The following is a 121896-nucleotide window of genomic DNA, read 5'->3' as shown; positions in this document are numbered from 1 at the left end:
TCATGGTGGGTTTAGCAGTCTGGGGCCCCATTGTCAGGGCTGGTTTTAGGGTAATCGTCCAGGACCAGCACCACAGTGGACCTTCTTGGCAAAGCTGGTGGATGTCAGGGCCAGGCATAGCTTCAGGGCGCCTAGAACCAACTGGGCCCACACCTTAGTTTCTGCTGTGAGCCCATTGTATCTAACGTCGGCCCTGCCCGTTGTCATGACACCTGCCCGATGCAAGATGACATCACTAACACGATGACTTACATGAGGCCCCCAAGCTGTGTTGGTGCATCATGTTAAGCTGTGTCCCATCTGCGGGGACCCAGTCAGTGCAAAAAGGTTTGGCAAAGGCTAGACATGACTCTCCCCTTTGCTGCCTTCTCCATCCTGATTAGTTTTTCACACACGACACACATTCTTTTTGTACACTTATATTTTCTCTTTCTTAAAGAGGCCCAAACTTGGATGAATAGTCTGGAGTCAGGGACCTTTGGTAATACAGGGCACAACGGCATGGAGACTCATACTAACCTGAAACCAGAAGGAAAAGAATAATAAAAAAAAAAACACCCAAAGCATTCTTTTTCCAAAAATCAAACACAATATCATCTTTATTTTCCACATTCAAGATTTACAAAAAAAAAAAAAAGACACATTGAATTCACAGATGTACAAAAAGCCACAGAGAAAAATAGTGCTCTGAAGATCAAGCCACAGATTGGAAAAAAGGGAGAGTGACAGAGAGCTGAGATGGGCAAGAGGAAGGGTGAATCACAGAAGGCCATAAAGAGGAAGAGGAAAATGGAGGAGGGAGAGAAAGAGTTGGGAGCAAGAGAGAGAGAGAGAGAGTGCTAGCTGTGAGCAATATTTCCATTTACAAAGTCACTGTGCAAACACAGATGGTCTGGGAACTCCCACATGTGGTTCCCCCTCCCCCGACCTTTCCCTGTCATGTCTGTGAAAAAGTGGGGGAGTCAGTCGGGTGCGCAACTGTCTAAATGCTAAGGCTGGAGCGTGGCCCTTCAGTGGGAAAAATGGAACAAGTTCCCCAGACATGCACAGCGCTGGAGGATGAAGGAGGAACTGGAAATCATGTCACGCCACTGCCACATTGCTTGCTGCCGTCTGTCCTGGGTGATGAGAAACAGTTCTTCTTCGTTTCTGTGCCACCTTATTCCTACCCATATCGCATCCTTTTGGGCTTGTGCTCTGCTTTGAAATATTTTTTTCCCATTAAATCTACTCCTGGTTTTGCCTACACCCTTTGCTAAGGGGGGGTGTCCACCAGCCGGTTCTGGCTTAGGAAACACGGGTGTGCTTGCAAGACCTCCCTGCCTTTCTTTCGGAAGCCGCGTGCAGCATTTTGTTTTGGATGTATGCGCAAGCATTTTGACTTTATGCCACGTGCTTGCAGCGGTTGTCATCGGATGCGGTGTCCCCAGGTCACAGACTATTGTTATTGTGGTGAATCGGTTCGAATATCAAAGTATTAACAGGTACCAGGATATTCTCGTGGGAGAAGAGGAGCAGAATAAAGTGGCACAAAATAGTTTCCACGCTCTTTTTAAAGAGGTTGCTGCGTACATAGGTCAGCCCAACAGTGAAACCCATCCACCCCCTCCCACCACCACCACCACCACCACCACCACTTCTGGGTGGGGAGAGGGGGAATATATATCCCCCAAAGAAGGGAAGGCCGGGGGGGAAAGCAGGCTTGGGAGAGGGTAGAGGTTTTGCTAGGATGATCTCAGGCTTTCTAGCTGGTTTCCAATGCTAAGCTCCTTGTGTTGGCATCTGGACAGGGGCCTAGCCATACCAGATGTCACAATGGGCAAATGGGAAGGCAGGGAAACAAGGGAAACAAAGGACTTAACCCTACAATTGCCACAATGATACACGCAACATGAAAATGGGATGGGGGTGGGAGAAGAAAAGGAGGATTTGCTGGCATAGTATGGGACTAGAGGAGAGGATCTGCAAAGATCCAGTAGTCCGGATATGCAATCCAAGGAAAGAGCTTCCTACCCCCATCAGTAAATGACTTGTATATGTCAGCTGAAAGAAGGGAATTCAGCAATTGCTTCTAAGTCTCTGAAATGGGATTGAGGTACAATCACATCCCTCTTATGAGGTCACAAAAGGTACAGATGAAGGCATCCAATTGTCTGATCCTTTCATCAGAACCTACAGGGAAACAAAGTTATGTTGACTTTTCCAGATGGGATGCGATCAGCTTGTGACTGCCCATTATTTGGATGTCATAGCACTATGTTTTTCAGACATGATCACATTATCTGCATGTGATATGATCTCATCAAGTGAACGTGATAATGGCAGATTGGTAGGATATGGTCATGTTATCAGAAGGTGAAAACACCTGCAGGATGCACATTAGCAGACTATGATAACAGATTACCGGGATATACTATATTATCCTAAGAATCCTCCCAGGAAAAAAAAAATGTCATGCTGTCAGCACGGCGACATGTCAAGAGGGAAAAAGGGATGCATTGTCAGGTGGCATAACATAGTGGCTGCTGGGGTGTAGTAACTATCTTGAGGGAAGATAACCTTTGTTATTTTTAGTTTCCCTTTGTTTCTGTCGGGGGAGGAGACAGAAGAAGCAGATTTTAAACTTCATCTTTAGCAGCTGAAAGCAGAAGCATTGGCCTCGTTACCTTTACTGCTCTTTGATTTTCCACAGGGAATGCCATCAGTATGTTACTGAGCCAGACAAACACAAAATCTGGCCAAAAAAAAAGGATACTTAAGTTTCCCAGAGATGAAAGAACCTCTCTGTAAAGTCACTCCTAGCTCTTGGCAGACATGTCACAGAACAGCTCAACCCTTCTACATTGCCCCTGAGATTTCATGACAGAAAATATATATGAACTCTGATTTCTTTCTAGAGAAAACTGAAAACAGCATTTATATTCCTAATCTCTGAAAAAATATGTTATTTTTCTATGCTGACAACTGAATTTTCAATCTGGACCTAAGAAAATAGGTTTTATTTGAAGCAAACAGCACAAGGATCTTTTGTTGTACCTAAATCAGGGGTTCTCTCCCCAGTCCTCGGGACACACCCGGCCAGGCAGAGTTGCAGGATATCCACAAAGATGAATATGCATGAAATAAATCTGCGTGCAGGGGATGCAGGGATTGCAAATGTATTTCCTGCATATTCATTATGGATATCCTGAAAACCTGACTGGCTGGGGGGATTGAGAACCCCTGCCCTGAATCGGTTTTCTGCCTGTGTGTTAAAGCTGGAGGGAGCACAGAAGCTGAATAAACGGCCAAAAACCATTTTAAAAGCCACACAAGTCACAGAGGGAGCGTGATTGCATACCTTGCTCTTATTGAAGTGTTAATTTGCTAGAGGCTGTGTATTATAAGATGGGAGTCTGAGCTTTTGTTACTGGTTGTGTTCTAAGCCTCCTCACCCACCCCAGTTCCTGCTTTTCTTATGAATTATTATTATTTATTTGATATACCACCAGCTACTGAAGCATCCCAGCGGTTAACAACTCAGAAACCCACATAAATAGCTTGTTGGTGGCACAGAGGCCCGGATTCCTGCAGGCTTTAACCAATTAAATAAAACATTTTGGGAAGGACGTATGAATCCCTCTCCCAAGAGGCTCTGCATACACCATGTAGCACTATATAAATAAAAATATTAATTACCACAGTGGGCCATTATATGTGAAGCTAGAGTTCCTTTTCTGTCTAATTTAATTCTGATGTCACTTCCTGTGAATAGTGGCCTATAAAAGAAAACCCCTGCATAGGGCATTGGTATATCAGATTGTACATCTGAGCGAAGACATCGGCCAAAGTTAAAGCAGCAGTCCTAGGAAAATTGTTCTTTTGTTTAAGATAATTAAATTGACGATTAAAAAGAAGAAAATCATGAAGATGCCCCCTTTTTATTCTGCTTAGCCATTCCCACCAATGACAGCTGCTTATCCTTATCATGTATCCCATGCATGTAGGCTTGACAGCTGCCTCTGTTCCTATCTTCCCCCAGTCTTGATTTTACATAATGCCTGCATGGAGTTGCAGTTCTGCTCTTTTTATTTATTTATTTTATTAAGGAAAATCAGAACTATATCTCCATGCATGCCCCATGGGCAAAGCCAGGACTGAATCAGCCTATTGGGGATAAAAACAGAGTCAGCTAGTAAACCTGCATGCCGGCATCAATCACATCTGACATAAGGATACAGAACAGAGAACTCAAGAGTTGCTCAAGGGAAGAAGAGCTTAAAAAGATCCAGGGATATGGCTTTGATAAGATGTGCAAATATTTTACTCCACAAGGGTATATAGTTATAAGAAATTAATGAATAGGTTAGGACCAAAAAAAAAAAAGGGGGGAACGTAATCAAAAAGGACTAAAAGAGAGCATCAAGGAACAGATGATGTGATACCTTCAGGAACCTAGTTAGTACTGCTGCTTTAAGACAGAGTTGAGGTTTTAATATAACCAGAAAATTATGACTAATTTTGCAGCAACAGCAGCCAGTTCATTTATCCTTGAGGATTTGCAAAAGTCACCCAAGTTAAGAAATAAATATCTCCTTTTTGGGCATAATATTCCAACCTCAGTGACTTGTGGGGAATCCAATAGGACAACAGCTGGTTGCCAAGGAAGAGAAGTAATGAATCTGCATCTCTTCACCGCTGCCCATGAAACATCACTCTTTCGGTACTGCACTTGTCTGTGGTGCGAATGCAGTGCCGCCTCAATATATAAACTCTCAGTGGCAAACCAATCAATGTGTGTGCATGCCACAGTAAATTAATGATTGACAAATTCCCCTGTAGCACACGCTCCTATCTGGATAAAAGGACACTGTCAAGTCTAGTTTGAAAGAAAATGTGAGTAACATACACATATATATATATAATATAACAGTTATTTGAAGTGACAGAAGTGCTGGCTCGCTGTGGCCTTCACCACAGTAATGTCTTTAAATGACAGCTGCTACTGTGGCGTTAGGGCAGGGGTCAAACTCTAGACCACAAACAGATTTGGATTATGGGCTATTCATAGTGAACATTTATGAAATTTATCTTTCTGTGCTTTCTGTGGCTCTAGTTTTTGGTCAATTGATATAGTTTTGCTGAAAATCAGACCTGCTTGCGACCCCCTCAAACAATGCCCCCATTACATTCTGCCACCCAAAATACTGTTATGGACAATTTGCCTGGAGGAAGACCAGAGGGGAAAGCAGTAAAAAGCATCAAGGACAGCTTCACCAGGTGATAAATATCAAGTTGTGATGAAAAATACCCCATTTGTTTTCTCGTAAACTGGACTCGGCAGTGGTCCTTTTACATTGTTGTCCAAAGTGGTTACTTAGCTGCATAACACGAAGCAAACAAAAGCTAAAGTGATACATCAGTCACAGCTTCGTTGCAAGGTCTGGAAGGCGAGTGGGTCTAAATGGGGGCAAGAAGGTCCCTGCTGCGACCCTGTCATGTAGCTGACCGCTCCCTTTCGCTCACGGCTTTGACCGCTCCTCGCAGCTCTTGAATGGCCGCTTGCTGGCTCCCCCGAAGACCTCCACCTGCTTGTCGTCCCACTGGATCATGTTGCCGGACAGGGTGTTGGTGCAGTTGGCGATGCCGAGGATTTCGGCAGGCGTCAGGATGCGATCCCACATGTTCAGCTGAGCGATTTCGCCTACGAAGGCCTGGGTGGCATCAAATCGGCCGCCTACTACGTCCTGTGCATTAGTGAGACAGAGGTGAGGGAGAAGAAAGATAGACAACAAAAGAAATGGAGGGGTGAGGAGGGAAAGGTTTGGGATCGAGTTAATGTTGATTTATGTGACAGAAACTTTACTGTACCTAATTATAAAGAACTCTGACTCAGTGTCCCAGCAAGGCATTAGGAGGGGCACAGCGCTGCTGGATCTTACAGATCTACTTTTAAGCCAAAGGCTTGTCTACTTGTACATAAAAAAGGCCCCATGATACTTTTCATGAGAGTTTCAAGAGAGAGATTCATTCTAGTGACACAGTTAAATGCCAGTCCCAGATGTTCAATCTGGTACCTGCTAATATCCCATCCACAGAAACAACCTAGTTCGGTTTAGAAGATTCCTTTTGTAGGTCAAATTTCAGCGGGGTGGCGAGCAGGAAGTTACCCGGGTAAGTCCGCCACTGAATATACTTCCCATACATTACCCATGGTAATCTTAGGATTGCATTTTGTCCAACCACTTTACCTGGGTGCGTCAGGTAGAGTTCAGTATTAGTGCCACCCGGTTAAACTTAAACCCCACTACAGAACACCCTCCACCTGTCTTCCTTTTCTTTTAACCAGCAAAATGTTACCTGGGTTAAAGATCACACCACGTGGGTGGGTAAAATGCTGTCAGGGGCAGAGTGGTAAATTTGATTCTTGAAGCTCCCTGGACAACTCCTTTGGATATCAGCTTCTGTGCGGCCCACCTGATAAAAGCACTGCGCAAATGGGGCTTTTGGTGTTGCGTCCATTGGTCCTAGACGGCTTTGCCCCATTTGCCTCACCTTATTCACGGCTCCTCCCGCTTACCTGGGCAAGATGGCTATCGCCATGTCTACAAGCCGACCTCTGTGGTGCCCCCGGAATGGCTATGGTGCAGCCTCCCGCCATTGCTCCTCCCAGGTACCTACTAGGGTGCGTGCGCGCAACCCACATCTTTGTACCACCCTTGGCGCGAACCTCGAGGGCATTCCCTCATGATGACGTCACGCCATCCGGGTATATTACCTTCACTAATTTGCTAGCTCGTTGAGTTAGCAAGGACTCGAATCTGTTTTTGTCTACGCTACTCTGCCGCTTCTGTGCTGCCGCAGGAAGCTCTCTCTCTCTTTCTGCCCTTCGGGGTACATGCTAACCTGGGTACCCGCTCCTCAGGGGCCCTCTGCTTTATTTCAGGTGCTCGCTCCTCGAGGGCCTGCTCTCCCTGCCTCGGTGCCTGTACCTTCTACAACAGATCTGGTGGAATTGCATATCAACAGCAAACACCTAGTGAGTACTCTTAACTCTCAGTCTATCTCATCCACAGTATCTCCTCGCTGGGAGACCTGCTGCGGAACCTCCTGACGTCATCAAGGAGAGAAGGGCTCCCTCTGCCGGGGTCCCTGAGACTGCAACTACGAGACTGCCTCACTACTGGCACCTCTGGTGGTTCTCTTCAAGCTGTTTAATAAAAGAACTCTTGTAGTTGTGTAGTATGAGTCTAGCCCAGTGCTGTGGCTCCTCACGGGGCTCCTCCCCGTGGGCGTGGTCACCTCCACAGCACCCAAGGATCCACCAAACACACATAACCACAACATTTGGTTTATGCAGTTCATCTTTTTCCTCTTGTCAGCATCCAACCGAGGGTCCCTGTTCCTGGCAGCACTGACTCTGCTTGTTGCCAGCTACCGCTGCAGCAGCAGAGTGATTTCAGGGGTTTTGGAACTGAAATTCTGAAAACCTCGATTTTCACAGAAATTAAATGGGGGGGTGGGGGGGGGGTGGAGGGATATCGGAGGAGCAGGTTTATCTTGAACATCTGGTAAAGCAAGTTTGATTACCGTAAATGGTGTTTTCCACCGATAGCAGGATGAATTAGCCATACTATATGGGGTGAGATTTGTGTCCGCCTGGTGCCACCCTGATGACATCACCCATACACCATGGCTAATTCAGCCTGCTTATGAACGATGGAAAACCACTCTTCTGCTGCAGCTGCTGGTGGCACTTGTATCGGGCAGAGAAGAGGAAAAAAAGAACCCCACAGAATGAGAAACCCTACAAATGAACCACTGCTAACAACAGCAGCTATTTGCAGTGGTGGGATGGGAGCAATGGTATTTACACCACAGGGGCGGATAATAAAACTGACTTCCTGTATAGTGCCTTCATTTCACCCAGCACCAAACAAGTCCGACGATTTGTAGAGTGTACATTTCGAGCCCTGGGATGTTGAAGGGTACCTTTTTAGTAGCATTCCTAACTGCAGTCTTCCATGGGTACTCTTAAGCACACCGAGAACAACCCGATTTCCAAACACAAGACACCCGCATAAATCGGGTTTGAATAGAGAGTCATTTTGTGAATTCAAACCAAGTCGGAACTTAAGCATGGAAAGGGTAATTTCATAGGCCCAGTTTGGGGAGAGTATTGGGGGGGGGGTGTCAGCCCCCCAAACACTCTGGGTGCTATTGCTGAATTGCCCCCTCCCTTACCGGTATGACTTTCTTAGCCTTTTCCTCCGCAAGCTAAGCAGACAAACTATATCTGTGGCTAATTTTTCAAAGGGACGTTTGTGGGCCCTTTTGCAGTTGAGCTTTTGAAAATGCACCTCTAAGAGGCCTCTGCACTGAAGTGTAGAATGCACATTAATACTGTTTAACACCTGCTAAAAGCAGCACGTCAGGCACCAACTGTCTAGCATGCACGCTAAAGTGGGGTCAGACGACAGCAGGCATGCACTCAAATTAGTGTGTTACAGTTACCTGCATGATAGGGGCAAAGGAGCACTTGAGGCCTTCCCGTGCCATTTTAGATATGGAGTTAGCCCCTGATCACAGGGGGTCCTGTGGTCTTCTACAGCAGTGGTCCCCAACCCTGTCCTGGGGGCCCACCAGCCAGTCGGGTTTTCAGGATATCCACAATGAATATGCATGAGAGAAAATTTGCATGTCATGGAGGCAGTGCATGCAAATTTTCTCTCATGCATATTCATTGTGGATATCCTGAAAACCTGACTGGCTGGTGGGCCCCCAGGACAGGGTTGGGGACCACTGTTCTACAGTAGACCACAGGGCATTCGAGTGAGGGCACCAGCTGGGACTCGAAAGGGGATGGGACCTGTATTTTTGTATACAAAAGGGGGGGGTGACCTAGCTTCCAGACCTTTTTTTTTTTCACATTTTGAAAGTTTGGCTATGTCAGGGGGGTTGGGATGGAGTGGGGGTCTCAATAAGCCCCCCCCTCCCACTGATTTTACGACTCTGGGGAGGGGTGCACCAGGGGCTACACCAGCCCCTTTAAGGCCTCAGCCCAAGAACACTGGGATGCTGATGTTTCTGGGAAAAGTTAGCTATGCCACTTGAGGTGTAGCTAAATTTCCATCAAAGAATGCAGCTTTTGAGGCAAGGCACATCATTTGATTTGATTTGCATTTATATTTATGCACATCACCTCATTTTAATACCCACCAGCTTTCTTAAGGGAAGACAACTTGCAGTATATGAGATATAATACCTCGTGGCAGACACTGTTCACTGCATGCTAAAGCTCTAATGCAGCTTCATCATTGAGCCCTCCCCTTACTTTGTACCTGAGGTAATGGAGAATGAAGTGACTGGCTCAAGGTCACAAGGAACATCAGTGGGAGAAGCAGGATTTGAACCATGGCTTTCTTGGCTCTTAGCCTGCTGCTCTAACCACTGGGCCACTTCACCTCGTCTATGTTAACCACCTGATGTGGCCCATTCCTTCCCTTATGGGAGTAGGGAAGTGCGAGATCCTATAGAAGGGATTTGTATTGTTGTCTATATGATGTAAATTGCTCGCCTGCCTGTAGAATAAGGCAGTATATATGAGTGTGAATATAGTAGTATAGTATTAATGCACACATTATATTTTTACCACATGCATGCTAAAATCCTTTAGCTTTAAGTATTAGCGCTCTCCTAAATGACTTTTTGAAGGACCCACAATGAGTGGTTATGTTATGTTATGCATAGGGGACCTGAAATGGAATCTCAAACACACAGTTCTCTGCTCTGACATCTGCATTGCACTACCAGACTTTATACAGAGCTGGGAAATCAGTCTTCCTTCTGTGGGAGGGTCAACCCCAGGGACATCCTCTGGCTTCAGGTATTAGGGAGGGGTTATGTGGCACCATTTCTTTGGGATTTATTGCTCATTCTCTGTAAAGATGAAATATTTAGAGGGGGTTTTACCTGCTCCTGGCCCAGTATGATTACGCCGCTTGATTTGATGGGGTGCCATGCGGAGAGGTTTTCACTGGAGCCCCGCTTCTCGCCATCCTGGAAAGCCGCCCAGATTCCATCACGTGTGGTCCAGGAGATGCAGATGTGATGCCACTGACCATCCTTGAGGCTCAGTGGGAGCTGGGTGATCTAAAACGACCCGCAGACAACAACCCACATAAGGCCAGGAAGATTTGAACGAACAAGGATCATTCTCTGGAAAGCCCCAGCTTACATCGCTCTGTCAAAGGGGTTCTGGGATTTTTAGACCCTCTGAGGAAATAGTGCTACAAGTCCTAACTCACTTCCCAAAATATTTGGGGAACTTTCAGTAGTTCCTGCTTTTATTATTTAAGACAAAGGAATGCATATCCTAGAATGTTCTGGGAAGGGCTTCCTGCCCACTAAAATCTAGATTAAAGCAATTGTACCTCACCTGCTTTGATTGGTGAATTATTTGAAACCAGTGGCATAGCCAGAACTGATGTTCTGGCAGGTAGGCAGTCAGCATGCAGGTGTTAGTTATACTCTTATTGACATTCTCTGTTTCTCACGCAATGCCCCGCATCCCCAGGATGAGAGAGAGAGATACTGATGGGGCACTGAGAGAGAAAGAGACTGCTGAGAATGGGCTCATCCCCCATGCCACATCCTGGCCTCAGCAGTATCACTCCTTCTACCTCTTTGTCTTCGGCATTCCCTCTCATCCCTACCCCCCCCCCCCCCCCCCCCCCCCCCCGTCCCGAGCAGTCTCTCTCTCATCCTCCACACCCCACCCTGTCCCCAGTAGTCTCTGTCTCTCTTTCAACCACAGGTGCCAGCTCTGTGAGTGGAGTGAGCCCTTGAGCACCCCCCAATATCAAGCAAACTCCTTCACAGTGTGCAGGGAGAGGTCATTTTTACTGAGTTTAGCAACCCCCGATCTTTTAAAAAAGTTGGCTCCTATGCTTTAGACCACCCACTGCCCTACCTTGTCCCCAACAGTTTCTTTCTCAAACCCCTCTTCCAGCTGTCCTCTTGTCTTAATAACTAATCATACTCTCAAGTCTTCCCAGAGATGTTGCTAGGTACTTGAAGGACTCAGGGCTCCATCCCATAAGGCTCTGCCAAAATTTCGATAACAGAACCTGTCATGATTCCCCTCTCTTCTCCCACCACCCCTAAGAATGCTCCTATCATAACACATCATATTTTTAAATATAAAGCTCGTAAATGGAATATTCAAATTCTGGGTGTCACTGCAGTAACCACAACACATATTCCCTCCCCTGCCAGGCACTCTGTGATGTGACACGACACAAAACCCTGCAAAATTGTCACTCAGGACCTACCGTACATCCATAATCAAACCACATCATGCCATACCAAACCTACCAGACCATTTCGGGTATTGAGGGGCAGTGGCCACCTTTATTTAAAGCAAAAATTGGACTGGTACATCCCTGCACACATACATGACACTCTAGTAAAGCGTAATCCCTTCCTTTAACGATGTACAAAGTGCATGGATGAGGGCAAGAGGTTCTCTCATAGTGGCTCCTTCACTATGGGACAGGCTCCCTTCCGAGAGCAGGCAATAATTGAATCACTTGGCTCTTTGAAAGAAGACAAAGGTCTGGCTGGCTCTTGAGCCCACAATCTCTTAAGATGAGGAAAGGGAAGACAGGTCAGGCTCTGATGGTGTTTTCTGTAACCTGGATGTTTAGCTGGTTATTGGTGAAGTGGGGTTGGCTGTATGAAGCTATCAAGGTGTGGCAGGGGGGGTTTGAGTGGGTGAATAATTTATCGCTGAGTTGGAAAACTATTTTGTTTGCTATGTCTGATGTTTATTGTGACCATTTATTATGTCATAAATTGTCATTTTTATTGCTGTGAGCACTGCTTTGGGTAGTCTTTTAAAGACCAGGAAAATGGTCTAAAAGAATTGTAAATAAATTAATAACAGCACTAACTCACAGAACTCGCACAAGAAGGACTCTGCTTAAGAAACAGTAGCACAGTAAATATTGCAGCAGTCCCTAGAACACCAATATACCTCCTATTCAGAAAACAGAACAAGCTGGACTGGTACAGATCCCTACACAGAATCTACAAACTAGCAGACTCCCTCATCTTGGCATGCAGGCAGGGCCAGTGGAAGCACTAGGTGGCCGCCTAGAGCACCACAGGTTTGGAGACAATCACCTAGTGCTGTCTTCAGGCAGCAGAGCAAAACTCCTGACTCTGATTCTTCCTGGTGGCAAGACTATGGCAACTGGACCTCCAAAGCTCCATTTTAAACCTTCCATTCCATACCCTCCTAGTTTAACACACCCCTATTCATACCATACACCTAATTGCCAAGTCCCTGTTGTCTCCCCAATCCCAGAATCTCTGTTCTTTACCTCAAGCCCTATCTAATCTTCAGCTTCTCACTCTCACTCTGAGCCACACCTCATCACCGAGTCCTCATTAATCCCTCACTCCCTGGGTCCCCGTTCTCCCTCTAACCCCCACCCTGTTCCCAATCCTTTCTCAAGCTGCATCTAATCTCCGAGTCCCCACTCTCCCACCCAATTCACCACTGCACCCTGAGTCACCACTGCCCCCCACCCCCCACCCCCAGCACCTTCCTACTCTCCCAGGAATCTCCATTTCCTCCTTGCCCAATCCCTAAGCTTCCACTTCTCCCCAATTCCTGAATCCCTATTGTCCACCCGGGTCCCCACTTCCTTCCTAATCCCTGAGATCTCACACCCCTTGATATCCCGCTTCCACTTCTCCCCAGTCCCCCACTGACCCCCTCTCCCCCTTCCCCCACCCCCCTCCATGCCTCAGCATTCCCTGCATCTGAAGCAGCAGCTCCTCCGGCCACCGGTGCTCTGCCTCTCCCTCCTGCACGGTTCAACCATCATCCATTTGAACGGTGGGGGGTGGGGGTGGGAGGCTCTATCTGTGAAACCTTGTACAGTTCAAACAGGAGGTTATTGAACAATGTGGGGTTAGGGGGGGAAGGAGAGAGCTGTGCCAGCAGTTAAAGCAGCTACCGCTTTAGATGTCGGGACTACCAGCACATGGATGGGGGAAGGGAGAGCTTAGCAAGAACAGGGCTCGGTTCGTATCGACACTCCTTCTTCCGGCTCCTTGGCAGCCCAACGCTGCACCCAGCATCCGCTGCCTCTTATTCTTCAGCCTACGCAGCGGGTGGGCCTGACTCCAGCCAAGCCCCACTCATGGCTGATGCCGCTGTTTGAAACCATTTATGCTGGGGAAGGGGGGAAGCTGAAAGTATACTAACGGTGATCTTTCCCGAGAGGAATTTCTAAATCTCTGTCAACATACCCTTCTCAAGTTTAGGATGAGGCGACCGCATAGCCAGTGTTCAGGCTGTGTTAATTCATTCAGGCAATTTTTTGGTGAACCTGATCATTTTAATTGCATTTTTATAACTATTCTCCAACATAAAACATTAATTTGCTGTGTTTGCTTGGGATATATACATATATATATATATATAGTATGCTTTCCATATGTGCTTTTCTCCTCTCCGCCGCCTCGCCCTACCCCACTCTACTCCACCCCACCCCTCCGCATGAGTTTCCTCTTTTTTCCCCACCCCACCTCCTCCTTCACCTTATCGTTAATCAGCAGCTCCATGGGGTTATGGCCCCACTCCAGCAGCACAATCTCATTTGGCTGACCGGTGACTGAGTAAGAGAAAGGGGTCCCGACGCCGTTTGAGGCCTTGGATTTCAGCCACAAGCACATGGTGAAAGCATAAAGCTGGGGCAGCGTCTTCTTCATCCGGGCATACATATAGTTTGTGCGCACAGGGAACGTGACCTTGTAACCATCGGGAAGCGCATATGGTGGAACACCTACAAAGAGAGACACACATACTGCCTGTTATTAAGTGCTTATCAACTAGATTGCCTCAGAGCTAGAGTCCTACAGTTAGCTATCTGCACTGTAACTTGACCATGCTACCCAGGCTCCAAATTTGGCCAACATTTGTGTCAAAGGTTTGTGACATGGCACAGTTTTGCTGTCTAAAATGTGAAACCATTCACTGCAGAAATTCAGGCAGCCATCTTGATATTTTCATAGAACTTTTTGTTTTAACATGATGACCCAGACGTGCCAATTGGAAGGTTTCTCCCCTTATTTGTTTTATGTGAAAGAATGCTCTGTACATCCAGTCCTGGGTGCTCAAACCAAGTTATGACTTTATTTGAAATGCAGACATAGAATATGAAGCTAGTCTGTAAAAAAAAAATTAAAAAAAATTAGTTAATAGAAAAACCCAATATAGCAGCCTGGAAGAGGCAAGGCTTTCATTAGGCAAACAAATATTTAAAGATGCAAATTGCTAGGTTACTTCTAAACTTGGCCTGAGGAAGAGATCTTAGTAGATCTCAAAACCTTGCATCTTTGAGCATTTGTTTGCCTAATAAAGACAGTCAGGAGACGTTTCAGTAGCAGGCCTAATTGCAAAGTTACAAGCATATTCACAAGCAGAGGGAAGACACCCTGATTTTCAACACAAGAGTACTTGCACAGTTTTTGTTTGGATTCCCAAGCTCTTCCGTGACTAAATGTACATGCACAACTTTACTTGTTTCAACAGAATGGCGTTAAGTCCTGCACATTGACAACAAGCCAGTTATGTGCATGCTTTTTGGAGAATAAAGTTAGGAGTGTAGATTCATAACATGCTCCCAGGATGCCCTCTTGTTCATGTGGTCAAATGTATGCACATTCTGAGCGTAAGTGTTGTTTTCAGAGGCTGAAAATCCATGGAAGTGCATTCAGCCAATGTACACAACCAGCTCCTTATTTTACACACATAGGTTACAACTGAGCTTTTGAAAATTCACTCCATTATCTGTCCCAAATAGCTAATATTATTACGTTCTGATTGCTGCTTTGGTATTGTGTGCTTTCATTCTTGTCTTTTTTTCGGTTGAAATTTTGTATTTTTTGAAAAGTGTATTAACCTATAGCACTGAAATACCTGCTTTCAAAGGCAGGGGGAAACTCTTAGTATGAGGCCCTCTCACCCTATCCCACACCCACCCGCCCTAGTTCCTGCTTTTCTTACAGCCCTAGACTTAACCAATAAACAAAATCAGCACATACATAAGGCACCAAGGGAAGGGGGTACCACAGAGTGTTGAAAATTTGCAATTTTTCTGTTGCCCCCTCCAGTTATAAGCAAATAATTTGCTAATATTTCTTACTGCTATTTAATGTTCAATAAATACAATTTAAAAAAAAGATTACATTTAATATAATTGTGGGGTCTGGCCTGGAAGAAAACTAAGTTTTTAATCTCTTATTTCACCTTCAGCAATTATTGAGACTTAATGTGTTATCGGTTAAGTGATGGAAGGGCCGAGGGAGCTGTGCTTAGGGAATCAGTTGGTCTTGATTCGGCCCTGTTTTCTTATATAGATTGTTTGTGGATCAGAGGCTTAATTCTTGCAGCTTTAGTGAGTTAGATAAGTATTCTCTTAACCTACCTTTTGGTACTGCTTTAAATCTGGGCTCTACTGGATAATATCAACATTAAACCGGTTTACCAGTTTTTAAGATTAGAAAAAGAATCATTACTTTATAATTGTGGTAGCAGTTTGACTAAAACCCTGTTTTTCTAGGGATGTTTTTTTCTACTGTATGTAGTTTCTTACCTCAGTTGATAGTTCAGTGTTCATAGGGATTCAGCCAGCTAAGTAAGAACTTACATTGCTACAGAAAGCTTTTTAAAACTGACCGGGCTTGCCAGTAAATTTAGTGAGCTAAATATCACCAGATGGTCAAATTGTACTTCTGAACGGGGACTGATCCTTTCTTGACAGGGCAGTGAATAAATGACTAATAAGTGCCGGTAGGCTCTAGCAACCTCTGGCAGTGTTGTGAATGCTTGGCAGGAGGAGATAAACCTTAAGCCCCTTCCCGGATCTGCTTGGAGAATCGGGGGAGAGGAGTGGAGGAGGAGGAGGTTCTTTTGGGCTTCTGGGTGGGTGGGGGAATAGATGTTCCAGTGGCCTGTCGGCCCCAGTCAGATTGTTTTTAAATGGGGGGAAATGGAGTTGTCAACCCTGCAGGTTACATGGGCATTGGGCGGGTGAGGTGTGTGTGTGGGGGGGTTTCTGTGGGGCTGCCAGTTCTTTCTGCATGGGGCAAAAGAGGAGTTATCTGGCTCTTGCTTAACTGGTTAAGCTTAGCTGGTTAAGTTCAGGCAGTCGTGTCCGAGTGGTCTAAATCTAGCCAGCTAAGTTTTAGTCAGCTATATAAAGTGAATTTTCAGCTGAAAACTGAGCCAGTTAGGTTCAGCTGAAAATATCATTAAAGATCATTGGATAAAATTAGCCGTTTATCTTGGCCACTTAACAGCTGTTTGAATATTGACCACAGAGTAATTAAAGAATTGCTGATTCCTCCTATTTAGTCCCACTACCTGTTTTCTTCCATAAACTCTTAGGAGGCAGAGACTTTTGCTCACCTACAGGCCATTTCTGTAAGAAGTGCGGGAGAACTGGCGTTCTATGTTGAACGCCCGCTCTCCCAACTCGCACCCAGCCACCTCTCCTGGGCACGCGATCCCGTATTTAAATGAGGGGTCGTGCTAAAAGGAGGCACTAGGGACGATTACACCCCCCCTAGCACTTCCTTGGCCCAGGAGAGGTGGCTCTGTCAGCGGGTTCAGGAAACCAATGCTCAATTTAGGAGCGTCGGTTTTCCGAACCCACTGACAGCCATCAGTTAGGAAAACAGACACCATTAAAATTGGGCATCCATTCTCCTAACCGGACCGGCTGGCACATTTTTAAAAATATATTTAAAAAAAAAGTTTTAAAAACATTTTTGGTTCCTCTGACTTAATATTGCTAGGACATTAAGTTGGAGGGTGTACAGAAAAGCAGTAATTTCTGCTTTTCTGTACACTTTTTCGGGCAGCTCATAAATGGCAGGCGTTAATTTCTGAGCATAAAATGTGCAGATTGGCTGCACGTTTTACTTTCGGCATCCTGTGTGACTAACTACTAGCCTCATCAACATGTATTTGCATGTGATGAGCGCTATTAGTTTCCAGGGGGTGTGGCCACGTGTATTATAAGGCGTAACAGATGTGTGTCGAAAACACACGGCCTACCGCATGTTAAACAGTGCACACGGCCCAGAACGCTTTACAGAATTGGCCCATTAAAGTGGCTCACTCAGATCCTGCCTAAAAACCCACTCTTACTAGCAACTACTCCCTACAATTTCCGATCTTCTCCCCACCCCTGGCCAGCAGGAGCAGCCGTGCCTATACCATGTTCACACCCTTCCTTACCTTTCCCATCTTTGGCATGCTTCCCCTCTCTCGCCACCGGCATTCATCCCTTTCAGCATTTACTCCACAAATTATTTTGGCCTGACAGGGGCTCCCAGTGATTCCCTCCTCCCCTCTCAGCTCCAGTGGACACAGCCCAGAAGAGAAGAGCCCTGTACTCCCAGCAACAGGATGGGAGTGGGAGGGGCTGGAGCAGGGAGCAGAGGCTCTTCTCTTCCCTGCCTTTCACTGCTGCCCCTGCGGGCTCCCTGCTCCTGGTCTCCCCTCCTTTCCAGTGCTGCCCTGCGGCTGTGGGAACTGGAGCAGGAAGCCGGAGATTCAGGACCACTGTCTAGTACAGGGAAGTAGGAGGGGCTTGGAGGGAAGGATCCTGCTGGAATTGCCAACACTATAGCACGGGATGAACTTTCCCAGTGCACTTGGAGACTTGTACGATTTTAGCACTCTAAAGGCAACAGCGAGCTAGTTTAGCTATTTTAAAACACTTTAGTGATAAATATGGTGACTCTTTCATTGTTCTAAAATTTCCATTGGATCCCTGTCTGGAAGCAGGAAAGTGTATGTGCGTATTTCTTCTTTACCGCTGTATCCATTCATGCTGATCAATCATATGTGGGAAGGGCCAAGAGTTAGCAGGGCTGTGTGTGGGACCCTGGCAGCTAATGGGAAAAAACTGTGAACGGTGAATCGGAAAGCAACCTTAGTTTCAGGAAGGGAGGAGGTGAGTCAGGTGCGCCCGCTGCTGCAAGAGAGGTGGGATGGGCAGTTATCGTTTTGCAAAGACAAGCAGCAGCAGTGTCCAAGTGGTGCGTGCAACCAGCCTGAGCTCAATAGATCAGCCGCGAGCAGTCAGTGAGTGCCCAGGAGAGCAGGGATGGGAGGGAAGGTGACTGCTGCAGGCTGGGAGCCAGTGCAAGACTTTTATGCCATGCTTGTGCAGTGCCTGCTGGGGAAAGGTATGTGTGGAAGCACTCGCTGATTGAGTACAACATGAGCAAAGCACAACAGCAGAAGAGAATTCGTGTGTTTGTGTGAGAGTAACTGTGTGTCTGAGAGTGCGTGTGTGTGTGTGAGAGTAACTGTGTGTCTGAGAGTGTGTGTGTGTGTGCGCGCGCGCGCATGAGTCTGTGACTGAGAGAGAGCAAGAGTATGTATGTGAGTGAGTGTGCGACACCCCCTGCCAGTCTACATCAATCTTAGGGCAACCAGAACGCAAATGTTCTCAGCTATGCAGGTGCCATTGCATAGTAACCTAGTTCTAGGTATTTTTTACCCACTCTGGAAACTTTTCACAGTGAGTCTACTGACTTTCTTCACCAGTATGCTGCGGTATACCACACTGGCTGAGAACCCTGCCTTAGACACAAATCCTGATAGTCTCAGCCATCAAACCCAATGTTACAATGGGCATCTTATGTTCTACCCCTGAGCCAATCAAAAGTGGGTATGTATGTTGAAAAAAGTGGGTATGTATGTTCCCAGGGAACTGCAAGTTGTCAGTGATAATCCTGGGCACTGTTAAAAAAAATTATATGCGGGTATTCCAAATAGCAAATACCAGACACAGCTGGTATTCATGGAAAATCTCAGCACAGTTATGAATCTCAGGTAGGTCCTGTCTTCATTCATCCTGAGCCAAGCTGGATCAGTATTCTCATTACACCTATTTCTTCACTGTGTATTATAAATAGTGCTTCTAATTTTAATTTTTAACCAGTAAACACCAATAAAACTCCCCTGATGCAATAAAAATATATAGATTTTATTGCATCAACACTGGAAAAACACTCTCTCACCCCTCCCCTTTCCTTTTGTCAATACTCCACTCCAATTTTGTAGCTTTTCCATGCTGACTCCTCAGCTGCACAAATATATATATTTAATTCAGCTGGAAAATGTACCAAGCAATAGTGCCTGTTCTGTAAAAACACTGAAAACAATGATTTTTTTTGTATACTCAAAGAACCCTTAATTATATTTCTGTATACTCCAGGGGATACTTGTAGAACTGTCCGCATTGGTGCAAAGTCTGGGGGTACATCTGATGTTTTGGGCAGGAAGTTTTTGGTTTTTTTTTCTGAGAAAAATATGCACATTCTTTTGAAAATTAAAACTACACACGTAAATTCAAGCCCCTCCCCCCTGCTCCCCCCTTGGGAACGCCTCTTCTCACTGTGGATAAAGTTATACAGGTGGTGGCACTACATGTATACATTTTTTCACACGTGGTGGGGGGTGGGGAAGGGCAATTATCGGAAAGCCCATGGAAATGGCTTTGAAAAATGACCCCCCGTTTGTATTGTGTTTTATGTTTTTATCAATGCTATGCACTTCAAGCATGGAAGAAGTGGACTGAAATGTTAAGTACATAAATGATGCCATGTTATCTTGCTCGTCTGCCTGCTTATAAAATATGCTGCAGTCCAGGGCTAGTGGAAGAAAATTGCATTAGTGTTTATTGTAGGTTTGGTCTTAACAAGGCTGTGACAGTTATTCTTACTTCCATTTCATCTTACAGTAAGTTCTTTCATTCCTATTTTCAATAAATATTTTGTAAGTTAAGAAGCAAGCCTGCCTTTCTCGATGAAGCTAAATCAGAGTTTAGCTGTCTGTACAGTATAGCTGTGTCGTGTCTCAAACGGCAACAACAGAATAAGCACCAGAAATAAACAATATAGCAACATTAAGGAAATGGATCCCTCTACATCCTTGTCCGCACTGATCCATAAATCAAGGAGTCAAAGCATAAAGATCACGAGGGAAGAAAAACTGAGTATCAATACGTGGGGCCAGTTTTCAAACTGTCTGTATTGGGGTAAAGCCAGCGCGTACATTTTATTCACAGCACCAGCTGTCAAAGCAAAAGTAGGCGTTTTTTTTTCACTTTGAAACTTGCCACAGGTATAAGGGATGTGCAGTCCTGTCCTCCTGCTTTATGGGCAGGTAGATTTTTTTGCTTGAAAAATACATGGCCTTCAAAAGGACCCTTTCATTACAATGCAAATGCATTTAACCCACAAAGTTAGAGAAAATGTAAAAAAAAACAAACCAAATTTAGAGCCACCAAGACTTAGATACATTTTTAAACCATCCAGGCACCCTATAGGCACCTTTTAAAAAATTAAAGCCAGCACTTATCTCTATTTCAGGGCTCATTATGAACAGAAGTCTCTGTATTAACTGCTTATATTTAAATGTCCCTTCCTGCCCATCTAAAGAGAGCTGCATGATTTTAGCTCTCCCCTTCATATTAGCAGATAAGTACACCCATATCCATAATTGTCCACACCTCCATCACCCAGTCCTCCTGAAACAGGGGAATTGATACCTTTCATTGTGCTAGCAGAGCTCGTCTTCTACCCCACTCTGCCCTCCCAACTAGCAGTAGTTTATGAATTATGAAATCAAAGTCATGTGAGCATTCTGACCCTCCACTATCAGAGTCGAGTCCAAATTAAGTGTTCATCTATCTCCTGGATTCTGCACACCAGTGATCACCTGGCTCTTTCCCACAGTTACTTTCAAAAAGCTTTTATCATGTCACAAGAGTGAAGGGTATGTGCTAAGATACCCCTCTCTCCATAATTCCTCCAGCACAGACTGTCCTGTGCTGGGCAAATGACGTTAAGTGTAACAGGAGCAAAGTATGATCTGTACGGCATTCTGTACTGCTGTGTGGTAACTAGGAGCAGCCACAGTGTGGGAAACAGCCAGGCAGACAGAGGGAGGCAGACTCTGGCTGTTTCCCAAAACAAACTTTATTTACAAAACAGAAAAAGGCAGAACAAAAGGCTGCTTACCTTAGCAGATCTTATAACAATTCATAGTCCTTAAACACAAGGGAGGTCAATATTCAAAGTTGGCCATTTAAGTAACTTAGTCATATATAACTTATTTGGCTAAATTACAAGGTACGTTCAGCGGCACGGCTAAGCTGCTGAATGTACGTATATATATCTGCACTTAGCCGTATAAGTTATAACCGGCCAAGTTTAGACCTGCTCTATGGTTTGTCTAACTTAAAGACCAAATATCAGTAGTTAGCCGCATAACTTGTATGGCTAACTCGCTCCGCCCCGATCTGCCCACTACATGCCCACAAGTTATGTGGCTAACTTTCTAGCTGTATAAGTGATGTGCGTGGCTGCATATTCAGCGGTTGCCACTTAACTGCATAAGCTATACTTATGTGGCTAAATAGCCCTGAATGCACTTTTAATATTGACCTCAAGTAGTTTGCTTGTATGATGGCTTCCTGCCTTCTTCCTTGGGCCTCCCTAACCCTTCTGGGCCCTGACTCCTTATCCCTTGGTTAAGGCACTGCCCTGGGACTATAATCCCTTGCTAAACTGGTTCTTATGGAAGGCTGGGCCAGATAGCTGTGGCCAGTTTTTTAAAAATATTCTGGGGGAGTTTCCTATATACTCCCTCACATGTTGTTTGCATATGTTGACTGAAGTTAAGCAGGTCCAAATTCCCTTAAAATGTCTCCTTCAGTCTTCTTTTGATATCCTTATCCCCTTTATCAAACCATTTTGGTCTAGACTCCTGCCAAATAGTTGTTTATGTATGACTTAACTACTACTTGCGACTTGACAAGCTTAAAAACAACCATCCTGAATGCTGTTAGGGACCTTGACAGCTGCGGTTGAATATCCTGTAACAGAGAGAAGGCACACATAGCTGTAGAAAGGTGAACTGTTGGAAACCTTGCCAATTAAAGTTTCTTGAAATTGGACCCAAGTGAACATGACCTTATAAATAGCTGACTGCATGTAAGCAGGGAAGAGAAATCCGTGCTCCTTCATACCTCCCCCATAGTTAGCTCTAAACATGCCAAAACAGAAGTAGCGAGGGTGGGGGGGGGGGGAATGCCTTACCTCCCATTTTCTCATAAAATCCCTCCACTTCTGAATATCTGTCCCAGAACCAGTAAGTCTTTCCTTTATCATCTAATTTCCCCATGTGAGAGCACTCTTCCCATTGACCCAAATGTTATTCAGTGCTACCATTGTGCTAAAATACTGAAAATGAAAGTCTTGAAGCCCTGCTCCTTCCCAGTTCCTCGCCTGCTGTAATAGCTTGAGACTGACTCCTGCTCTTTTAGATTTTCATATAAAATCTGATATAGTGTTATTAAATGAGGCAAAAAAAAAAAAAGCCAGGTACAATTATAGATAACACTAAAAATAAGTGTAGAGAATTGGCCCCAGCCAACTGACAGATAGGCTCCTCAACCTTCTAGAGCCTTCCCCAAAGACAGATAATAAGAACATAAGAACATGCCAAACTGGGTCAGGTCAAGGGTCCATCAAGCCCAGCATCCTGTTTCCAACAGTGGCCAATCCAGGCCATAAGAACCTGGCAAGTACCCAAACACCAAGAAGATCCCATGCTACTGATGCCAGTAATAGCAGTGGCTATTCCCTAAGTCAAATTGATTAATAGCAGTTAATGGACTTCTCCTCCAAGAACTTATCCAAACCTTTTTTGAACCCAGATACACTAACTGCACTAACCACATCCTCTGGCAACAAATTCCAGAGCTTAATTGTGCTTTGAGTGAAAAAGAACTTTCTCAGATTAGTTTTAAATGTGCCATATGCTAACCCCATGGAGTGCCCCCTAGTCCTTCTAGGACTGAGATTTTATGACAGAGATTATACAGCCTCTCAAAACTAGGCGAGAGAACAACAACCTGATACCATTGACGCTGTTAGGTGGGAAGCTTCTGCAGTTATAGTCCACTCAGGAATGCTTTCAATAATGGTTTATTATATCACAAATTTGTTGTAACGCAGTCAGGACCTGACTGATTAATTGCAGGCATATAATAACAGGACTTAAGCTTCAATAGCATCAGTTACAGTTTGGGGCAAGCTTAACTCCAGTTCATTTCTCAGTACAGGTCAGTTCACACAGTAATCCTGCTCTCTGACAAACACTTAAATCAAAGGACTTATCACAGAACAGAGTTAATACTTTAGCAGGACCTTGCAAAAAAAAAACAGAGATATCAGAAATAATTGATCTGCTTTCAGGATCCCACCTTCTCTCTTGGCTTCTGCGTCTCCCAAATGCCAGGATGCCTTTCTGGCATCTCAGTTTGCCTTTTGAGTTCCCTTGAGAGCCAGTCTGGATCCTCATGGGCAGGACCATGTACCAAGCTATTAATATTCTGAGCCTGTGTTCATCTGAGCCATTCTGTGGTTCCAGATTCAGAACACCAGCCCAGAACTGAGCTGTCCTAAGTTCAAGACTGGTTGAGGCATCTTTTATCTGACAGACACCCTTGAATTTGTATTGTGAGTCTATTTCAATGGACGGTGCTTCCGTAAACTAGCCTTTACTGGACCCTCCATGCATACGGCGCTGATTTTAGACTCACTGGGATTTATTTTACATCTAGATAGATTCCCATAATCATCTGGTTTATGAGGAAGAGAGGAACAAATGAAATGTTGTTTTTTTTTAAAGTAGAGAACATAATGTTCTACTGACAGTTGGACATTTGGGAGTGGGTGAGGAGGAAGCCATATGAAACCACACAGATCCGGGAGGATGCCTCCACTTGGCTTTTTTTCGTGCTATGAATAGTTTCATAACAATGCACCTGCTCAAATGTCTAATTACTTAGAATTTCTACTTTAGGCCAGGGAGAAGCAGTGTAAGAAAGTGCAGCACCAGGCAAGTAGGAAGACAAGGGGTAACCTGCTCATGGTCACTCAAGAAGGCCTTGTGGTAAGTCGAGAGCAGGAGGCATTGAAATTTGTTTTTTTTTTACAGAAATATACGTTTTCCCCTATGGGATATTATGCTGTGCACAGAAAACAATGGGAGTTGTTACATACCGAATAGGTGCTTATGTTATGACCAAAAGAAAAAAAACAGAAGCAACCAGTGTTGCCAAATCCTCTTCAGCCAGTGTAAACGTCAGCCTGTTTCCAATGTCTGCGGTTCTCATTGGGTCTGTGGAGGGCACGTTCAACCACCATCAAGCTGTGGGAGCACAGAGAGCCTGGGAAAGCCTGCTCTTAGCATGCCCCCTGCTTTCCCCCCCCCCCCCCCCCAACATCATCTACGACAAAACTCAGGCCTCAAAAATATTTTGTCACAAGTCAAACCCACAGCGTTCTAATGTGTTCTATATTTGGCAAACCCACTTCTCTCCAGCTGGTAATACTAGTGGGAGTCAGATCTGTGCCCTTGTTCTGAGGAGTGATCCAGTGCCTTCGGCATCCTCCTGTTCCCGTCTCTTGAGTCCTATTCCATTTCGGCACCTTCTGGCTCTCTCCTCCCCCCCTCTCCCCCCGAATTGCTCACCTTTCTCCAGTTCAGTAATGCGATTCTGGAGGACATTCAGGTCCTTCTCCATGCTCTGATGCTGTTTGCTGCTGTCACTGGAAGTGGACGATCGTTCCTTCTCCAGCTCCAGAAGTTTGGTTAGCAGCTCACCCTCCAGCTCCTCCATTTTGGAATGCAGTGAGTCCCGAGCCACATGTGCAGTGGAAGAAGTGGAGGAGGCATTGTGAAGCCGCTGCTGGATTTCTTGCTGCATTTAGGGTAGGCCACAGGAGAAAAGGAGAGATGTAGATACATGAAAGGAAAAATATATATGTTAGAACTGTGAAAGTGACTATGCACGAATACACACACACACACACACACACACGAACACGAGTATTTGATGTTGCAATGGACTGATTGCCAGATCAGATTTCCAGGTCTCAGTTTAACTATGAATATTACTTTTAAGAAGGTTTTACTGAAACTGGGATCAACTTTAAAATCCCCAACAAGCAAAAGTCATCAGCAAAAAGAGCATAAGTTTAAAAATATTACATGAAACTTCTAAGATTCTTATGTCTGAATGTAACTATGCCAGTAAGAGCTTCAGAGCCTTACTAAAAAAATAAAGATGCAATCGCTTGTTTTTTTTAGCCCTCTCTTCTCAGCATCTTACTGTAGCCACCCAGGTGATTCTGATTGCTTTTCTGTGCCAGCCTGTGCTTGCTGGGTGACATGGGAGCAGGACTGGCAGACTCCTAGAGCGCCAGCTTCGGGGACGGGTGAGTGCCAAAGTCACAGCAAAGCAATTGGTCCTGGCAGCCACACAGACTCAGAGAGCCATCAGGGCTTTTAATCACTTTGTCTTCTCATCTTTCGTGTGCACAAAGATACAGTCACACCAAGTACCCACTTTTCACCTTGGCTTTATTTTTGTGTTCAGGGTTTTACGTTTTTATTTAAAGTGGTTTGACTACTTTGGGGCCAATTTTCAAAGGGGCGGATTTTAAAAGCCTTGCTCGCCAGTGCGCCTATGTTCCATAGGCCTACCGGCGCGTGCAGAGCCAAGGGACTCGCGTAAGTCCCGGGGTTTTTCGAGGGGGGCGTGTCGGGGGCGTGTTGGATCTGCACGGTGTTTCGGGGGCGGGCCTGGGGGCGTGGTTTCAGCCCGGGGCGGTCCGGGGGCATGGCCGCGCCCTCCGGAACCGCCCCCAGGTCGCGTCTCGGCACGCTAGCGGCCCGCTGGCACGCGGGGATTTACTTCTTCCTCCGGGAGGCGTAAATCCCCCGACAAAGGTAGGGGGGGGTCTAGATAGGGCCGGGGGGTGGGTTAGATAGAGGAAGGGAGGGGAAGGTGAGGGGAGGGCGAAAACGAGTTCCCTCCGAGGCCGCTCCGATTTCGGAGCGGCCTCGGAGGGAACGGTGGCAGGCTGCGCGGCTCGGCGCGCGCCGGCTACACGACATCGGCAGCCTTGCGCGCGCCGATCCTGGATTTTAGCTGATACACGCGGCTACGCGCGTATCTACTAAATCAAGCGTACTTTTGTTTGCGCCTGGTGCGCCAACAAAAGTACACGAAGGCGCACTTTCTTAAAATCTACCCCAAAGAGTTTATGCTCCTACCCTTTTGTATTTTGGCTCCCAAATTGACCCTTTTGAAAATTTACTAGGGCTGAGTGCCTAAATTGAGGTTTCTGGTTTCATTAGGCCCCCTAAATTTAGAGGGCTACAGAGGCAGAGTTAGGGCAGGTAAACAAAGGGGCCGATGCAATACAGTGCAATTAGCCCAGCGCACTGTATAACCCTCAGTTGGACGCGGGTTGTATAGGCACTAACTAATCCCCTTATGCAATAAGGGGATTAGCGCCTCTACAATGCACGTCTAACATGGAGTGAAACTAACAGCGCTCATCACATGCAAATGCATGTGAATGAGCCTATTAGCTATTCACTCCCAATGCAAAAAATAAAAAAGTGCATCTAGGACGCACATTTTAGCGAGCAGAAATTAATGCCTGCCTGGAGCAGGCGTTAATTGCTGAGTGCTACTAAAACTAGTACAGAAAAGCAGAAAAAACGGCTTTTCTGTACTGCCTCCTACTTAATATCGTTGGGATATTAAGTAGGAGGAACAACTCTTTAAAAAAATTATTAAAAAAAAAAAGTTTACAAAAAGTGCTGGCAGTGGGATGCAGGAAGCGGATAAATTCAACATCCATTCTCTGAACCTGACTACCGGCACCAGAAGGAGTGTATAAATGAATATTAAAGTGTCGGGCACTTAATATTAATTTATTCACTCCTTCACTTATTGCCCATTGGTCCTCTTCATAGCGCAAGCCCTAATTTAAATATTGCATTGCGCTCCCAGGAGAGGTGCCTGGGGAGCGTGTTAGGAAAGTGGGCGCTGAACACACAGCGCCCGCTTTCAGCGCAACTTTTTTGCATCGGCCCCAAAGTTAGGGGTTTAGCACTGATTTTCAGAACTATGTACCTAATTTAGGTGCCTAAATCTTGTAAAATGAATAGCAGGCATAAATTTAGGGGCTTAATTTTAAGCTCCTGAATTTATATGAATTTTCAGCTGAAAATTTAGGAGCCTAAGTTCAGCTGAAAATTGGCACCTAATTTAGGAGCCTAAAATGAGGAGCTCAGCTTTTGTTGAATATTGGCCCCTTTATATCTATATTTCTGATGGGACCTGAGCTTTCAGTTTTGCTGCCAGGATTTAACTTGTGGTGCAAGGAACAGGAGGGGAGGGGCTGGAGTTGGAGCAAACAGAATAGAGAAGACTACTCTGTTCCCTAATCCTGCTCCTACATTCCTATATCTTTATTAAAATGTATTAATTTCCTTAGCCTCTCTTTCCCTGGGGTGGGAGGGCATGGGGTGAGGCTGGAGTGGGCAGCAGAGCAAAAAAAGAATTCAGTTTTTGTCTGTAGATTTCTACTTCTTATTGGTGGTCCCTTGATATCTATTTGGTGAGGATTTGTCTGTGTTCTGCACTTGTGACTGAAATGAAGTATTCTGCTACCAGGTAGTTTCAGTATAGGGATTTGTAACAGTCCGATTTTGTTCTGGTTACACAATAGAAGGTATGCTACGGAGTATGTTTTTGTTTGTGGGATTATTTTCTTACCTCACAGAGTACCTGGTAATGAAATAAAATAGTCCCTGCCTTCAATTAAATTACATCTATTTAACCCCTCATTCTCTCCAACCATTTATTTGTCTTATCTGTCTGTCTTGACTAGATTGCAAGTTTCTTTAGGCAATGACTGCCTCCTATATGTATCTGACCAGCACTGTGCATATACCTTCTAACACTGTATAAATATTTAATAGTAGTAGTAATAGTAGGATTGGTGTTCCAGGACCTGGTGTAATACTTACATTATTGCCTTTTCATATAGGGTTATTACTGTTTGAATTCTGGGAGTTAGTGTTGCTTTGGTATGGCAGCTTTGCTATATAAGTTTCTCGAGACTTTTTTTTTGCATTGCCTTGTGTTACTTCACAAAATGCCTGGTAATGGAGGGAGTTTATATCACTGTTACTGAGGTGACACAGAATTTGAATTTGTTTTGTTTGGTGAGTAATATGTGGAAATATCTGAGTTCATGCCAGCCAACAATTTCAAATATTACCTTCAGCCAATGCAGAATGGATTTCTTTTCATTTATAAATATATGTATTTCTTGATTTTATTTTCAGTCTACCCCTAAAAATCATAGATTACACATTCACTGTGACATTTCTGAAACATATTTCTATTATATATGTAGATACACATATGTGATACAATTTACTATCAATCAGATCACAATTTAAAGGAGAGAGCCATGAAAAGGTGAGGAGCTCACCACACAAGGGGAAAAGATAAATATATATATAATTATAAGGGAAAAATCATTATACCAGTGAACAATACAAAGAGCTTTGACTGTATTGAAACAATACCTGCGGGAACTTGTAAACATCCCGGGGCATGTAAGGAAAGCCGCCTTCCTACTTTCAGGAAGAGGAGATGGTAAACAAGGAAAGATCAAGGATAGAGACTGTATCTTGCATCTTTTTTTTTTCCAGAAGTGTCAAACTTTATTTCGTGGGCTAAAGCTATTGATATTTCTTGGCTTATGTAAGGCCACTCAGGATGGCAGGAAAAATTTTCTTGGGATGCATTAGAGGCTGTTTCTCTTGGCATCAAAGCCTATAGCTTCTTTTTTCTCGTAGATAAGCAGCATGAATTAGCCATGTTGTGTGGGATGTCCTCCGTGCCACTAGGTGGCAAAGTTCTCAAAGCTGAAAACTTAGCTTTAACAGTGAGGCGCGCCTGCTTACATGATCCCATGCCGCCTCAAGCCTCCTCGGTCTGTATTTTTCCGCACGACTGAATGCGCGGAGCTCTCTATTTTTCCTCACATTAAAAAAAATAAATAAATAAAATAAAAAAAAATATATATCTATATAATAATAATATAACTAAAACAGAAAAGAAGAAAAAACAAGAAAAAAGAAGACAAACAGAACAGTTGCTTCAGACACAGCACTAGCTGCCCTCAGGAGAAGTGAATAAACCTTCTCTGGGCAACCCCCCCCCAGGAGCCGTCATATCAAGCCCCCTCGGTGGACCTCCAGGTTACTCCGGGCCAGCGCCGAGCGGGGCTAAAGTGGTGGCGCGACGTCTGCACTCTGTGACCCTACTGACGCAAGGACATGTCGAAGCGCCGAATATTCTGCAGCACTGAGGCACTGAAGCACCGGGTTCACTCACTGATGCAGCCGCAGGCGCTCAGAGGCACTAATGCGTCCGCCGACGCAGATCTCCCAGGCGCCGGGGCATCGGCGTCTGCACCGGCGTGCCGTTGAATCGACGCATGTACCGAGATGTGTGTGTGCGCCGGTGCGCCGAGCCATCGGCGCATCAATGTGCTGGGTGCACTGGGGCATCAACGTGTGCACCACCGCTCCGAAGTCGGAGCAGGTGCCCAAACACACTATCACATGAGCATGGTCATTACAAATAAATAAATAAATAAAAATGAAGCAGGTGTGCCAAGGCATCAATGCGTGCACGGTGGTGCTGGGGGCTGCGAAGCAGGCACAGGCCCCACGAAGCACTGACTCCTGTGTGTGTGTGTGGGAGGGGCACCACACTACCAAAATGGGCACAGGAGCCCCCAAGATACAACGCATGCTGGAAGCGCCAGGACACCAACGCCTCTACCAGCGATCTCAGACATGAGCACATTCGAAGGCTTACCGGTGCGCCCGCAGCGGAACCTACAGGTCCGCAAACAATAGGACGCGTCCACGGACATGCTGGCGTGCCACCGCATACACCGCCTACCCAGATAATCGACGACGTATCGCAGAGCAACTGCCCACCGTCAACCGGTCAGCCCTACATTTCGAAGCCAGCGTGCGAGTGCTGTCGGGCGACCGAGTGGCTCCCAGACATAATTGGAGCATCATAAATGATGGCTATGCACCACCCATGCATACTGGGTCTGGGCGTAAGCGCATGCGGATCCTTCTTCAGGTGAAAAAAAAAAAGAGGGGAAGGTCTTTCCTCTTCTTTGGACACTGGCGGTGTTCAAAACTCATGGACTCTTCTATGATGACGTATATGTCCTGCGAGACACATCCTGAACCGGAATATTACACGGCAACTTTCAGCTGGCGCCATTGCACCCAAGGGGCACTACAGCTCAACCACGAACTACATTCAGCAGACAAATCCCTCAAGATCCAGAGCTCTTGCTTGTACAGCACCAACTTCACTTACCACCTGACGGGACTTGGTCACCCTGCAGTTGCCATTGGACAACCTTCTCTGGCCACCAGGCTCCCCTCCGCCATCTTCCCATATAGGAATCTTCTCCGGGCACTCCTGGCCACACAGCTACTTTTTTCCACGGGATGTATTTCTCACACCCTGCTCCACTGCGGTGTGACCAATTTTTCCCTTGGGGGATCCGTCTCATTACCTTCCAGGAAGTAAAAGGACACAGCCTCGACATAGGTGTTGCGACCGTCGCTGCCTGACGTCTCCACTCCGCCCACCCTACCTCTTTTGCGACTCCCTCTTTGGTTGATGGAAGTTTGGCTGCCGCGGTGTCATCTTGCCAACCTCCTCCGGCGTTCCCGGACTGGCTAGACGCTGCCTTCTGCCATGTTCTCCTGAAGCCTAAGGGCGCATGCGTGGCGCAGCCCCGACTCAAGTACCAGCTGTGGCGCGAACCTCAGGGGCGTCCCCCTGAGATGACGTCATCCTCACCGGATACTTAAAGTCTTCGTTTTTGCTAGCTATTCGAGTTAGCAAGGGCTTTCTCCAGGTATCGCTGTGGATGGGATTCACTCTCTGCATACCTTGCTACTCTGCCTCCTCGGACTTTACCAGAGATACCCGCTCCTCAGGGGCCTCGCTCTCTCTCTTGCTTTTCAGGTCGCAGTCTGGAACCGGTACTCGCTCCTTGAGGGCCCACGTTCCCTACCTGCTACCGAATACTATTTCTGCCAGGAAGTCACCGCTGCCTACAACACCAGTGAGTTACCATCTGTCTCTCAGAGCTTTCCCTGGAACCAGGTACTCACTCCTCGAGGGCCTACTTCATTCCAGTCTCTGGGCTGCTTCAAGAGACTATTGTGAGAGTGTTACCATCAAGGTTCTGTTCCTGAACTCTGCATACTCTGCCTACTCACTATATTCAGTTTCTTTACAGCTCAGCCATCCTGGGATCGCTTTTCCAGTGCCTGAGGGACTACAGCCCAGCCGGGCACTTCCAGCTCACTACTGCCACCTCTGGTGGTTCACTATACGGTTTAATAAAAGATCTAGTGTGTGCCTGTCTCCCAACTCTGAGCCTGACCGGTGGCCCCTCTCAGGATCTTCCCCCGGCAGCGTGGTCATCTGCCACCGGCCCAAGGATCCACCCACAATTATCACAAATAATAACAATAGGATCTCGTACAGTCCATGTTCCGCACACCAGTCTTTGGAATCCTAAAGTATTCCCGACATCTGGGTGCTACCGACTATAAGAACCAAGCCGACAGCGTCAGGCTTCCTATCAAGTAGACTTTAAAAAAAAAAAAAAGGATGTGGTCAAGAACGTACAAAATCTGACCTTCATCCAGTGCCCCACGCACGGAACATGCACATCCCGGCTCTTTTGATGGAAGGGCACTCTAACACATAATACTGCATATGACAATGGAGAACCACACATTTGTGGGGTACAATTTTCCATGCAGGTTTCCAGTCTCTGAAGCCCTCGATAATGCATACTACATGCCATAGCCGAAATGTCACGATACCTTCTGCAATTTTTATGAAGATTTAGATATTCCAGAGATATCTACCGCCAATACCATCACTGCTAGTCACTGTCCTTCCGTACGGACCAGCAAAGCTATACTATGGTGAACCATTTTTCTTTCTGACATTATTATGGGTGACAAGCTGGCGGAATGAATCAGGATTCTGAGTACAGTCACACCTAGCGATAAAACGATGAACCCAGGTTTCAATTCCTACCCGTAAATTACCAAAAGCAAATTGCCTCTCCCTATCAAATTTTACATTCGTGAACGCCCTTCTCACCTATAGAAACGAAAGATAAAGTCAGGGCTCTGTTTATGGAGGGTTCACCAAAATCATATTGCCGAACGATTTGGTTTTTACTGACCCTCTGGTGTCGACTTCAACCTTCCATTCGCAGGGGAAGTGGTAGCGTTCTGAAACCTCTGCCACCCTCCACGTGCCATCAAGTTTTCTAGAACCCCCTATTCCCACTTTAGTGGGAAGCAGGCTCACTCAGATCTTTCATCTTGACATAATATGGAGGTACATTCTCAACTTCTTTTTTGCCGCACTACAAACTTCAGCTACAGGAGAGCAATCATCTCCTCCCACAGTATTGTGCCCTCAACCTCCACTGCAACTACTCCTCATGACATGGAGTACGGTCGCCTATGTCAAACCAGAACCTTCGTTCTCTCATTGATACCAATGAGGAACAATTCCTCGGCACAAGTTTTTTTTGGTCGCCAAGAATTCTGCGGGGGTACTTCCACACCCTTTTTCGTCGACATATCTATATCTATCTATATCTATCTATATATTTTTTTTTCCTCCCTGGGCAACTATCGTCGGATAGCCACTGCCCCACCCATACTGGAACCAATCTGCCCATACACTTCTTCTTCTTCTTGCCTGACCCACTCTTCTCGTGTACGCAGACTCCCATCTGCGACACACTCACAGGCCTTGCAGTTTATCGCAACCCATTTTTCGACCATTCAGTCAAGAAGCCTCCTTCTTCGGCCCGAACACAGGCCCTGGCAAAGCGTCTTGATCACACTACAAGCGACCATAATGAATATCAATCCGAGTCCTTCACTGTTTACAGGACATCCTCGATCTGTCTTGCCCCGCATGGGAGTCTATTTGTACCATTCACACTGGACCCAATAGAGTTAGCTCTTCATCTTCCCTCTGCTGCTGGCTCCCTTTCTTCCAGAAGTTACAGGGACTCAAAGTCATAGCGAGACACATAGGTGTTACCCGGGGGCTTACCCCATCCCACATGATACGCCACCCCATTGGCAACAATCCCCTATTTCACCCACTTACAGCTTCACAAGTGGAACCCACTTATAGTGGGCACCACACGTCACACACCTGGAGCTTCGAGTCCCGATGCACTCTTCAGACATTCGGGTGAACCCTTCATGGACTCCTCCTTGTGCTTCACTACACAAGATCTGTCAAGTTCCGGATTCCCTGCAAAGCTCCAGCGGGAATCCTTGAACGACTGGGAAATGGACCCATCTCCCTATGTTCCTATTTTCTACCTGAGGTTAATAACTCTAGACAATCCACTTTACTTCCATACCCTCAACTGGGTACTCTCAGATGCCGTAAAAAGAAAAAGAAAAAACCAAAGAAAGGGAAAAATGCACTGGGAGTTCTTCCCATCTCGATCTCTTCGTCTCTGAACAGCACAATATACTCGACCCTTTGCTGATGCTCCCAACCGTCTGTCCTCTCTCACAGGTCAAGTCGTTTTAGACTGAGAGAATGTCACTCTCAATATCAGCCTCCCAGAACTATCCAGACCTACATCGTACATTGTGCAAACCTAATTTTGACGCTCTAACATCAAACCAAACACCAATCTCTCTGAAAAACATACATCACCTTCTCGCCCAAGCGCTAGTTGATATACCGCTTCACGTATTGAAAGGGCATGACTCAGATCTTAGATCCATGATTCACCCGAAGGTTGGAGTCCTTCTGCTTTCGTGGCAGGACACTGCCATATAAAAAACCCCCCCCCCCCCACATGGCACCTTCCGTGTTTTTTGCTATCAGCACAGATCCACCAGACCATCTCTAGTCTTCCACCACCTCCTTTACCAAAGCCCTTTGACCAACTTCGGCTCAGGCATACCTCAGCGTCATGGCCCTCTGCCATTTCCCCTCCAAATTGTTTCTGATTTTGTTCCCGCTCGACTCCAGTTTCAAGTTGGGGATCTTGTGTTTTTTCCAGTTCTGACCCGAAAGTCTATAATTCCATAGACATAAACGATTCCATAGCACATTCACGTTCCTACCAGGGGGAACACTGCATATTTCTCACCCCAGGTTCCCTTGCTGGAAGGCTGCCTTTTTTCAATCACCTCCACCCCTGCCAGGCACACCGGCAATCTGCAACCCATCTTGGGCTAATCAACCCGTCCTATTTCATCATGACAAGGTGGCGCTCCGTGCGCATCCTACCTTCCGCACACAGATGCTTGTCAGCTACTACATCAACCAATCCATAGACTCCTGAGTTTTTACCCAAAACCTCAAGCCTACCATGATGAGTTCACCCTACGTACACTAATTTATGACCAAACATTCGTTTTTTTCACATTCGTTTTTTTCACAGCTCTGCGTCTCATTTAGCCCGAACGCCCAAGGCTGCCTATCTTCAATGATGCGCTCTTCACGTGGCTCTTCACTTGCTTCTTCACTTCTGACAACAGAATTCAGAAACCCTATTTATGGCCTAGTTCGTACACCACTTCCACACTGTACTAGCTTCACTGGGCCATACCCTTGAATAACCTACCCTAGTGTTTGCAACACAAACCCAGGGTCCTCACTATTATGTTAGCGTTCCGCTACTGCTGCGAGCAGACTATGAATGTCATACACAGAACAAACACAGTTCTTGAGTAGCACATATCTGAACCACTATAACAATACCCTCGTGAAACTGTCCGCCTATGGTATAAGCCTTGAGCGCATTTTTTCCTGGTTACATCAGGGATGTGGGCTACTTGCGCTCAATGCATTAGCTGGGGACTCCCATACTGCATGGCTAATTCATGCTGCTTATCTACAAGAAAAGAGCAAGTTTGCTCACCGTAAATGGTGTTTTCCGTAGATAGCAGATGAATTAGCCATGCTGACCCTCCCGCCTCCCTGGACAGTTTTTCACTTAGCATCTTATTTTGCTTTGATACAGACTGAGGAGACCTGAGGCGGCACGGGATCATGTAAGCAGGTGCGCCTCATTGTTAAAGCTAAGTTTTCAGCTTTGAGAGCTCCGCCACCTAGTGGCATGGAGGACATCCCATACAGCATGGCTAATTCATCTGCTATCTATGGAAAACACCGTTTACTGTGAGCAAACTTGCTCTTCTTGTAACATGCAATATATTTCCTTTGAGCCATTGCAGTTATACTTCTTTTTAGATTCCAGGAGACAGAGTAGGTTATCCCCTATTACTGTCAGCAGGTAAATGGTAATCATAGAATGAGGTGTTTAATATACTGTGCCAATAACATGGTTGTCATAGTTAACATTTCCTATTAATCTTGAAAAAATAGTTATGAGAGTTGCTCAGTGTTATGGGATTATTTTGCTTGAATCTGACTATTGATGAACTCAGAGTCACACAGAGACTGAATGTACATAAGAATCTAGAAAACCAATTCTGGGCCTGGCCAACACAGAACCAGTTAACTTAATTTACACATGTGCAGGCACACAGAACTGTTCCAGACATTTGATCCCCCACCTAATTACTATTTGCATATCCCCCACCGCTTGCACAATTACTTTCTGTTTGCACATCCCCCAAATAATTGTTGTAGAGTTTAATAGGCCTATTTGCTAACCTCTAGAGCAGAAGGGAGGCATCTCTTACATATGCAGATGCTGTTGATTAGGATTGTGCTCCTGAATAAAGGTCTGATGTGCTTAACTGTGGCAGGAAGACCCTCCCCCCTATTTCTAGAAATTTGCTTATTCCTACTTTATGCATTTGCTAGTGTTAGGATCTCTCTTAAACAGTATAAAAGCAGGCAAAACTGAAAATGATTAGAACATCAACACAGACCCCAGAGATGGCAGCACCAACAGATCTCTTGAGCCCTTGTTGCTAGGAATGTAAGCTCTGAATCTTTATATATATGTATAATTGAGTCATTGTTATTGTCTGATCTCAATCATTTAGTGTTATTTGTAACATTTAATGTTATATGTACCATTTAGTGTTACCATTATTACTTTTTCCTGGCACCAAGATGTTTTAGTATTATTAAGGTAAGCCTTGTCAGACAATGATATAAAAAGTGAGTGATCGGTCTGGCCTGAAACACTCAGTGAGAGTGAGAAAATGGCTACTGTTATTCTGGTTTGTGGAAAGCATGGCTAATGGCCAAGTGAGTGAACAGCTAATTAGAGTATGTAGTCACCATCTTAGGAAACTGTGCAAGATAGAGACATAAAACGAACAGAATTTGATAGCAGAAATGCACATGTATTATATGAAACTAAGCAATCTGTCTGTACCTGTAACTTATCTCTAGCACATTGTGCTGGCTTCTCACCAATCAGCCATTCTTGGAAGACCTCGATTACAAACAGAGGTCATTTTTCTGGCTTGATTTCAACTGCCGAGCCTTTATTTTGAAGGGAGACAATTTTTTCTTCATTTCTTTTCTTTTTTTTTCTTTTTTAAAAAGGGATAGTTGCATTGCTTTCTTGTTTGCTGGATATTACAGCTTAGATTTAGAGAGGAAATGTAGAAGGGGAAGGGCTCCCTTCCAACTCCCACTCACCCTTAAATTCCATTCTAACTTTATAGGCTAACTCACTAATTAGGGGGTTGGACTATAACAAATAATTTGACAATGGTTGGCACAGAAACACAAGTAAATACTTTAAATTGATTTAGTTATTTGTGAAAAAAAAAAACAGGTAAGTAATAGGAATACCTTAGTAAATCCTTCAGGTAATTATTTTTAATTGGTCTGATCTTTAGTAACTAAGACAACAGGATTCTTTATAGAATATATTCTTAATAGATACAAAAATACATTTTATAAACTAAAAGAGGGTTTTGGAAAATAGTATATCATTGATCTAATAGTGACATTATGCAAGTAAGTGCAAAATGAACCCTAACCAAAAATAAAAGAAATAGTAGGTCTATTAAAGATCATAAGTAAACAGATTAAGATCATAGAATAGGATAAATTATTAGTCTTTAGTTGGAGAAAGTACTCGCTATGACTTTGAGTCCCTGTAACTTCTGGAAGAAAGGGAGCCAGCAGCAGAGGGAAGATGAAGAGCTAACTCTATTGGGTCCAGTGTGAATGGTACAAGTAGACTCCCATGAGACAAAGTCATGGTCCTAGAGACAGACATGGAAGAAGCTGACTTGGATGTAGTGGCTTTCATGGAGATATGGTACATAGAAAACCATTTTTGGGATATAATTATACAAGGCTACAATTTATTGAGGAAGGACCAGATATGAATGATGTGAGGAGGCTTGGCACTATGTATAAAAAATATTAAAGCAATGGAATTGCAGGACCTTTGAAGTAGGGAGGAAGCACTATGGTTTAATCTGGAAAGAGGGAATGGAACATCTATTTATATTGGTGTAATATACAGACCTCCATCATAGACAGAAGAAATGGATAGAGATTCAATGGAGGATGTTCACAAAATTACTATGGGGTGGAGGGGGGGGGGGGGGTGCTATTGCTAGGAGATTTCAATATGCCAGATTTCCCTAGAAGGGATTGTTCAATCTCTGCCCACTGTTTCCGTTCTCCTGGATGTGCCACCGCTTTCAACTGAGCAGCCACACAGAACTTTAAAATGATCGGAACCCCAAATCCCCCCTCCTTTCTAGTTTGATATAAGATAGTTTCGGCCATTCTCGGCAATCTCCATTTCCAAATCAAACTGAATATCTTTTTTGAAATCCTTTGAATACTTCATCCGCAACAATGCAAGGTATCGTTTGGAATAAATAGCAGAGCTTAGGTAATGTATTCATTTTTACTGCTGCTATTCTCTCTAATCAGGACAGTGAATGTCTGTCCATACCAAAGATTGCAATAATGGTGAAGTAATTAAAGTGAAAAAGATCTTAAAAATCTTCACCTACATTTAACCCTAAATATCTCAGTTTCTTCTTTGCCTATTTAAAGGGGGGACTGGTTCTTCAGTACCAGTACCTCCTGCTTGGAGAGAAATAGTCCAAGGATCTTTGATTTGTCCATATTTACTTTGAATCCTGCCACATTCCCAAATGTCTCCACCTCTTCCATAAAATACTTTTTTTTAGATATGTTAGTGATAGAAGGAAATGCAAACGTGGCATTGTGAGACTCAGGTGAAGGGAAGAAATAATCAGAGGCTAAGGAAAAAACAAAATTGCTTAACAAATATTTCTGTTCAATGTGGAAGGTCTAGGAGCAGGACCACATAAAATTAAAACATATAAGATTGGAAGTGGTCTGGGTCTGATCCCCAGACCTTACTCTAGTCACATGGCTAGGCCCAGGGCCAGTGGAAGCACCAGGCAAACTAGGCCTGGGCTTAGGGTGCCGAGTACTAGGGGGCGCTGTGAGCAGTGGTATCCCGAGGGGAGCCAATGCCCCCGGGCGCAGGGAGGCTCATGCGGCCGCCAGTGGACCTCATCCCACTGGCGGATGAGCAGCGACACATAGCAGGCAGATCGGCAGGGCCGTGGTGGAGCTCAGGTCACCACAGCCCGAAGAAAAAGGTCGCGTTCAAGCCTGCAGGTGCTCCTTCTCCTTCCTGCCTGCGCGGCCCCGGAAGAAAATGTTTCTGGAGCCACGCGGGCAGGAAGGAGGAGGAGCATCAGCTGCATGCAGAGGAGCAGCGCTTATGGGCCGCAGCTGCCAGAGAAGAGGAGGAGGCCTGGTAGCAACCCGTGAAGAGGAGGCCCAGAGGTGAGAGAGAGGCTGAGGGCCTATAGAGTGTGTATGTGTGCATGTATGAGATGAATTGAGAGATTGTGTGTGAGAGAGACAGCATGTGACAGGGAGAGCCTGTGCTTGAGCAAGATAGCATGTGGGAGTGAGAGAGCCTGTGTGTGAGACTCAGACAGCATGTGCCAGTGAGAGACTATGTGTATGAATGATTGTATGAGAGAGAGCATGTGACAGGGAGAGCCTGTGCTTGAGCAAGACAGCATGTGGGAGTGAGAGAGAGCCTGGGTGTGTGAGTCAGACAGCATGTGCCAGTGAGAGACTGTGTGTATGAATGATTGTATGAGAGAGAAAAAAGAAAATATAAAAGGAATTGGCAAAAAAATAAGAAAGGGAAGGTGGGAAAAAAAGCCTGTGACCAACCAATTAGAAAACTAAGATCAGACAGCAAAGTAAAAAAAAAATAAATTACTTTTTAGTGATTGGCACATGTAATCTTTGGGAATTTGCAAGAGTAGCACTTTCTCTATGTGGATCTCACAATGCACGAGATCAGCATGAAGGAAGTGGAAGCCCACAGGGCCTGCACAGAGGAGGCAGCAGAATGGACTTAAGTGCCAGCAACAGCAATCGGAGCCTCCCCAATAGCCATGCAACAGCAGTAACAGTGGCAGCAGAGGAATGAGAGAGGTTCCAAGGTTACTGGCAAAAGAAAGAGAGGGGAGTCTGCCTTTAGTGTATGCATGTGTATGAATGGGACTCTGCCTGGGGGTGTGTGTGTGTGAATGCATGGGTGCCTGCCTGGGGGTCTGTGTGGGAGAGAATGAATGTGTGCATGCCTGGGGGATGGGGAGGGAGTGGTGTGAAAATGAATGGGAGCCTGCCTGGGGGGTCAGTGTGTGTGTGTGTGTGTGGGTGAGTGACTGGGAGCTTGCCTGGATGTGTGTGTTTGTGTGTATGTGAGAGAGCCAGTGAGTGTGAGAGCATGAGTGTGTATGAGAAAATCCAGGGGAGTAAGAGTTTGTGTGTGTGTGTGGGGGGGGGGGGTGTGGAGGGGGAGAGAGTATCTTACAGCCTGAGAGTGTGTCAGTGTCTGTGAAAGCGAGAGGTTATGGTGGATTAAGAGCATGAATGTGTATGTATGTGACAGTGTATGTGTGAGAGAGAATGGACATGTGAGTATGTGTGAGAGAGAGAGGATAACCTCCTAATCCTCGACAATATCAGGGTGACTGGAAATCAAGAGCTCCCACGTATGGGCAGCAGGGGCTTTTTAAAATCCTTATTAGTTTTAATTATTGGATGTTATTTGATATATGTGCTGTTTTGAAATATTGGTGTTTGGGAAATTGTAAAAAATGTATATGATTTTAATTAATAGAAATTCTATTTATCAATAGTTTTAAAATATTCTTTTATTATGGTATTACTATTATAACTGATGCTTTATGTTTCTTGATTTTATTTGTTTTATGAGGAATGGTGGCTCTGTTTTTCCATTGTTAATACACAGAGTCTGGCTTCTTGGAATTTCCATTTCAGTTGTTGTCTAATTTGTACTCCTTTATTTTGTATTCTGTATTTGGTGAGAGTCTGTCTCTGCTCTATGTGTGTGACCACGATGAGAGATTCTGCTAGCATGTAGTGTCTGTATAGGGATCTATAGCAATTGGGATTGTTTTGTTTCCTCAGTAGGTGGTGTATTGGTATAATAGGACCCAGTGTAATATTTACCCTTGCTTTTTCACAGGTAGGGTTATTGTTGTTTGAGTCCTTGGTGTTATTACTGTTATGTTATGATGGGATTGCAGTATAGACTTTGAGTGTCTTTTTTGCAGGGTTTTGTGTTAGTTCACAATGTGTCTGGCAGTGGAAGGTGTTTGTGCTGCTGTTACTGTGAAATGACACCAGAATTTGAAAATATCTTTTAGTATGATGAGCTGTAAGGGAAGCATCTAAGCTCCATTGTTTGGGGGAATTTCAGTGGATGCACAGAGTTAGAGAACTGGAGGTGCAGGATTTATATTGACGTTCTGTCCCTTCCTATATATTCCAGACTTCACTCTCATAGCCACATAGAATTAGTTGAATGAGGCTATCAAATAATTTTATAGTAGTTTTACTAGAAGGGTGAAACTGGCCAGCTTTTTTAAATTACGCAGAAGACCCTTTGGACTTTTTTATTAACACTTTTTTTTTGTAACCAATTTTAAAGCAGGATCCATGCTATAGAGGTGGGTGTGATAAGGAAATGTCATTCTGGCTCCCCGCCCCCCCCCCAAAAATTCTTCTGTTTACAGATGCCACTGATTTTCTGTGACCTTAAGCATTAGTACAAGAAGGATTAAGGGGGGGATGCTGGAAAGGCTCACAAATGCATTAACCCCCGGGCGCCGGAGACCCTTCCTATGCCACTGGGTGCGAACCATATGGGGCCGCAAGCGGCGGCAAAGAGGAGTGGAGGTTTGGCGGGCCGCGAGCAGTGCCCAACCTGCTCGTGACCCAGAAAACCACACAGTTGGTGGGCGTGATCGAGAACGATGTAGGAGTCGGGGCCGAGACTGGGGGGGGGGGGGCACAAGGGAGAAGGCTCGCCTAGGGCGCCTAATCCCCTTGCATCAGCCCTGGCTAGGCCAAAGTCAGGATGGCACTTCTTTTGGAAAATGGTGCCAACCTGGCCAGGTGCAAGGGTGCACCCAGCCCCAACGCGGGATCCATTTTAAGGTTTGGTAGGCTGCAGAGGGGAGTTCGGGGGTGGGGGAAGGGTGGCTGAAAGGGGTTAAGGGCCTGGGCAAAATTTGTATTATATTGACTGGGGGGGGGGGTATAGGAAGGGGGGATGGGCATGGTGAAGATTTTTATTAGATGGTGGGGGGTGGAAGGCCGCATGAGTTCATTTTTTTTCATTTTTAAACTTTGGGGGTGTTGCAGATGTGGAACTTTAGGCCGAGGTGGAGTTGGCACAACCTGCGGGGAGGAGCCCTGCAGGTCCCCACTGTCGGCAGATGGAGCTGACTGAAGTAGAGGCCCAACTGGACCTTCACCAATACCAATCTATGTTCCCCTTAGGTTGAGCCCTCTGGTGCTGGGGCCGGCTGGACTTAGGCGCAGGCCTCTGTGGAGGTGAAGATCCATCAAGTAGAAGATGTCGCAGGCCAGGATGAAGAAGAAGGCGGAGTCAGAGTCAAGTAGCAGTCAGGGAAGGTGGCAGGCAACAGGGTCAGAGGCAGGTGGAGTTCACTCAGTGTCGGGGGTCAGACAGTGGTCGGGGCAGGCAGAGTTCTATCTGAAATTGTAATCAGGCAGTGGTCAGTGGCAGGTGGAGATCAAGCAGCGTCTAGATCCAATCCATGGTCAAGTCATAAATCCAATACGAAGTCAAAGTCAGAAGTCCGATCCAAGATCAAAGCCAGAGGTCCAATCCAAGGAGACAAGTAATGAAGAGGAGGATGGAGAAGGACAAGGGGCCAGAGGGCAGGGCAGTATGCTGAAGACAGATGCGGAAGAGACTGACCACGAAGAGAAGAACTCAGCACGAACCAAACTACCAAGGGAACTTGGAACTGGACACAGGAACTCAGGAACACAGTGCAGGAGACAGGACCCAGGAACACGCAGAGGCAAAGAACTCCGAAAGCGTCAACCTATTGCCAAGGCGCTGGAGAGGTGTTCAGGCAGGTCTAATATACAGGAGGGCCTGTGATGACATTGGAGGCACCGTGGAGGATTTCCTGCCGTGGGCCCTTTAAATCCTGTCAAGTTAGGAACGCGCGGTCCTAAAGAGCTCCTCTTCGGATTCAGCGGCAGCGCTGGTGTGGGCCTGGCCGTGCTGTGGTTCCCAGGCATGGTCCGGATCTGGCCCGGAGACTCCGGAATTCTAAAAGAATTACCGGGTCTCTGGGCCAATACCAGAAATCTCCAGGTGCTGCAGCAAAACCAATCTGCTTGGACCCGGAAAGAAGAAAGAAACATCATTGGTCCTGCGCGGCTGAAAAAGGAGGAACTGGACAGCGATTTCTACCATCTCCGGACCTTTTTAACTCTTAACTTCGCTTCCTCTGACACCACCTGCTCCTGCACAGCCTGTTTCCTGTATCCAGCCACTTGCCCGCCCCTTCCTGTTTGCCTTGGCCAATCAACATTGCGATTTCCTGCCCATGCATCAAATGAGGAGTAAGAAACAGGCAGCGTCCACTTCCACAGCACAGGAGGAGAAGGAAGAGGCTGCTGCTGCTCCAGGAGCCCAAGTTAGAGTCTGCTGTTGCTAGTGTGATTTGAAAGAGGAGGAGAGAGAATGAATGAGCATGTCTGTGAGAGTGAGTGAGTGTGTATTTGTGTAGGAAGAAGAGATCTGAGAGTATGTAGGTGAGTAGAAGAGAGCTGAATGCAAACGAGCATGGGTGTGAAAGTAAATGGGCATGTGTGTATGGAAGAAGGAGGGATGTGAGTGTGTGTGTGTTGGTGGGAGAATGGCAGAAGTAAAGGTGTAAATGGACATATGTGTATGTTGTGGGGGACTTCATTATCAAAATCTCAAGGGGGGGGGGGGTGGAGGGGAGGAAGAAGGCCTATGGCCCAAGCTCTGAATCTTTTAGATGCCTCTGATGCATCACACATGGTAATTTGACATCCTCTAAGGTCTGTGCTTTGAATAACAAGTTTCTGTTTTTGTTTCTTGTCCTTTTTTTTTCATATGGGATTACAATTTAATTAAAACCAAAGAAAGCCAAATATCCTTTGGAGTTGCTTCTTTCACTTGCAAACCAATCGGACATTCAAATCTTTCCAGATTCATAGCCCGGGCACCGGACAGATCTCACTCTTGGCCTTCAGCCTCAGTCTTCGGGATGGAGCGCCTTTGGCATCTGTGTCTGTATCAGCAGCATTTTACCAACCAAAACCTTCCCTCAGGGTTTTGAAAGCAGGCAGGCCCTCTGCTTCTTGTATCTTTTCTCCTTTACCTGCCAAAGGCTGTTTCTTATACTCTATTCATAAAAAAAACAAAAAAAACAAAACCCTCAGCACACAGTATCTGAGAAAATGTGCCAGAGGAGCTTCAGATTTCCCTCTTCCCCTCCCCCCTCCCACTTCCCAGAACTCTGCCCCAGGGACCCATTAGAATAAATGATTGACCTCGCAGTCAGTATGAATGATCATTTGCGCTTCCCTCCCCTCCCCTGGTCAGCATTCACTTTCTTGTCAGTTTACTCTCTGCTGTGCCAGACACCCTGCTTAAACCTTTAACCCCTTTAGGGTCAGATCCCCCTAGCGCAGGGCTGTCCATTCATCCTTTCCATTCAGATGCACAATTGCACATACACCCTTTGCCCGACTAGAAAAGATCAGCTGTCGAGCAACGCCTGCGTTTTCCTCCTGGGTGGCGTAAGCCAGACCCGAGTTCTCATTCCCGCTGTTTCCCTCTCCCAGCAGTGGCTTGCGGGAAAGGGGAGGGGCTTTGCGAGCAAACGTGGACACAGCACGAGGACTCGCGCGAGGCGCTCTGCGAATGCCATTTCGGCTCAAGGACTCCGGACGAGGAAACGCGCTAATGTCGCGTATAATTCACAGGGCTCTTCAGCCTGAAGCAGGCATGCTCTCAAGAGGCTTGCAAGCATTTTATTGCCAGCCTGTGATCAAAGCTGAATAGGAAGGCTTCCGAAAGGAACGATTCTTCCACCTGTAGCATAACAGACCCTATGCTGCCAGTGCCACGGGGAGACTTTGGATTCTGTATTATGACCTGTAAAGTTAATTAATGCCATTTTCTTTAAACCTGGTGTTTAAAACCGAGAACAGAGTACAGCCATCTCCGCAGTTTCTTCTAGCTAGCTGTGAGCCAGACGCACTAAACGATTTTTCCCATGGTGAATCTATGTCAAAATCGCATAGCATTTCTGGCCCAGTAAGTGCAACCTCACTCGGATCTGGTCCGTGTCTCTGATGATAATAATCAGGCCACTAAATCTAAGGCAATTAGAGGCGCTCCCTGGATCATACAAGGTTGCCACAGAGGATGGACAAACGCCAAAGGTACACTTTGCCAACATTTTTTACATATGCCTTGAGGTACCTCAGTAGAACCAGCTTTAGTATTATTTATTATTACATTCAGGTAATGCATGAATCTGATGACAAAGAAATACTAAAGAAATCAGGACAGAGCCTTTGCTCAGGGATATTAAAGGGTCTGAGAAATATTTTGATTAAGAAGTAATGTGGAACAAAGTCAGCATGGCTTTACCCAAGGCAAGTCTTGCCTCACAAATCTGCTTCACTTTTTTGAAGGAGTTAATAAACATGTAGATAAAGGTGAACCGGTAGATGTAGTGTATTTGGATTTTCAGAAGGCATTTGACAAAGTTCCTCATGAGAGGCTTCTAGGAAAAGTAAAAACTAATGGGATAGGTGGCGATGTCCTTTCGTGGATTACAAACTGGCTAAAAGACAGGAAACAGAGAGTAGGATTACATGGACAATTTTCTCAGTGGAAGGGAGTGGGCAGTGGGATCTGTATAGTGACCCGTACTTTTCAATATATTTATAAATGATCTGGAAAGAAATAAGACAAGTAAGGTAATCAAATTTACAGATGATACAACATTATTCAGTCGTTAAATCACAAGCAGATTGTGATAAATTGCAGGATGACCTTGTGACATTGGAAAATTAGGCATCAAAATGGCAGATGAAATTTAATGTGGATAAGTGTAAGGTGATGTATATAGGGAAAAATAACCCATGTTAGGTTCCATTTTAGGAGCTACCACCCAAGAAAGAGATCTAGGCGTCATAGTGGATAACACATTGAAATCGTCGGTTCAGTGTGCTGCGGCAGTCAAAAAAGCAAACAGAATGTTGGGAATTATTAGAAAGGGAATGGTGAATAAAACGGAAAATGTCATAATGCCTCCGTATCGCTCCATGGTGAGACCGCACATTGAATACTGTGTACAATTCTGGTTGCCGCATTTCAAAAAAGATATAGTTACGATGGAGAAGGTACAGAGAAAGGCAACCAAAATGATAAAGGGGATGGAACAGCTCCCCTATGAGGAAAGACTAAAGAGGTTAGGACTTTTCAGCTTGGAGAAGAGACGGCTGAGGGGGGATATGATAGAGGTCTTTAAAATCATGAGAGGTCTAGAACGGGTAAATGTGAATTGGTTATTTACTCTTTCGGATAATAGAAAGACTAGGGGGCACTCCATGAAGTTAGCATGGGGCACATTTAAAACTAATCGGAGAAAGTTCTTTTTCACTCAATGCACAATTAAACTCTGGAATTTGTTGCCAGGGGATGTGGTTAGTGCAGTTAGTGTAGCTGGGTTTAAAAAAGGATTGGATAAGTTCTTGGAGGAGAAGTCCATTACCTGCTATTAATTAAGTTGACTTAGAAAATAGCCACTGCTATTACTAGCAACGGTAACATGGAATAGACTTAGTTTTTGGGAACTTGCCAGGTTCTTATGGTCTGGATTGGCCACTGTTGGAGACAGGATGCTGGGCTTGCTGGACCCTTGGTCTGACCCAGTATGGCATATTCTTATGCTCTTATGTGTCAAATACTTACCAGTATTCTTTGACCAAGGACTACCTATTACTAAGTGCTCATCAAGAAGGACTGACAAAGCTCCAAGGAGAGTTATTGAACAACGCTAAATTATGCAAGTAAAAACCTGCCATGCAGTAAGGTTATGTCTAGTTGTTCCTGTTAACTAAACAGCCATTACCACATAGATGAAAAGTTATTATAAAGCTTTCAACTGCAAATTTATAACTTGAAAAGAGGAATAGGAGGGTGCAGCTCATCTGCATAATTCTCCCAGTTGTCTTGTTGGTCAGTTCCAGAAGTCACTGCTTTGGGCTCTTTGAGCAGCTGGCTGGAACTGGGGGATGTTATAGCTCATCTGTATGCTTCTCCCAGTTGCCTCAGTGGTTGACTCTGGAAATCACCTTAACCAACTTTGGGCCTGAGTTTCTCCAACCCTGTGCTTCTCAAGAAGCTGGTTAGGTAATAAAAAAGTTGTACACATTTGCATTCTGTCATGGTTTTGCCTGCTGTGCAGCCTCACTGTGTCCTGAATCTACCTGCTGTTGTCATGCCTCCCCACCAGCAAAAGCTTCTAGTGAGCTCTGCTTTCAGCTATTTGAGCCACCTCCTTCCTAACCACCTGACTCAACAGTTCCTGCACTACTTAAGCCAGTCTGTCCAGTCCATCAATGCCTCTTCATCGAGTTACCTTGGCTTTCTGTCCTGGCCACCTTGTTCTTTCATTCTTGTCTTGCTTTGTGGCCTACCCAGGCCTCCTGTCTTGCCTTGCAGCCTACCCAGGCTTTCTGCTTTGCCCAGTGGCCTCTCTTGGCTTCCTGCTTCACTCTGTGCTCTTCCAAGCCTCCTTGTGTTAGTCTACGGCTTCCCAGATCTCCTTGCCTCACACTGTGTCCTCCAAGGCTTCCTTGCCTTGCTCTCTGGCTCCCTGAGCCTCTCTGCCATACCTTATGGCCTCCGGGCCTGCTAGGTTCTCTTACCCAGCCTTGTGCCGTTTTGGGCTTCTCTGTTCATTGTTGCCTGTTCTATCTAGCCCAGCCCTGTCCTTGTCTAGCCCAATCTTGTCCAGTATTTGTTCTGTCATGCACTGCCCTGTCCAGTCCTTCTTCTGTCTTGTGCCGTTCTGTCCAATGCCTTGTTTTATCTTGCGCCGCTCTGTCCAGTTCCTTGTCTGTTTCCCATATCTTGCCCTTGGCCCTGATTCAGCTGGAGAAGTCCATTACCTGCTATTAATTAAGTTGACTTAGAAAATAGCCACTGCTATTACTGGCAACAATAGCATGGAATAGACTTAGTTTTGGGGTACTTGGCAGGTTCTTATGGCCTGGATTAGCCACTGTTGGAAACAGGATGTTGGGCTTGATGGACCCTTGGTCTGACCCAGTATGGCATGTTCTTATGTTCTTATGGTACACTATATCCAGTTCCCAGTCTGAGCCTGTATCCAGTCCTCAGCCTGAACCTATATCCAGTACCCAGTTAGAGCCGGTATTCAACCTTGTCTGTCTCCAGCGCCTTCCATGCTCTCAGTATCACCTTAGCTTCCAGCCTTGCCTGTATCAAGCTCCTGCCGGTCCAGCCTCGTTCAGCCTTATCCAGCCTGTCCAGCCTGATATACCTTCAACCATGTTGTTCTGCCGAAGAAGCCAAGCCCCCTCAACCTGAGGGGAGGGGGCTGGCTAGGCAGAACATAAATCCTAGTCCAGCCCTGCAATCCTGTTACCACGCCTGTGGGGATGTATCCTGACTCTAGCCTGGCACCCCATGACACATGCTTCTCCCAACTTCCTTGGTGGTCAGCTCTGTAAGTCAGTACAACTTACCTTGGGTCTGAGCTGCTCCTGCTCTGTGCGCCTTGGCTAAATACTGGGGAGATAGTAGTCAGTCTGCATACTTCTAGCTGCCTTAGTGGTTAACTCTGGAAGTCACCACAACACACCTTGCTCCTACTCCATGTTCCTTGAGCAGCTGGCCAGGAACTGAGGGGGTTGCATCCCATCTGCATATTCTCCCAGCTGCCTTGGTTTTTGACTTTGGAAATCACAACAATCCACTTGGGCTTAAACTGCTTCCATTCTGCATTCCTCAAACAGTTGGTGAAATACTGGGAAGATTGCAGGCCTTTCCTTATTTCCTGTGGCTCCACTTTATTTTCTCCTCCTAATGCTAATCATCCTCAGTCTTATTCCCTGCTGCAAACCACTACTAACACCAAGTCCACCTTCCCTGTTCCCTACATTCTTTATCTTACCTGCCATTGTCATCTGCATTGTCCACTGCTCTTGAATTTCAAAGGTTTTTCTTCCTCTCATCCAGCCATCTCCACTTATACTTGTCACTGTTGTCACATCTCTACCTCTCTTCTATGTATTCTCTCACTCCTTCTTCTACTCTGAGCTGGGGTTATCAAACCCAATCCTGGCCTTCCAAGGCAACTCTCACCCCATTGGTGCATATCAAACTGCTACTCCTCTAGCCATCACTATTCCACTTCTTCCTTCTTCTTCTCTTCCTTTATCATGCTTCCTGTGTAATGCCTACTCTATGCCCAAGAAGTTTGCCTATATTTATGACCTCTCTCATATTCTTAATCTCCTTGCCTTGATTGAATCCTGGCTTTTCCCTGAGGCATGGACAGACTGACCATTGGTGCAATAGGGCAGAGCCTGAGGGCCCACAGCACTCTCCCTTAGCCTCAGATAAGTGAATAGGGGCCAATGAGGGCCCAATTAATCTTATTACCCTGGGGCCCATATCACTGTTAGTTTGCCTCTGCCCTGAGGACTCTGCTTCAGTTGCTGCTCTCTGTCATGGTGGTTATCTTTTTTCCCATACACCTCACACAGTAGGCCACAATGGTGGTGTTGGACCACTGCTTTACCTCTCCTGTAGATTTCAACCCCTTCTTCCATCTCAGTCCCACTCTTTGTCTTCCTTTGAGGCCCACTCCATCTACCTATTCACCCCACTACCTCTCTGAGTAGATGTCATTTATTGACCCCCAGGTAAAATTCCCCTCGTTCTTTCTCACTGACTTTGATTCCTGGCTTTTCTTCTTTCTTAACCCATCTTCTCCTTCCCTTATCCTTGGTAACTTTAACCTCCATGTTGATGACCCCTTCCAACTCTTATGCCTCAAAATTCCTTTCCTTAATCTCCTCATTTGATCTCCAACTCTTCTCTACCACCCCTACTCACAGGTATAGCCACTGGCTTGACCTAGCCCTTTCCTCCAACTGCTGTCTCTCAGACTTCTCTACCTCATTTCTTCCTGTCTCAGACTATCATCTAATAACTTTTCACACTAAAACCGCCCTCCCCCACAGCCTCAACCAGTCACCCACCACCAACATCTTTAGGAATCTCCAAGCTGTCGACCCGTTACTGTTTCATCTCTCCATTCCTCCACTGCATTGTCAAGTACTTTCTTCTTAAAACATTATATTCTTCTGTGAATTAGACACTTGTAGGGACCTTTTGGATCACTCGTTTTCTAAAATTACCTTTAGTTTTAGCACTTTGCAGATCATCCCTTTCTGATCTCTGTCACACATGCAAAACACACAGACCCTCACCAGATACACAAAAAAGAGACCACAAAGTATAAATAAAAATACGCAGCCAAATATTGAACCGGAGAACGCTACAAGCCAGATTCTGTATGCAGTACAATAATGGAAAAATAGAATTGCCATTCCTCATAAAACAAATAATAAAATCATTCTCATACATGATCCCTCTCTCACACACATACACATGCAATCATACATGCTCTGTCTCTCACACACACGCACTCTCTTTCATACATGCTCTCACTTTCTCATACACATACTCTCTTGCTCTTTTACACATACTCTCTCACACACAACTCACATGCTGTATTTCATACATGGTCTCACTGTCTCACCCCACCTACACTCTCACTTTCTCTCACATGTCCTTTCTCTTACATCCTCTATTACTTACACACACATTCTCTGACTCATGTCGGGTCTCTCCCTCTCTTCTTTGACTGTTGACAGAAGCCCTGAGGGCCTGTTCCATTCTTCAGCTGCTAGTGGGATAGGCTACACTAGGGATTACCTTAGAGGGATGGGGGCCCGGGGGAATCAGCCGGAATGAGGCCCCTACCCATGATTGAAGGACAAGAAGGGTTCTCTTCCTCAAGATTGAGATTCTACTCTGCACTTCCTCAAAAGACACCATGACACCCTTTACCCTTCTCCCAAGACACCTTCTGCAGCCTCCCCCCCCCCATGATCCCCTCAAGTAATTTCTCCACAGTCTATGCCCCTCCAAAATACCCCATGAAGTCCTTTCCCCTTCCAACCAAGATTCTATCAACAAGCACTCTCCCCTCCTCCCAAGCACCAAGAGCCCCAGAAACTACATGCTTCCTCCTCTCTCCCTATCCCTCCCAGACACCTTGTTGATGGTGACAGTCATCAGTTCCCGTCTACCACTGATTCCTCTGCACATGCGGGAAGGTACAAATAAATGGCACCACCTCTTCCTCTGTGCCGGCAGATGCCGCTGATGACGCTTCCCTCTGATGTAAAGCAGATGCTGCTTGGGGCTATTGGATTTCTTCCTGCAGCGCAAGGAGGTGTTTGCTGGGGGAACCGCCAAAGCGTCATCAGAGCTGAAGCTACAGCACGATAGAAAGAGGTTCAGGAAAGAATTAAAAACGTGGCTCTTCTGTTAGGCATATGAGAGTGACAGCTAAAAAAGGAAGCTGGAATCCATGTATTCTGTTCTTATTTGTTATTTTTAACTTGTTTATTTTTACTTTCAGCTTATCTTGTTTTAGGAGTAATATTAAAATTTTAACATTGTTTGTATTAAGTTAATTTTAAAAATATGATACGAGATTTTAGCAATTTTTATGTAATAATTTATGCTTACTTTCTGTAATCCGTAGCGATGGAATTTTACTGTGCAACGGTATAAAAAAAAACTGTACAAATAAATAAATAAATAAATAAAGCGTGGATTACGCCGCAGTCGTCCCAGTTTGCCATACCTCCACATCAGTGTTCCCGCTTAAGGATTAAGTTGCCGTGTGAAAAAACTTTTGCTTATGGGCAAAATTTTAGATTTCATTACCCTGTGAGCCCTACTTTCTTTGAAGCAATTTTATGCTCACAGCAATCCAGTTTGTGTGCGTGCTGCACGCACACAAACTTTCTCACATGTACACACACACACTAACACTTGCATATTCACTCTCATACTCTCTCATGCATACATGCTCATTCTTACTAACACACACACACACACACACACACACACACCTCTCATTCATTCCCCAGACTCTCATGCACATGCACACTCACGCAGTTCTCCTCATCTTCCACACACACTTATCTCAGTAACTGCAACCCCTTCACTGCCAAACATTTTGAGAACACAAACCCTTGCAAAACAAAAACAAAAAAGACACCTAGAACTTTGCCATGCTGTACCATACCAGCATTATCTCAGGATTCAAACAGCATCAGCCTTATCTATGACAGCAATGCAAATGTTATACCATGCCCTCGAACTTGTTCTGTTAAACACCTACTGATGTTAACAGAACAAGCTGTACTGCTACAAAGCCCTACAGAAAAACCACAGAAATACTGCTCCTCAGTTACACACGCAGAACACAGACAGACTCTTACCTAATACAGAATAATGGATTGCAAATTAGAAACAGAAACATACAGACAAAAATAAAACAGAAAGCCCGAAAGAACAAAATACAAATATGCAATGCACATTTCCAAAGATAACATATGCCAAGCACTAAAAAATAATATATATATTTGCCTTTGCTGTCTGATCTTATTTTTCTAATTTGTTGGTCCCAGTCTTCTTTCTCCACATTCCCTTTCTTGGTCTTTTCCCCAGTTCCTTTTTTTTTCTTTCTGTTTCTTCTCACTCCAACTATCTTAAGAACATAAGAACATAAGAAAATGCCATACTGGGTCAGACCAAGGGTCCATCAAGCCCAGCATCCTGTTTCCAACAGTGGCCAATCCAGGCCATAAGAACCTGGCAAGTACCCAAAAACTAAGTCTATTCCATGTAACCATTGCTAATGGCAGTGGCTATTCTCTAAGTGAACTTAATAGCAGGTAATGGACTTCTCCTCCAAGAACTTATCCAATCCTTTTTTAAACACAGCTATACTAACTGCACGAACCACATTCTCTGGCAACAAATTCCAGAGTTTAATTGTGCGTTGAGTAAAAAAGAACTTTCTCCGATTAGTTTTAAATGTGCCCCATGCTAACTTCATGGAGTGTCCCCTAGTCTTTCTACTATCCGAAAGAGTAAATAACCGATTCACATCTACCCGTTCTAGACCTCTCATGATTTTAAACACCTCTATCATATCCCCCCTCAGTCGTCTCTTCTCCAAGCTGAAAAGTCCTAACCTCTTTAGTCTTTCCTCATAGGGGAGTTGTTCCATTCCCCTTATCATTTTGGTAGCCCTTCTCTGTACCTTCTCCATCGCAATTATATCTTTTTTGAGATGCGGCGACCAGAATTGTACACAGTATTCAAGGTGCGGTCTCACCATGGAGCGATACAGAGGCATTATGACATTTTCCGTTTTATTCATCATTCCTTTTCTAATAATTCCCAACATTCTGTTTGCTTTTTTGACAGCCGCAGCACACTGAACTGACGATTTCAATGTGTTATCCACTATGACACCTAGATCTCTTTCTTGGGTTGTAGCACCTAATATGGAACCCAACATCGTGTAATTATAGCATGGGTTATTTTTCCCTATATGCATCACCTTGCACTTATCCACATTAAATTTCATCTGCCATTTGGATGCCCAATTTTCCAGCCTCACAAGGTCTTCCTGCAATTTATCACAATCTGCTTGTGATTTAACTACACTGAACAATTTTGTGTCATCTGCAAATTTGATTATCTCACTTGTCGTATTTCTTTCCAGATCATTTATAAATATATTGAACAGTAAGGGTCCCAATACAGATCCCTGAGGCACTCCACTGTCTACTCCCTTCCACTGAGAAAATTGCCCATTTAATCCTACTCTCTGTTTCCTGTCTTTTAGCCAGTTTGCAATCCACGAAAGGACATCGCCACCTATCCCATGACTTTTTACTTTTCCTAGAAGCCTCTCATGAGGAACTTTGTCAAACGCCTTCTGAAAATCCAAGTATACTATATCTACCGGTTCACCTTTATCCACATGTTTATTAACTCCTTCAAAAAAGTGAAGCAGATTTGTGAGGCAAGACTTGCCCTGGGTAAAGCCATGCTGACTTTGTTCCATTAAACCATGTCTTTCTATATGTTCTGTGATTTTGATGTTTAGAACACTTTCCACTATTTTTCCTGGCACTGGAGTCAGGCTAACCGGTCTGTAGTTTCCCGGATCGCCCCTGGAGCCCTTTTTAAATATTGGGGTTACATTTGCTATCCTCCAGTCTTCAGGTACAATGGATGATTTTAATGATAAGTTACAAATTTTTACTAATAGGTCTGAAATTTCATTTTTTAGTTCCTTCAGAACTCTGGGGTGTATACCATCCGGTCCAGGTGATTTACTACTCTTCAGTTTGTCAATCAGGCCTACCACATCTTCTAGGTTCACCGTGATTTGATTCAGTCCATCTGAATCATTACATATGAAAACCTTCTCCATTTCGGGTACCTCCCCAACATCCTCTTCAGTAAACACCGAAGCAAAGAAATCATTTAATCTTTCCGCGATGGCCTTATCTTCTCTAAGTGCCCCTTTAACCCCTCGATCATCTAACGGTCCAACTGACTCCCTCACAGGCTTTCTGCTTCGGATATATTTAAAAAAGTTTTTACTGTGAGTTTTTGCCTCTACAGCCAACTTCTTTTCAAATTCTCTCTTAGCCTGTCTTATCAATGTCTTACATTTAACTTGCCAATGTTTATGCTTTATCCTATTTTCTTCTGTTGGATCCTTCTTCCAATTTTTGAATGAAGATCTTTTGGCTAAAATAGCTTCTTTCACCTCCCCTTTTAACCATGCCGGTAATCGTTTTGCCTTCTTTCCACCTTTCTTAATGTGTGGAATACATCTGGACTGTGCTTCTAGAATGGTATTTTTTAACAATGACCACGCCTCTTGGACATTTTTTACTTTTGTAGCTGCTCCTTTCAGTTTTTTTCTAACAATTTTTCTCATTTTATCAAAGTTTCCCTTTTGAAAGTTTAGCACGAGAGCCTTGGATTTGCACACTGTTCCTTTTCCAGTCATTAAATCAAATTTGATCATATTATGATCACTATTGCCAAGCGGCCCCACCACCGTTACCTCTCTCACCAAGTCCTGTGCTCCACTGAGAATTAGATCTAAAATTGCTCCCTCTCTCGTCGGTTCCTGAACCAATTGCTCCATAAAGCTATCATTTATTCCATCCAGGAACGTTATCTCTCTAGCGTGACCCGATGATACATTTACCCAGTCTATATTGGGGTAATTGAAGTCTCCCATTATTACTGCACTACCAATTTGGTTAGCTTCCCTAATTTCTCTTAGCATTTCACTGTCCATCTCACCATCTTGACCAGGTGGACGGTAGTATACCCCTATCACTGTAGTCTTCCCTGATACACAAGGGATTTCTACCCATAAAGATTCAATTTTGTATTTAGTCTCATGCAGGATGTTTATCCTGTTGGACTCTATGCCATCCCGGACATAAAGCGCCACACCTCCTCCCGAGTGCTCCTCTCTGTCATTGCGATAGAATTTGTACCCCGGTATAGCACTGTCCCATTGGTTATCCTCTTTCCACCATGTCTCTGAGATGCCAATTAAGTCTATGTCATCATTTACTGCTATACATTCTAATTCTCCCATCTTACTTCTTAGACTTCTGGCATTAGCATACAAACATTTCAAAGTTTGTTTTTTGTTTGTATTTTTATTCTGCTTTTTAATTGATAGGGATAAGTTAGAATTTTTTAGCTCAGGTGAGTTTTTAGTTACAGGCACTTGGACTACTTTTCTAATTATTGGAACCTCACTGTTGGGATGCCCTAATTCTAATGCATCATTAGTATCCTTTAAAGATACATCTCTCCGAACCATGCGCTGCTGAGCGACTGTCGGCTTTCCCCTTTGTTCTAGTTTAAAAGCTGCTCTATCTCCTTTTTAAAGGTTAGCGCCAGCAGTCTGGTTCCACCCTGGTTAAGGTGGAGCCCATCCCTTCGGAAGAGACTCCCCCTTCCCCAAAAGGTTCCCCAGTTCCTAACAAAACTGAATCCCTCTTCCTTGCACCATCGTCTCATCCACGCATTGAGACTCCGGAGCTCTGCCTGCCTCTGGTGACCTGCGCGTGGAACAGGGAGCATTTCAGAGAATGCTACCCTGGAGGTTCTGGATTTAATCTTTCTACCTAAGAGCCTAAATTTGGCTTCCAGAACCTCCCTCCCACATTTTCCTATGTCGTTGGTGCCCACGTGTACCACGACAGCCGGCTCCTCCCCAGCACTGTCTAAAATCCTATCTAGGTGACGCGTGAGGTCCGCCACCTTCGCACCAGGTAGGCATGTTACCAGGCGATCCTCACGCCCACCCTTCCCTTCCTTCCTCAAAGACACTCAGGCGATCCTCACGCCCACCCTTCCCTTCCTTCCTCAAATACACCCTCAGGCTGTCATTCACACATGCTGTTTCTCTCTCACATGCTGTTTCACACACAGATCTCAATTTCACATGCTGTCTCTCTCTTATACATGCACACTGGCTCTCTTTCACATCCTTCTCACCCATACACCATTCACTTTCACATGTTGTCTTTCTCTCTCTCTCTCACACACATACACACACACACACACACACACACACACACACACACATGCTGTCTCACACACAGAGGCTCTCACATGCTGTCTCTCTGTCTCTTACGACATATAGACTCTCTCCTACACACATTCCTTCAACTCACTCTCACACACACACACACACACACACACACACACACACTCTACAGGGACTCAACCTCTGGGCCTCCTTTTTGCGGGTTGCTGAAGGATGGGCTCCATGGTGGCCCTGATTTTCTCAGGCCACCGCGAGATGGGATCACAGCGGCCCTGCTACCAGGCTTCCTCTTCTCGGGCTGCTGCAAGATGTTTCCATGGAAACCTTGTCACAAACGCTGCTCTTCTGCACACAGGCGGATGCCCATGCAGATCCGGCAACGTTTCCTTCCGGGGCCATGCGGGCAGGAAGGAGAAGAAACACCGGGAGGTTTGAGGGTGTTTTTTCTCCTTCCTGCCCGCATGCCCCCAGAAGGTTTGAGGGCCTTTTGTTTTCTTCAGGCCTTGGCGGAATGAGCTCCGACACGCCTCCGCTGATCTTCCTGTGCGGAGGGGATAAAAGCTTAGAGGGAACAGTGCTCCACATCCCTCCCACCCGCCAAGGATGATCCTGGTCTCCGGCAGTTTCTTCTTTTTTGGCCCCCGGGGGTTCTTTGCTTTTTGGCCACTGCCATAGAGTTCTGTCGGTGCGGGTGGGGCCTGCCAATGACACCCCGCTCCTAGCTGTCACCCGGGGTGCACCACCTCCCTTGCCCCCTCCTTAGTACGCCATTGCCGCAAGGTCAATCTGATTGGTCAGCAATACTATATGAAACCTGGCTGGGCAAATGCAGGGGGTGTGTTTATCCTTTATTTTTGGAGTGAGAGGAACAAAATATCAGGATCCCCAAATTCAGGCCCCACGGCTCATTCAACCAAGAGAAGGGACTCTGCCCTTGTCAGCCTCCTCATGCAGCTGGGAGGGATTGTTCTGGGAAGAGAAAAGGCGTTTTGGGGGAATATTGTCTTTAGCAAAGAGTTTTGGTTTGGGGTTTTTTTTCCAGATCTGTGCTTGCCCAGGAGGGAAGTCACCCCTGCTTGTGGGAGGGTAGGAAACGGTGCTGCTTGTCCCTTTGGCAAAGGTACAAGAAAGTGGCAGTTGCCTGAGAAGGAAGGAGATTTTTTGAGAGATTCTGTTCCAGATTTTGGGAGGAATCTTTTAACCACCATTCCTGTCCACCAGAGGAAGGAGAGGTGTTTTTTTGGACTTTGATTACCTTGTATTTGGGGTTTTCTGTCACCAGAAGCTTGGTTTGTGGAGCGTTAACATCAACGAAAGATAAGAGATCCCTGCCCTTCTAAGAGCCAGCTCCTGAACCTCCAGCGTGGGACTCTTAGGGTTTCCAATGAAAAAAAGCCACTGACTCAGTTGACAACACTGAGATAAGGCACTTTGGATTGTTTGTTTTGTATAAAGATTTTCTAAAGCTTAAATTTTTTGCATATTGGACTTTAAAGTATCCTTGCTTACAGTAAAAAAAAAATGTTTAACACCCAATTCAAGTACAACTTGTTTCTTTTGAGTCAAAGAAGCCCTCAGGCAGGACATCTAAAAAGAGTACAAGGGAGATGGTGTCTTCAGGAAGAGTGAGAAACTGTGTCTGGGTCTTCATTCCTGTGAGCCTAGGATCCTGGAGGTGAATCCTTCTGCCTGCCAGACAAATCCTAGCAGCCCGATGTCCTGTTGTGAATTGTGGACTGTGTCTGAGAGTGGAAAATGAGATCTTGGGGAGAGAGTGGCCCTGGGGACAAGCGTGTGCCCCTGCTTTCTGGGAGGTCCCTGAAGACAGGGTTAGACATTTTTTGTCCTTTCCCTTCTCCATCCTGTTAGGCACACCAAACCCCATCCTTGGCTCGCCTTTAGAATTCGCTTCCTATGTTCCTGAGCCTGCTCTGCAGAACGTCTCTGGCTAAAATTCCATGCCTATGCCGACTTCATACATTTCAGAATCATGCTGACCTCCTTCCAGTCTGCTATTGAACTTGCCAAGTAAGACTACTACTTTCATCTGGAACACATTACCTGAAACCCTTAAAGCAGAAACTTCTAGGGATGTGCATTCGTTTTGAATGTATGCACAATCTGCAACAGTAAGTCCCTATTTGTTGCATTCGTGGGTTCGTGAAACGCATGGCGAACCCACATGAATGCAACATATCATTACCAAATTTACCCCCACCCTCCTGACCCCTCCAAGACTTGCCAAAAGTCCCTGGTGGTCCAGCGGGGGTCCGGGAACGATCTCCTGCACTTGGGACGTCGGCTGCCAGTATTCAAAATGGTACCGATAGCCTTTGACCTTACTATGTCACAGGGGCTACCAGTGCCATTGGTCAGCCCCTGTCACATGGTAGGCGCAATGGATGGCCCACGATGGCGCCAGCCATCCATGACATAGTAAGGGCAAAGGGCCGTCAGTGCCATTTTGATTACTGGCAGCCGATGGCCCAAGTGCAGGAGATCGTTCCCGGACCACCACTGGACCACCAGGGACTTTTGGCAAGTCTTGGGGGGTTCAGGAGGGTGGGGGGGGGGTAGTAGTTAATTAAATTTAAAGGGTTGGGATGGGATTTTTTTTTTGTTTTTCCAACTTTAATGGAAAACAAATACCGAATGCAACTAATGGATGGATCGGGTTTCCCCCTATGAAAATGGATGCAATGGATTTGGGTCCCGGCGCAATGAATACCGAATAGCAACGTATCTTTTTCTTCTGCACATCCCTAGAAACTTCTTTAAGGACATTTCGCAAAGCATCAAAAACCCATTTGTTTTCTTTGGCCTTTACTGACATAATTGAATTATTTGTTTTGGATTATGCTTATTTATATGTTCATTTATATTTAAGAGGACAGAATGATGTAGGTTTGGAGAATCCATTTTTTAAAAAATGTATTGGAGGCTAGCATATTATGGTGTCTAGGTGATAAAGAGAGTAAATTTATATGCTGGAAGAGGCTTGTAACATGGTGGATTAAGTGTTTGGCTCTGGAACAACACATTGATACAGGTGATATTATGTATAGGTGCGTTATGTTGTTTGAGTATTTTATTGTTTAATATGATTATGTTATTTGTGTCATGGTTTTGTCTGCCGTGCAGCCTCACCATGCCCTGATTCAGTCCATTATGACTCTTCCCCAACAGCAGAGGCCTCCAGTGAGCTCTGTTCCGAGCTACCCGAGCCATCTCCTCACTGGCCACCTGACTCAGCCTGTGGTGTAGCCTCCTCCACAACAGGGGTCCTCAGCAAGCTTCACCTCCAGCCTTGCCAAGCTGGAAGAGGTAAGAAGAAAAGCAAGAGAGGACAAAATCCCTTTCAAGCTTCCATTAGACTGTTTCCTCTGGTGGATCCTCCTCTATTGCCATCCCACTATCAATTAGTTTGACTCGGTCATGATCCCTTTTCTCTTCTTTCTGTATACTAAATCAGTTCGTGCTCTAATTTCCTTTCATGGCTTTCAATTCCATCTTTATGTAGATGATTCTCAGATTTTCCTCTCTACACCAGAAATGTAATCAGGAATTCAGTCCAGATCTCAGCCTGCTTGTCTGACATTGCTGCTTGGATGACCCACTCCCACTTAAACTCAACATAGCCAAGACAGAGCTGTTTATCTTTCCTGACAAGCCCACTTCCCCATTTCTGTCTTTCTCAATTTCTGTGGATAACACTGTAATCCTCCCAGTCCTTTCAGCCCATAATCTTGGAATCATCTTTGACTCTTCTCTGTCCTTCTCTACACATATCTTGGCTTCTCTACACAAAACTTGGCTTTTCACAAAAGCCTTCACTTAAAGATCTATCCCCGAGCCATTACTCAGGGCTAGACTTATTCTCGCATTTCATAATCCCTTACGCTAGATGTCTGATGATGTAAATATTTCATCTTATAACTTTGCCTCATGATTCCACCTGTTAGATGTACGTTATGCTGAACTTATGTTTATTAAGTCTGATGTAAACCTAACTTATTATTGACTGTTTTATTTGTAATTATTTGCAATTATGGATATGGATATTTATGTATAATTTATAATAATTTAATTCTTGTTCTCTGCTCTATCTAAGTTCTAAGTTCTTACGAAGTTAGCCCGGTTATTTGTACCCACTTGTTTGATGTAATTTCCAACTTTGGTTCTATGTAAACCGACGCGGTATGTACTAGTACATGAACACCGGTATATAAAAGCCTATAAATAAACAAATAAATAAATAAATATCCAAAACAATACTAAAATGTGCCATTTCTTTCTCCGTGACATCACCAAAACCTGTCCCTTCCTTTCTGAACACACTACCAGAACCTTAATCCACTCTCCCATCACCTCCTGTTTAGACCTGTACTTTCAGTGAACCATCTCTCTCCACTACAATCTGTCCTAAATTCATCTGTGCCACTTATTTTTTTGCCAAAGTCATCCATATAACCCCTCTTCTCAAGTCACTACATTGGCTCCCTATCCATTCTTGCATACAGTTCAAGCTCCTCTTACTCACCTACAAGAGCCTTCACTCTGCAGTTCCCCTCTACTGCTCTCTACACTCCTCCTCGTGCATGCCACTCATCAGGCAAGTCACTCCTATCAATGTCCTTCTCATCCACCAGTTCCTGACTCCTTACTTTCCACCAGGCTGCACCATTTCCTTGGCATAGACTTCCTGAGCTGATGTATCATGCTTCCTCTCTTGCCTTATTTAAATCCTCTCTAAAATCTCACTTTTTTTTAGATTTCTTTTAAATCTTAACCCCTGATTGCCCCACTTACAGCCTCATTAATTTTTAACCATTGTCTTAATGGATCAAACTCCCAAAGTCTGTTTTGCCCTGTATATGTTTGTCTTGATTAGATTGTAAGCTCTACTGAGAAGAGACTGTCTCCTGTGTGTTTTTGTACAGCCCTGTGTATGTTGTGTAGCGCAGTAGAAGTGTTAAGTAGTAATTGTAGCAGTAGGAATCTATTTTTTTTAAAGAAATCATGATTTAGAGAAAGCCTGAGAGTTCTAAAACCTTTCTGATCAGGGTGTGGTTAATGATAGTTTACACCAATGGCTAGAATTTGTGAAGCTATCTGCCTTTTGTTCACAGGAAAAAAAACAATAATGTTGTACCCATGGGTTTGTTCAATATGTCTTTGCTGAACTACACAATATAGCAGTCACAAGTGGTTTCAGGAAACAAATTTGTACAGTTTGGTTAGTAGCACCTTGAGTAGGAGTTGGATCATTGTGTATATAGGAGGCAGTTTCTGCTATATATTTTTATATGTCCATTAGGACAGTAGAATCTCCTTTATGTATAATTTTTGTTATTGGTTTTGTATTGCCAGACAGTGATCTATAAGCAGCTCTCTCTCTCTCTCCCAGGTCATAATTCAGTTAAAAACATGTGCATCTGTTGAAGAGTCACTTATGCCACTGGACAATTGCCAGCCATGCATCATCTGGGATTTTGAAGATGCCATTCATATGCATTGTGTCCATGGGGTTGTCAAACAGCTGTGTGAAGGCACTTGGTAGACTCTCGGCTTCGACTGAAGATAGGTTAGGAGCGGCAGCCTGTATGGCTCAGTTGTGTGGAAGTGTGGGCTGAAAGCTCGTTCCTTTGTCAGAACTTTTGTTCATGCATTTGTAATAATAGTAACAAGATTGTCCATTCGGGATGTCTGGCAAGGCTGCACTTCTCTGCCTGAGCTATACAATCGCTAACCCCTTTAATGTAAGGGCAGAGGAACTGTACGTTTCTCTATTTGCTCTTGAGCTGAATTTAGTCATCATTTTAACTTGAAATAGATTTATAATCCTCCCAGCACCAGATGAGACATCCTTTCTATCATTCCTGCTGCGTCTTTCCACCCTTCCCATTTTATTTTTCCTTTCTTTTAATCTCTCTCTATTTCTTTCCCTTATTTCTTTTTCATTTGCATGCCCTAACTTCACCTCCATTCTCCTTCTTTCTCTCTTTCTCTTACCCTGCCTTGTTCCTAGACATGCTTTGATATGGTCTTCCCATTTCTCTCCTCTTTCTCACACCGCCTTCTTTGCACAGGTGCTGTGAATGAAAAGTCAGAATCTGTACACTGTACAGCACCGGTGGCCAGCCTCAGAACACAGCTCAGAGCGGAGAGAAGAGGTTTAGCCAAGCACCTGGAAGCAGGAGAACTAGTCAGGGCCATAAATCTAATGCATTTTGAATCCTGCTATAAATCTCATGTAATTACGAACTTGGGATAGGAAACCAGAAAATTGCGAATTTCTGCTGGCGATCTGTAAATGCAACTGATTTTCAGAAAGAGTAACTTGCCCCGGGGTCATGGGAGTAACAAAGTGGTCATTAACATAACAGAATGACTGATAGATTTGTGAGGGGCTTTTAATAATTTAAAGCTCCCAGTGCTAGCTAGATTGCTGGAAATACACATGTCTCTGTTTTTTGACTCACTTGTTCCCTCTTTTGAAGTTATTCCTGGGTCTTATGATATGTTTTAGTTTACAGATATATATGCATATTTTTACATGTTTTTTAGAACACAGGCTGTTCTCTTTTTCTTAGAAACACATCTCATAATTTATAAATGTCCATCCTTAAGTGATTTTATAATGAGAGAGACAAAATGTTAAAGATGAACAACTCCTTAGATATGAAATAAAAAATCAGAAGGAAAAAAGATCATGTTTCTTTTAGCTGTCAACTAAATGGTCTAACAACTTTCTTTTGTTAGTATTGCCACTTTAAAGTGATAAATAAAACAACAGAGAGGAAAGGATATAAATGCAGAGAAAATGAGGGACAGTGAGCAAAGAACATGGAAAGAAAGCTTGAGATGAATAGGAAGAAAAATACATCTGAAAGAGCTGAGAAAACCAAGCATTCTAATTTGTCAGACAGCATCAGGTGACTGCATTGATCTCCAGCATGAGGCACCAACCAATAGCACAGCAACTCCTGCCATGCTTGATGACATCACAACGTACTCAGGCCTCAGTTTCGATTGAGATAATTGAACAGAGGGGGGAAAAAAGACTAAAAGTTCTTATATTAAGGGGTAGATTTTGAAAAACTGCACGATCGCGTACTTTTGTTTGCGCAGCAGGCGCAAACAAAAGTACGCTGGATTTTATAAGATACGCATGTAGCCGCGCGTATCTTCTAAAATCCTGGATCGGTGCGTGCAAGGCTGCCGATTTTGGGCAGCCGGCGCGCGCCGAGCCGCGCAGCCTGCCTCCATTCCCTCCCCTCACCTTCCCCTCCCTTCCTCTACCTAACCCACCCCCCGGTTCTATCTAAACCCCCCCTACCTTTATCCATGGATTTACGCCTCCCGGAGGGAGACGTAAATCCACGCTCGCCAGCGGGCTACTGGCGCGCCGAGACCGGACCCGGGGGTGGTTCCGGAGGGCGCGGCCACGCCCCCGGAACGCCCCGGCCCGAAACCACGCCACCAGGCCCGCCCCTGAAACGCTGCGCCCCGCCCCCAAAACGCCGCGTCATTCGGCCCCGCCCCCAACACGCCCCGACACGCCCCCTTCCGAAAACCCCGGGACCTACACGCGTCCCGGGATTCTGTGCGTGCCGGCGGCCTATGGAAAATAGACGCGCCAGCGCGCAAGGCCCTGCTCGCATAAATCCGGGCGAATTTACGCGAGCAGGGCTTTGAAAATCTGCCCGTAAAAGTAGAATGGGTGTGTGTTGAAATCCTGAAACTTCTGCACTCATGTTTGTGATGTGTTATTACTCGTATAGAAAAAAAACCCATTATGACTGGATTCAAAGTCTTAAAGCCAGTGCATATTTTTTACATAGAAAGGAGACACAAACCAGTTAAAGATGTGTTGGTCAATCATATTGACCAATTCAGCTGTTCTCTTCATGTGCCGCTCCTCTATTTGGAAGATATACTCTGGCATTAAGAATGTGAATTGAGGCCTAGGGCATAGAAAACAGAGAAACATGTTGGCAGAAAAAAACCCATATCTAGCCTGTCCATCATAAAAATATAAGAAGTTGCCATACTGGGTCAGATCAAGGTCCATCAAGCTCAACATCCTGTCTCCAATAGTGTCCAATCCAGGACATAAGTACCTGGCAGGATCCCATAAAGTAGCTCTAATACCTGTTATTCATTCCCAGGGATATCAATAGCTTTCTTTAGACTACCTGGCTAATAATGTGTTATGGACTTTTTCTCCAGGAATTTGTCCAAACCTCTTTTAAACCCCGCTATGCTAGTGGCCTTGACCATGCCCTCTAGAAATAGATTCTACAGCTTGATTGTGATTTGAGTGAAAAACTACTTTCTACAATTTGTTTGAAATCTGCTGGTTGTAAGCTTCATGGAGTGTCCCCTTGTTTTAGTATTCCTTGAAAGGCTAAATAACCATCCATTATTTACCCATTCCATCCCACTTATGATTTTATAAACCTCTATCTTGTCTCCTCGCAGTCATCTCTTTTTCAAACTGAAGAACCTTTCATCACAAGAGAGCCGTTCCATCTCCCTTATCATTTTTGTTTCCCTCCTCTGTAACTTTTCTCTGCTATATCTTTCTGAAAATGCAAAACTGCACACAATACTCAAGGTACGGATGCACTATGGCTCGATGCAGAGGAAATATATTTTCTGTTTTATTCTCCATTCCTTTTAGGATCATTCCTAATATTGTATTTGCTTTTTTGACTGCTGTCATGCACTGAGCCAAGAATTTTAATGTATTGTCCGACTCCACAAGGACTCCTTGGTCCTTTTCCTGGGTGGCGACGCCCAATACAGAGCCCAGCATTACGCACCTGTAATTGGGAATATATTTCCCTATGTGCATCACTTTGTACTTTTCTACATTAAATTTCATCTGCCATTCAGTTTCCCAGTCTCCTAATCTCACAAGGTTCTTCTGCAGTTCCTTGCAATCTACTGCTTTTCTAACAACTTTGAATATTTTTGTGTCATCTGCAAACTTGATCATCTCACTAGTTGTTCCTTTTTCCAGATCATTTATGAATATTTAAACAGCACAGGTCCCAGTACAAATCCCAGTGGTACTCCACTAAGACCTTTCTCCATTTGGAAAACTGACTATTTAGTTCTACCTTTTGTTTCATTCTTTTAACCAGTTACTAATCCACAATAGGATATTGCCTACTATCCTGTGATGTTACAATTTCCTGAGAAGTCTTTCATGGGGACTTTGTCAAATGTCTTCTGAAAATCCAAATACACTATATCAATCAACTCACCTTTATCTACATGTTTATTTACACGTTCCAAAAAAAATCTTAAAAGATTGATAAGATAAAATTTACCTTTGCTAAAACCATGTTCATTCTTTCCCATTAAGCCATGTGTATCTATATGGCCAGAGATTTTAAGAATGGCTTATACCAATTTGCCAGGCACTGATGTCAAACTCAGTGGTCTATAGTTTCCTGGATCAGCCCTGGAGCCCTTTTTAAAAATCAGCATCACATTGACCGGTCTTCAAGTATGGTGCCTGTTTTAAATGATAGGTTACAGATTATTAGTAACAGAGTAGTAATTTAAATGTTTTAGTTCTTTTGGAGTGCTGGGGCGAATGCCATCTGGTCTTGGTGATTTGTTACTCTTTTGTTTGTCAATCTGATCTATTGCATCCTCCATTGTAACAGATACTGTATTTATTTTTAGTAGCTCAGAATCTCCACCATTACAGAATGCTTCAGCAGCATTTTCCTGTTAATAGCAGGGCTGAATTAGCAATGCTGTCATGGGAACGTCTGTCAGGCGTCAAGAGGCGGAGCTTGCCAAAGCTGTTACAGAGCTTAGCTCTGTGCAGCTGCACGTGTGTTCCCGCACAGGAAGGCAGATTCTCCTCAGTCTGTGTTTTCCACGAGCGGGAACGCATGCGAAGCTGTGTCTCTCTCCTCAGCCGGAAAAACGAACAAAATAAATAAATAAATAAATAAATGACTAGGAAGTTTAGCAGTGTGACTTCGCAGCCCACTAGCAGGTATGCCGCGACCATTGGGCTTCAAGCCGTGTAGCTGCGGCAAGATTATGTCCATAACGAATGGACGATCGGCCTGCTATGTTTGCCTCGGCCCGTCCCACGACCAGGCGACATGCAAACACTATGGCCACATGTCGCCTAGGGCCCAAAGACAACGAGCCCAAAAGATTGAAAAGTTGAAGCTCGCGGCTCAGTGTTCTTATGCTGCCCCCTCAGAGGTCCATTCTTCACCGGGACCGGCACCACCACAGGCCCGTTCGCAAAAATGAGCAGCCTCTCTGGGGCCCCATGGCTCGAAAACAGGGGGTGAAAAGTCAAAAAAGAAATATCGTGACTCATCATGACATGAGGACCATGATCCGCACCATAAGCCTCAACACGATCATCGAACCTCGGAAGCGTCGACATCGGCGTTCTCTCTGAGGCCTTCGACACCAAAAAGCACCGATGCGGCCTTGACCACGCCAACACACCCATCGATGCAAGCTATCAGCGCCGCCCCCGATGCAGACGTCATCGAAGCGCCCATCAACACAGACTTCGGCACACTCATCGAAGTACACAAGGTCGAAGCAACCATTGAAACCCTCATCATAGACACATCCGTCGATGCAAATGACACCGGTGTGGCCATCAACGTCGACGCACCCATCCAAGCATGCGTCCTCCAAGCGTCCGATGCAGAAAGCTACAATGCATGTGGCGATGACACCCTTGCAGGGTGTGATGTACCATCGATCACACTCTGCTTTCACGGTCATAGCCACACCCCAAGAAATCAGGATGCCCTCCCCTATCTCAGGGCTGTTGCTGGGACACGATGTTCCTTCACCCTGCCCCTGAACCTCACTGAAGTTGCATCCACAACAGGATTCCTCGCCTTCATCACCAGGGTCGTCCACGGCCGCTCCATGAGTCTAGCACAAAGTGAATAGCAGTGGTGGTGGCCCACCTCAGGAAACGGAATCCAGCTGTTTCCTTACCTAGATGATTGGCTCCTTGTAGCCTCGGACCTGGAGGCCCTATACTCCCACCTTCTCCAAACCATCACCTGTCTCCAGGAACTAGGCCTGATCATCAACTACGAGAAACCAAGCCTCCAACCATCCCAAAACCTACATTTTATTGGTGCCTAACTCAGCACATTCCAGGGCAGGGACTTCCTTCCCCGGGATTGGAAGTTAGTACTCAGACGATTGACGAAGGAGCTTCGTTCCACTTCAAGATCATCTGCCCATCAGATTCTCACCATCTTGGGTTATATGGCAGCAGCCATTCACACAGTTATCCATACCTGTCTACACATGCGTCGACTCAAGAGACAATGGTTGCAATATCGTCACCCGCTATCTTGGATAGTCTCCCTAACTCGGGAGATGGCCAGGGACTTAGACTGGTGGCTAAAGACCCAAACATTCACCAGAGGAGTGCTGTTCTGTCCACTGCCCCACAATGCAGTCCTCACAACAGACGCTTCACACAAGGGATGGGGTGCCCATCTGGACCACCTGCAAATGCAAGGCGATGGTCCCTTCGCGAACAATCTTATCAAATCAACCTCTTGGAGCTCAGGGCCATCAGAAATGCCCCTTTGGACCTTTGTCACTCATTTACAAGGCAAGAGGGTTATGGTATACACAGACAATCAAGTAGCCATGTTCTACATAAACAAGCAAGGAGGGTCCAGTTCATGGAACCTCTGCAGGGAGACAATCATCATCCTAGAATGGTCAGCCCACCATTCAGTCCTTCTACAATCAATGTACCTACCGGGAATCGAAAACAATTGAGCGGACAAATTGAGCTGAATATTCCACCCTCATGAGTGGTCGCTACACCAAGAGGTGGCTGACATCTTCGCCCACTCGGGAATTCCAACCATGGACCTCTTCGCCACAGAGCACAACAGGAAGGTACCTCGTTTCTGCTCGGTGTTTCCCTGTCCTCTCCGCACAGCTCAAGACGCTTTTCTACTCCCTTGGTCAGAAGGGCTACTGTACGCATTTCCCCCAATTCCACTCCTTACTCGCACACTTCAGAAGTGCATGCAGGATGTCGCAGATCTAATCCTGATCACTCCAGCGTGGCCCAGACAACTCTGGTACGCTTATCTCCTACTATTGTCAGTCGAAGATCCTCTTCCACTGGACTACAGGAACAATCTGCTATCCCAAGAGGAGGACTCCCTTCTGCACCCAATGCAGGACTTGCTGCACCTAACGGCATGAGATTGAACGGTCATTACTGAGTGAACAAGGAATCTCCCACGGCACTCAGGAGATTCTCCTTGCCGCCAGAAAACCCTCTACCAGACACAATTACCAGTTGAAGTGGAAGTGATACTCTACCTGGTGAGTAGGTTACCACTTCGACCTGTTTGGCTTCTCGCCGGAAACCCTACTGGACTACCTGCACACACTGTATACAGCGGGAATGGCGATGGCTTCAGTTAGAGTCTACCTCAGTGCCATTGTGGTCTACCATAAGCAACATCAAGGTCCCCCAATCTCTAACCACCCACTGGTTACCAGATTCATTAGAGTCCTCTGTCATCTTTGACCCCGGATGTCTAAATCACCGGTGGCCTAGGATCTCAATCTCGTTTTGGAGCAGCTAATGCTGCCACCATTTGAGCCCATGGAGTCAGTGCACATAAAATATCTCACGTGGAAGGTAGTTTTTCTTGTAGCAGTGACATCAGCACGATGCATCAGAGAATTGCAAGTGCTAGTACACTATTCTCCGTATCTCCAGTTTTACCACAAGGTGGTGCTCTGAACTCATCCCTCCTTCCTGCCGAAGATGGTTTCAGCCTTCCACCTTAATCAGTCCATTGAACTCCCGACTTTCCAAAACCCCACCAGAATGACAAGAGAACGTCTATTGCACACACTAGACTGTAAGAGAGCATTAACCTACTACAAATGTCAAACTCATCCGGACACTAGAGCATCACAGCTTTTTGTCTCTTTTAACCCGAACGCCCCTGGCCTACCAGTGGTGAAGCGAACCATTTCCAGCTGGATTTCCCAATGCATCCAGTTCTGCTACGACAAGCGAAACATTCCGCTCCCACATAAGCTGAATGCTCATCAACTACGAGCGGTCTCCACCTCGGTGGCTCACCTACGGCAAGTACTGCCCATGGACATCTGCAAAGCTGCCACATGGTCGTCTCTCCACACCTTTACATATCATTACTGTCTGGACCAGCATGCATCCAAAGACGCCAAACTGGGGAGGGCTGTGTTACAGCATTTCATCACATAGACTGTCCAAGCGGGCTATCCACAACTTCTGGGTTACACTCGAGAAAGTATGGCAACAATACATGAACCCTCGCGCACCCGGGAGCTTGAGCCTCCCATGACAGCATGGCTAATTCAGCTCTGCTATCAACGGGAAAAAGCAAGTTTGCTTACCGTAAACTGTGTTTCCGTAGATAGCAGGATGAATTAGCCATGCTGACCCACCCGCCTCCCTGGACAGCAGCGCCTGTGCATATTAATGCTTTCCTTCTGTTATTGTACAGATTGAGGAGAATCTGCCTTCCTGCGAGGGAACACATGCACAGCCGCACAGTGCTAAGTTCTGTAACAACTTTGGCAAGCTCCGCCTCCGATGCCTGACGGACATTCCCATCACAGCATGGCTAATTCATCCTCCTATTTATGGAAGCACCGTTTACGGTAAGCAAACTTGCTTTTCTCCAGCTGATGGCTGTTGTTTTCCGCCACCCCAATCATCACTCCCAGATGATGATTGGGGTGGCTCTCTACCTCCCCAAGCACTACTCCCACTACCTGCACCCCTGTCCCCTCTCCCTCCCCCTGCTCTGACCCCTCCATCTGCTTTCTTTTCTCCCCCCCTCTAACTGAAGTTAGGATGCGGGCCCTTTCAGTCATAGGTTCTGTTTTATGGAATGCGATTCCTCCTACGATTAGATTTATTCAAAATGTGAACAAATCTCCTCATAGCCATACCAAACACCATCTCAAAACCAATTGCAGAAATTATTAACTCATCCCTTTCTCAAGGTCTAGTTCCCAACCAGTTAAAATTGGCAATCCTCAAACCACTACTAAAAAAACCAAACGCCTCTCCATCGGACCCAGTTAACTTTCGACCTATCGCTAACTTACCACTCATTGCCAAACTGATGGAGAAAATTGTCAACAAGCAACTGTCAGAATATCTGGAAGATCATAATATTCTATCCCCGGCTCAATATGGTTTCCGAAAATGCCTAAACACCGAATCTCTATTACTATCTCTCACTGACACCATCCTCGTTAACCTGGAGAAAAAACAATCGTACCTGCTTGTTCTTCTTGATCTTTCTGCTGCGTTTGACACGGTAAAACACACGATACTTATAGACCAACTTGCCAATATAGGGATCAAAGGCACAGCTCTAAGATGGTTCCAGTCCTTCTTAAGCAACAGATTCTACAAAGTTAGAATAAACAACAAAGAATCGCATCCAGTCCTCACAGATCTAGGAGTCCCACAAGGTTCCTCACTTTCACCCACCCTCTTCAATATCTACCTCCTCCCTCTCTGCCACCTACTCTCAAACCTCAAGCTTACACACTACCTCTATGCAGACGACATACAAATCCTTCTTCCGATTTCAGAATCCCTTCAAAAAACCATCACATACTGGAACGAATGCCTACAGCCGATTAAAAACATTCTCTCAAACCTCAACCTAGTATTGAATGACAACAAAACCGAAATGCTCATTGTCTCCCAGGATCCCCTTACAATCTCATCAAACCTCTCTCCTCCTAACTCAAATAGCAAGATCTCACCCGACGTCAGAGACCTTGGAGCCTGGCTAGACAACCATCTAAACCTAAAAAAGTTCGTAAACACTACCACTAAGGACTACTTTTACAAACTGCAAGTCCTTAAAAAACTTAAACCCCTCCTCTACTTCTCGGACTTCAGGCTCGTACTGCAATCCATCATACTATCAAAGCTCGACTATTGCAATTCCCTTCTGCTAGGTCTACCCTTCAACACCATCAAACCATTACAGATGGTACAGAATTCCGCTGCTAGAATCCTCACAAGTTCTAACAAAAAAGACCATATCACCCCAATCCTTCGTAACTTACATTGGCTTCCCATCAAACATAGGATACTCTATAAGATACTCACAATAGTACACAAAGCAATATACAATCTGGCTCCTATCATGCTAAGCACTCAACTTCAACCTCATACATCTTCTAGACCAATTAGAAGCGCATACAAAAGAACACTGCATGTCCCACAAGTAAAATCAGCATTGAGCAAACGAGCATTATCTTCAGCAGGACCCCACCAGTGGAACGCGCTCCCCCCAGATCTAAGACTAGAACCCAGTCATCAAGAGTTCAAAAAAAGACTGAAGACCTGGCTTTTCCAACAAGCCTTCCCAGATTCTCAATGATACTTAGACAGGAGGACTTCCTAAATACTAGGTATCCCTAAATTATTGACACCTCACCAATTCCTACTATCAGGACTCCACAACTGCACAATCAATTTTTGAGTCCATAAGTTCACTATATTATTCTTATTGTATCTATATGGTAGATTTGACAGGTCATCACCACTACGTTAAATAGTTAAATTGTATGTACATATTATATTATATTTATTATTACTATGTTAAATTGACATCCGGTTTTATTGTTCCTTATGTTCTACAGTTAAATGTAAAGCCCCCTTCCGCTGTTGGGCAGTTCATCGTTTTATGTAAACCGGAGTGATTTGTAATTCCCACAAGAACTTCGGTATATAAAAATTAAAAATAAATAAATAAATAAATATTTAGGAAACAGCTTAAAACTTTTTTTTTGAGGAAGCATTTAATTAAGTTTGACTTGATTTTTAGATTTTAAATATCAATTGTTCCTATATTTATTTCATATTTTTTGTTGTATATTTTAAAACAATGTTTGTTTTTTATTAGAACTCGACTAGCATACTTGTAGTAACATAGGCAGGTTATAAATATTTTAATAGATAAATAAATAAATAAATAAAAACTCCCACCTCTTCCTCACGCTCGCCACTCTCCTCCCACCGCCTCCTTCCCCAGCTACACTCCACCGAGTCATGCACCACACTCCTCCTGGCCTCTCTGTCACCACTTGCCCTCCTGTCCTGCTCATCCACTCCCCTACTCGCACCCCGCCTCTATCACACTCCATTCCCTTCATAGCCACAAACACCCATTTTGCTCTTTCAGGAACCTAACACAAAAATGAACACAAAAACAGACACTCACAGACCAACCATTAAATGTACTCTAAAGATTCACTCATGAGCACAGACAAAAGGCAAAGAGCAAAAGAAAAACAAGCGGCACTAAAGATATCACTGAGCAATCGCAAAGCACCAAGAACAGATACCACTTCTACACAGAAAACCTCCAACTCCTAGGCTCAGAGCTCACCTAGCACGGACAAAATGGCTCTGGAAGAGGCTCACCTTTTCTATCCATGTAAGGAGGAGTGTCCACCAATCACAGGGCAAGCTAGGGTCATTTGTGACATAGTATAGATGTCACATAAAGACCAAATAGTCCATCCAGTCTGCTGAGCAATCTGCTCCGTGCAGGTTACCCCTCTGACTTCTGTTAAAGGTAGCAACTACAACTCTGTACAGGTTACCCCCTTCCCCCCCGCCCCCCCGGCTCCCCTTTTTCATTTCCAACATCTAGTATTTAGCAATCTGTGGTATCCATCCCATGCCCTTTCGAAGTCATTTACCGATATCAGTCTTACCACCTCTTCTGGGAGGGCATTCCAGACATCCACTTACCCTTTCTGTGAAGAAATATTTCTTGATGTTGGTTCTGAGATGTCCTTCCTGGTTTCATTACGTGACCCCCCTAGTTCTACTGTTTCCCTTCCAGTCAATAGGGAACACTGCAGCCTTTTCCTAACTAGCGCTGGTTTCCACCTTGCTTTTTGCACGTCTGTTTTGATGCTGGTTTTTGTGCTCTTTTTCGGATTAGCGCAGATTTTTAGTGCCAGTTTGATTTGCATTCCATTAGTTTATAGCATTGAGTGGGGCCATGGGTTTTTACTGCATGCATTATTAAAAATAGGCACTAGAATTTGGCGTCATTTTTGGCATGGGTTTCATTACATCAGCCCCAGAGGGAGGTGGGGAAGAGAGAGAGAGAGAGAGAGGATCAAAGTGCTTTGCCTATGCTGCTGTTACATTACAGCCTTATCCATGGAAGTGAATTATTTCATCACAAACACAGGGCTGTGTCATCTCTATGGGAATCAAGCAGTGGAAGAAGACGGTGTGTGTATTTTATGTATACTGTAGTGTTTGTTTATCAATTGAGAATGTAAATTTTGTAATCCGCTTTGTATTGGAGTTTAGCAGAATATAAGATTGTGCCCACAAAATCTTCAATCATCAACACTAGTAGCAAATCAAGAGCAAAACAAATCTAGAATTGCATGGCAACTAAAAAGAGTACATTTTATGACTTCATTATCTGCATGTGTGTGTTAGCTTATGTGTAACAGGAGCTCAGGTGGCTGTGCAGGGATGGTTGTGTATGTGTAGGAGGATGGGAGTAGGTGAGGATGTTGTGGGAGTGAAAATGGATGAGTGGGGTGAGTGTGGGGAAAGGGGTGTGTGTAAATATAAGTGAGATGTGGGTGTGGGTAGGTAGTGAGTGCCTAGGTGAGTGAGATGTGTGCATGTGGAAGGGGCGTACATGAGGGGGAATGTTTGAGTTGTGGTATATTTGAAGAGTAGAGATAGGTGTGAGTGTGTATTTGTGTATAGGTGCATGTGTGCAGAAATTGCAGAGGGGTGAATGCTAAAATTGGGCTCTAGGGGCTTTAGCTTCACCTCTGATATACTTGGATCTATGTTAGCTTCAGCTGGCAGGGCCTGGGGAACCTCACCAGCTCCGCTTTTCCCACTAGTTGATCGGTACTGTAACAATCTTTCTTCGTTCATCACTTATGTTCTCATTTAGTCAGCCAGCCCACTGCTACTCCCTGCCTATGATGCTGGTGTCACAGATGGACAGATAGAGTGGTAGATAGATGAACGGAAAATGTAAATGCTTTTTTTTTTTAATTTCATAGAACATGCTGAAAATGGTCCATCTTATACAGTAGATAGAGATTTGGTCAAATATGCAGTTGGTTTAAATCCTCACATTTGACAGGAGATCTGGAAAGGGTTAACACCATCCTGTGACGTGCAGTAGCACCCCCTACTCCCCCCTCCCCCCCCCCATGGATTTTGTAAATAATGGATGAGCATTTCCTTACAAAGAGATTTAGCAATCAAGAAGCACACAATGTTGCTGTCAAGCTGTGGTAGGATGTGCTTTCTTCAAAAGCTGGATCATAAAGCAGGAGGGCAAAGTAGTGGTTCTACCCCATTGCTTGTAGCAGTTCTGATTTCCCTACGGCAGGCCCTAAGAAAAGCAAGACTACAGGTCCCTGCATGCAGTGGGGTAAAACCAGGACTGGATCAGCCTGTCCTGAAAACCTGGAGCCAGTCGGCAACCCTATGTCATGTGCACGAGTCCTGCTCAATTTCTGCATACAGTTACAGGCACAACTTTATTCGGCAAATTTGCCGCTCCCCAGATTACCGAATATCGTCCTCCATGTGCTCCCAATGACTTGTGATTCACTTCTGAGGTAGCAGTGGCACAGATGCTCACAGCCCAAGTAGAAAAACCCCCCAATGTATTTCTGTTAATGTTGAGCAAGTATTTTCTTCTCACTTCCTGCTCCTCTGTATTTAAAGGCAGGCTTTCCAATGAGTTTAGTTCCAGCTCTGGCACAAGGGAGAGCTTTTTTTTTTTTTGTTTAGGGCAGTAAACATCTCAGCGTTGTCCAGCCCAAGTGGTCAGAGCCAGCAGTCTGTTATTATCTGGCTGCCATCCCAAAAACTCAGGGCTTGTCACTCCTCTCCCACTAGGTAATGATTACAGGTTGGATCAAGAATTGTCATTTCCCAGCTGGAGCCCGGGCAGTGTGGTCTGAAGGTACTGGTGAGACTGCTCCTCTCACAGCCAGCTCTTCCATTAGGCAATCGCCTAGAAGAGTACAGTTATTTTAGGGGCAGCACTAGGGGCTTCTAAGCAAAGCCTGCAGGAGGGCTCTGCCTGATGACTGTATTGGTCAGTGCCCGGATCTCAGACAGCAGAGAAGCAGCTTCAGCGAGTTGGGGGGGGGGGGGGGGGGGAGAGTTTGGCGCAGACAAGAGCAGAGAGCAGATCAAGGAAGAGCCCTACTACTCCCTAATCCAGCATCTTGCTGCTTCTCTCCTCCTTTCTTGTTGTGCAGAGAACAGGATGGGAGGCTGGAGTGGACCCAAGCAAAGCAAGGAAGAGCCGCTCTGCCTTCCTAAGCCAATCCCTCCTACCCTTGTTGTTTCCCCCTTCCCTCCTGTCCTGTAGGAAACAGGAAGGGAGGGGCTGGGCCAGTGCCAGAGTATTGGCGCCCTAGGTGGACCTGCAGCCTTGCTCCCCACCTGTCATTAGCTTCCAGACCCTTAGGCCACCCATTCCTTTGGGATTTTGATAATAATAATAATCATGATGACCCCAGCGCCATCCTGAAGAAACACATGATGGGACATGGGGAGGAACATTTTCAAAAGCCATTTAAATGGGTAAATACTGATTTATCTGGGGAAAAGGAGAGCTTCCCACCCTGAAAGCATATAAACGTACACACAGTTCACAGGGAAAGTATGCCCATACCTTCCCTTTGAAAACTGGTGCAGAGCCCACTGGTAGCAGTATCCACAGCTTTGAACCAAAATGTAGTTCTTGAAAATTGCCTCCCTCCATGCTTTTAAATATTAAACTTAGTTTTGTATATATTTACATAATATGAATATATTTCAGAAATCATGTTCCCAGTGACTGATGTATGTGTGATTTGTGATTTTTGTGGGTAGAATGGCAAAAAATAAAATCATGGCATAGATACTGTTTATAAATTTAAAAAAATCCATCCCATATTGACTGAAGGTAGTCTCTGAGATGATTGGCTGGCTGAGCTATAATGGAATGTTTCTTCTTATTACCCAAAGATTCACATTATTTTCTCACTTCAGTAACAGATACACAAACAGTAACAGTGATACAAACTCCTTCATTATCAATCATATGAAGTCACAAAAAAGCAAATCTCCCGTATCCGAACACTTCCCAAGAACTCAAACAATCCTAAAACCTTTGAACCTGAATTTTAAGAATGCTGTAAACTGCCTTGTAAGGCTAAAAATCTAAATGCATTATTAACAATATATCTCCTGTTTACTCCTGGAAGGAATTCTGCGCTACTGCAGAGTGCAGGATTTGTGCAGAATTCCCCTCCTGTGCAGAATCTCCATTTTTTGTGCAGAATTTGGAGAGAGGGACAGTGGGCTGTGAGCAGAACCCATCCCGCTCGTGGTGAAGATGTGACAAGCCCGGTGGCCACAAGTGGAGCCCTTTCTGCTTGCAGCAAAGATTTGGCAGGCCGAGCGGGTAGCGAGCAGAGCCCATCCCGCTTACAGCGAAAATCTGGTAGGCCGGTGAGAGAGATCCTATCTGTAGGGGGAGGAAGTATATAAATGTGAGAGAGAAGGAGCCTATGTGTAAGAGTGTGTTTTTGTGTGTGTGAGAGAAAGAGAGATGATGCCTGTTTGAGGATGCATGGGATGGTATGTGTGTGAGAGAGAGAGGGAACCTGTGTGAGGGTGTATGCCATGGATGAGTTTGAATGTGAGGAGAGATTGTGAGGGAGTGTCTATATAAGTGAGCGTTTGGGAGCTAGTGTATATGTGTATGAGGGAGTGAGGGTGCATGTTTGTTTGTGAGAGAGGAAGCCTGTATTAAGGCATGTGTGTGTGTGTGTGTGTGTGTGTGTATGTGTGCTTGTGTGTGTGAGAGAGAGATAGGGAGCCAGTTTGTGTGTGTGTGTGTGAGACCTATTTGAGTGTGTGTGTGTGTGTGTGTGTGTGCAAGAGAGGGAGCCTGTGTGATAGAATGGGTGTGTACAAGGGAGAGAGGGAATCTCTGTGAAGGGGTGTGTGTGAGAGAGAGGGTGGGTTAGAGGGAGCCTGTGTGAGGAGCTGTATGAGAGAGAGGTCAAACTCTGGGAGTGGAGGGCTGGAGGTGGAGAAAGAGTGGAAGGGGATTGAGCGTGGAGGGGACCAGGTGAGATAGTGGAGAGCAGAAGAGTTGGGGCCTGATAGGGCAAAGTGAAAGAGGTCTGACCAGGGGAATAAGGAGAGAGGGTGGAAGGGACAATCTTACAGTATATTCCTAGGGGAATTCTGCTCAAAATGCTTTAAACTCTGCATATTTAAGTAATAACTTTTTTGCATTACATATTAAATTATTTTAACCAATACAAAGGATACAGAATTTTGCAGAATTTAAAATGTTTCTGTGCAGAATTCCCCCCAGGAGTAATTCTTGGGAGAACAGAACAGCTGGAGTAAACAGAAATTACATGTTAGCAAAATACCTCACCAAATATAGAGTAATTGACGACAAATTATAAATAGAAATATGCAGTCAAAAACTGAACTCTTGTCCATGCTAACCTATGACCCAGTAAACATTTTCTTAGTTTGGCTCTTCTTGGTATTTTTTCCCCAAAAGGAAGGATGCACTCCCTTGATAAATCAGCTACCAAGCTTGAATTTATCAATAGGCAATGAAGGCAGTTGCCTCCAGCACCAGATTTTGATAGGTGCTGAAATGTTGCTAATCCTGCCACCATCCGGGCCTCCTGACACTTCCCTCTTTTTCCAAGTCTGCAAAAAAACTTCCCTCTAAATTGAGCCCCGGCCCTGTGGGTCCGGGCCTGTGCTCACAGACCCCTGTAGCGCTCCACTCATAGCACAGGTTTCCCTGGTAACAGGAAGCCCGTGCAGGAGCATGGCGTGGGGTGCCACAGGGTTTGTGAGCGCACAGGCCCCTACTACACACAATTTAGGGGAAGTTCTTGCAGTGGATCTGGAAGAAGGAAGGATTGGCAGGCCCGGAGGTGAAGGGAGGCGTGCCACAGGAGGTCAGGAGGAGAGTGGATAATATCAGCAAGGGCCTCGAACTACCTCCCCCTCACAATGCTCTGAGAATTTCTGCGGTAAAGGGAGACTCTCCTCTCCCCCACACTCTGTGTGTGTGTGTGTGGGGGGGGGTTTAGGGATTCACACCCTCCTCCCTTCCCCCCCCCCCCGAACTGTCCATGATTTCTAGGGGGGGGGTATCCCTAGTGCCTCTGGGTGCCTTAGTTGTAAATCCGACGCTGACAACTACTTGCCGCTAGACGAAACGTGGCTTGGGATAAGCCACCTCTCATTAGTTGGCTACAGTTATCCTGGAAGACGTTCTTAATAGAACTTATCATTATTTGTTAAAGACAATATCAGGATGTATTGACGGTGTACAGACCATTACTTAACACTGTGGGGGAAAAAAACCCACTAGTGTTTGGGAAGAGTAACTGTTGGATGAAGCAGTGTAAGAGGGTATTTCAGAGTGTGTGAAGTTAATAATATAAAAATAAGTTGGACCTTAATATAACTTTGAAATGTAATGTTTTCTTATTATATATTTCATGGGGAATACGCTCTCCTCATTTTTCTAAAATTGTAACTTCCAACTTTTCTTAATAAAGGATTTTAACAGGAATGAAAAAAAAAGAAGAAATGTAAAGTTACATTAAAAAAACAAAACCCCAGACCTGAAGTGCTTACGGTTAGGTACAAACAAGGTGGGGGAGAAACAGAGGTGGACGTTTTGGATATCCAGAGGAAACTAATTGCAATGAGAGGGACCCACAGTTCAAAAAGCTCAATAAGGAGGTGCGGTTTGCTCAGGTCAGGAGCCAAACTTCCAATCAAAATCATTCATTTTCCTCCTATTAACTCTGACTGTTCTATCATGCCAGAGAATGTATTAATATTTACTCTACATGCTTGGTAGTATTAATGGAGGCACAATTTCAGCAGGCCCCCTAAATGCAAGATCTGCAGGTACTAAAGTATCCAGGTAGTTTCCCTTTGAAAAATTAACTACAAGGTGGAGGGGGTAAAATACAGCCCCCCCCCTGTACGATGCGCCTGCGGCTTCTCCGAGGGGAGCTGTGGTGGGTGGCGTTCACCTTGTCGACCATGCACCGCCTGCTCTATACCTTGCTGTCCTTTGCCCATCTCTTGGGCTCATGTCTCCAAAGGGGTTTATTTTGTGCATGCCACAACAGGAATGCACCTCACCCTTAAGCTAGGCTATGTAAAGCCGCCTGACTGTTGTTTATTTGAATCACTGCAGCCTGTCTACTCTTGTTACATTCTCTACATTTGCTTTCCTACGTATTCTAGCTTTGCTGTTTTGATGTATCTAATTCTGTCTTCAGCACTTGTCTTTCCCTTTGTCCTGTAATGTCTTTGTTTAGCGTAGACGCCACACATTTCCTTCTCTAGGAGGCCTGATTCCTCCAGTCCAAGGTTATGAACCAGCGCATGTATGCATGCACAATGGTTTCACCTAAAGCAGAATTGCGTATCCTTTTGAATGTGGAGTTGCATCTACTGGTTATACTCTCGCTTTCTGTTTTCACTGATTTGCTTTGCAACGTGATAGAAGTCTATAGAGGTAAATCTATGTTTTGCCTTTTTACTTCCCCCCCCCCCACAAAACATGATATGCTAATTCACCAGAAGGAGATCAGCTGGATGAGGGACTGCAGTTGTGGGGTTCATCCACCCCCCAAGAGATGCCGAGATGAATCCAGTGGTTTCCAAATAACACCCCTTGAAAGGGTGAAAAATTGTAAATATATTTCTTAACTGAATAATTTCGGTAAATATTTTAATTTTTATGTATATATATATATATATATATATATGAATACTTATAATTTCTTGATGTTATAATTTCAGTAATAAACATTTACAAACACCTGTGCACTGAGAACCAACTGAAAAATGCAGCTCCATTCACAGATTCAGTTTCCATCCTTTACATACAAAAAAGGTCCTTTATACACAGCCAAGCCACACAATGCTGCCTTATGCGCTCTGATCCGAAAGAGGATAAAAATCTTGAAATACTAATTGAATCCTTTAATTAAAAAAACTGCAATTCTAAAAGCATCTCCAAGAAAGGGCAAACTCACTTAAAACACCAAAGGATGAAGCCCTGTAATACAAAGGAAAATCATTTGGAGCCAGTATCACTCGAGTAATGTATGCCCTAGAGCTAGGCAAACTAAGAAAAATCATAAAAGATTTACAGCCACCTTTACTGGAGAATGAATTACTGAAAGAAATAGTTCTTACTCCCCCAGGTCTGTCTGGTGTGTTGTGGTAATATAATATTTTGCTAGTCATTTTTTGAAAACCCTGCAAGTTTTGAAAAGAGGAACATAAGACTCTACCTACTAGACTTTCTGGGTGTGGAATAATTAGTTGCACTTTGAGGGGTAATTAAGCCAAGCACTACCCAGTCCAGTTACTCATAAATTTCTTGCCCAGCTCACCTGGTTTCAGCCCTGCTTCCTGGTTTCCTGCTTTGGCTAAATCTAACAGTCTAATTTAATCTAACTTTATTGTATACCCAATATTTTTGCTTTATCTCTGCTGTTTAGTCCCTCCACCCCCCCCTAGAGTGTTTCCTTGTTAAATATTTTTTCTAATGACCTATGATAATTGGTTAATATAGACCTGAAGAGCCAATCTCTCAACTAGCTTATTAGTCACTATTAGCAAAATGTCCTTTATTTAGTGCAACAATTGTGGTGCTTATATCCCAAGGCCTATCATTTGGAGAATTAAGGGTTGTCTAATTTGCCTTCAATTGTCTGCCAGGAATAAGGAGCTAATGTACCTGAAAAGAGATATTATGTGAGATTGAACAACCTCCCCTTCCTTGCAGCAACCAGAATATCTCTCCCAAATCTCACAGAGGATTCAGAAACCCAGGTATAAGTGGTTTACAGTGGGCTCTGGTAGAACAAGACCTGTGACTCTGAGATACCCAGTTTCCCCAACTTTGAAGCATCTTGAGTATCCACCCCCACTCCCACAGAGAAGTCTAACATCCAGGATTCAGAATGCAAGGAATAATTGGATATTGTGGGTTCTGGCAGAATAAGGCCTGTGATGAAGAGACACCCACTCTCCCCGCTGTTACCCTTGCATAATGCATTTTCTGCATTGGAAAATGAAGAAGTCCAAGTAACAGAATATAAAATGATATCTGAAAGGGAAGTAGTTACCTAATGCACCCAGAAACCCTTCAACATGATCAAGTTTCATAAAAGAAAGCTGCTTCTGTTGGGAGATTCAGTCATAAGAGGAACCAATCTGGGAACTTATTTTGATGGTGACAAAACAGTTAAATGCCTTCTAGGATCCTCAGCTAAACAGAAATGCAAACCAAGTGGTCAACGCAAATATAGAAGAAAGTAAGAACTCTGATATCAATGTTATCATTCATCTGAGGACCAATGACCTTGCTAGAAATGGTGTCCAAAAAGTACAGAAAGATTTCCAAAATCTAGGGAAAAAGACTAGACATGTGGCAAAAACTATTGCCTTTTCAGAAGTAATACCTGTTCATGGAAAGGGAAAGGAAAGATTATGCTATATAGAGAATTTCAATGCCTGGCTGAAAACCTGGTGTAAAGAATGTGCATTTGGATGCATTGGAGGCTGGGGTTGCATATAGAGCAATAAAAGATTATATGGTAAGGGTGGCCTATATTTGTTCATGGCAGGAAAGAGGATGCTAAGTGAAAAATTCAGATCATACATTATCAGGCATTTAAACTAGGGAGCAGGGGTGGCAGGAGGTGGCCAGCGAATTTGGCATGCCAAACCCCAGACAAATCAGGAAGAGAGAAGAGTAAGTAACAAAATCAATCAGTTCAAAAAAGCAGAAAAGGTGAATATCTGGAAAGCTATGACTACAAATGCTTGTAATATGGGCAACAAAATCCCAGACCTGCAGACCCTAATGGTTGAGGTGGACTTGGACGTTGTTGCTGTTACAGAGACCTTGTTCACTGATTCTCATGTTTGGGATTGGGCCATTCCGGGCTATAACTTGCTAAGAAAGGACAGAGAAGACAGAAAAGGGGGAGGAGTATCCCTTTATGTTAAAAACAACATACAAGCAACTGAATTGCAAGGGATGTGGGGTAGAGAAGAAGTATATTGGATGTCCTGAAAAAAAAAGAAGATGGTGCTTCCATTTTTACTGGTGTGGTCTACAGGCCACCGACTCAAAATAGAAGAACTGGTCAGAGAACTCATTGAAGACATCCAAAAGGTGGGAAAGAAGAGCAAAGTATTGCTTGTTGGAGATTTTAATCTGCCAGATGTGGATTGGAGTATCCCTTCAGCAGAATTTAAGAGAAGTAGAGAGATACTGAATGCCCTTCAAGGGGCTTTGCTCAAACAAATTGTAATGGAATCCTTGAGAGAGGAATTAATGGTGATAATGTCTCTAATGTTCGGGTAGGGGCACAACTGAGTCCCAGTGATCATCAGTGTGGTTCAATTTTGTTAATAGGACACAGAGAAGTCACACAAAGACCTGAGTTTTGAATTTCAAAAATACGGACTTTGTCAAAATGAGGATGTATCTGAAGGAAGAACTGGAAGTGTTATATGAAGGGAGGCCTTGAGAGGCCTTCGTAAACTGTTATGTGCACACAGGCTTTGGCTAGATGTAGCAAGAGATGCCATGAGCAGCTGCTGCGCGAGAATAGGAGATGTGTGCCCTTGGACCTTGGTGAACCCAGAGAGGAGCTCCGGGGAAACACCGTGGCTGGTGAGACAAATCCATGTCTGGGATGAGGCCAAGCCCAGGCTCCTGCCGACCTGCATATCTCAGTGAGACCAACCACCCTTGGTTGGTCTCTGAGTGGTCCTACGACTACTCCAAGCCCTTTCGGACCTGCTGCTGGGAACGGCAATGGCAGCAGGTCGGATAGGAGATGAGGGCAGACGAAGGCTCTGGAACATGAAGAGTGAGACAGGAAACGTGGGGCATGAAGACTCAGACAAGAAGCTTGAGCATGAAGACTCAGGATGAAGATTCAGGAACAAAGTCAAGTACTGGTTTGAGGCTGCCACGCAGCACAGCCTACACAGCCCACCTACACGGGTGGACCCAATGGGCTGGTCACGGACCATGCTTGAGAGCGAAGCGGACTCCAGACGAACACGTGAAAGTAGAAGCCGGAACATGGTGAAGATTCAGTAGAAGCCTGAACCAAGGTGCGCCCTACACAGCCACCCATGGCTGGTCACGGACCACACTGGAATGGAACAGGTTTAGTCAGAGTCTTAGGCATGGACGGAGCAGCCACCAGAACATCCGAGGGCTGAGACAATTTCCAGGGTAAGGGACCAAGACGAGACTTGGCTTCGAACATAGGGTAGGGGGCCAAGATGAGACTTGGTTTTAGGCATGAAACATGGGACTAAGACGAGACTTGGCTTCAAGTGAAGATGACCCTCTTGAGACTAGTGCTGCGAACGAGAAGGCAGGCCCATGTCACGAGGTGACGAGACACCACATGACACGCCAAAGAAGGTAGCAATGAGGAACCAAGGGTCCAGGAAGCAGAAGCGGAGATGAGGCATCAGGAAGGAACATCAGGAAGACCACGAGACATCAGGAAGAAAGGGATAATCCAGAAGAGACCAGGAACATGAAGAACAATGAGCGATCCCACGAAGAACAGGAAATACCAGCAGGAGCAAAGACGAGAAGGCCTGGAGATGTTGCGACCATCACTGCCCGACGTCTCCACTCCGCCCTCCTTACCTCTTTGGCGACTCCCTCCTGGGTTGATGGAAGTTTGGCTGCCGTGGCGTCATCTTGCCGACCTCCTCCGGCGTTCCCGAACTGGCTAGATGCTGCCTTCCGCCATGTTTTCCTGAGGCCTAAGGGCGCGCGCGTGGCCCCGACTCAAGTACCAGCAGTGGCACGAACCTCAGGGGCGTCCCCCTGAGTTGACGACATCATCTTCGGATATTTAAAGGTCTTTCATTTCGCTAACTAATCGAGTTAGCAAAGGGTTTCCTACCTAGCTGCCTCCAGGTATCACTGCGGATGGGATTCGCTCTCCGCATACCTTGCTACTCTGCCTCTTCGGACTTTACCAGGGGTACCCGCTCCTCGGGGGCCTTGCTCTCTTTTTTACTTTTCAGGTCGCAGTCTGGAACCGGTACTTGTTCCTCGAGGGCCCATGTTCCCGGACCCTCTACTGAATATAACTTCTGCTAGGAAGTCACCGCTGCCTACAACACCAGTGAGTTACCATCTCTCTCTCAGAGCTTTCCCTGGAACCAGGTACTCACTCCTCGAGGGCCTACTTCATTCCAGCTCCTGGGTTATTCTAAGAGACTACAGTGTGAATGTTACCATCAAGGTTCAGTTCCTGAACTCTGCATCTCTGCCTACTCACTATCTTAGTTTCTCTACAGCTCAACCTTCCTGGGATCGCTGTTCCAGTGCCTGAGGGACTACAGCCCAGCCGGGCTATTCCAGCTCACTACTGCCACCTCTGGTGGTTCTCAAAACTGTTTAATAAAAGAACTTGTGTGTGTCTGTCTCCCAACTCTGAGCCTGACCGGTGGTCCCTCTCGGGATCTTCCCCCGAGGGCGAGGTCAGCTGCCACTGGCCCAAGGATCCACCCACAACCATCACAAATAATAACAGGAGACAAACTAACTCCTTGTGAAGGCAACTAAGGACTGGAATCTGGGCCCTATATAGGGCTGAAGACCAGGAGACGCCCTGGGAGGAGTCCAGGTGGGGCCAGAAGGCTGGCCCTTTAAATCAGTGAAGGAGGCATGGCCCGCGCCTTAGGAGACAGGAAGCAGGAAGAATGCAGAACAATGGCCAGCGGCCATGCTACAGGAGCAGTGCAGGGAGAAGCCAGGCCTCTGCACAGGCCCCGATGTCATTAGTGGGCCCTGCCGCTGCTGGAGACACCGAGGGTGGCTCCAGCCGCCAGGAAAGCCCGGGGACTGCGGCATCCAGGCCACGAAGAGATGATGACGTTGGTGGCGGCTCTGGCCACATTGAAGTCCTGAAGTACGCGGCTCCCTGCTGCTGTGAAGAGAGGAAACAGCTGACTGCAGCTCCTGCTGTGAAGAACATCGGTGGCTCCGTGCTGCGTTGGTAAGTTCAGAGTTATACAGGAAGACTGGGAGAAAATGGGTGAGGTAGAACAATAGCGGGCCAAGTTAAAAGGAGCTATTACAAAGGCAACAAATCTATATGTCAGGAAAGTAAAGAAGAGTAAGAGGAAAAAGAAACCAATCTGTTTCTCTAAGGAGATGGCTGAAAAAATAAAGGCAAAAAGAATAGTGTTCAAGAAGTATAAAGGATCCCAAAAAAAAAGAACACAGGGGAAAATATCTGTTAAAACTGAGAGAGATGAAGAAAGAAATAAGAAAATCAAAAGGTCAAGTGGAAGAAAGGATGGCCAAAGAGGTAAAGCGAGGAGACAAAACATTTTTCAGATATATCAGTGAAAGAAGGGAGGTCAGAAGTGGTACAGTGAAATTGAAAGGTGACAAGGAGCAATGTGTAGAGAGTGACAAAGAAATGGCTGAAATATTAAGCAAATACTTCAGTTTGGTATTCATGAAAGAAGACCCTGAAGAAGGACCATAACTGGTTAATAAGACCATAGATAGCAATGTGACAAGGCGATAGCTAAAGCCAGAAGAATGCTGGGCTGCATAGAGAGAGGAATAACCAGTAAGAAAAAGGAGGTGATAATGCCTTTGTACAAGTCCTTGGTGAGGCCTCACTTGGAGTACTGAGTTCAATTCTAGAGTCCATATCTCAAAAGGGAAAAAGTCAGGATGGAGGTGTCCAGAGAAGAGCGACCAAAATGGTGTGGGGTTTGTATAAGAAGACCTATGAGGAGAAGCTGAAGGTTCTGAATATGTACACCCTGGAAGAGAGGAGGTGCAGGGGTGATATAATTCAGACTTTCAGATACCTGAAAGGTTTTAATGATGCACACTCAACAAACCTTTTCCGTTGAAAAGAAATGAATAAAACTAGGAGTCACGAAATGAAACTGCAGGGAGATTGACTCAGAACCAACATCAGGAAATATTTATTCAATAATAGGGTGGTGGATGCCTGGAATGCCCTTCTGGAAGAGATGGTAAAGACAAAAACAGTGAAAGAATTCAAAGAGGCATGGGATAAACTATGTGGATCCCTAAAGACTAGAGGATGGAAATGAAGAAAAGAATGCATGGGGGTAACTTGCTGATGCGGCAGTTACTACCCTTAACCAATAAGCTTCATACACTTGATGTAACTCCATCATGACTCTCTGCTTCAAGAGCAGGGGGAAAAGGGGAATTGGATTTGAACAGCAAGCAATGAGGGCCTGACATTTAGGGTCTGGGGAAGTTGGTGATGCAGTAGTTACTGCCCTTAACCGTTAAGCCTGATACTTTGATGCAAGTCCAACATTCCTCTCTGATTCAATGGCAAGGTAAAATGGGGAATTGGATTCAAATAGTAACCAAAGAGGGTCTTGACTTTTATAGTCTGGGAAACTGATATGCATGGGGGTAACTTACATGTTGCATCAGATACTACCCTAAGCTTGCTGGGTAGATTGGATAGACCATTGGTCCTTTTCTGCCACCATTTCTAGTTCTATGTTTCTATGTCTAGCTTTTCAGTAACCATCTATCTGAAGCAAACTATGGTGAGACACAAGCTTCAAATAGAAAATCAAACCGAAGAAAATGTCACAAAACCCTGAAAGATACCACACTGCAAACTGTGTCAGCACATCTAACTGGACCCTGCAGTTACCCACATGGAAAAGACATTCAGCATAAAGGGATCACATTCATGCTATTCTATTAATATATTATACAGTATATATACAGATAACACATCACAGAGAAGAACATAATTACGAATCAGAGGACCAGAAACAAATGAATATGAGGCTGATATTCAGTGCTTCTTCACCAGACAAATATGGACTTATCTGGGTAAGTGGCAGTGGCTGAATATCTGGTCCTGTTCAATGGCTGCTAATTAGCTGGATAAGTATTTAGCCAGATAAGTTAGCAGGATAAGGTTATCCAGTTAATTTAAGCCTAGATTTATCAAAATGTGATAATTTTTGCATGAATAATGCCTGCGATAAGGAAAAGGGGTGTGGCTATGATTTCAGAGCTCCCAAACCGCGCACTATCTTAACACTTCGCATAAGTAGTTTATTGTAATGCACATTAAAGTTTTCACACTGTGATATTTGTACTTTGCTACTTGTAAAGTGCCCAAACAGGCATTTCCGAGAGAGAGAGAGAGTGAGAGAGAGAGAAGAGAGAGAGTTACACTATCGCATGCTGCAATAATGTCCCTCATTTTCATTGATCCCACCCAAACCCCTCCCCATTCCCACCCCTTTGAATAAATTTGTAAAATTTGCATTCACGCTGCTCATTGCGATATCGCCATAATGTATGCGATAGTTAACACCATAACACATTTTGATAAATGACTCTGTTACTGAGCTGTATATTTTTAAATATTTACCGCTATCAATCTTGGAGAGATACTAGAACAATTTGACAAACTAAATAGTAGGATATCTCCAGGACTTGATGGTATTCACCCCAAAGCTCTGAAGGTGTTATGTTTTGTAAGGTTTGGGTGGACCCTTGGACACTGTGGCAGCTGACCACGCCCATGGGGGCCACAGGTCAGGCTCAGCTCTGGACACACACAGATTTTTATCTTTATGTAGACAGTTTGTGAAGCCACCAGAGGTGGCGGTATTGAGTAGAAGATGAAGCCTGGCTGGGCTAGTATTCCTCAGGGCGCTGGAACAGCAACTCCTCCGGTAGCAGTGCAGTAGTGAAAAGAACTGAGAGAATGAGTACAATAAGACATTCACAGAGTCTCCAGTATGGAGAAGCTCCGAGATAGGGAGAACTGGCCCTCGAGGAGCAAGTACCAGATCCCTGGGAGCAGAGACTCGTTGGCAAGTACTCACGCAGCAGTTCCCAGTAGGAGATGGCACTGGCGCTGGAACGGAGGCAGGCCCTCAAGGAGCGAGTACCTGGTTCCAGGGAGACAGCTCTGAGGAGTAGATGGTAGTAGTGCTCACAGATGGTGTCTAGCGAATTATTCCAAGTAGAAGAGGAGATGGACACAGGCAGCAAGTTAAGGAACATGGGCCCTCGAGGAGCGAGTACCAGTTCCTGATAGCGACCTGAAAGAAGCAGAGAGCCCCCCGAGGAGCGGGTACCCCGTTAGCAGGAAAGAGTCCAATAGAAGTTGGAGGCAGAGTAGCTGGGTACGGAGAGCGAATCCCATCTATAGGAAATCCCTTGCTAACTCAACGGCTAGCAAACAAACGTAGGCTTAAATATCCGGGCAGCGTGACGTCATCACAGGGGGACGCCCCTGAGGTTCGCGCCATAGAGGAAATAAGAATGAGGGCCGCACGGCACGCGCGCCCTATGGTACCTGAGGAGCATGGCGGGAGGCAGCGCCCAAGCTGGTCCGGGGACGGCGGGCAGACGTCGTGGCAGCCAGACGTCCACAGGGAGCAGGAGGAGTCGCAGAAAAAGAAAGGTAGGCGGAGTGAAGCCGTCGGGCAGCGATGGTCGCAACAGAAGGAACTGAAATATGTAATTGCAGACCTGCTATGGTAATCCGTATCTTATCATTAAAATCTGCCACTGTACCTGAGGACTGGAGCATAGCCAATGTATCACCATTTTTAAAAAGGACTCCGGGGTGATTCAGGGTATGATATTAGTGCTAAGCAAAATGGTAAAAGCTATTGTTAGGAGCAGAATTAGTGATTATATGGATCAATGTGGTTTAATAGAGAAGATACAGCATGGATTTAACAGAGAGAAGTAATATATTTACTAATCTATTAGAATTCTTTGAATGTGTAAATAAATATGTGGATAAAGGCAAGCTGGTGGACATAGTGTATCTGGATTTTCAGAAGGCATTTGATAAAGTCTTTTATGAAAGACTTACAAGGCATTAAAAAAAAATCATGGGATAGGAGGCAATATTTTATTGTGGAGTGGTAACTAGTTAAAAAATAGGACACAAACAAAAAAAAGACCAAATGGACAAAGTTCCCTATGGAATGTCCCAGGGATCTGTATTAGGACCAATGTTGCTAAAATTTTCATTAATAATTTGGAAAAGGGAGTAACGAGTGAGGTAATGAAATCTGCAAATGGCATAAAATTATTCAAAGTGGTTAAAACATGATCAGACTATGAGAAATTGTAGAAGGATCTTTCCGAGATTGGGAAACTGGGCACCTAAATGGTCAATAATATTTAATGTAGACAATTGTACAGTGATGAACAGGGAAAAATAATCCAAGTATACATTATGCTGGGTTCCACATTAGGAGTTACCAGTGAAGAAACTGTGGACGATACATTGACATTCTCAGCTTAGTGTGTAGCATCAGTCAAAAAGCAAACAGAATGTTAGGGATTATTCAGAATGACTGAAGAATAAAACTAAGACTATCATAATGCCTTTGTATACATCTATGGTATGATCACAACTTGAGTACTGTCTACAGTTCTAGTTAATTCATCTTAAAACAAAAAAAAAACCAAGATATAGCAGATTTAGGAAAGGCACAGAGAAAGAAAATAAAAATGTTAAAGGGGATGGTAGGTCTCCCTTATGAAGAGAGACTAAACAATCCAGAGCTCTTCAGCTTGGTGGAGAGACAAATGAGATGAGATATGGTAAAGGTTTATAAAATCATGAGTGGTGTGGAACAATTTTTGAGGTAATGGTTATTTGTCCTTTCAAATAGTATTAGGACTAGAGGGCACTGGCAGCAAATTTACAACAATTTTAAGACATTTTTTTTTCAGTCTCTGCAGAATTATGAGCATAAGAACCTAAGACATGCTATGTTGGGTCAGACCAATAGTCCTTCTAGCTCAGCATCCTGTCTCTGTCAGTGTCTAGTCTGGGTATCTTCAAAAGTATCTGGCAGATCCTAATTGGAAAGTCCATTCCATGTTACCCACTCCCTGGTAAAGACACAGCAATATGGGCCGGATTTTAAAAGGGTTACGCGCGTAACATTTTACGTGCGCTGGGCCTATTTTTAAAAGGCCCAGCGACGCGCGTAAAGCCCCGGGATGCGTGTAAGTCCCGGGGTTTGGAAAAAGGGCGGGGAGGGGCGGGGCGGGGTCAGGCTCACGGCACAGCGGCCATATTTGCTGCTGTGTCAGGGATCGCGCGATGGCAGTTGGCTGGCGCACGCAACTTACTTCAGCCCTAGGGCTGAACTACCTTTTGGAACAAAACTAAGGAAAAAAAAAAAAGGTAAGGGGGAAAGGGCAGGGGAGGTAGGGGGAGGGAAGGGAAGGGGGGTAGGGAACGGGGGAAGGCAGCATGGCTCGGCGCGTACAAGATGCACAATTGTGCACTCCCTTGTGCACGCCGACCCCGATTTTATAACACGCGCGCGCACATGTACGCCGCGTGTGCTCCTTTTAAAATCTACCCCCAAATCTGGGTAATACCTGTTAATGGATTTATGCACTAGAAACTTGTCCACACCTTTTTTAAATTCAGGTATATTACTAGGGTTGACTAGATTTTCTGGCAACAAATTCCATAACTGTGTGTTGACTAAAAAATTTTTTTCTTAAATTTGTTTTAAATTTGCCAAACTTTAGTTTCATGGAGTGTCCCCTAGACCTAGTATTATTTGATAGACTAAATAATTGTTCCCTATTAACTTGTTCCATACCACACATAATTTTATGCACCGTTATCACGTCTACTTTCAGATGTCTCTTCTCCTAGCTGTAAAGCCCTAACCTGTTCAGCCTTTCTTCTTAGAGGAGCTGTTCCGTGCCCTAAATTATTTTTGAGATGTGGCGACCAGAACTGCCTGGCTAATAATTGTTAATAGTCTGGTCCTCCAGAAACATGTCCAAACCTTTTTTAAACTAAACTATACTAGTAATATTAACCACATCCTCTGGCAACGAATTCCACAGCTTAATTAAGGAATTATGTGGGATAGAATAGAAAATAAATCTGGGAATATAATCATGTCTCTGAATTAATCCATGGTGCAACCACTTCATGAGCATTCTGCACAGTTCTGGTCACCACATTTAAAAAATAATTAAGGGACTTAATAGAGACATTGGTTTTCTCATCTATTACTAGACATAATCTTCCTATAATTGTAAATTCTGCTGTTTATCTTACTCATCTCTTGGTTGGGTAGTAAGGGGGGATAGGCTGTCAGATTTATGGGGATGGTGAGAAGGGATGTTTTCTTTTGGAGTGGGGCAGATGGTTGTTAGGGGTCTTCTTTTGATGCGTAACAGGTTGGAAAGGCTGGGTTGTTTGGATATTATAGGCAAAGGGATTTTAGTGTTATTATGTGAGTAGGAAGTAAGGGTGTTGTTACTGAAAGGATATGGATGGATACTGCAGGATTGTGATGTGTAAGAGGTTGCAGGCTTAGGTTGTCTAACATTGGGCCTTATTTTCTAAACGTATCGCATGTGATAAGGGACGTTTCGCACGCGAAATGTCCCTTTTCATGTGCGATACCAAAATGGGGGCAGAGTCGGCCCCGGAAGAAGAGGAGTCGGGGCGTCACCGGGGCAGACTCTGCGAAGCCACTGTGGACGACGAAAAGGTAAGGCCCTTTTCGCGTCTGTGTTCGCACCCAATAGCTACATCTCCTATGGTGGCGCTATTGGGTGCGAAACTGGCAGTGATCGCACCGTGACGGTGCGATCGCTGCCGGCTAGCGCAGGCCCACCCCCCGTTTCGGCCCCCCGCCCCTCATTCCCTAAAGTATCGCAGGCCTGTGATACTTTAGAAAATGAGGCCCATTGTTTTTATTAATTGTTTTGTTGGTGTAAAAATTGAGTTATTGAGTAATTGGCATAGATGGGAGGGGTGGGAAGAGCAGGATGGCAACAGGAGTCCCTAATGGCATCTTGGATTGCATAGTCACTTTTTCCTTTTTGAATTTTAACTGAGATTATGGCTCCAAATTATAAAAGGAGAGTATGAGTCTTCTCCTCTTTAGCCTCAATGCCCATTGTCCAAAAGACATGTCCAGTCTTCTTTGGGATGCAGCCTGGTTTGTGTGGGATGATATTCTTGGTGGCCGTCTCCAGCAAGGAAGAGCTGCATGAGTCTGGGCTCGATACTTCTCTTTAACCCCCTGATTGCTGAGGTCCACACCTTGTCCAGAGGAGAGCTGAGCCCTTTGCCTGCTTTGAATCAGGAGGATGACTTCAGTTTCCTGGTTATACAGAGAGAATTGTGCCCCAATGCCGTGTCTCTGGTAGTGGTGGATGGAAGAGCCACCAGTACAGCACAGGAGGTGAAGTCATCAGTTGCAGTTAGTTTTGGGAACCTCTTTGGTTTCAGTCATCCTCCATCAGGCTTCCTGTTAGACTGGAGAAACTTTCGGTGGTGACACTCAACTCCTTCTGGTTGGCTTTGGTAAGCATAGTGTCTCTTTCCAGTGACATTAAATCTCATTCTGATAAACAGGAATCCGAGTTATTGCAACTAGGGTTGGAAAATTTGAATAGCACATATGCTGGCTTGCGCCAAAGGAGGCAGCCATATTATAACATACACACGTATATGCGAACTTGGTATAAAATAGGCTGCGCACATGTACATGTGCACAATTTTATGTGGACATGTGCATGTGTATGCAAATGCCACCTTTACCATGTAAGTGGGGGGATTTTAGTAGGCACACATGTAGATGTAATTACCAGTTTCCCCAGTTCATTCCCAGTTCGCCCAGGTAAAGGATAAGACTTCCTAAACCGCCTAGTTAACTAGCCTACCTTTTACCTTGTTAGCCCCAACCCTTAAAACTCGCTAACCTCGTTAGGTTTTTTTAAATTTCATGGCTTACATGCCATCCTTTCAGAAGTAAAGTTAGGTAGTAGGGGACCACGGCACACTCTTGTGCATGTAAATACGCACAGATTTCATTGAGAAATCTAGGAACACCCACACCCTGCCATGTCCACGCCCCCGCCCCTATTTTGCAAAAATTTTTTGTGCGTTTACTGGGAGACATGTGCGTATTCACACGCGTTTTAAAATCTGCGCGACCCTCGCCAGCCCGACTTCTATGCGTATCTCCTCGCTTTGGCACATGTAGAGCTTTTAAAAATTGCCTTTAAAAAAGCAAGAGGAATTTGCTCAGGATCTTTCCAGTGCTAAAGAGGCTCATGTTGCCCATCATTAAGAATAATTTTCTTTTAAATAAGACAATAGAATATTTGGAAAACTACTCTTCACATTTAAATTTAAGAATTGTGGATTTTCCTTGTCCTTTAAATGAGTCTCCTCCTCAAGATTTGTTAAAGAAATGTTTTTCAGATGTTTTGCATAGTTCTGATGATCTTTTCCCCTCTATTAATAAGTCCTATTATTTGTCTTCTGGGAGGAATGTTACTAGTGCTTCTATGGATGTATCTGAGGAGATTCTGGGGCACGGCAATTTTCAGAGGGCTACCTTATTAGTTTCCTTTGGCTTTAAACAGGATGACAATTTAGGTTTACCCTATTTCTTTTGGAAATCTAAAGAGTTATTTTGTAGGACAGAAAAACTGGATTTCTCCAGATTTTTCACGTATGATCCTAGAACATCGGAAATGTTTTCTAGCTTTAAAACAGAACACTGTTGCTCTTGGCACAAGTTTTTTTCTTTGTTACCCCTGTAAATGCCTGGTGAAGTTTGAAGTAGTGGATTATATTTTCTTTGAGCCTGAACAATTGAAAGCTTTTCTTTATGGGAAGAGACTTTCCTCTGATACATAGATGAGGGAGTGATGCTTCTCAGCTGATTATATATATATATGTAGGCTTATATCATGTTCCTTTATTTTTATCTTCTCCTCCCCATCTTTTTCTGCTTTTTTTTTATTTATTGTGGTTTAAACTTAATACTATACATTTCTTTTTTTTTCTTTATATGGTTTTGTTTTTGTTATTTTCTTTTCTTTGTTACAAGGATGGTATTGTAATAATATATGATCTGTATAAAAATAAAGTTAAAAAAAAGAGAGATTTTCTTATATGTTGTTCATTTTTGTGGGCAGTTCATATAACTGAGGAGGTGGTAAATAAACCAACAACTGAAATGAAACTTCCTTATTCTTTTGTAAACACATCGCTTACTGTCCTCATCCTTTTACTTTAACTAACAAACAACACTTTTTTAATCCATCCCACAATTTACTTGTATATTCAGCAACATCATTGACAGTTCATTCTGCAGTGATCTGATGAAGGGAGCATAACTCTTGAAAATTACAAAAAATGTATTGTTAGTCCAACAAAAAGGTATTAGCTCATTTACCTGTGCATACACTTGTATGTAGAAACCCATAAGATACAGCCACTCACACACAAAGAATTACATACACAGATGCACATATCAATATATTAAAATATGCATGCATATGAAATAAACACAATATTTCAAACATATATCTATAAGCACAATCTTATACCTATATACACACACACACACACACAAGTTCGGTCATCTTCACACATACGCACACAGACATACAATTTGTCACACTGAGGTAATGAGGCATACACCTCTAAAAATACCCATGTGCACAAACATACATCAGCAGATATAGTATATAATTTGTCACACACAAGAACTGTTCATTTACAGTTTCTGTCTTTCACGCACACACACACACACACACAGAAGTTGTGAACACATTTGCACACCTCTAAAATATAAAACTCCTATCATGGATCTCATTTTCCAAAGAATTATGCTGTAATTTAATTAAGGGGATTGTAAATCAATTGAGAATATTTTCATAATGCCAATTATCTGCTCTAGGAAAATGAGAAACTAGGATACATACAGAAAATGAAACTGTGTATAAAATAATAAAGAAATGTTCATAAGTCAATTATAAATATTTATTGAAAACACTTATTTTCAGAGAACATGTGGCAAGGAAAATTGGAACAAATGCTGAATTCTTTAGGTAGGTGACAGACAAGAGAGACAGAGATTCATAGCTTTGTAGCTAAACTGTCAGATTTATTTTCTAACAATATAGTGACTGCTATAAAAAAAAAAAGAATTCTGAAATCAATAGCATAACATGGAAGCTAAAGCAAATGAAAGTAATGTAACTCTAAATTCACTTTGGAAGTGCTTTGGTATCAGACTGGATTTTCCTTACCTCTATCTTCTCTATCCTGTCTTTCAAGGTCCTCACTGCTTCCTCCATCTCCTGCACTCCCTCAGGGGAGTCCAGCGGCAGGTCTCCCATGGTGTCTTTCCTGGGCTCCCAGATATGGGTGCTGTCCTGGAAGCTCAGTTCCAGCCCGTTCTCACATTGGCTCAGTTTGCCTGTCAGTTCCCTGATGGCCTCTTGGTCAATGACTATCTGTTCCTTCTGCTGGAGCACCGTCTGCCTCAGTTGCTCAGCTGTAATCTGGAGGAAGGCGAGGTCTTCTCCCGGAGGGCGTGGGGCATCCTGCGGGCTGCTGGACGGGCACTCCAGAGCGAGAGGGGTGCACAGGAACTGGCTGAAGGTCTGCGGCGTGTGGGGTCTGGAGCTTGCCAGGTCCACAAAAGAATCTCTGTGGCCAGGCCGACCGCCGTACATCGTTTCAGCACCGTGGAGAGCTCCCAGCCCTTCGGCTCCGGGCGCCGAGACGGACTCATTTTCAGAACCATGGAGAGTTGTTCTGGTGGCAGGGTGAACGCTTGCGATGATGCAAATAATTGCACCAAGGAAAGCGAGCATCCCCGCTGCCAGTAAGACAGCTAGAAACTTCAGGGTGGCAGATTTCAGGGGCTGCCACACCAGTGAAAAAAAAGATTTTAAAAGACTCTGTAAGAGCCAATAAAACAAAGGTCTTAAAAATGGGTACCCGACCAGAGACAAAGAGGTGCAGGGAGACAGACAGAGGGAGAAAATGAGGAAATAAGCTAACTCAGCTCTGGCTTTTTGCCTCTGGCTGCTGCCTGGAGCAGAGCTGTTGATCAGGTTCTCGCTGGAGACAGTCAGTAGAGAGCTTGCTATTAACGTCACTACCCCTTCTGGCTTGTGGTTTTACTCAGTCCTTGCCTCTTAAAGCAACAATACTATATTATAGAATGGAAATTGTAACTTGCTTATTTTTCTGGCTTATCACAAAGATTCCCTTACTTTATGGTTTCTCAAACCTGTTCTGGTTACTCCACAGCTAGTTGGGGTTTTAAGGATACACAAAAAGAATAGGAATGAGATAAATTTGCATTACTGGGGCTCCTCTGTGTGGTTTTGTATTTCTGAGTCTCTTTTCTGTCCCAGACTATTTTGATTCTAATATTTACATTATTTTTTTTAAAAGCAAGAATGAACATTTTCTCTCAAAGGTTTCTTTATGCTTTTATTTATCTGCATCCATTGCCTTGTTTTAAAGTAGCAAGGTGATTTACATACTGTAAAACATTTATCATAAAAACAAAATAACATTAACAATGTACATTGATATCAACTTATCCCTGCCTCAGTATTTCTATTCTTCAGCTCCCTTACATAAACACATGGTTTTCTGCAAAATCATTTCAATATATCCTTCTCCTGCCCACTAATGAAATTTATCATAGTTCTCAACCACTATGCACTCTTTTCCTAACCTATAATACATAGAGTAATTGCTAAATAAAATCACATCAGCTAGTTTATCACTTCCTGATTCATCCTCTATATCTCAAGACTAAAATACCTAAATAGCCAGGTTTTCATGTCTTTCCTAAAGGTTAGGTAGCTTGTTGCAGTCATAAATTTCTAACCAGACCATTTCCATTTTCCTAATTTTTTTTTATTTTGGCTTGGCAATTTCAATTTGTACGCAGCTGCCTATGGTATTACATTTCAATAAACATATCCTAATGTACTAGTTTTAATGTTGCACTTTTTACATAAATCATCCTCTCATAAAACTTCATCTTAAAACCTTTCACGCTGGTTAAGCTATATTCTATGTCATCTCTTAAGTTGTGTTTCTCTTAAATTTACATTTACGTTTTTTTTAAAGAGCATTTCTATACAACATTTTCTTGCATAGTAATTTTTGAGGGCAATTTTCAAAAAACATTTACCTGGATAAAAGTATAAAAAGAGATCAACAACACGCATGCCTTTCCCCGCACTTAAAGTATGCATTTCAAGAGCATGTTTAGGTTGGGCAAGAGAAATGACCTCAGATCTATGCATATTACTTTCAAGGGAAAACTCACCCTCAGAAAAAAGCAGGTGCAGATCTCTGCAGCTACTGCTATCCCAGGCAGGTTTCAAAGGGAATCTGAGTTGTACTCACCCTTTGAAAACTGGAACAAAGCTCACAGGTAAAGTACCCTCGGACTTTGCATTTATGTGAGTCGTTTTTGAAATTGCTCCCTTTATATGGAAGTTCAAACAATCCTGACATATTTTCTTTATCCATTTCTCTTCACAGTTCTTCAGTCTGCTGTGTCACAACTCTGACCCGATTAGTTTCTTCATATTTATCTCTACCTATTAAATACCAGTAGGAGATTCTATATTTGCTTCTAGAGTAGCCCAAATTATTTAATCGGTCCCTGTTCTTTAATATTTCTAAAATCTGATGAGCCAAGAGTAATGAAATAATGAAATAAGATAAATTTGCATTAATGTCCAACTTGTAACAAAGCTTGAAAATGAGAGTTTAGTAGTTGCCATGTCTGCTTTATAGTTTTGAAGGACAAACACTCACCACTTGTTTTGTCCATCAAACATCCCAAGTTATGTATTCCCAATTCACAACATTTATGAAGATGAGATTTCTGTAAGACTATTAGAAATTTCTTATTACCAACTAATCCAATAAATTCTGAAATGTCAGAAGGGTTTGTCCATTTTTCATCCACCATCTCCATGCCAATTGGATATTCCTGAGCATAATATTGCATTTCAGCTCCTGCAATATTGTATGTTCTTTCTTATGAAAGATATCGATTTGTAGATATGGCTCAGTTATATATGGTAATGTACAGGTATGGTATGGTACATATGGTATATGGAGAAATCCAGAAAGCACAAGAGCACAGTCTGCACTCAAAAACTATACAATAGACACGAAAAGTGCAGGAAACAATTTTTATAGTCCGTTATGAAATTGAAAAGCTCCCTGCCAAATTATGTACAAACTTCTTGAAGAACTGTGATCTTTAAACTTCCTGTCCCTCCCAACGCAGCCTCGGCGAAACACGGGTCCGTGTTGGGGGACCCTCCGAATGTGATTATTATTAAAGTTACAGTGGAGCTGCCATGTGAACAATAATAAAGGATTTTGCTTTTCAGTTTCATAATGGACTATAAAAAATTTTTCCTGCACATATGGTATATGTACAGGTATGGTATGGTACATATGGTATATGTACAGGTATATTTGTTTATTTATTTATTTAGTGTTATGGTTCTGGCTGCTATGCAGCCTCCCCTCCACCAGGGGACCCCAGTGAGCATACTCTATAGGCTGGTCAAGCTTCTCCTTCCTGCCTGCACCACACCCAGACTCAGCCCTATTTAATCATGTCTGTCCCTTGCTTCAGTGCTTCTGCATTGACTATCTCTTGGCTCCCTACCTTACCCCCCTTTGCCTTGTAGCTTTCTCAGGCCTGTCCTTGCTTTGCCTTATGGCCTCCGGGCCTTCTGATCCCAGTCTTGCCTTGCCTTGTCTCATGGCCTCTAGGCCTCCTGTCCTCAGTCTTGCCTTGCCTTGTGGTCTTAGGGCCTGCTTGCTTTCTACTTTTCTTTGCAGCCTTCCTAGGCCTTTCCCTGTCCTCAGGCCTATCCAGGCCTTGCTTTCCTCAATGCCCTCTCTAGGCCTCTCCCTGTCTTGCCTGTCAGGGCTTTCCTATACTGCTGCCTTCGGGCTTTATGTTCCATGTTCTGTGTTGTCCTTGTCATGCCCTGTCTTGTCCTGTTTTAGTCTATTCTTGGCCAAGCCTCAGTTCCCATCTTACCTGCTTTCTATTCCTGAGTTCCACTCTTACCTGCACTCTGTTCCCGAGTTCCATTCTTACATGCACTCTGTTCCTGAGTTCCAGTCTTACATGCACTCTGTTCCTGAGTTCCACTCTTACCAGTACTTTATTCTTGAGTTCCACTCTTACCTGCACTCTGTTCCCTAGTTCCACTCTTACCTGCACTCTGTTCCCGAGTTCCACTCTTACCAGCACTCTGTTCCCGAGTTCCAGTCTTACATGCACTCTGTTCCCGAGTTCCACTCTTACCTGCACTCTGTTCCCGAGTTCCACTCTTACCAGCACTCTGTTCCCGAGTTCCACTCTTACCAGCACTCTGTTCCTGAGTTCCACTCTTACCAGCACTCTGTTCCCGAGTTCCACTCTTACCAGTACTTTATTCTTGAGTTCCACTCTTACCAGCACTCTGTTCCCGAGTTCCATTCTTACCAGCACTCTGTTCCCGAGTTCCAGTCTTACATGCACTCTGTTCCCTAGTTCCACTCTTACCTGCACTCTGTTCCCGAGTTCCACTCTTACCAGCACTCTGTTCCCTAGTTCCACTCTTACCTGCACTCTGTTCCCGAGTTCCACTCTTACCAGCACTCTGTTCCTGAGTTCCAGTCTTACATGCACTCTGTTCCCGAGTTCCATTCTTACCAGCACTTTATTCTTGAGTTCCACTCTTACCTGCACTCTGTTCCCTAATTCCACTCTTACCAGCACTCTGTTCCCGAGTTCCACTCTTACCAGTACTTTATTCTTGAGTTCCACTCTTACCTGCACTCTGTTCCCTAGTTCCACTCTTACCAGCACTCTGTTCCTGAGTTCCACTCTTACCAGTACTTTATTCTTGAGTTCCACTCTTACCTGCACTCTGTTCCCTAGTTCCACTCTTACCAGCACTCTGTTCCCGAGTTCCATTCTTACCAGCACTTTATTCTTGAGTTCCACTCTTACCAGCACTCTGTTCCTGAGTTCCAGTCTTACCTGCACATTGTTCCCGAGTTCCAGTCTTACTAGCACTTTATTCCTGAGTTCCACTCTTACCAGCACTCTGTTCTGAGTTCCACTCTTACCTGCACTCTGTTGCTGAGTTCCAGTCTTACATGCCTCTGTTCCCGACTTCCAGTCTTACCTGCACTCTGTTCCCTAGTTCCACTCTTACCAGCACTGTTCCTGAGTTCCATTCTTACCAGCACTTTATTCTTGAGTTCCACTCTTACCTGCACTCTGTTTCCAAGTTCTTACCTGCACACTGTTCCTGAGTTCCAGTCTTACCTGCACATTGTTCCCGAGTTCCAGTCTTACCAGCACTTTATTCTTGAGTTTCACTCTTACCTGCACTCTGTTCCCTAGTTCCACTCTTACCAGCACTCTGCTCCCGAGTTCCATTCTTACCAGCACTTTATTCTTGAGTTCCACTCTTACCTGCACTCTGTTCCCAAGTTCTTACCAGCACTCTGTTCCTGAGTTCCACTCTTACCAGTACTTTATTCTTGAGTTCCACTCTTACCTGCACTCTGTTCCCTAGTTCCACTCTTACCAGCACTCTGTTCCCGAGTTCCATTCTTACCAGCACTTTATTCTTGAGTTCCACTCTTACCAGCACTCTGTTCCTGAGTTCCAGTCTTACCTGCACATTGTTCCCGAGTTCCAGTCTTACCAGCACTTTATTCCTGAGTTCCACTCTTACCAGCACTCTGTTCTGAGTTCCACTCTTACCTGCACTCTGTTGCTGAGTTCCAGTCTTACATGCCTCTGTTCCCGACTTCCAGTCTTACCTGCACTCTGTTCCCTAGTTCCACTCTTACCAGCACTGTTCCTGAGTTCCATTCTTACCAGCACTTTATTCTTGAGTTCCACTCTTACCTGCACTCTGTTTCCAAGTTCTTACCTGCACACTGTTCCTGAGTTCCAGTCTTACCTGCACATTGTTCCCGAGTTCCAGTCTTACCAGCACTTTATTCTTGAGTTTCACTCTTACCTGCACTCTGTTCCCTAGTTCCACTCTTACCAGCACTCTGCTCCCGAGTTCCATTCTTACCAGCACTTTATTCTTGAGTTCCACTCTTACCTGCACACTGTTCCTGAGTTCCACTCTTACCAGCACTCTGTTCCTGAGTTCCAGTCTTACCTACACTCTGTTCCTGAGTTCCAGTCTTACCTGCACATTGTTCCCGCGTTCCAGTCTTAACAGCACTTTGTTGCTGAGTTCCACTCTTACCTGCACTCTGTTCCCGAGTTCCAGCCTTACCTGCACACTCTTCCTGTGTTCCAGTCCTACCTCCATGCTGTCCCAGCCCAAGTCCTGGTTCCAGTATTGCCTGCACGCTATACCTGCCAGTCCAAGCCTTGCTCCAGCCTTACTGGACTGCCCTAGCTCTACTCCAGCTTCATCATGCCGTCCCGTGCTACTCTGGAGGTAGTGTCCCCTACACTGCATCTGAACTGGAACTTCAACATTTAGCAATACTTATATTCCGCAGCTCTAACAATACTCACTGTGGATTACAGAAACCATTCACAGTCTTCAATACAAACAATAATACAGATTCACAATTCAAACATTAAAAGCACATTTAAAAATATGTCAATTTTTTTCCTAAAAAACTTCACCTCCAACATATTATGTACTTCCAAAGGCATACCATTCCAGAATGTTGGAGCCATCTGATGAAATGCTCTAGCACAGGGGTCGGGAACCCATGGCTCGCGAGCCAGATATGGCTCTTTTGAGGGCTGTATCTGACTCGCAGACAAGTGTCGCCACACTTTCCCGCTGACCCAGCTGCTCCCCGGTCCTCCTCCGCCCGGGCTTAAAATGCTGTCAGCCCGGGCGGAACGTGGCAGGACAGCTGGAGTCAGCGGCACCGGCGTGCTCTCTTCTTCCCGCCCCCCCCCCCCCCGCGGCCCGGAAGAGGAAGTGGAGAGTATCGGGTGCGTGCGCGGCAAGAAGAGGCCACGCTAGTGCGCTCGGCATCGGCCCGAAGAAAAGAAGACTGCAGCGCGAGCAAACACACATGCTTGCTCGCTCATTCACTCTCTCTCTCCCCCACCCCGCGGCAGCAGCAGCCTTCTCCCAACGCTAACCTCCTTCATTTTCAGCCCTCGCGGAGGCGGAGTCCCATCGGCCGCGGTTGAACCTCTTCATTTTCCTCCGAGCCGCGCTGCAGTCTTCTTTTCTTCGGGCCAATGCCGAGCGCACTAGTGTGGCCTCTTCTTGCTGCGCACGCACCCGATACTCTCCACTTCCTCTTCCGGGCCGCGGGGGGGGGGGGGGGGGTGGGGGGTGGTGGCTGTGTGTGTGTGTGAGAGAGATTGCATGTATGTGAATGATTGAGAGCCTGTGTATGTGAAAGAGAGCATGTCTGTGATTGAGAGCCTGCCTGTGAGAGAGAGAGCATGAATGTAAGTTTACCATTGGGAACCTGTATGTGTAAGTTTGTGATTGAAAACCTGTTTGTGTGAAAGAGTATGTGTGTATGATTGAGATCCTTTGTGTGTGAGAGAGATCATGTGTATGTATGATTAAGAGCCTGTGTGTATAAGTAAGAGAGAGATCATGTGTGTCTGTTTGTGATTGAAAGCTGATTTAGGTGAGGGAGCATGTGAGTATGTGATTGAGAGCCTGTGTGTAAATGAGAGAAAGAGAGGACATGTTTGTAAGCATGTGAATGAGAGTCTGTGTGTGAGAGAAAAAGACAGCATGTATTTATGTGATTGTGTGTGTAAGCGTGAAAAGATAGACAGCATGTGTGTAAATGTGTAATTAAGAGCCTATATAAGTGAGAGAGAAAAAACATGTGTAAATGTGAGTACTGAGAGCATGTGTGTATAGGTGTGTCATTGAGAGCCAGTGTGAGAGAGAGCGCTGGTATGTGACTGAGAGAGGAGAAAGTTCCAAGCAAACCACCCCGCCTCCTGCTAATTCAGAACAATCTCAGGACACCTGGATATCAAACCTTCCCAGGTATGCAGAGCAAAAAAAAATTTGTATCCTTATTATTTTTCATTATTGGGTCTTTGTGTCTGCTATTTTTAAATATTTTGTTGGTTTTTGGGTACTTGCCAGGTTCTTATGGCCTGGATTGGCCACTGTTGGAAACAGGATGCTGGGCTTGATGGACCCTTGGTCTGACCCAGTATGGCATTTTCTTATGTTCTTATGTTCTTATGTATCTGGAAATGTTTTATATGAGTTTTTAATTATTGGATATTCCACTCATCAGTTGTTTCGAAATATGTTCTTTTTGTTAGTACAGTTTTACTGCTGATGATTTTATATTTCTTGATTTGTTTTATAAGGATGGGTGATGTTTCTTTTTTCCTTTGTTACACTGCATACAGAAACTCTGGCTTGTTGCAGTTTCCAATTCAGTTTTTTCTGCATGCTTCTTGTTATGCGTTTTGGTCTCTTTATTCTATGTTAGGTGAGGGTCAGCACGTGATTCAGGTGAGGTTTTCTGCTGGCGTGTAGTTTCTGTGTAGGACTCTATAACAGCCTGGCTTGGTCCGTTTTCCTAATAGGAGATGTATTGGTGTCTTAAGGCCTGGTGTAATATTTTCAGAGACTTATTGTACTTTAAAAGTGTGATCTTACATAAAATGCACACATTTACTTGTATTTAGTTTTAAACATATTGTATGGCTCTCATGGAATTACATTTTAAAATATGTGGCGTTTATGGCTCTCTCAGCCAAAAAGGTTCCTGACCCCTGCTCTAGCATGTGTTCTTACCAATCTTGTTGCGATCCCGGGCCGTGCCCAGGGACCTCCACTCACCATGCGGCCCGGTCCGGCCGCAGGAGCTCCTTTCCGGCCATCCAGGCCCGAAATGCGGCCTACCGCGGCCTTCTCCCTGCGAGGGAGAAGCCGCCGATGATCCGTGGCTGGCCCTGCCCCCTAGGCGCGTGCACGTGCCGGGGCTTCTGATTTAAAGGGGCCAGCGCAGGAAACAGGAAGAAAGCCTCCCTGGTGACTTCAGACACTGCCGTGTTATTTAAACCCAGCAGTCACAGCTAGCCCTTGCCTTGCAACGAGGTTCACTCTTTGGAGTAGCTAGTTGTGCTTCCTACTTCCTGGTTCCTGGTTTTTGGTGATGACTGACTCCTGGCTCCTGACCTTGCTTCGTTCATCGACTCTGGCTTCAGCTTCCATCCCTGGTTTTGGCTTCCAACATCTGACTTCTGGCTCCCGACCTTGGCTTGTTCCTGGACTTTGGCTTCATCTCTCGCCACTGCCACAGGTACCCATTCTCCACTCACCCGGAGGTTTCTCCTAAGTCCCAGTGGCTTGGGTTTTCACGGGCTCCTCCCGGGAGGACCTCGGGCTTCCAAGGGTGAAGTCTTGTCTGACCTCCTGGGCGCCATCTCTTTGTCGGACTACCTCGGCAGCCTGCTCTTCAGATCCTTGGTCGCAGAGGATCCACCTAAGATCAAGAGGCCCGGGTCCCTACGGGCTCCTCCTGGGGGGACCTCGGGCTTCCAGTGGTGAAGTCTCCTTCGGAGTCTCTCCTCAGTGCCGCCTCCCGGCTGCGACGCTCATTGTGGGTTCCCACAACGCAACACTTGCAGTCCCAGCCGGCCCAAGGGTCCACGATCCTAACAGTTTGTAAGGCCATGGACCCGGTGGACCTTTTGACCCTGAAAGCCATTCCGGGAATTGCATAAAGGTTGCAACAGCAACAAACCTTCTCGACTCACTGATGGCAACTGTGCAGATGTTAGCGGAATGAGTGGAAGGAGCCGCTGTTTCCGGTTCTCCTGGACTGGTAGCCATCTCCAATGCTGGGCCGTCTGCGCCCATACAGATGCCAGCACCCTTGCCCTACTCAGGGGACCCGAAACTATGTCGCGGATTCTTGAATCAATGCTATATTCACTTCAACCTACTTCCAGCGCAGTTTCCCACAGACCAGATCAAAACGAGCTACATCATCTTCCTATTGGATGGGAGACCGTTGGCATGGGTCTCTTCCCTATGGGAGCATCAGGACACTCGTCTAGCCAACCTAGTTCAATTCATCACTTCCTACCGACGGATCTTTGACGAGCCCTCCCGCGGACCCACGGCCGTGTCCGAACTACTCCATCTACGGCAGGGTAACCGTCCCTTGGCGGAGTACACAGTAGAGTTTCAGACCCTTGCTGCCGAGCTGAATTGGAGAAGTGATAGCCTGCACGGCATATTCCTGGAGGGGCTCTCTCCGCGACATCAGGACGAGTTGGCGGCCAGAGATCTCCCGGATGACTTGAATGACCTTATTGATCTGGCTGGCCGCATAGACCGCCACATCCAATGCCGGTTCTGGGAGAAGGGACCCACTCAGAGATTTGGGGCCTCTGGAACCACGCCTCCCCGAACCAGGCACTCCCCTTCTGCTTCCCTGGGGCCACACGATGCAGAACCCATGCAGTTGGGCCGGGGCCCAATTCCGCAAGAGGAGAGGAGAAAGCGCCTGTCCCAGGGCCTGTGCTTATATTGCGGTGGCAATGGACATCTTCTTGCCCGCTGTCACGAGCGTCTGGGAAACGCTCGGACCTAGGGTTAGTCGGGGAGTTAACTCTAGGTAACACTATGTCCGCCTCCCCGTGTACCGTTCCAGTAACCTTGATTCTCCCGGACGGGAACTTCGACACTCTAGCCATGGTAGACTCTGGAGCCAAGGGGAATTTTATCCTCTGGGACCTGGTGCAGCAACTCCAGCTTGGGGTCCAACCTCAGAAACCCCCCATACGAGTGTCTTCGATTCAGGGGACCCCACTTCCAGGAACCATTTCCACTCGTACTCAGCCACTAACACTACGCACCGGCCTCCTACACGTCGAGGAGATCTCGTTCCTCATCCTGGAGAGATCCATACATCCAATTGTGTTAGGCCTGCCATGGCTTCGGAAGGACTCTCCTGTAATCAGTTGGGACTCCCTCCAGATTACGTCCTGGGGTCCAATCTGCTTTAATGAGTGTCTGTCTGCCCAGCCTCAACCGCTGGTACCACTCTTGACAACACCACTAGCGCTACCACCCCAATACCATGCCTTCCGAGACATATTCTCAAAGGAGAAGGCCAAACTACTCCCCGAGCATCGGCCCTTCGATTGTGCGATCAACCTGATCCCAGGCACCATGCCACATCGAGGACAGGTCTACCCGTTATCACTCCCGGAGACCCAGACCATGTCCGCCTATATCAAAGAAAACTTGGACAGAGGGCTCATCAGACCATCCAACTCCCCAGCCGGAGCCGGGTTCTTCTTCGTAGGTAAGAAGGACGGGTCCCTCCGACCCTGTATCAATTACAGCGGTCTGAACAGCATTACACGGCGTGACCGCTACCTGCTACCCTTGATCCCAGAACTATTGGATCGGCTACAAGGAGCCAAGGTCTTCATGAAATTGGATCTCTGGGGGGCATATAACCTGGTGAGAATTCAGCCCGGAGACGAGTGGAAGACCACATTCAACACAAGAGATGGCCATTATGAATATTTAGTCATGCCCTTTGGCCTCTGCATGTCCGCCTATATCAAAGAAAACTTGGACAGAGGGTTTATCAGACCATCCAACTCCCCGGCCGGAGCCGGGTTCTTCTTCGTAGGTAAGGACGGGTCCCTCCGACTCTGTATCGATTACCGCGGTCTGAACAGCATTACACGGCGTGACCGCTACCTGCTACCCTTGATCCCAGAACTATTGGATCGGCTACAAGGAGCCAAGGTCTTCATGAAATTGGATCTCTGGGGGGCATATAACCTGGTGAGAATTCAGCCCGGTGACGAGTGGAAGACCACATTCAACACAAGAGATGGCCATTATGAATATTTAGTCATGCCCTTCGGCCTCTGCTACACACCTCAGTGATTGTTTACCTTGACGACATATTAATATATTCCAAGGACTTGGAGGCGCACCGTCAAGATGTCCGTCAAGTACTACAGAAACTGCGAGAGAATCTACTGTATGCCAAATTGGAGAAATGCCAATTTGAACAGAAATCACTACCCTTTCTGGGGTACATTGTATCCTCCACAGGGTTCCATATGGGCCCAGAGAAGGTCGCGGCCATCAAGAATTGGCCTCAACCTGTGAGAATCAAGGCGCTTCAGCAGTTCCTCGGCTTTGCCAACTTCTACCGGCAATTTATCCCACACTATTCCAGCATGGTGGCTCTGCTGACGGCTCTTACGAGAAAGGGGGCCGACACTAGAAACTGGTTGGCAACAGCCTTATGAGCCTTTCAGGATCTGAAGAACACCTTCCTCCAGGACACCTGCCTCCGGCACCCGGACCCGTAATGCCAATTCATTTTGGAGGTTGATGCCTTCGACATGGCAGTCGGAGCCATACTAAGCCAATTGTCCAATAATGGTAAATCCCTGCCATGCTCCTATTTCTCACTCAAATTCTCCCCCGCAGAGAGAAACTACGGCATAGGAGACAAAGACGCCATCAAGCTAGCGTTCCAGGAATGGCGCCAATGGTTGGAGGGAGCCCAACACCCAGTAATCGTTTATACTGACCATAAAAACTTAGAGTACCTGTGCCGCACCCAGCGCCTTAATCCACGGCAGGCGCACTGGTCACTCTTTTTCAGCCGATTCAATTTTTCCCTCCGCTACAGACCGGCAGCTAAGAACGTCCAAGTGGATGCTCTCTCCCGCATGACGGAGACTGACGATACCATCAACCCGCCTCAATATATCCTGGACCCGGCCAAAGTTCCCTTAGCCGCATCCGAGGTGGTGTTAGCATGGGCACACAATTCCCTGACCGCAGGGCATCCAGGAAGGGGGCGTAGGAGGGGGGTACTGTTGCGATCCCGGGCCGTGCCCCGGGACCTCCACTCACCACGTGGCCCGGTCCGGCCACGGGAGCTCCTCTCCAGCCATCCAGGCCCGAAACGCGGCCTACCTCGGCCTTCTCCCTGCGAGGGAGACGCCGCCACCGATCCGCAGCTGGCCCCGCCCCCTAGACGCGTGCATGCGCCGGGGCTTCTGATTTAAAGGGGCCAGCATGGGAAACAGAAAGACAGCCTCCCTGGTGACGTCAGATGCTGCCGGGTTATTTAAACCCGGCAGTCACAGCTAGCCCTTGCCTTGCAACGAGGTTCACTCTTCGGAGTAGCTAGTTGTGCTTCCTACTTCCCAGTTTCTGGTTTTTGCTGACGTCTGACTCCTGGCTCCTGATCTTGCTTCATTCATCGACTCCAGCTTCAGCTTCTGTCCCTGGTTTTGGATTCCAACATCTGACTCCTGGCTCCTGACCTTGCTTCGTTCATCGACTCCAGCTTCAGCTTCCGTCCCTGGTTTTGGCTTCCGACATCTGACTTCTGGCTCCCGACCTTGGCTTGTGCCTGGACTTCGGCTTCATCTCTCGCCACTGCCACAGGTACCCGTTCTCCACTTGCCCGGAGGTTTCTCCTAAGCCCCAGCGGCTCGGGTTCTCACAGGCTCCTCCTGGGGGGACCTCGGGCTTCCAAGGGTGAAGTCTTGTCTGACCTCTTGGGCGCCATCTCTTCGTCGGACTACCTCGGCAGCCTGCTCTTCAGATCCTTGGTCATAGAGGATCCACCTAAGACCAAGAGGCCCGGGTCCCTACGGGCTCCTCCTGGGGGACCTCGGGCTTCCAGTGGTGAAGTCTCTTTCAGAGTCTCTCCTCAGCGCCGCCTCCTGGCTGTGACGCTCACTGTGGGTTCCCACAGCACAACACCACAACACCTGCAGTCCCAACCGGCCCAAGGGTCCACGATCCTAATAAATCTACAAGACTGTACAGATGGTATACCCAACAAACTTGCATCTTGAGAACACAATGATCTTACTGGCATGTATCTTGAAACAATTAAAAATTATCGTGCTAATTTAAATTGGGCTCTATAATTAACTGGTAACCAATGCAGCTCATGAAGAATAGGGGATACTTGATCCCTAGTTGACACTCTGGTCAGTACTAGTGCAGCTGCATGCCGCATGAGATGTAGTGCTCTACGATATTTTTTTTCCAGCCCATAATAAGACTATTACAATAGTCTAACTGTCCAAATAACAGTGTTTGTAGCACCAATCTAAACAGAATTGGGGGTAAGCATGAATTTCAAAGGTCTCAAAACCTTCAGCCAGTAAAAAGCTCTTTTTACCACTTGCTTAATCTGTGAGCCAAAGATTAACCCAGGATAACCCCCACATTTTACGATTCTGTTATAAGCTGTAAAGGTATACCAGTGAAAGATAAAGATCTAATCTTTGGGACAGCAGCCCTCCCAATCCATAATAATGTGGATTTTGACACATTTATGGTTAGATAATTTCGAGCTAACCAATCTTAAATCAAAATAGCAGCCCTGGAAATTCACCATTCAGACTAGGTAAATAAATCCAGTTGTATATCAATCTTATAAAATATGCTATATTATATAATCTCACATCTGGAAATGCCAACCTCTCTCTCAAACATTCTCTTGTTACCATAATATAACTCATTCTTGGTCTTTTTTTACTCTTCAAATAACCCTTGACACCAGAACTTTGAATGTTTTCACATCTTTCTTTCTTAACCATGGTAGACGTACTTGAACTAGAGAGATTATTTTAGGAAGCGCTGCCATTTTTAGTAAAGCATATCTCTCAGATAGCAATACCAATTGGCCTTTCCATTTTTCTAATGGACATTTGATATTCTCCATTATCTTAGAAATATTAAATTTATAAATCTTCTTGGTATTATACAGAACTTGAATTTTTAGATATTTAATACTTCCAAAGGAGCATCTCAATAAACAATCAGTGGACATATTTTCTAAGATATCACAAGTTATCCCCATCAATGGACTTCCCATTGCAAGAACTACATCTTAGTTGTTTATAGAAACATGATGGCAAAAAAAGATCATTACGGCCTAGCCAGTCTGCCCATCCATACCAAATACTCATCTTTACAATCCCTACCATGGTGTTAGAGACCCCTCTGTGTTTATCCCATGCCTTCAGACACTGTTCTCTAGGGGGAGGATGTTCCATGCATCCATTACCCTCTCAGTAAAGAAATATTTCCTTAGATTATTCCATGACCCCTCATTCTAGAGTCCTCTTTCCTTTGTAAGAGGCCTGCCCCCTCTGCATGGAAATCTTGGAAGCATGTAAATCTCTCTGTCATATCTCCATTATCCTGCTTTTCCTTCAGGGTATACATTTAGATCTTTAAGTCTATCCCAATATGCTTTAAAATGAAGACCACTGACTATTTTAGAAGTCACCCTCTGGACCAACTCCAACTGATTTATGTTCTTTTGAAGATAGTATTCCAAATGATGTCTCACCAGGGACTTATATAGGGGAAATATTGCCTCCTTTTTTTTGCTGACTATTAATATCCCTGTGTATCCAAGCATCTTTCTGGATCTTGCTGTTAGCTTATCCACCTGTTTGGCCACCTTAAGATCATCAGATACAATCACTCCCAGATCCTGCTCTTCATTTCTGCATAGAAGGATTTCACCCCTATATTGTACCTCTACTATGGTTTTTTTGCATCCTAAATATATAACTCTTCATTTTTTTTAACATTAAATCTTAGCTGCCAGATCCTAGACTACTCCTCGAGCTTCACTAGATCCCTCCTCATGTTATCCACCCCTTTCATGACATCTACCCTGTTACCGATTTTGGTATCATCAGCAAAAAGACAAGCCTTTCTGATAATCCTTCTGTAATGTCACTTACAAAAAAGTTGAAAAGAACCGTTCTAAAGACTGATCTCTGTAGCACACCATTTATAACATCCCTTTCCTTGGAATAAACTCCATTTATCATTACTCTTTGTTGCCTCCCATTCAACCAGTTTCTAACCTAGTCAATCACTTTTCTGTCTATACCAAGGGTGTTCAGTTTATTTATAAGTTACCTATGTGGAACTGTGTCAAAGGCTTTACTGAAATTCAAGTACACTACATCTAGCGCTCTCCCTTGATCCAACTCTCTGTCACTGTGGTCAGGCAGGCTGGAGTCTGGTATTCCCCTAGCAGGGGTGGTACAGAAAAGGACAAGGTATTCTGCCTTGTTAGTCCCCTCCCTCTGGGGTTGAGCCCCAGGTTCTGGGGGCCAGCAGGACTTTCCTGGCATGGTACATGACAGTAGCCAGGCAGGACAGGAACTGAAGACAAGGCTGGAATGGAAGGTAGGGCTGGAACTGAAGACAAGGCTTAGAACTGGAGATAGGCAGGAGGTGGGGACAGGCGGGAACTGGGACCAAGGGCTGGAACTGGAGGCAATGCCTGGAACTGAGACAAGGGCTGGAACATGAGACAGGGACTGGACCTGGAGGCAAGGCAGTAGTGGGAGACAAGGGCTGGAAATGAAGGCCCACAAGGAGGATCAGACAGGACAAGACTAGAACTGGACAGAGACATGAGAAAAGGGCAAAGAAAATATAAACACAGGAAAACAGGAACTAATGCAAAACAAGGTACATATAAGACAAGATAAGCAAGCAATAGACAAGACCTAAGCAGGCAACAAGGCAGGGCAAGGCGAGACTAAAAGGCCTGAAGGCCACAAGGCAGGCCATGATGGCCAAGGAGGCTGTAGGATAAGGCAAGAAGGCCAAAGGACAAGCAAGGTGAATCAAGAAGGCCAGAGGGGCCACTCAGTAGCAAGGCAAGATGGGCCAATGAAGAAGCCAAGTTGACTCAATGAAGAAGCACCGAGTTGTGGGAGAGGCAAGGCTAAATAGGGCTGACCTTGCTGCAACATGGAGCCATCAAGTAAGTGGCCAGATCAGGAGAGAGCATGGCTCAGTGAGGACCTCTGCTGGTGGGAGGGCTGCGAGCAACCAGGATTATGACTCACCCAATCAAAGAAATTGAAATTGATCAGATTCATCTGACAACACCTCCTCTGGTAAAGTCATGCTGCCTTGGATTTTTTAATCCATTGGATGAAATCATCAGATTACATGGGCTCCCTCTGCAGATTATCTCAGATAGGGGATTGCAATTCATGACCAAGTTTTGGAGTGAAATAATGTGATGACTGAGTATCCAAAACTGCTTATCTTTTGCAATCCATCCACAAACTAACCATCAGATTGAAAGGGAAAAGCAGATTATAGATGAGTATCTACAGTGCTTCTGCATCTTAACTCGGAACAACTAGATAGGCTTCTCCCTTCTGCTGGGTATACGTGAAACAACTAAACTCAAGCTGCTACACAATATGGGAGAAAATACCATAAGCTCTTCACTTAAGCTAAGTGAAGTAGGCTTCAGACCTGGGGTCAAGACTGGGCATATGTTCTGACCAGTAAGCATATGTGATAGAAACTTGAATTGTGTGAAGCAAATCCTGAATCAGGAAGTAACAAATGGTGTAGAGAGATAAGAGCATATAAGGCTTATACTGATAGCTCTTTTCCTATGCTATTCATTAGAAAATTCCTGTTCTTCCTTATCGCTGTGAGACCAAAAGCAGCTGCAAGGTTAGCACACCCCACAGCTTTGCAAAGCCTGAAAGTTCCAGTATCTACAGGAGATTACAGAATATAAATGATGTATTCTCTTGTCAGGCTAGCTGGCAGAGAGAGGTGAAAGGTCCCTGCAATTGCTTGCATTTACAGTGTCTTATCCTTACAATAAGGATTTTTCTTTCTGACTGAGCTGCCTGTTATAGACACCCTTACTGTTTCCTTGACAGAGAATTCCCCACCCCCCTTCCCCCTCATTCTTTATCGATTATGGGTTCAGTCTAAGGATGGGGTTTTAAATGCTAGCCAAACAAAGGTTCCAGGGGTTTACGCCTGGATGAAACAAAGAGCAGCTTTGATGAATACTAAGAGAAGAAGCTGAAAAGAAAAAGAGAAACTGGGTGCAAAGGGACAGACATGAAGTCGCACTATGAAGGTTGGAAACCAGGTCTGGGTCTGCACAGAACACTTAAGCTCATTGAGACCCCCCCCTCAGCCAGACTGGATCAGAAATTCATTGGTCTCTTTACCATCATGAAACAAATGAATCCAGTCACATTTAAAGTCAAGTTAACCCTAGCATATCAGCTCCGTCTAGTATTTCATGCTTCTCTGTTAAAGCCTTATTATCACAAGCCATTCCCGGGTCACAGAGTTTCCCCGCCTCTGCCAATGTGATTAAGAAATCAGAAAGATTATGAGATAGAGGAGATACTGGACTCTAATATCAGACTGGAGCAGTGGTCTTGAAAACTATACAGGAATATGCACACACCTGAAATGATGAGACAGTGTCATCAGAAATTTCCCATCCCCCCTCCCCTTCCCCACCAAAATAAAAACTGGGCCCAAAAGCCACTCCAAAGAAAAAAAACACAAGGGAAGTTGAAATCCTTCTATATATATATGTGTAGCCCCCCATCCTTGTCAGCTCTTGGGCCATGGGAGACACAGGGATCACCATGGACTGCACAAGATGCCATGACCTCTTGGAGTTTCCATACAAGGCTCTTAAGGCTCTGTTCACACAGGGGTCTTCTGCACACCAGTCCAGTCACACACACAAAAAACAAACAAACAAACAAACACTATGCAGTCCCAGGCTACTGTTAAAAAATAAAGTTCTTTACTATATAACTAGTGGCAGAAAAAACAAAGTCCAAGTAAGAACACCAACTGATGGTGAACCAACAACAACTAAGTCCAAAAATAATACAATCTCTTCTCCACACTGCTTCCCAGAAAGGTAAGCTCCCAGGGGAAGGCACCCCAGCCTGGGCTCTCCCAGTACCTTTTAAGCGATGGATATTTCTTCTCAAGATTTCCACTCTCTCTCTTTCTCTCTCTCTCTCTAGTCTCTGGCTGATTCTTGTTAGATCACGCTTTGACTCTGTGAATTTTCTCAATTAAGATGCCTCTCCTGTATGACACCTTTCTGGGACACTCATCCAATCCTCAGGAACATTTCTTCCTTTGGATTCTCAGCATCTTCCCAACCTGTAGTCCTTCCTCTCAGATAAGGCCTGGCCAACCTCTCCCTAGGTCCCAGCCACCTCCTTTGAACAGGATCACTCACGACTCTCCCGAACCTTCTCTGTGAGCAGACCCTACCCAGGCACACTGGAACGCCACATCTTGCAGTCTCTCTCCTTTCTCCCTGTATCACATGGGTGCAGGGGTTTTATACACTCACAATATTACCCTTCCCAAAGGGGAGTGGTGTAACTCCTTAACTCCCTGACCCAACACTGACATTACTTTAGGGCAAGGTCTAGTGAGACTTCTGTCACTCTGAGGGCACTTAGACCAGCTAAAGTCCCAGAATGCACACCTGTAAGAGGCAGAGCTAATTATAAAGGGCACGCCCTTACACATATATCGATATCTATCTATCTATCTATATAACGTTTTGTGATATTTTTCTAAAAAAAAGTTTTGTAAAATATATGGGTATACTCCTTTTTTTGTTTTATCTATCTATCTACCTATCTATCTATCTATCCTCTCTGGCAGAATTATAGGACACCGGCCCAGATATTAGTGACTGGAGCAAGAGAGAGAAGGTGGAGCCCCAACAAGGAGCAGGTTATAAGGCCAGAAGGAATAGACAGGCCTTTGCAGGCACAATAGGTCACTTACCTGGTTCCTGTCTCCTGGATTGCCTTGCCTTACTTCACCCGGATTATCTTGCCTGCTTTCTAACTCCTGTATTACCTTGTCTGGTTCCTGACTGTGCTCCAGTACTTCTGGCCTGTTGCTGGCTGCACCACCCAATTCCATTGCCTCAGCTTCCACCGGACCCAAGACTTGAAGCCTCTTCATGGAAGCAAGGTACATGGGAACATCACCCTGCGACTGCCAACAACTCAAACGATCCCTGATATCAGCTGCCTTTAGCTTAGTTATTTCAGTGGGTTGTTGGCCAACCAGGGCTCCTTCCAGAACCGTGTAATCATGGGCTGTAAATCCAGCTTTTAGGTGTCACCGTTGAGTGATGACGGGGACGGTAGCTTTCAAACAGCTGCGCATGTACACGTGTATGGCAGCTCGTGCCAATGGATGTGGCCAATTTATAACATACGCGCGTATATGCGTGTACGATATAAAATCGACTGTACGTGCTTACATGTGCATGCAATTTTATATGGATGCACATGTGCGCGCAAATGCCAGCTGTACCACGTAAGTGGGGGGATTTTATTAGATACACACGCCGACGCAATTACTAGTTTCCCCAGTTCATTCTGTTTGCCCAGGTAAAGAATAGGACTTCCTAACCTCCCCCTAGTTAAAATGCCTCTCTTTTGCCCCATCCCTTAAAACCCCCCTAACTAGCTTTGTTTATTTGTTTCATTACGTACCTGCCATCCATAGCCGAAGTAAAATTACGTGATAGGGGACCCCAGCGTGTGCTTGTATGCATAAATACTTACACCACATTTCATGTTACATTTCCAGCCCAGATCTCACCCATGCACCACCCCCTTTTTCCCTTTCCCATTCGTGCACTCCCCGGGATATATGTGCGTACTCAGGCATTTCTTAAAATCCATGTGGCGCATGCTGGCCCGAGATACTTGCATATCTCCTGGCTTTGGTGCACGTAAGGCTCTTAAAATTCACCTGTAGGACTCCACCCTTCCTGGGGGCTGTGAGTTCTGCCTTTGCAGCATCCCCAATCCTGGCCAACCCGGGGGGTACAAGACTTGAGAGGGGAATGAAACCCAGGCCCCTCTGCATGGCAGGGCACAGAGTTGGTCCGGAGCCACTGGGGGCCAGTTCTAGCCTCTGTTGTTCAGTCTCACATGGCATAGCATCGCCACTGATTTTACTCTGTGTGCGTGTGATCTGGCGGGCTGAATTTTAAACTGTATGAGGGCAATTTTCAAAGCCATTTTTATGTGGGCAAAAGGCGGTTTCCCCAGGTAAATTGGGCCTGCCTGAAAATTTCCCCTCCCTCCATCTAAAAAATGCACATTGTTGCCTTTTGTGGGAGGAGGCATTCCTGGAGGTGTGTTTTGGGTGGGATCAGAGAATAATGTGCATAGATTTTAATTTCAATTCTTACATATAAATTCTCCCCCCCCCTTCTTCCCAATGAACACACAAAAAAGCAGGTACAAAAGTCCATAGGTCCTTCATACCCAGGGCAAGTACGCAGTCCTTTCCCTTTCAAATTCTGTGCAAAGTCTGCAGGCTGAAAGTACCAGCAGGCTGTGCATCCAAGCAGACAGCATGAATCTTGCCCTCAGATTTATGTGACTGTTGTGTCAGGTGATACAGGCACTGCCTCAGCCACGCTTTCGCTGGGATGCACTGCCTGGATGAAAAGGCAGCTAGCTTTGCTTCAGCAGGTCAAGATGGAAGCTAGGGGGGGGGGGGGGGGGGGGAGGGGGAGGGGCTGGGAGTGCTGAACACTTTGACAGAGTTCACAGAGCAGGTTCTGATTCCCAAAGGTGTGCGACAAGAGCCTGAACTTTGAGGTTACTGTAGACAGTGGATACGGAGGATAATTCTGAGGTTCAGAGTCGCTTCTTCCGTCTCTTGGCACTATGTGCTCTTTCTTGTACGGTGAAGACTGAGATAACTGTCCGTGCTTTCATCTCCTTCAGACCAGACAAATGCAAAGCTTTCCATGGCATCTGGGCTTCACTTGCATCAGCATCTCCGGGCTGGCCACAACTTTCCTAGAAAGGGCTGACTCACTCAGAACTCACTAGGGAGTCCTCAGCAGATCGCAGTTGCTTTCTGTTGGAAAGAACATAAGAATATAAGAACATAAGAAGTTGCCATACTGCGTCAGACCAAGGATACATCAAACCCAGCATCCTTTTCCAACAGTGGCTAATCCATGTTACAAATACCTGGCAAGTACCCAAACATGAAATAGATCCCATGCTCTAATACCAGTAATAGCAGTGGTTATTCCCTAAGTCAACTTGATTAATAGCAGTTAATGGACTTCTCCTCCAGGAGCTTATCCAAACCTTTTTTAAACCCAGCTACACTAACTGCCTTAACCACATCCTCTGGCAATGAATTCCAGAGCTTAATTGTGCATTGAGTAAAAAAGAATTTTCTCTGATTTGTTTTAAACTTGCTAACTTCATGGAGTGCCCCCTAATCATATTATCTGAAAGAGTAAATAAACGATTCACATTTACCAGTTCTAGTCCTCTCATGATTTTATAGACCTCTATCATATCCCTCCTCAGCTGTCTCTTCTCCAAGCTAAACAGTCCTAAGCTTTTTAGCCTTTTCTCATAAGGGAGCTGTTCCATCCCCTTTATCATTTTGGTCGCCCTTCTCTGTACCTTCTCTAGTGCATCTATATCTTTTTTGAGATGCAACGACCAGAACTGTACTCAGTATTCAAGGTGCAGTCTCACCATGGAGCGATACAGAGGCATTATGACATTTTCCGTTTTATTCACCATTCCCTTCCTAATAATTCCCAACATTCTGTTTGCTTTTTTGACTGCCGCAGCACACTGAACCGATGATTTCAATGACGCCTAGATCTCTTTCCTGGGTGGTAGCTGCTAATTATGGAACCAAACATCGTGTGACTACAGCAAGGGTTATTTTTCCTTATATGCATCACCTTGCACTTGTCCACATTAAAGATCATGTGCTATTTGGATGCCCAATCTTCCAGTCTCACAAGATCCTCCTGTAATGTATCACAATCCGCATGTGATTTAACTACTCTGAATAATTTTGTATCATCTGCAGATTTGATCACCTCACTTGCCCATAAGTGGGGAAGTATCTGGTTCTGTACTTCCCTAAGAAATAGAGAGCGAGCTGTGGAAATAAAAATAATGCCTTTTTTGGTAATTAATGCATGTGAGAAGTGATGTGAATAGCTTGCATACAATTACATCTAAGATTGCTCTTTAAGTGTTGTAATTTAAAACCGGTGTTCATTTCATTTACACATGTATTGTCTTTCATGTAATAATGGGGAGTTTATTCAGAACGGCACTTACTAACAAATATGACATTGTAGGTTTTCAGATTTTTATAAATAGTGCAGTTAGTTTCAAATGACTCCTTAAGTGAATTATTGTGTAACTAACTTTTCATCAGACAGCATGCATTTCAAATGGAGCAATAATCTCATTTTGCAAAAATGTTTTTGAGATTTCATCTTTCCTTTTCCGTCTTTGGGTGTTTGAGTAAGAGTTTTGTATTGATTTTTCTATTATTTACATTAGGTAACTTCATTATTAATTGCAGGCCATCTGTTCTATGCTTTGATTTATATATTGAGGGACCTAAGGTATTTTATTAGTTTACATGTATTGATAGCTATCCCTGAAACTGGTGCTGCTGCTGCTTCCCCCATCTCACTGTGCCTTGTTGTGTTCATGCTACTAATGCTGGTGACCTTTGCTCCTCTTTACGTGCCTTGCAGTGTTGCCTCTCATGGTGACCCCCTATCAGTGCCTTGGGGTTTATCCTGCCACTTTTGGTGCGCTATTCCCCCTCTCATGCTGCCTTGTGCTGTTCGTGACATGCTTGGTGCTGCTCTGCACCCCTTTTAGTGCATTGGACTCTTCATGTCACTGTTGTTTGTGTCCTTTACTCTTTTGGAACAATGGGATGTTCTTGCTACTCTTCCTGCTACTTTGCTCTTTGTTATGGTTAATGGTGTTTGGGTGGATCCTTGGACACTGTGGCAGCTGACCACGCCCACGGGGGGCAGTCCCGCGAGGGACCACGGTGTCAGGCTAGACTCTGGACACACAAACACAGATTTGAATCTTTATTTAAACAGTTTTGGAAACCACCAGAGATGGCAGTAGTGAGTAGTGGATGTTGAGCCCGGCAGGGCAGGTCTCGTACAGAACGCTGGAACAGCGAATCCTCTGCAAGGCTGGGCTGTAGTGGAAAGAGACTGTTATGAGTACACAATGAGAAGCATACAGAGTCCCAGGTAGAAATAGGAGAAGCTCCGAGACAGGGAGAGCAGGCCCTCGAGGAGCAAGTACCTGATCCCTTAGAGCAGTAACAGAAATTCCACTAGACGAGAGGTCTGGCACTGGAGTGGAGGGCAGGCTCTCGAGGAGCTAGTACCTGGTTCCAGGGAAGCAGTACTGTGGAATAGATGGTATCTGTACTCACTGATGGAAAGCTGTAGGTGAAGTCTTCCAAGAAGAAGGTTTGGTGATACAGGCAGCGACTCAGGGAACATGGGTCCTCGAGGAGCGAGTACCGGTTTCCTGATAGTACCCGTAAGAAATAGAAGAGGCCCCCAAGGAGCGGGTACCTCGTAGTAACCCCGAGGGGTGTAAGAGTTCCAGAAGCACTGGAATGGCAGAACAGCTTAGGTACGGAGAGCGAACCCCATCCGTAGGAATCCCTTGCTAACTCGGTGAGCTAGCAAACACAGTAGGCTTAAATATCCAAGAGTCGCGACGTCATATCAGGGGGACGCCCCTGAGGTTCACGCCAACATGAGAATAAAGATGAGGGCGGTGTGCACGCACGCGCCCTAGGTACCTTGGAGGAGCATGGCGTGAGGCAGCATCAAAAACGGTCCGGGGGACGCCGAAGAGGATGGCAGACAGACGCCGCGGCGGCCATTAGTCCGAGGTGAGCGGGAGGAGCCGCAAGTAGAGAGAGATAGGCGGGGCGAAGCCGTCGAAGACCGATGGTCGCAACACTCTTCTCATGGTGCCTTGGGTTACGGTGTCATTTTGTTGTATGGAGGTACCTCTGTGAGGAGGTACAGATATACGTCTGTATAACAAAGTGGTGCCAGCTTCAGAGACTGGCTGCTACTGCTCCTTTAGTGTATAAGGTTTTTTAATTTCGCAATAAAAAGAAATACATTCAATGGAACCCAGCACTGGAGGGATTACTCTGCACCTCCATCGCCGCAACTGTACAATATGCAAACTTCATGAACTTTCCCTTCTGTTATTCCCCCCCCCACCCCAACAGTAGAACTAGTAATCATGCTGTGAGAGAGATAAAAATATACTACGAAACGATGCACCAAAAATACAAGTCTCATTGTCCACTGTCCAATAGAAAGTCCAAGTCAATCATTTAAAATTAAACTCCTGGACCGGTGCGGCAGTGTCTGTAAATAAGCATCCCAGACTTCCAAAAATCGTCGGCGTTTCTGCGGTGTTGTGCGGGAGTCAAAGTCCTCCATATGCATCAGATGATGTAAGTGATTTCTTCAAGTCCAAAACGAAGGGGGATCGGCACTCCGCCACTGCAGCAAAATTACCTTTTTCCCCACCAAGCATGCCTTCAGAATGAACAACCCAATCTTTCTTTTCTTCTCTGGGAGTTTTGGTAAGCAGCCAAACAAAAATGTCATAGGCGTTATGGGCAGCGTAAGAGCCAATAATGTCATGAGATATCGAGCAATGCGCCCCCAATACCGTCTAATAGGGGGGGCATGCCCAAAAAGAACGAGATATCGTGCCTACTGCACCATTGCATCTCGTACAAATTTCAGAAAAGATAAGCTTTGAGTGATAAGCTACTTGTTCTGTCACATAAGCCCTGCGAAGAAACTTATACAGCATTTCTCTATAGTACATATTATTTGTGGTGTGGGAAATTCGACTAAAGCATGCTCAGAGTATTGTTATTGACATCACGAACAACCCATCCCTGTTCCAATGATCCACCAAAACCTGATAAGTGTCTGATTTAGAATGTTTAACCAGAATCTTATAGTATCTTGACATTGAGGGAATTTTACTACTGTCTAACTGAAATAAATCTACTAATGAGTGAAACGCGCTAGCACTCAACATATCTGAAGGCAGGGATCTTATATAATGTTTCACCTGCAAGTAGGAGAGAGTTTGTGTTCTACTTACATGATACATGGACTGCAACTTCGCAAAAGATAACAGTTCCCCCTCGTTATTGAATAAATGACCTAGGCGTGTTACACCCTTCTGTCGCCAAAGTTGAAAGCACAGGGACGCCCGCCCATCCCTGTGCTTTCATTGGCTTGAGCGCCCGTCAAATTGGACGCTCATGCCAATGAAAGCACAGGAACGGCGAAAGCGGCTTGCGGCGGCGGCCCCCCCCCCGCGCAGGTCCCGGTTCTCCTGGCTCTCGATGATGTTCCCGCAGGTACTCCAGCTCGACTTCTGGCTGACAGCTACCCCCCCAAAAAAGACTGCTGAGTTACGGCCTTGGAAGTGAAGTGAACTTTCATGGGCTTGAGCGTCCAAATTGATGGGCGCTCAAGCCAATGAAAGCACAGGGACGGCGAAAGTGGCTTGCAGCGGTCCCCCGTCCCCCCCCCACGCGCAGGTCCCGGTTCTCCTGGCTCTCGACGATGTTCCCGCAGGTACTCCAGCTCGACTTCTGCCTGACAGCTTACTCCCCTTCATTGGCATGAGCGCCCAAATAGACGGGCGCTCATGCCAATGAAAGCACAGGGACGGCCGTGACGTCACGCCCGCCCGTCCCTGCGCTTTCATTGGCATGAGTGCCCGTCAATTTGGATGCTCAAGCCAATGAAAGCACAAGGACGGGTGGGCGTGACTTCCAAATTGACGGGCGCTCATGCCAATGAAAGCACAGGGACGGGCGGGCGTG

General features: G+C 45.2%; 1 protein-coding gene across 1 annotated transcript; it reads right to left on the bottom strand.

Annotated features, from left to right (window-relative positions):
* Positions 1-589: 589 nt before the first annotated feature.
* Positions 590-96123, bottom strand: NPTXR (neuronal pentraxin receptor). Its single transcript, XM_029590191.1, has 5 exons — positions 95554-96123; positions 24619-24851; positions 13594-13840; positions 9952-10131; positions 590-5726 (listed from the first exon to the last, which is right to left on the bottom strand). Exons 1-5 carry the CDS (start codon positions 96121-96123, stop codon positions 5502-5504), a joined length of 1455 nt encoding a protein of 484 aa, XP_029446051.1. The 3' UTR covers positions 590-5501.
* Positions 96124-121896: the final 25773 nt, after the last annotated feature.

This window comes from Rhinatrema bivittatum, chromosome 2 (genome assembly GCF_901001135.1).
Source record: "Rhinatrema bivittatum chromosome 2, aRhiBiv1.1, whole genome shotgun sequence".
Taxonomy (NCBI): Eukaryota; Metazoa; Chordata; class Amphibia; order Gymnophiona; family Rhinatrematidae; genus Rhinatrema; species Rhinatrema bivittatum.
Note: the sequence above shows the minus strand (reverse complement) of the source record. Positions and strands in the feature narration are given on the sequence as shown.

Excerpts from the sequence above, each read along its gene's own strand:
- NPTXR (XM_029590191.1), bottom strand. The coding sequence starts at position 96,123 with ATGCTCGCTTTCCTTGGTGCAATTATTTGCATCATCGCAAGCGTTCAC. Across the intron at positions 24,852-95,553 it reads ACAGGATAGAGAAGATAGAG|CAAGAAATCCAGCAGCGGCT; the intron begins GTAAGGAAAATC and ends CCCTAAATGCAG. Across the intron at positions 10,132-13,593 it reads AGCTGCTGATTAACGATAAG|ATCACCCAGCTCCCACTGAG; the intron begins GTGAAGGAGGAG and ends GGGTCGTTTTAG.